Genomic DNA, 127868 nt, shown 5'->3' with positions numbered 1-127868 from the left:
ACATTATACTTATGGAGAATGTAGCAGCAGGCTGGTGGATGGTGCTCTATGCACTGTGTAGCAGCAGGCTGGTGGATGGTGCTCTATGCACTGTGTAGCAGCAGGCTGGTGGATGGTGCTCTATGCACTGTGTAGCAGCAGGCTGGTAGATGGTGCTCTATGCACTGTGTAGCAGCAGGCTGGTAGATGGTGCTCTATGCACTGTGTAGCAGCAGGCTGGTAGATGGTGCTCTATGCACTGTGTAGCAGCAGGCTGGTGGATGGTGCTCTATGCACTGTGTAGCAGCAGGCTGGTAGATGGTGCTCTATGCACTGTGTAGCAGCAGGCTGGTAGATGGTGCTCTATGCACTGTGTAGCAGCAGGCTGGTGGATGGTGCTCTATGCACTGTGTAGCAGCAGGCTGGTGGATGGTGCTCTATGCACTGTGTAGCAGCAGGCTGGTAGATGGTGCTCTATGCACTGTGTAGCAGCAGGCTGGTAGATGGTGCTCTATGCACTGTGTAGCAGCAGGCTGGTAGATGGTGCTCTATGCACTGTGTAGCAGCAGGCTGGTAGATGGTGCTCTATGCACTGTGTAGCAGCAGGCTGGTGGATGGTGCTCTATGCACTGTGTAGCAGCAGGCTGGTAGATGGTGCTCTATGCACTGTGTAGCAGCAGGCTGGTGGATGGTGCTCTATGCACTGTGTAGCAGCAGGCTGGTGGATGGTGCTCTATGCACTGTGTAGCAGCAGGCTGGTAGATGGTGCTCTATGCACTGTGTAGCAGCAGGCTGGTAGATGGTGCTCTATGCACTGTGTAGCAGCAGGCTGGTGGATGGTGCTCTATGCACTGTGTAGCAGCAGGCTGGTGGATGGTGCTCTATGCACTGTGTAGCAGCAGGCTGGTAGATGGTGCTCTATGCACTGTGTAGCAGCAGGCTGGTAGATGGTGCTCTATGCACTGTGTAGCAGCAGGCTGGTGGAGTGGAAGGAGTGTGGTATGACAACACCAGTCAGTGTCTATGGCTTATGATCACTATTTTCTTCACATGAACTATTATGAACAATACACATAGATTAAACCTAATGTAAAATATTAAACACTAATTAATTACGTACAATTGTGCTAATATTTGATGTTTTTACTCATATTTAGTTATCTGAATGCCAGATATATGTAGTTAGGTAGTTGCTAGTATGTTATAAATGTTACCACTGGATACCTCATCCTTGTAAATGTACTTTGTCCAACTACCTAGTTTTAAAGGTTTATTCGACCCAAATTCTACTTTATCCAACTACTTATAGTTTTGAGAGAGAGAGAGAGCGGGAGAGAGAGATGCAAGAAAGCAGAATAGAAATAACATGTTATTGACATTTTTGTTCATCGCAAACTACCTTTTCTGACCATTCGCTTTGTTTATTTGCAAAGGTTTGCGGCGAACACAAAGCTAATGTTTGAGATAGTTTGCCAATGTTTGCCTTGTTCACTGAATTTTTACGCACCTCTGAATAGTTTTTAACGTTAAACAAATGAAACTTGATTCACATTCAGTACTCACACTCTGATCGTCTTCCATGGTAATGCAGTCTTTGGTTATCCAAATCGGTAGGTGGCAATTTCGAGAGAGAGAGAGAGAGAGAGAGAGAGAGAGAGAGAGAGAGAGAGAGAGAGAGAGAGAGAGAGAGAGAGAGAGAGAGAGAGAGAGAGAGAGAGAATAGAGTGGATGTGGTTTTAAAGGAACTTGCCACCATTATGGAGAATGTGTTTACCGTCTTCTCCAGAGTCAGACAAGAAGATAGATACCATTTTCCTCTGCTTCCTGTGTACAGTAGAAAACTATCCAGCTGTAAGCTAGGCTAGCTTAGCACAAATGAATGGAAGCGGATATGGACCACTAGCCTAGCTGTTAGCCAAAAACACCTCTCCCAGAGTTTTAAGCTAGGCTAGCTGGTCCGTATCCACTTCCATTAATTTGTGCTAAGCTAGGTTAGTTTGCAGCCAAATAGCTTTCTACTGAACGCACAGAGAGGACATTTTTATCTTATCTTCTTGTCTGACTCTGGAGAAGACATTAAGAACATTTCCAATAATGTTGGCGTGTTCCTTTAAGAACAAAATTATGGTGTAATCTGTAACAGCTCTAAGAGTAAGTCACAACTGTCAGGTACCCCCTAGTCTATTGTAATCGACAGCTGTTGCTTATTATCGCAAAATGTGTTCAAACATGGAAGAAGAGGAGAGAGGCTCTCAAACAACACCAGATTGATGGAGACAACAACATCCTGGTTTGAAAATGGCGACGTCACACAATCAAAGAGGAGTGGCTGGAGGAGAGGAAGGCTGAGAGGAGGGTATTTCAGGTCAAAGGTCAGAGAAGAACATCATGAGCAAGTCCAACCTAAAAGAGAAATTTGGGATGGAGAAAAGGTCATTTAGAAAAAATCTGAAAATCTGTAGAAATGAGGGATGCACTAATACCAGACTAGAAAAGAAAGAAACATGTAATGTTAGATCTCTCTCATGGAGAGAAAAATATTATGTCAATCATCTTTGTCCAAGGACACCAAACTGACTAGGAGACAAACTTTAGTGATGGATGGGATCGGTACTTTGTGTCGGCCGATACTGAAGAAGGTGTATGGGTAACTATATATATCTCAACATATCAGGCCTCAATTTGCTTTCAGTTCAGGAAGTGAATCTGCTTCCAAATATAAATAAATATATAATAATTATAATTAATATCTTTTTTATTATTTATATGAATTATTTATATTATGCAAATATACACATGCATAAAACATACCGGTGTGTTCTTTGAAGAGCTAAACCACAGCAGCTTTGCAACTTTATTCATAGATTTAAAGGCTAAAACGGTTTAAAAATAAAAACACCACACCACCAAATGTCAACTAAATCGGACATTACCAGGCAATATAATATAATTACACATGAACAAAGGAGAGGCTATTTTTTTTATTCTTTATATTTCTTTTAATTTTATTATCAGGTTTTTCGAGAGTCCACCTCACTTTTCAACCTCAGGTTTAGTGACCATAACCATATTGAACAGTCTTATCTCTATGACTATAGTCTATAACCATTATACTAGTAAAAATTATATTAGGCTAACATCTATTTTGAATGCTGTGAAATAATTTGCGTGGTACAGTCTCTCCATTCATCTATGCCAACTTCAGAGCCATTCATTCAAAGCAGAAGAACGCAACAGTGCCATCCTTGTGTGGTTTACATAATAATTCTTGGTCTCTCACACAGACATGCAGTCATAATTCTGATCGCCTTGCATGGTGGATACAAAGCCCACTGCCAAATGCCTGTGTGGCTGTTTTGTTTACACATACAAATCTGATCTGTTGGTTTCACTTTTGACAGGAAACTATGACAGGAACTGTTGCAAGTCAACGACTATGACTCAAGACTTGATCCCACCATCTACATTCAGACCCTGAAGACTGATAAGTCTCCTTGTGGTTAAAACAACTTGTTTTCTTCTTGCATTTCATATTCAGTTAGCAATATATACACAAATTATCATGTAACAATTAATATCGCATTAATGTCACATTATACTTGAAATACAAGTAAGATAAAACATTTTATGTGTTTTTTATTTATATATTCTTTCATCTTTTTATTAAAAATCTTCTTTATTTTACCACAAACATCAGACAAATCCAAACAGTTCAAACACATCACACACAACACATACTGTACTAAAGAAAACCACTAGGTATACATGCTGAAGATCAAGTTAGGGACTACAACCTTACATATATACAGTATACATACCGACACACTCCACCTATAGTTGAGTAACTTGGTAGTTGGTGTATATATATTAAACAGACCATATTTATACAAGATATATATATATATATATATATATATATATATATATATATATATATATATATATATATATATATATATATATATATATATATATATATATATACCCATACATATATTCATACATCTCTCCCCTTAGTTTAGTAACTAAGTATATATCCAACAGACCCTATAAATACAGTATATTCATACACAAATATACACATGCATACACACACCCATTACTGACACACACACACACACACACACACACACACACACACACACACACACACACACACACACACACACACACACACACACACACACACACACACACACACACACACACACACACACACACACACACATCCAATCATACACACAATCACCCTTCACCAACCATACACACACACACACGCATGCACGCACGCACGCACACACACACACACACACACACATAAAGCGCTTTAACAGCTACAGGGGCACAAAGTGCTGTACAGAGGGAGCATATTAAAAACTATAAGCAGCACTAAAAAAAAAAAAAAACAAGAGTACCAAAACAGAGAAGAGAAAAAAAGGTAAACATAGGCAGCAATACAAATTTAAATAGATCAGAGTACTTAAGAACTTAAAAAATATTTAAAAGCAAAGGACACAGTAACAAAACGATACAACAACAACACAGTAAGACAATAAGACCACAAGGCAAAAAGCATCAACCTGAATTGTATGCCTAACTCCATTTGGTTTCAAGAAACATATGAAACATCCGTGGGAGTATGTAGAAAGTCATTGCAAAAGAAAAAGCTGACTCTGAAATGTACACACTTCACACTTCACACTTCCGTTCTGTTTAAAAGACAGGAAGCACGTTGATGCTATTGGGCAAAAAAAAACATGCTGTTTATCACACAACTACAGGAGCAAAGCACCAGTGGAAGAGGACTTGTCCCCTCTAGAGTATAAAACGAGGATCATTAGAAGAATCTTCCTTTAAATCCCATCTGTCAACCATGAACAAACGAAAGCTGAGTAAGTTCTATTTTCCTTTATGGGTTGTATTCTGATTTAGATCGTATATTTAGAGGTATGCAAGACCAAAAGAGCCTAGCATGATGAGCCAGGGCTCCGGGTAATGCTTCAAGTCTGCGGGATTCTGTACAAGAATGAGCTCTATTGACACTTGTTTTAATTTAGTGTGCGTGTGAGTATGTGCATGTGTGTGCGCGTGTGCACCTGTTTGGCGTGCATGCGAGTGTGTTCGTGACTTCATGTACGTGCATGTGTGTGTGTATTCTCTCTTTGTCCACTGTTCTATCTTACAAATAGGTTTTTGGTCTATTGTAGATTAAACATAAATGGCTCATTGTTTGGTTTCAATAGCAGCTCAGTTGAACACAGGCTGAAGGACAATGCCGAGGCGAGAAAAGACAGCGCAGCACAACAGAAAACAGATAACGATTTGTCTGCACTGCTTCTGTGTAACACTGTAACTCGATGGTTACTTCACCCATGAAGCCATGATGAGAGTCAGAATATATTCACTAGGGATGCAACCACACACCAATCGCTATGGGAGAATTTCCCTATAGTCTAAAATATGATTTCAAGAGCCATGTCTTAGCATGTCAAAAAAAAAAAAAAAAAGGGTCTGAATAATTGAGGGTCTAATTTGTATGTTTATTCCAATAATCGCTGTCTATATTTTGATTATATGTTTGTTCAAATAATTGAAAAATTCTACAAATAAAGGTGTAAAAGAAATCTAAAATCAAAGAAAGGTTTGATTGATTGATTGAAAACTTTATTTAACAGATTGCAGAATGGGTACAATACAGTACGGCTCAATACAAACAGTTGTTAAGGGGATGCAGACCAGAAAAATACGTTTGTCTTGTTTACATCAGGGTCCCCCATTTTCAATAGGTCTCTTGTATATATGTCTGCATTTTGAGACATATAGAAGCATCTCTCTAATGGAGAAAAATAAATTATATCGCAATCATTTGTGTCCAATGACCCCAATCTGCCGTTCCAAATCTAAATGGTTCAGTTCAGCAACTGGTGAGAAAATCGAAGTTGAAACTGTTTTTTTTGTTTGTTTTAATCGAATAAAAAAAACTAAAGAGACAACCTGTTATGGCTATGCTTGATTATTGTGATGTTACTGTATATGCAGTGATATTCACAGTGTCCAAGTGCTCTGGATACTGTTTATCATCGAGCGTTGAGATTTGTCACAAACTGTAAAGCCCTTACTCATCATTGCTCATCATATGCTCGGGTTGGATGGCCTGCTCCGTCCAGCGACTCCAGCCCCCAGGTTGAATCACTGGTATATTTTTATTTACAAGGCAGCTCTTGGTTTGTTTCTGCCTATATGCAATATCATTCAGGAAACTGATAGAAGTTACTGCGTTCTCAGGATTTATTCTTGCTATCAGTCCCTATCAGCCTGTACTGAACTGGGTAAATGGGCTGCTCCCTCTATACTTGAAATCTATTGCAGAGGGTTTTAAATCTCGTGGAGCTGGTCTCATTGGGCGTATTTCGCTCCATTCTGAATGAACTGGAGACACACTGAGCTGATTTTATTTGTATTTATTTTTTATTTAAATTGTATTGTCTGTAAATTGTTCTATGTCGTCTGTCCGCAAACCTGTTAAATGTGCTGCTGTCTGTCTTGGCCATAGGACACCTCTTGAAAAACAGACTTTTAATCTATTAGGCTATTTTTGGTTAAATAACGGATAAAGGGGGAAAAAAGCAACAGGTACTTAACCTTCTGTATTGTCGCAGTGAAAGGGTTAACCCTTTGGTAGTGTGATAGTGAAAGGGTTAAAAAAGGGGGGGGGGCAACAGATACTTAAAGCTAGGATTCTGAATCCGTATCAGCAGTGGGGAAAGTGGTCCATCCCTAATATTCACTGACTGTTACATAACACAACATAGTATTTTCTCAGTTCCCTTTGGTTTGACTCTGTGTCTGCCAGGCTCCAGAGTATTGTACACAACACCTTTAAAATGTCAATAATGGACCATATGCTGGGCCATGCTCGCCGTGTGAACATGGGGAACATGGCTCGTATGTCTTGTGTCTGCAGTGCAAAAGCCATCTCCCACTGATCTCAGAAATCATTTGTCTATCTTTAGCTGAGGAAATAAATATCTGTCAGGTTTTCCAGAAACGAATGGCTCCCCAGGGGGGCTGAAACATAATCAAACAGCCTGGAGAACTCAGGTCACAGTTCAGAACAGAAAGGCAGTGAGACTTTCACCAGACTCTGGTGCAAAAACAAAAACATTCCGCACATGACTTGGACAGAAGGAAAACATTCCCTTTTATATAATAAAAAGTTGAAAATTTCCATTTCTGTTCCGGTGATGCTTTCATCAGGGTTCCGACGCAGGTCTGGAAGATTATTTCTTCTGGGTCTTGAAAAAGTTTGGGTCAAGTCTGGCAAGATATTGAAAAGGTCCCAATACACATTTTCTGTAGATGTACACTCACTGTCATTTCACACCATTGTGATGTTTTGGTCATTGTGAACATTTTTCTTCAGCTGTAAAATGATATATAGCCTTGTTGACAATACCCTATAGCCACTATCAGGATACACACATAATAAACCATGACAAAATCTTCATAGAGCTTACAATCAAAAAACATATTGCTGGGAAAAGTATATGGAATTCTGAGATGGAGAATATGTTGGAACCCTGCTTATTAATGCTATTAGGTTCAGATGTACAGCACATCAAAATAACAACCTGTACCTTAGTTTGTTTCATTTGACAAACTAAAAGATGGACATACTGTGCTCTTCACAGGTTTCAAGTGGTTCGGGAGCCTCACCAATCTCTCCTTCCATCGGTCGCCAGACAAGAATAAGGCCAAGACGACTTCAAAGCATGCTGGGGATCTCGATGCCGCGGCGGTAGGTGACCACTCGGTGGACGACATGGAGGACTGTCTGCACAGCCCCGGCTATGCCCGCTCCTGTGACATGTACACTCACGTGGGCACCGTGCCTCGCAAGGAGAGACCAAAGAGCACCAAAGGGTTAAAGAAGAAGGCAAGCGTCAACACTGAGACGAGTGGAGAGCAGAGCCAGTGCCATGAGGCAGGGGACTACGTTCCTGATTCACCCCTTCTACTTGCCCTGTCCGGTGCCAGCCTGCCCCGTCTGGACTGGCCTTTACCCGTGCCAACACGACCACTACCAGCATCACCCATGCCTACCTGCTCCCCGCCTCTCACCTCAGACACACTAACGTCCAAAGGAGGTTCCATAGGGGACCTGAGGACCACTTCACTTGAACTCCTGAGGAGTCAAGACGCACCATTGAGATCTGAGGATCCTTTAGAAGCCAGTGTAGGTTTGGACGAGCCCATTGAGATGGTTGCTGTGGCCACTCGACCAGCTGCGGTTTCGACCGGCCTCACACAGGACTTGTATGTGGTGATGGACCCAGTCGCTGAAATGACCCACAGCCAAGCTGAAGACCAAACGGGGAGGCATAAACACTTAACGGGGACACAGGAAACCACTAAGTCCCAGGGGAATTCACAGGAGGAGGTGGAGACATTTGACAGGTGAGAAACTTATTTAGTAGCCTGCAATTAAAAAAAAACGTTTGTATATTTGTACAAAGAATAATTTAGGCTTAGTAAATTATTTAGGCTATATATTTACAACAAAAAAGTAAAGCAATGAAGTGATATCAAGGCCAAAGACCCTGCCCTTTGAAGACGGTCTACTACTTTGTCTTAATTGTTTACATTTGGGGAATAGAGACAAACAGTAGAATTATGGAGCAAAGCAACAGCAAGCATGCGCACTGGGTCCCTCCCCATCCTACTGTCGCTGGAGAGACCGTGGCTCCTGTCTGCGCGCAGTCGGCGGGTTCCATAACAGCTCGGTGGCTGGTTCACCAATGATTCTGCGTAAACATTAAGGAGATGTACGATATTCGGACAGTACAGTCTGGGAATGTGACAATGAGGAAAAGGTGAGAAACTACCGACATTTCTTTCGATCGAACTGCGTAGTGATATAATAAGTCACACTTTTTGTTGAGGTGTAGATATTCAAGCAATTAGTTATACGAAAGAAGTAGTTGCAATGTAGAATTGCATCGGCACCTGCGGTTTGCATAGGATGATAATTACGTTGTAACGTTGTAACTGGCTATTTGGCACCGTGCTAAACGTTTGCCAGCTGCGCATGTTTTTATGTGTATTTTTCTTGAATTTATTTTACCCACATGACATAGACTATGTTGATAACATTTAAAATATATATATATATATTCGCTTACATCCATAGTTAACAACTATGTTTTTGAGTAACTATCACTGTAAGAAAAAAAGCTGCAAGAAAACGGTAAATGTCTGGCATCAATTTTTCCAAATACTTACTGTCAAATTACAGTAAAATCAAATATATTTACAGATTACAACCTTTATTTAATGGTTAATATTTTGATAAAAGGTAATTTACTGTATTCTTATGGTATTTACACTTAAAGTAGAAAAACAAAGGTAATCTGTAAAAGAATACAGTGAATTTCCTGTGAAATCTTTTTTTTTCTTTCTTTTTTTACAGTGTAGTGTAGGCTACCTAGCTATAGTCCAGTAGGTCTACACACAGCCCTTAAGTTCCGTGACCTTTCTGTCATTTGGGAATGTATGACTTCTGGCCTGGCTATTACATAAGTAGGAATGTGGACATGCCTCTTGCATGATGGCACTGACTGTGAAGAATCTGGGTTCCTTGTCCACTGCTGTGAGTTATGATGATGACTGGCTTCTGAAGACAAACGCCACACCCATCCTACTCGGACATCCCTGTATTGAACCTTGCCTTGAACCTTCAACTTCTCTGTTCTCTGATAAGGAAGTTCAGATTGCTCTTCTCTCTCTCTCTCTCTCTCTCTCTCTCTCTCTCTCTCTCTCTCTCTCTCTCTCTCTCTCTCTCTCTCTCTCTCTCTCTCTCTCTCTCTCTCTCTCTCTCTCTCTCTCTCTCTTCTTTGGTCAAGACAGTCAGTTATGCTTTCAGGTCTTGCACTCTTGGCAGACCAAGTGGTTTGTGAGACTTTAGCGCCTGACCTTCATTTGGAAGTGTCCTCCCACCTGGCCAGTGACAACGTTGTTTTCCAACACTTCTATTCTCTGTCTTCTGTGACATAATGTGCTCTCCCCTTATGGATGTCAAATCTGTTTTGGGTATAATGGGATGCACACAACCGCACCGCATGATGGGTGTGTGTGCGTGTGTGTGTGCACACGTGTGTTTGTTTGTGTGTGCCTGTGTGTTTGTTTGTGTGTTGTGCATGTGTTGCATGTGTGTGTGCGTGCATATGTGCGTGTATGTGTTTGTGTGTGTGTGCGTGCGTGTGTGTGATAGCCAGTAGTCCTGACACAGTTTTTATAAGCTAACAGTACGGACTTCACTTTAACTGTATCACACAACAAATAAGTTACAAAGAGACAAATGAGTGGTTTGTACTAGACAGGTCCTTGGTGCTTGGGTTCAGCCACTGCTGTTGTCCCAGTGTTATCATAGCTGAGGACTCTGTGAGGTGTGTGTGTGTGTGTGTGTGTGTGTGTGTGTGTGTGTGTGTGTGTGTGTGTGTGTGTGTGTGTGTGTGTGTGTGTGTGTGTGTGTGTGTGTGTGTGTGTGTGTGTGTGTGTGTGTGTGTGTGTGTGTGTGTGTGTGTGTGTGTGTGTGTGTGTGTGTGTGTGTGTGTGTGTGTGTGTGTGTGAGTACATTGACATTCATGTTCTGGAGGAGAATCTGTGGGAATGGATCGTTTGAGAGAATGCACTGTGAGGAAGGGTGAGGGGCCGCTGGACATGAACAGTGTGTGTGTGTGTGTGTGTGTGTGTGTGTGTGTGTACATGTTCTGAGAGTTTGTGTTACGGAACAAAGGGTCACGTCCCTTGACAATACTGAGGGGAAATATCTCTCCCATGTTGAGGAAGAGCAGAGTTACCCTAAAAAGCTACTCCAAATGACACATACCTCCTCTCACTCACGTTGCACATGCCTGGCTGGCCTGCTCCCCTAAGGAGTTTGCTATTTTGCAAGCTGTTGCTGGGTGTTGTCACTGTTCATATCAAAAGGTTGCGTAAGAGAGCACGGCCATCAGACCGCCGTATGGAAAGGATCAGCCCATTCTGCCCAGACGTCAACATTGTAACATCCATGTAATAAGGGCCACCTGGCAACGCTTAAGCGCCCATAGCTGGCACACTTCCAAAGAGAAACCTATACCCCAAAATATTGACAGTGTACACACCGATGTTCTTGCATACTGAACATTCCTTTGAAAGAACAGGCCACACTGTGTGTTGCTGATATCACGACTGAAAACACCCACCGTAATATTAGGGCTGACCCGAATACTTTGAAGCTTCCAAGCTTGAATTACTGCTTAGTCATTCGTTTTCTTTCTTTGTTTTACATTTACATTTAGTCATTTAGCCGACGCTTGTATCCAAAGAGACTTACATGTTCTGTACGACAAGTCAGCAGGAAGGGTACAACTCTTTCAGCTGAGTAACACTGTTCATCAAACAGTGTTGGAACTTGGGTGCTGCAGTGGTGAGTGCATAGTAGTAGAGACATTGATTGATTGATTGATTGATTGATTGATTGATTGATTGATTGATTGATTGATTGATTGATTGATTGATTGATTGATTGATTGAAAACTTTATTAACAGATTGCAGAACTGGTACAATACATTACGGCTCAATACACACAATTGTTAAGGGGATGCAGACCAGAGAAAGACTTTCATCTTGTTTACATCAGGGTCCCCCATTTTCAATTTATCGTAACATTTATGACATACACGACATACAGATAAACAGTGCTGTTACATCCAGACATACAAGATATACAAATATACAGTACTGTTTAAGAGACAGAGTTTCTAAAAGAGAGTATATACATTTGAAGGGGAAGACACTGTACATTGGAGGGGGTTGGCTGGGGGGGGGGGGTTGAACATTTACAGGGGCCAGTTTTGAATTGCAGCCTCCCCCATGCTCTTTGAGAGCGGTTTTGAAGGTGGGTAGGGAAGGGATTCATTCACATATTAGTATAGTAGGTAGTAGCCTAGTATAGTCAAGGAAGATTATTTAGTGGAAAAGTGCATGGTAGTAAAAGACAGTATGAAGGTTATTTTTATATATATATAGAGAGAGATCTTTTTGTATCCTTCATTTCAGATATTGATTGAAGAAGTGTGTTTTTAGTCAACGGCAGTGGCGTCGTTTCAGTAAAAGGCAAGGTATGGCGAGGAGGGAGGGGGGGGGGGGGTGAAGGGGGTGTTTCCCCCCCTTGGTGGATTTTATTTTGTCAAATCAGTTGTGCAATAGTCACTTTTGGTGAGTTGTTTCTATACAATTCAGTTATATGACATTTAGGTATGACACAGGACTACACAAGCATTTTTTGTATAGAAATGTGTCAACAGACTAAAGCAGGGAACCACAATATTTTGCATACGAATTATGCAGAATGTAATATCATAACTGTCTATTACTTTTCTTGCAATTGAGCCAATTTTCCTTAGGTACGGTTTTGAGGTGTGTGTTCAACAGAATGTAGTATCAAAAACACATTCACAAAAAGTATGGGTTACTGAATGCTGAACTGCACTATTATAATCACTAAGCCAGACCTTACCTGTGTCCCCGTATCACCTGTCTCTGCTGCCCTTTGATTAAAAAACTTCCCTATGTCCATTTTCCTTTTTTTGGGGCATATTTCAGTTAGTCACAGTAAAAGTCACCTAGTAAAAGTGAGATAATTGACAATATCAAAACATGCTAGCGCTGTACCGAATAGTTCGAAGCTTCGTTCATAATGTTGACATTAGAATTCTAAATCAACATAAAAAATTGAAAAAAAAAAAAAAAAAAATTACATTTTATTTGCCAAGGTATGGCGAGTGCCATACCTTGCCATACCAGAACGACGCCCCTGGTCAACGGTGAAAGATTGATTGGGTTTTGTTTGTTTCAGCACAAGAAATAGCGTATATAAATCATAATTTAACATTCATTTTGAAAACAGTTCTTCTCAGACATGGACATTTAGTCATGAGAACTTTCAGAGAACCTATCTACAACATAACTCATCTACCCACCTCATTGAAACTTCTCATGCGGGAAGTGATTTAGTGAAGCTTCGATTATTTTCTGATAATTATTATTGCTGAAGCTTCGAAGCCCAAAAAAATGGTAATCAGGATATTCTGATGTTTTCTTTTTGTCCTCCTTTTCTCCTTTAGTCTGTTGGATTCTGTGGATAGCAACGGAGAATATGTAAAGGTAAGAGTTGTATTATTTAATATAATGGTAAGGGTTGCATTAATATGCAAAGGTAAGAGTTGTATTATTTAATATGCAATGGTAAGAGTTGTATTATTTAATATATAAAGGTAGACTTGTATTATTTAATAATGTAAAGGTAAGAGTTGTATTATTTAATATAATGGTAAGAGTTGCATTAATATGCAAAGGTAAGAGTTGTATTATTTAATATATAAAGGTAGAGTTGTATTATTTAATATGTAAAGGTAAGAGTTGTATTATTTAATATGTAATAGTAAGAGTTGCATATTTACTTAATATGCAACAGTAAGAGTTGTATTATTTAATATGTAATAGTAAGAGTTGCATTACTTAATATGCAACGGTACGAGTTGTATTATTTAATATGTAATGGTAAGAGTTGTATTATTTAATATGTAAAGGTAAGAGTTGTATTATTTAATATGTAGAGGTCAAAGTTGTATTATTTAATATGTAAAGGTAAGAGTTATATTACTGGTTGCTTTCACATAGTTTGGTGGATTCGGTGCGATTCGGGGGAGTGAAGTTGCAACATTGTTGCATTCTTCATTTGGTTCGGTTTGCTTTCACACTGCAATTTGTCAAGTGCACCAAACTTTCTGAACAATGTCACGCGATCGAAAAGGGCGCTTGTCTATTGGATATATAGAATCCCAAAAACAGGCTTCTGGGACAGCTCTACAGCGCACATACACGCACACACCACATTATTCTGCGAAGCAGCCCGAGCGCACACACATACACCACATTATTCTGCGAAGCAGCCCAGCGCACACACATACACCACATTATTCTGCGAAGCAGCCCAGCCCAGCGCACACACATACACCACATTATTCTGCGAAGCAGCCCAGCGCACACACATACACCACATTATTCTGCGAAGCAGCCCAGCGCACACACATACACCACATTATTCTGCGAAGCAGCCCAGCGTACACACATGCACACACACACCACATTATTCTGCGAAGCAGCCCAGCGCAGCGCACACACGCATGCACACACATGCACACACACCACATTATTCTGTGAAGCAGCCCAGCGCACACACACCACATTATTCTGCGAAGCAGCCCAGCGCACACACATACACACACATACACCACATGTATTATTGATGCTCTCATTGATACTATGTTTGTTTCTGAAGTGTGTGTGTGTGTGTGTGTGTGTGTGTGTGTGTGTGTGTGTGTGTGTGTGTGTGTGTGTGTGTGTGTGTGTGTGTGTGTGTGTGTGTGTGTGTGTGTGTGTGTGTGTGTGTGTGTGTGAGATATATATAGAGAGAGGGGGGGCTTTGGTAGACTATTGCATTGGTCCATTCATTGAAGATGAACGCAATGCGACATCCTTTACTAGGCTCACCCATAGGGCTGGGCGATATGACGATATTATATAAATATCGGGTACAGTTCATTAACGATAAACTTTTTCAACGTATCGTGGATATCGTGATGTTTTGCCCAAGAGGATTGTGTCGCGTCAATCTGTCCACACGTTACTCGTTCATATCTCAGCCTGTGCTGAGATATACCCATTCCGCGGTCTGTTAATAAAGTTTTCAATCAGACAGATGTATGGAAAGGCTTTTATTATAACATTCGTTGTAGTAAAATCATTATGCCTCATTTAGTCATCCTGTGAAGCACTGGTCTCCTACTCGACGGCCGCGGGGAGCTAACGTTAGTAGCTTTGTTGATGTTCAGCACACAGGACATTCAGGAAGTCAAAAACGAATAACGCTTGCCGATTGGTGCTAAGAACAGCAGGGCGGGTGCAAGCGGTGTGACGTCATTGGCAGACTCGACTGTCAATCAAAATGATTATGTTTCCGTCAGAATGAATGAATGAAAACTGTATTAAAAGGTTGCAGAATGGGTACAATACAGTACAGGAGGATGAAGACCAGAAAAAGACTTTCGGCTTTTTTACATAAGGGTCCTCCATTTTCAATTCATCAAAACATTTCGAGACATACATATATACAGTAGTTTCATAAAAATGCTAAAATGCTATTTATTGATTGATTGATTTAAAACTTTAACATATTGCAGAATGGGTACAGTACAGCTCAATACATACAATTGTTAAGGGGATGCAGACCAGAGAAAGACTTTAGTCTTGTTTACATCAGGGTCCCCCATTTTCAATTCATCATATTTCATATCTAAATCATATAATATCTCATATGCAATATATAATCTAATAATCTAAATCTAATATTAAAATGCTAAATGCATGGGTATTTTATTTTGTCTTTAATGTTAGCTTGCAAACTCAAATACTGTCTTGGTAAGCCTCATAATGAATTGTTTGGGGTAAAAAAGAAAAACATCGTGATGTGTATCGTGTATCGCCGAAAGGTCAGAAAATATCGTGATATCATATTTAGGCCATATCGCCCAGCCCTACTCACCCACCAACAGTGCAGGTGCTGAACTGCTGATCCGAATGTATAGGTAAAAAGCATATTATGCGTTTTCATCAATAAAAAAATGGCAAAAAAAAATTCCACTTGCGCGCTTACGCACGCTCGCATTCACTAGGGGCCTACAAATACATTCTTTCATGGGGCCCAGAATCTGGAGCTACACCCCTGCACACACACACACATACACACACACCACATTATTCCCCGGAGCAGCCCAGCGCACACACATTATTCTCATATATTGCTGAAATGCTGACGCAGTTTTTTTACTTTGATGTGACATTGGTCGATTGTTCGATTGAAGCTCATTGCCATCATTCTCTCGCTAAACAACTTGTACACCTCGTTGTTTTTGTGAGTGGCCACAAGCAGCTGTTTAATTCGCTCGTCTGACCATATTTCTATCAAGGCTTTTACCTCCTCATTCGCCCACGTCTGTCCACGAGACATGTTCCACACGTGCTTGTTTTGCAGTGCGCGCTGTGGTGTTTGTTTTGTTTCCTTCTACTCAAGATGCACAGTTTATCAGGTCACTTCCTATATTTGTTCTTGCGTTTGGTCCGATGAGCATTCACACCACAAAAGTACGCACCAGGGTTCACTTGGAAGCGAACCGAGACCTACGTTTTCAGGCGGACCAGAGTTCGCTTTTTTGGTCCGCACCAGAGTTTGAATGAGCTTTCACACTACCCCAAACCAAGCGGACTATCCGAGGAAACAAACTCTTGTGCGTTTAAAGCGGACCAAACAGCTCTGGTGTGAATGCGACCATGCGTCTGTTGCTGTGGAATACCAGCCTCTCTGTCTGTGCTGGCGTGAGACTATAGTGGAACCCTGCTGAGGGGTCTGTGTGTGCACAGCGGTCAAGCTCTAATTGAATTAGGACTGGTGACATAAAAGGCTTTGGGAATACAGCCTATTCCAGTGGAATAGTTTCAAGCAGACTGTGTTACCATTGGCAACCACCAAAACCCAGCTCGGATGTGACCGAAAAGGTGTACAGAGAGAGGGAAGAATTTCCAATTCGGTGACTTATAATTGGATCCTTACGCACTTGACAAACACACTTGTCTCAATGGGACAAACTGGCAATGAATGATAATGCTAATGAAATTAAAGCTGTTCATTAGCGTTTCCAGGTCTTTAGGTTTCCCCCCGGTTTTTGTTTTGAAGTGGCGTTGGCCCGGTGCCAATTCTGATCCCAAGGGACAAGCCATTCAATACCCAAAAAGGGGGGGGGGGGGGGGGTTGGTTGGGGTCTGAGAAAAACAACATGTCACCTAGATGAGGGAGTGGGAACAGTTAGTTAACAGAGAGGGGGGGTTGGGGGGGGGGCTAGCAGGTTCGCCCACAAAAGAATTTCCCAGAACGCTGATGTAAATGCCAACTGGAGGAGGTACTTGATATACAGTAGCGAAAGGAGTTTGTGTGAAGTGAGTGACAAAGGCTTGGCTGAATGATGACCCCCACCGTACAATAACGTTCCCCTGACAACAAGGCCAAGACCGCGCTGTCTGGTGCCGTTGGGATGCCAGTGTGGGAATGCCAAACGTGTCCTCTCGCTGCCCTCTCCTCTCCACCCTCCCCTCTCCACCCTCCCCTGCCCCGCTCTGCCTGGACGGAGCTGAGGAGGCGACAGTCTCTCTGCCCTCCCCAGCCTTGATAAAACATAAAACAGAGCTCAGAAGGCTACAGTTACAGAACTAGTCCCAGCATTCAGGGAGACCTAGGGGTCTCATAGGACACAGATATTTTTTTTTCTTTTTTTTTTACATAGGAGTGTAGGTTAGGTTGTGTTCCCTCTTTTTCCTCTTAGTTTCCTTCTTTGTGTGGTTGATTTCCGTCGAGTCCCTCATCCATGATGCCTGTGATGCCCTTTCAGTTTTCCAAGGAGCAGTTCTGGTTGGAATCCCCGTCGGAGAAGCTGAGGAAGGAGCTGGAGGAGGAGCTCAAGCTGAGCGGCAGTAACCTGAGGAGCCACGCCTGGTACTACGGCTGTATCCCCTGGGAGGTCAGTGGCACACACACACACACAGACACACACACACAGTCACACACACACACACACACACACACACACACACACACACACACACACACACACACACACACACCACACACACACACAGACACACACACACACACACACACACACACACACACACACACACACACACACACGCACACACACACACACACACACACACAGACACACACACACACAGACACACACAGACACACACAGACACACACACATGTACACATGCACGCACACACATAGACACATACACACACACACACACACACAGATAGACACATAGACATACACACACACACACACACGCACACACACACACACACACACACACACACACACACACACACACACACACACACACACACAGATAGACACACAGACATACACACACGCACACACACAGACACACATGCACACACAAACATGGTGATATGCGACTGATTCCAGGCTAAAATAGGGTGTCTGGAGAATTACCGCAATACTAAAGTCAGATACCAAGAGCCACGTGTAACAGTTCAGAAATGAAAGCAAAGAGACTAAACTAGATCAGTCAGTAGGTATATGAAATAATGATGTTAGATCTCTGTAAGCGAATTGATTTTATAACTCAATCGTTTTTGTCCCAATGACTCTGATTTAATGACTGAAGTCTATGCTCTAGCAACGGATCGGATCGGTACTCTGTATCGGAAGATACTTTAAAGCTCAGAGGACTCTAAGGAATCTCTACCTATCAGTGAAAAGGTGACACCGGTGCCTCCCCTAGTGCATGCACCAGTTGTGATTGATTGATTGATTGAAAAGTTTATTAACAGATTGCAGAATGGGTACAGTACAGTACAGCTCAATACATACAATTGTTAAGGGGATGCAGACCAGAGAAAGACTTTCGTCTTGTTTACATCAGGGTCCCCCATTTTCAATTCATCATAACATATATGACATACATGACATACAGATAGACAGTACTGCTACATCTATACATTTATGACATATCAGATTTGCAAATACAGTACTGTTTGTGATACAAAAAGTGTCCAGAAAAAGAGTGTATATACATTTGACGTAGAAACTGTACATTGGAGGAAGTTGGGTGGGTGGGGGGATGTTGGTGGGTGGGGCTGTACATTGGAGGGGGGGGGGGGGCACTGTACTCTGTACATTGGAATACTGACAAAGCCATACTTGGTAATTTACTGTACAACTGGGTTAAGACATTTGTAGGGGCCAGTTTCGAATTGCAGTCTCCCGTAGGTGTTCTTTGAGAGTGTTTTGAAAGTGGGTAGTGATTCACATTCCTTTACAGCTTTGGGTAGGGCGTTCCACATTGATGTGGCATAATTGCGAAACGTGTTTAGTCCCTTGTTTGAGCCAAATCTGGGTTTAACATGATTTGTGGAGCTCCCTCTGGTGTTGTGATCGTGGTATTCACTGACCTTTGGGAAGTATTTTGACATGTACATGGGTACCTTGCAGGGGCGTTTTTAGGGTTAGAAAACATTGGGGGCTTCAGCCCGGGGGGGTGGAGGGGGGCTCCCCCCCCCCCTCCTTTTTTTTTTTTTTTTTTTTAAACACAGAAATACGCAATTTTAGAGTAATTAAAGATGAATACTGAAGAACTCGAATCATTAGAGGTTCTCAAAGTGAGGTCCATGTCCATGAGAGGGATCTGGGCAGTTCCCATAGAAAATTCAAAGTTAACAGGACCAAATCATCAGTTTCTTATTTATTTATTTAACCTTTATTTTGCCAGATAAAACATTGATCTGGTCCAAGAGGCCCCAACAGGAGTACAAATATACATATATACACATATATATACATATATATATAATATATATACATATACTGTACATACATACACACATATACACCAATAACAAAATAAAAACAGTTAAGAATCATACACATAAGCAAATAAACAAACAAACAAACAAACAAACATTATGCACAGCCTATGTACAAAAGAAATAAACAGTTCATCTCTAGTCTTTACAGTTTTCTTCAATTGCATAAACACTCAAATCAAAAGTATTACACAATTATCAAAACCTTACACTCAAGGAGCAAAACGTAGGCCCAGATTTGCACCCCTATAAGCACAATGTCAGCCTCACACTTTTTGCAAAACAATACACACAGTGATTTGCAAAACACTAAACACACTTCCATTACATTAGACACAGAATGTCAAATTACCACACATATGAGCCAATTGGTTAAACACAGCCATCAGATGCACAAACACACCATTGCTTAATTGTAGATACACCAATCAGGTTTAAGCACTATAAAAATGCAGCAGGTGAGTTCACCTGTCTTCAACCAAAATGGAAAGAGAGTGAAGTACTGTACACAGAGAACGTGAAAATATACAATACATTCACCAAACACTACACAAGACAACCAATGATGCAGACTGATGAAAATATACATTTTCTCCCATTTTCCCAAATCCGTCAACATGTCAACATGGAGAATCACAACAAAAAATGATCTTGCCAGATCCATAGGCAAAGAGATAATGTCTAGTATTTTCTGTACTCTATTTACATTTTTTCAAAATTGTTTTTGTTTTACTGTAATTTTAACCTGTACTGGATACAGTATTTTATGTTTGTCTGATATTTGCTGAGCTTACAGTGTTATGCACATAGTAGCATGAAAACTGGGACATGTTTTGTTGTGATTCTCCATGTTGAAATGTTGACTGATTTGGTTATATGGAGAGAACATTTAAATTTTCATCAGTCTGCATCATTGATTTGGGTATATGGAGAGAAAATGTTTTTTTTTAGCAGTCTGCATCATTGATTTGGGTATATGTAGATAAATAAATTATATTTTCATCAGTCTACTCTACAGCATTGGTCTTGTGTAGTGTTTGGTGAATTTATTGTATATTTGCACATTCTCTGCATACTTCACTTACAGTACTGTAATCACTTTGTTGTGATTGTACATATGTCTAAACTGAACACTGTGACCTCTTTTTTTTTTCTTCTAATTTTTACTATGTTTTTATTTCATACTTATCTTGTCATGCACAGTCTCTGGAGCGCAACAGTAAGAAGCATTTTGTACAAAAGTATTCTGTACTTCTGTATGACAACTATTAAAGAAACTTGAAACTTGAAACTTGAACTGAGAAGTAGAATTGCTAAATGTGTTTTAGGTTAAGCACAGCAGTGTGTGTAACTGGTTCAAACAGAATTGAGTCATATGAAACGTGTGTTTCATATGGTAACAAAATGTAGTTTTTATAAATTAGTGTATGGTTTTGACAAGTGTTTAATTTAGCAAAAGATCTGAGGTGTTCTGATAATTGTGTGTGTGGTTGTGCTAATTGTGTGTTTTGAAACACCAGGCCCTGTTTTCAAAATCATGCTTAAGCAATCGAAAAAAAACTATTGTGTGTTTCATTATAATTATGTTTCAGTCTTCTCATAAAAGAAATATTCGATTTTTGGGTCTTTTCCTGCCTTTGGTCCGCTTTGCATTCACATCTCAAATGAACCGTAGCAGGGTTCACTTGCAAGAGTGAATGAGCTTTCACACCACCCCAAACCAACCGGACTATCCGAGGAAATGAACCAGGGTTTGATTAAAGCTTATTATAGTTTATCACAGTATCATGAGCATGTCTTTGTCAGTGGACACTGGACATGGGTATGGATGGCTCCAGGTGCTGCTGTGTTAAAGTGCACATCTTCAAGTCCACAAATCGGTGAATGAAAGAATGATAGGATCAAATGAAAACTACTTACTAAAAATGGATTAAAAGTACTAAAAACCAACAAAAAATACCAAACACTAACAAACATTCAGCACAGACAATGGGGATGCTGACATAAAAAAAAAAAAAAAAGTAAAAAAAAAAAAAAAAAAAAAAAATTTAAACAATTTTTATTTTTTTTTATTTTTTTTAAGGTCCGGGGCTAGGAGAAAAACATCCGGGGCTAAAGCCCTGGAAGCCCAGGGCTAACGACGCCACTGGTACCTTGGTCGCGTAGTGTATCTTGCAGACCAGGCCCATTGCAAGTTGCTGTACTCTGTCGTCTACTCTAAGCCATCCTAGGTTGTCAAAGTGGGCCGGGGTGAGGTGGGTTCTAGGAGTCAGGTCAAGCAGTAGTCTGACTAGCTTGTTTTGAGATGTTTGTAATTCGTTTTTTAGTGCCTTTGAGGTGCTTTGGTACCATTGTAATATAGAACTCCTTGGTGCATGGTACACATTCTCACATGGTACACATTCTCACATGGAACACATTCTCACATTCAATATTGGTCATCGTGGGGTAGCTCAATGGGTGCGAGCATGGCTGTGAGTGAAGTTGTTTCCCACGTTGACCACTCGTGCTAGAAGTAATCCTGGTACCACAGGGGACTGTATTATGTGGTGACACATCATCATGGGGGCGATAGCGATAGTGTCTCAGGAGGTAGAGCGGGTGTCTGGTAACCTGGGCTTCTTTCCGACAGCGTGTCGAAGTGTCCTTGAGCAAGACACTTAACCCCTAACTGCTCTCGACGAGCAGGTCGACACCTTGCATCGGTTGCCTCGGCCATGAATACGTTGTAAAGCTGTTATATATGCAGTCCATTTACCAGCATACAACAAAGTCTCACATTACAGACTGTCACGCAGGATAGGAGGACATACAGCACAGGACCTCATATAAAGTGTAGTTAGACAGTGTAAGACATACAGTTAGAAAAACACACCTCTCTTGTTCTAACTGTCAGCGGTAGGCCTATAATAATAATAATAATAATAATAATAATAATAAACTGTATTTGTATAGCACCTTTCATACAGAAACTGCAGTTTCTTCACAACAGAAAAAAGACAGGCATAAAATGAGCACATAAAGTGCAGACATATAAAATCACAGTTTTTCACATTAGGATCTAACATCCCAACAGGCCACCTTGTTTATGGTTTGATTCAGTTTTAAATAGACAATAATAAAAATAGTAAGATAGAATGGACAGAGTAAAATAGGGCACATAAAGTGCAGACATATAAAATCACAGTTTTTTACAGTGCAATAAAATAGTTCTGGATTACTGTTTAACAGTTTAAAGTCGTCTTTACCTTCAGTTTAAAACTTGACGGTATGGCTGCTTGTTATTTTTCTTCATTATATACTGTTCATATGTTATTCTCCTCTCCTTTGCCTTCTTGTACTTAAAAAGAAAAGAAAAAATGTTCTTGTTATTGGCTCGTGTCAATCTTCCATGTTTTCGCTATAGTGTCTGCCTTATGTCTCTGATCTTGTTTTGAGTTTATTTTCTAGACCATGTTTACATGTATTTCGTTCATATATTTTTATGGACAATGGGATGGGAGTGGAACTTTGTACAAGCCCTTTGGGCTTCGTTCCCTCCTAGCACTGTTTTTATTTTTTTAAATAATGTGCTAAATAAATAAACTAAACTAAACTAAGGTCACAGCTTTAGGGCTTGTGTCCATAGCCGAGGTTTTATGAGTTGTCAGCTCCTTTCTGTCATTCATTTCAATGCTGGAGAAGCGTCAGGCGCACTCCTCTTCCCAGAGCCGCGCCTCGCGTTTTATGAGCTCTCGACGGCAGCGTTTTTGGCGGAGCGCTCCCAGCTCATAAAGTTGAAACTAGTTCAACTTTTTTGGAAAGGAGCGCGCTCATCATTGTAACTCATCGAGGAAGGGGCGGAGCCGCGGCTGGCGCGAGCTCTGGGGAGACCCAGAAAAATGCTAGAAGCTTTTTTTTCTTCTTTTTTCAAAGCGGTCCGCCTTGAAAAAAAGGCTTTGAGTGGACACATAGCCTTACTTATTACTCTCAGACATCAAAGCTACGCTGCAATCACCACAAGAGGGAGAGGCCTCTGATGACCTTGAGCAGGTTCTTTGATCTCTGGTCAGTTGATCTGTTGGAAGGATTTTCAACCTGTACACCTTTTCAAACATGATAATATGAACCTTCTAAATGGGCCATCAGGTTTATTTCTTGTTGCAGTTCCTGCTGATATAATATAATGGCAGACAGGAAGTGCACACGGGTCCAAGCTGTTCCCATTGCAACGGGATTATTCTGAAAAAGTCCATAACCCTTTCACTACCACACGACAAAGGGTTAACCCTTTCACAACCACACTACAGGAGGTTAACCCTTTCACAACCACACTACAGGAGGTTAACCCTTTCACTACCACACTACAGACGGTTAACCCTTTCACTACCACACTACAGACGGTTAACCGTCTGTAGTGTGGTAGTGAAAGGGTTAACCTTCTGTGGTGTGGTAGTGAAAGGGTTAAGTTGAGTCTTCTTCATTAATTCATGGGGATATAATGCCACATAATATAATTATAATTATATTATAATTACAGTATTACACACAGAGGATATCAATGATGCTATTCCCTCTGAATAGCGTCTGTGAAGTATGAAAATAGTCGGAGCCACCTGACCAGCCCTCTGACTTTGTTGGCTCCCCTTGCCCTTTGTTGGCCATTATTCTACTGCATGTAGGTCCTGCTTTAACCCTTTCACTACCACACTACAGAAGGTTAACCTTATTATAGCATGGAGGTGCAACTCCCAGTCCCCCTCACGAGAGGCACGTAGAAGGCCAAGTATTACGTTATCTACCATGTCAATGTATGACATCCAGAATGCAGAAAGCTCTCCATTGTTGTGACGGAGGTGTTCCAGAAAGTCTGTCCACAGGGTTATCAGCTCAGCTAAGAGTGGACTGACTCAGCAGATTGTTCGCCGTCTGTTGGTTCAAGTCACTGGCCATGTCTTTCACATTGTCCAAGAATGATTTGATCATCCCACTCTTCTCTGGAATGCTGTCCTCAACCCACAGTGTGAACTCTGAACTCTGCCCATGCGAGTCTCATCAGTGCTTCATAGATGTACATGTGGACCCTGACAGCACGGTTATAGTGTTTACCATCAAGGACATACAGTATGGTATGGAATGTCCCCATTCTGAGAAGAATGTTGGAGAAGCGCTCTTTGTGCTTCCAGGCAATTTCAGTGGCTTTCGCATATAGTGCTTGATCCATGACTACCACAATTGATTCTAGATGCAGTTCCTTTCTGATTATCTCTGATTGATTCAGGATTTCAAACACTGGTCAACTGTGTGGCTGGTGAATTGATGGTTGGCAGATACCCAACTATATCTTGTGAGATTGGTTCTTGGTCCCTGGTGCTGATATTAAAACCAGTCCAGCTTGGGATTGTCTGATTCTCTGTATCTGTTTGCCTTGCAAGTGCCCACACCAGGTTCTTCTTGCAGGCAAGAAGAGCAGCTTCCTTGGTTTCCTGGACACAGTGTTCCCTGGTTGGGAGAGGCTGTGGGCCCACACGCGCACCTGCTACATATACTCCCAGTTCTTGGTCCTCAATGGTGACCGATCTCTGCTTCAGTTTCTCAATGTGTGGAAGCTCAGCTCTTGGTAGTTGTGGTCCATAGACATTGGCCTGTACAACTATACCATTGAATGTGATGTGCCCTTTCCAGCGAGAGTTTCCTCAAGTCTATCAATATTGTCCCATGCAAGATTGATGCTGGAAGTACAACTCTTTGAGTTGAGGCTGTTGCTAGCTTTTGGATACACAGAGCAGTGTCCTTCTCTTCAAGTTGGGAGTAATAGACCCCATGCCCAAGCTTGTTCAGTGTTTGGATGAGCTCAGTATTACCTGTCAATGTTTTTACTGCATAAGGAAGTAGAAGGTGGTTTGTGTTAAAAATGTAAACATGATTACTTGATTAAAATGTTCCTTACGCTTTCTCCTAGCATCACGATCGGCCATGCTTGCTGAAAGAGGGGTATGGCTCTAATGCAGTCCACTTTAGATGATGTGGAACAGTGGTTGGCTTATAGACATCCAATAAAATGTTTGTTCATATGGGTGGGTGGAGTCAGATAATAATAATAATAATAATTATAGATCTAGACAGCCTTTAAAAGTCATGTCCATGGATCAAATGGGATATCTTTATAAATTGTATCATAAATGTTGTATTTTGTCTATTTTCATCAGATCCAGAGTTACATTTGTAGTCAAGGAGTAGGAGGACACATTCAGTTGCATTATTATCCATGTGATATTGGTAATAATGGTCATATTGCCTTTTAAATTAAGATTATGTACCAAACGAGGATATAAATATGATGTTTTCCTTCATTGTATCTCCATTTACTCTGGAATGGTAATATATGTGGGTTTACTTACACTGGATTCATATGTCCTAGCTTGTTACCTATCAAAGGAGACCAGACACATGCATATAGGCCTTATGGTTCAGGAGCTATCATGATTAATTTGGGGCATGTAATTTCGGACAGGAGGCCTGAAAAATATGCTTGGTAGTGTTATAAAAGATATGATAGCACACATTTGGAGGCAACTGCTGCATTGCTATCACATATTTTCTAGCAGCAGGGGTGTATACCTTCCCAAAAATCACTATGAAAGTTAGTCCCCCAAGATGGTAGCCGTGGCCCAAATTTGGGGCCCTGGCTCACGGCCTACTAGTGCGTCTGTCGCACTGTAGAACTTGTTGAAACGAACTCCTCGCACCATTGTTACTGTGGGACAATCTCCTGTAAAGTCATTGTATTCATCAAATATTTGTAATTATTCTGATTCTAAACACAACAGTGTCTGTCTTGTGATTGTGTCAGGTGTCAGAGAGCCTGGTAGTGAAGCACGGCGACTTCCTCATCAGAGATTCTCTGTCGAGCAAAGGAGACCATGTCCTCACCAGCCACTGGAACAACCAGACCCTCCACTTCCTCATCAGCAGGACCCTGGTCCAATCCAGCGAGACCTACACCCATGTGCGGTACACACTGGAGGGAGAGGCCTTCGACTCGGTACCGGCCCTGGTCCATTTTTATGTGGGGAACAAGACGGCTTTGACCCAGCAGAGCGGGGCCCAGATACACAGTCCTGTTAACAGGACACTACCGCTCCGGTACCTGGAGGCCGCGTTCTCCCTGGCCGGCTCCAAGGGCTGCGTGGTGAGCTCGCCCTCCTGCCAGAGAGGAGTCCAGAAGAGCAGCGTGGTGAGCTCGCCCTCCTGCCAGAGAGGAGTCCAGAAGAGCAGCGTGGTGAGCTCGCCCTCCTGCCAGAGAGGAGTCCAGAAGAGCAGCGTGGTGAGCTCGCCCTCCTGCCAGAGAGGAGTCCAGAAGAGTGGCGGGAACGGTGTGGAGACGGTCTGTCCACTGAGGTGAGATGTCATCATTATTCATCTTTGCAAAAGTAGAATGAAGAAGAGGGCTATTCTGTTAAAATCATCATATAGTTGCGGTCAGGGCTGGGCAATTATTTTATATGATCATTTATCGTCTTTCCTTGGGATCATATCGATAATAATATTGTGATACTGTGGTACACAATTCTAAATTGTGGATATGTATATAATATGAACAAAGAATTCTCACAAAATGTAATCTGAAATATTTGAGGGAACAGCCTAAGAATGAATGAATGAATTCATTTGAAAATTACAAATTTGAGGGTAAGCCCACCTAGGCTGTTTACCCACCTTTTTATATAGATTGTACCAATCGTTCTAAGCTGATATAAATTAATGATATTATCCTGTAGTGTACCGTACAACTGGATTTTATTTGCTTCAATCACTGAACTCACCCCACCTTTATTTTGGACAGGTATGGGACAAAATTTAACTGGGTATTCATCTACTAATCCTATGGATTATTTCATTATTAACACTTCACTGCACCAGATCCCCAGTGGTGCTCAGGAAAAGATGTCTGATAAGACTTAGCTCCTGCTCTTTCCATTAATGCAGTGATTATACCAGCTTGGATACTAATATTGATGGTAACCTGCTACAGGACGAAAATGTGATTCAATAAAGATGTTGGTGACATGTGTGTAGGGTTGGGCATCGTTTGGATTTGAACGATTCCGGTTCCGATTCTCCATTTCGATTCCTGTTCTAAACGATTCTCGATTCCGATTCTTTGAGGTGCAGGTCAAAACAGGTCACAGTTTATTTCGTAGGAGATTTAAAAAAAATATATATATATATATCTTACATTTTTTCATACTATTCACATTGTCAGTTGACTTGATACAGTTTAATTTGGTTGCTGTACTGTAACTAGGGTATTAATTAACAAAGTAAAAAAAATATTATTTATATTTTTTTTAAGAATTGAAATTAAGAATCGAAATGCAAATATGTTATTAGAACCGGTTCTCGGTGCCCAACCCTACATGTGTGGTTCAGAAGAATCTATTGAATCTGTGTCAATAAGTCAATTCATATCTATGGGCTTCCCTCTCTTAGTCAATTAGTCAATGTTATAAAACAGGTAGGTCCGACCACGCATTGTGATTGGTCGAGAGCGTTCTAAGCCATGAGTATATTCATGATACACTCACGGTTAAATCACCATGAATATACCACTGCGCTGGCTTTAGAATGTTGTAGAAAGTTTCAACTGCCATTCATCAAACGGAAACTGTCAACATTACCTACTCCGTGGACAACGTACGTTTGATTTAAGCGTACCTGTTAACCATAAACGAGTGGATATAAAAGAGGACGGGCCTACATCTACCGGTATTCAGAAAAACAGCATTATTAGACATGCCAATCCAAGACGAGCTGGTCGCACTGGACCTTTGATTACACATGCCTAGTTAACGGGTATGTTAAATCACACATAACGTTGTCCACTAATACGTCATTAGTTTGCGTTGTCAAGCTGGTTTATAGCCTACTCCATTTGAAATTCCATAGCAACAATACATTTTTAGACACTGTTGGGGAAAATGTGTATATGAACTGAACTAGTTTAATATGGGTCAACTAAGCAGTACTGAAAGACGGTCTGGCTGATGTTCTTAAAACAACTTTGCAGATAGACATTTCGGTACATCACGTTGTGTGCTTTAATCTGGTACATCATATCTTAATCTTTTCTCTCTTTCACACACATACATATACACACATCTCACTAATCTTTTCTCTCTTTAATCTTTTCTCTCTTTCACACACATACATATACACACATCTCACTAATCTTTTCTCTCTTTAATCTTTTCTCTCTTTCACACACATACATATACACACATCTCACTAATCTTTTCTCTCTTTAATCTTTTCTCTCTTTCACACACATACATATACACACATCTCACTAATCTTTTCTCTCTTTAATCTTTTCTCTCTTTCACACACATACATATACACACATCTCACTAATCTTTTCTCTCTTTAATCTTTTCTCTCTTTCACACACATACATATACACACATCTCACTCAATCGCATCTCTCTTCGATGTTAAATCTATGTGTCATTTTAATGTACGTCATGTCATATCTGATATAATGTGTCACGTCATCTTATCTGTCATGGGGGTGGCAGGGTTGATATTGGTTCTCCTTTTCTGTTGTGGTATGCCTCTCTTGGGTAGGCTGGTAACTTCACACGTAACGAGCCGAATGCTGATGGTGGGACAGAAAGAGATTGAGCCACAAATCGGGCCATGCCCTCAGCTTTATGCTGCCTTAGAGGGAGACGAGGGGATAGAGGATTAGGGGTATGGTGAGGTAGGGACATTTTCTTTCTGTTTGGTTCAGTTTTGTTTGTTTTATTCCTTTAACTAGGCGTATGGTGAGGAAGGGACATTTTCTTTCTGTTTGGTTCAGTTTTGTTTGTTTTATTCCTTTTAGAGTGACGGGGGATGGTCTGAGTGATGGTTTATTTTTTATTATTTTTGTTTATTTTACTCATGGTCCTGGTCAAACCGGAATGGAAGAGGCATCGGTATGGAATGGTACGGAGTGTCGGTTCTGAGCCTGAGGAAGCATTGAGAAGAAGTGTTCTGGGGATCGGTTCTGGGGACTGAAGGGACAAAGGGGGGGGGGCTAACGCAGTGGGCAAGATGGGCACCTCCTGTCGAAGATGGGGGACACGTGGTGAGGTCGGGACCAGCGCCTCCCGTCCAGGCATGGGGACATGCTTCTACGGGGACTGGAGGTGTGGCGTGGTGGTTGCTGTATTGGCAAAATGTGACTTTTGGCAATACGGTGAGGAGACTATGGCGTGGGCATGGAAGGGGGGCTGAGCGATGGACACTAGGACTCAATGTTATGGAAGAGACAATGTCATTTTTTTTGGGGGAGGGATGTTCTATGTTTAGTTCTGACGGTCAACTTCTCCTTTCCCTGATGAGAGTCGCGGTTTCCGGCCGGAACTGTGGCTCATTTGGTAAGCGGTGGAGGTTGGGGGGATTTGTCTGTCAGGTTAGGATTATAAATTGGGGTGTTTTTTTTATGTTTTATTATTACTCTTGTTTTGAGCGGTTTTGTGTTTATTGTGGGAACGGTAGTCAGCCTTTGTTGGTCCGTTAGGGGTCCAGTGAATGAAGTAAGCGTTCTTGTTTAGTTAGACATTTAAAATGTATTAGGTTTCTTGTTTAGATTAGGCATTTAAACTTTTATTATGTAAATATGGTTTCTCGTTTAGTTAGACGTTCACATTTTCTTGGTTATATGATTTGGGTGGGACTAGGGATAGCCCCAAATGGGGGAATGTTGGGGAAAATGTGTATATGAACTGAACTAGTTTAATATGGGTCAACTAAGCAGTACTGAAAGACGGTCTGGCTGATGTTCTTAAAACAACTTTGCAGATAGACATTTCGGTACATCACGTCGTGTGCTTTAATCTGGTACATCATATCTTAATCTTTTCTCTCTTTCACACACATACATATACACACATCTCACTAATCTTTTCTCTCTTTAATCTTTTCTCTCTTTCACACACATACATATACACACATCTCACTAATCTTTTCTCTCTTTAATCTTTTCTCTCTTTCACACACATACATATACACACATCTCACTAATCTTTTCTCTCTTTAATCTTTTCTCTCTTTCACACACATACATATACACACATCTCACTAATCTTTTCTCTCTTTAATCTTTTCTCTCTTTCACACACATACATATACACACATCTCACTAATCTTTTCTCTCTTTAATCTTTTCTCTCTTTCACACACATACATATACACACATCTCACTCAATCGCATCTCTCTTCAATGTTAAATCTATGTGTCATTTTAATGTACGTCATGTCATATCTGATATAATGTGTCACGTCATCTTATCTGTCATGGGGGGGGCAGGGCTGAGAAGGTATTTATGGGACAAGCAGAGGGATTGAGGAGTTAGAGTGTTTTTCTTCAACTGTGGTGACCGTCTGCTGATCCATAGCTTCTGCTGTTAAAACTTTCTTTCATTAAACAAATTGCCTGTTGAAATTGGAAATATCGTCTCCTGCTGTGTTAAACAACCTTCAGCCACAACAACACTCTAACCAGTGGAATATGAGGAATATTGCCACTCTGTCTGTGATGCCTACGCCACTCGAGCTTCGCTGCGGCCGCATCACAGCCGTGGCAATATTCCTCATATTCCACTGGTTCTCGTGTATTATTGCTTAATTATATACAGCGACCGCAGAGCACTGAAGAGAGTAGTGCGAACAGCCGAGAAGATCTGTGGAAGCAAACTACCCACCATAGTCAGTATCTTCACCGAGCGGTGCGTCAGCAAGGCACACAGGATTCTTTTTTTTTTATCTACTTTTCTCCCCATTTTCTATTTTTCTCCCTTCCCCAATTTCGTATCGTCCAATTCTACCCTCCCCTGTCTCGGACGCTGTTAGACCATGCCTCATTTACATTTACATTTAGTCATTTAGCTGACGCTTTTATCCAAAGCGACTTACAAGTTCTGTACGACAAGCCATCAGGAAGGGCACAACTCTATCAGCTGAGTAACAATGTTCATCAAAGTGTTGAGTGCTACAGCGTAGGTTAGTTTATTAGGACAAGTGCATGACAGTATGGTTAGTTAGGGTTAGATTATTATTATTATTTTTTTAATTCAGATAATGGTTGAAGAAGTGCGTCTTTAGTCGACGGCGAAAGATTGGACGTGTTTCGGCTGTCCTAACTGGGGTGGGTAGTTCATTCCACCATTGTGGGGCAAGGACTGAGAATAGGCGACTTCTCTTTGATGACCCTCCCGGAGCTTGGATAGGAGTAGGTCTGAGGCGGCCAGAAGATGCAGACCGTAGGGGTCTTGAGGGTGTGTAGTTAGAGACCATTGACCGGAGGTAGGCGGGAGCAGTTCCCTTTGCCGCACGGTATGCTAGGTCGAGGGCCTTGAAGCGGATTCGTGCAGCAATGGGGAGCCAGTGCAGGTCCCTAAGAAGTGGGGTGACATGGGCCGACTTCGGTAGGTTTGAGATCAGGCGGGCCGCTGCGTTCTGAATGAGTTGAAGAGGCTTAGTGGCAGTGGCCGGGAGGCCAGCGAGCAGTGCGTTGCAGTAGTCGAGGCGGGAGATGACTGTTGATTGGACGAGGAGTTGGGTGGCTTCTTTTGTCAGGAAGGGGCGGATCCTTCTGACGTTGCTCAGGAGGAATCAGCAGGTTCTGGTTGTCGCTGCGATGTGAGCAGAGAAGTTCAACTGGTCGTCGAGGACAACACCAAGGTTCTTGGCGGTCGGGGACGCGGTCACAGCTGCATTCTCGACTGTGATGGAAAGGTCGGTCAGGGGGGAGGATTTGGCCGGCAGGTGGAGCAATTCTGTTTTGCTTAGGTTCAGTTTGAGGTGGTTGGTCGTCATCCAGGCGGAGATGTCGGACAGACAGGCCGAGATCCGCTCAGAGACGTGGATATCTGAGGGAGGGAAGGAGAGGAAGAGTTGAGTATCGTCGGCATAACAGTGGTAGGAGAAGCCATGAGACGTGATAATGTTACCCAGTGATTTAGTGTAGAGGGAGAAGAGAAGGGGTCCTAAAACCGAGCCCTGGGGGACACCAGTCCGCAGGGTGCGGGTGGCCGACAGGGTCCCTCTCCATGACACTTGGTAGGAGCGGTCATTGAGGTATGATGACAACCATGTCAGCGCAGAGCCAGCCACTCCCATTCCTGCGAGGGCCGCGAGGAGGATCTGGTGGTTGACTGTGTCGAAGGCTGCAGATAGATCTAGGAGAATCAGGACAGAGGAGAGGCCTTTCGCTTTTGCTAAGTGAAGTGCCTCTGTGACCGCAATGAGGGCTGTCTCTGTGGAGTGACCAGTCCTGAAGCCTGACTGATTAGGGTCTAGGAGGTCATTCTGTAAGAGATAAGCAGTAAGTTGGTTGGATACAGCACGTTCAAGTGTTTTAGAAACACTTGCCGGCTGCAATGTGGACGAAGCCTTGCATCACGTGTCCCCTCCGGTACTCGAGGAGGCAGCCGTTGCATCTTTTCACCTGCACAGCGCGATCTCTCAGCGGCGGGGGTCTGTCGCTTCCTGATTCTGCTGCGCAGGCGCACCAACCGACCTGTGTGAGTCGCTGTCCACAACGTCCGATCCCCACCCACCAGCTTCCCACCCCCTAATACTGCCAATTGTATTAGTATGAACGACCAGCCAAGCTGGTAGCAATGCCGAGAGCTGGGCTCGAACCCAGCATCTCCTGCGTTGGTGGCGAGCGCCTTGCCCACTGCGCCACCTAGCCGCCAAGGCACACAGGATTCTGAAGGACCCCAGCCACACCAACCACAAACTGTTTGAGGCTACTGACTGAGAGACCCTGAACCATCATGGACACGCACACGAAGCACCTTAAATGACTTGCACACCACTCACACACACACACGCACACACACACACACACACACGCACACACACACACACACACACACACACACACACACACACACACACACACACACACACACACACACACACACACACACACACACACACACACACACACACACACACACACACACACACACACACCACACGCACACACTGCTGCTACCTCATGCACAAACTGTCTAGTAAAGTTATATTGTATATAGAGTAAAGTTGTATTGTATAGTATAGGATTATTAAAGTCTATTTGCACTGTATTGAGGAGCCAAGGAAAACAAGCATCTCACGTTTTCGGAATGTATGTACATTTTAAAAGCTGTGACAATAAAGGAATCTGAATCTGAATCTGAATCTGAATCTGAATCTGGTCTTTCCCCTCTTAGTCAATTAGTCAATTCATACCTATGGTCGTTCCCCTCTTAGTCAATTAGTCAATGTTATATACATGGTCTTTCCCCTCTTAATGTTATATTATGGGCTTTAGGCTTTTGATCTCAAGTCCCGCCCATGTGAAGCCACATAACATGTACATTAAAAGTACTGTAAAAAAAAGAACTGTGTCAATGGCAACCAGATAAGCAATTAATGTAGACCAGGCTTCTAATTGTGACATGCCTTTCTTTGTCAAAACGTGTAACCGGCTTTATTTGGAACAGGCATCTATTTGGGACTCTGCTTTTATTTGACGTTTTTACGTAATATTATACTAGACATCTCTCTCTCTCTCTCCCTCCCTCCCCCCCTCTCTCCCCCCCCCCCCCTCTCTCTCCCCCTCCCCCCCTCTCCATCCCTCCATGCAGTCCTTCTGCTCCTCACCACAGGGAGGCGGCCTGGAACTGCCTGGAGCAAGGCCAACCTGTGTCATCTACTGTCGAAGCCCCACTTCCTACACCATACAACAGTGAGTTTGATCATATTTATTTTCTGCTGACACAGAAGTATAGAATAGAATAGAATAGAATAGAATAGAATAGAATAGAATAGAATAGAATAGAATAGAATAGAATAGAATAGAATAGAATAGAATAGAAATACTTTAATCATCCCGAGGGAAATTTGGCACTACAAATCGCTCACAGTAAACATTTAGGTAGACAAAACAAAGTCACAAATAAGAATAACAAAAAGAATTGCCTAAGAATAAAGGATAAAATAAGCCTAAGAATAAGATAATAATAATAAAATACGGTCCGGGAAAGTAACCATTTGTATTTCAAAATAGGGCTGGGCAATATGGAAAACAATAAATATCACAATATTCAGAAGCACTTTTTTCAGTGCTTTGTCAGATTTCCTGCTCAGGTTATGTTAGATACTCATCCGAATGGGAAGTGTAATACAGTATCAAACTGGAACTGTAAACTGAGATCGAACTTAAAGGATAACTTCGCTTTTTTCGACCTTAGACCTTATTCGCAAATGTCTACCATGTACCTGAGACATAGAGACCATCATTGAATGGTCATTGAGACCATCATGAGCTAAGCTGCCATTTCCCTGCAGGCACTCACTGGGCTACAATAGCAGACACTGGGCGATCGTAAAGCTCAGAGTGTATTCTTACTGGTCTCAGTTTGCTCTCCTGTGAAATGTATCGCATTCCGAACATTTGTACATGCTTTATGGCCCCTCTCTAACAACTAGCTAGAAAGTTTACTGTGTGTAGTGCAACAAACTACAAAATTACCATATATATCACAGGAGAGCATACCAGTAAGAATACTGAGCATACTGAGACCGGTAAATTGTAGCTAGCTCAATACTGGACCAATCAGTGAAATTATGGTCTCTTGTGTAAACAGACCTAAGTGAAAAAAATTATAGTGAAGTTATCCTTTAATGTTAGCTTTGTATAATAAATTGTGATTCATCTCTATGTCTAAAACCCACAACATATCACAGATGATAAGCGATATATATGTCCAGCCCTAGTGTAAAAAGCAACTTGCCAAACTGCTGAATTGTTGTTGATTGTCGATCCTATTCTTTCTCATCCTCTCATTATGCTCATAATTCTGTCATACCCCTCCTCTGAAACTTTAGTAGTCCTGTCCTGCTTATATGGACATACAATATACATAAAATAATACTGCAAGTTATCTATTTAGAATTGCTAAACGTCTAGCAACGTTCAAGACAGTGGAGGGGAGAATTGGCGATACGAAATTGGGATGGGAGAAACATTTAAAAATAAGGATAAAAAAGTGGATAAAAATTATAATAATTGATTATACTGTATATACAGCTGTCACATTACCCAGCTCAAGCTTTGATTAAATTTTTTTATAAATTAAAATATATAAAATGATAATAATCCAAACTGAAAAAGTAGATTAACATACTCAGAAATAGCACAATTTAAAATAGTATATTTGAATTATAGTTTTCAAATTTGACATTATGGTCATAAATCTATATTTTTCAGAGTGTTGCATATTTTTTGCGATTTTTTCATCAAACGTTTTCAAGTATTAACATCACTAACATGTCACAAAAGCATGTAGAATGTATATTATCATCAATACGTTAGTTTAGCAATAGGTTAAAAGTGCCATTAGATAGTTTTAAGTTTTCGTTTTTTCTGAACTCTATTCCAAGGCGGAAACGGAAACGGAAATCTTGAACCATGGGAATTGTAGTCTTTTTGCGGCCATTTTGTAGAGGACATGCATAGCTGTCGACCAGCGTTGGAATTTTTCCGAACTATCCTACCTGTCACATACTGATACTGTGGGGGTTCAAAGTTCAGCGTTCTGAATTAATCATATCAATGATTCGCGATAATAAGCCACAAAAGGTAACGTTTTTGACAAATATTGAAACGCAGTTAGTTTCTCCTCCCTATTGTTAGCATGTAGGAACAATTAGATCTGAAATTAGTTTCAAAACGGTTGCACTGTGGGGAAAATAAAAAAGTACACTAGATTACAGTAGATATCATTGTCTGTTCTTATGCACGCCTGGTGATAATAAATCCAAATTGAACTCGGGCATTTGAAAGATAATATATGTATATATATATAAATGTGCGAATTGGCTATAATAAGGTAATGTATAAGCATCATATTCTATAATAATATTTCAAATTGCATTGGTCCGGATGGGAGAATTCAGTACTGTATCTACCCTTTATTAATTTCCTTAGATCTCACATGATCTCAAGAGGGTACTGAACGAGATCAGTGGCAGTTTTTTAAGTTTGGTCATTATTATCATGGTGTTATTCACTGTCAAAGATGCAAAGAAAAATCATAATTCATATTCTCCTTTGTTTCATCACAATTTAAGCAAGCCTAGTAATAGACACAATATTTCTGACACTGTGAATACATTCCCTGAGGTCCATAGATATACCTAGATACCAAGAATATGCAAATAGCCCTTGTAGAAGTGGAGCAATATTCCATTTACCTAGGTATATATTTTATGCAGATTTTCACATCGTGTGGAACAGGTTAAATGCCCCCTGAAGTGAAACATTTCTTCTTTTTTTGTGATGTTGCATCATATTCCAGGATATTTTGTGTAGCTATGTACCAATACATTTAATTCATTTATTAATTATTAATTAATCTCTATTACGGTAATTGAAAACAAATATTTGTCACTGACCCATCTTGCCCTAGCCCTATTTCCTACTACTACTTAATAAAATAAATGCTGAAACATACTTTTGCGTGCAGGCGAAGTAGGTTTCAGCGTTAATTTAAGGGCTGCCAGATGCAGCCAGAGAATTCTGAGATGTTAGTTATTTGTTTTATTTTATCCCACCCAATTTTGTCATTGTTGTTCTATTTTCGGTTGCTGAATTTGATGCTAGCTAATGTGGATATTCCCAAACTGAATAACTAATGGATCAATATGGACAAAACTGCTTATCGAGCTCATGCCCATGTGTAACAAAGATAATGTAAAGACAAAGAACAAGTGGTTTGCCATTTTTCATTCAAAATGTAATAAAAAAAAACTAGATACTTTGTCACATGCACATGGGAAATAAAATTACAAAAGCGGCATCCTTGCTGCCTAGAAACAAAGCTAGCAGCGACTTTTCTTTGCTGCCTAGAGATATATGTGAATAGCAGGGGAAAACATTGAGACCATTTTGAAGGAGATCCTACTCTATTCCAACCTTCTCCAAAAACCGCCCAAAGCCTTATTTCCCCCAAAATAGTCAAGTTTTAGTCCATAATAAATTGTGTGCTTTGCATTTTCATGACCACACACTTTTAATTGTATAATAACTCAACTTGGTGCATGTTTTACCAGATTTTACCAGGTGTAGGGCATTATTTAGTCATAGTTGCCAGGTGTAGGGCATTATTTAGTAGTGCGCATGTGCAAAGTTAAATTATTTCCCAATTAGAAGCATGTGGTCATGAAAAGTGTCCCTGTAGCACAGAGTTGGGTTTGGCTAATTGTTTGTGTGTGTGTGTGGTGGTTTGTTTATGTGTGTGTTTGTGGTGGTTTGTTTATGTGTGTGGTGGTTTGTTTATGTGTGCTTGCCACTTACCTGAAACCTTGACTGACATGCCAGCCTTATATCCACCAAAAAGCGCCAAAAGATACAAATTAAACTAGCTAATGTATGCTGGCCCAAAACTGTTTTACTCACTTAAACCTTCAGTTCACAGCGAGCGGAGAGGTCAGAGCATCTTTACTTTAATTTTCCAAACCAGCTGCAGCCTGAAGATTGGAGTGTATTAAGCTAATTATCTTTTTGAATTCACTTTTAGCCTAAAATGATCTCTGACCAACCTTTGAAGAGTCCTTTGCCAAGTCCATGAAATATGCTCCTTCGTCAAAACAGGCCACAGCCAAATATGCTGTGTCATATTTAATCTCCAAGAACATGATGCCATTTCAGATTGTGGAAAAAAGATTTATAAAAAAAGAAAAAAGAAATGCTTGTGTGTCTTTTTCCTTCCACAGTGTCGATAATCGTGAAAACCGAGATAATTTCTCTGACAATAATCGTGCCACCAAAATCTCATATTGTGACATCCCTAGTTGGCATGTCCATCTAAAGGGGACAATTTGTATGGATTTGACAGTCTCAAAATACATAATGTACTCCTTGCAGTTTGGTCAGGGTTTGAGATCTTCAAATGAATAAACCTAAACAGGTGTTCAGATTTCCTTCCGCTTGGCGATGTCACAAGGGTAACACAAGCAATGAAGCTTAGCTTTGATTAATCAATTAGCTAGGAGTCAGGAACACTTCTTAACCAACCATAGTGCCCAGTTTGTAAACAATAGTTTTGCTCTTGGGTGTGGGGTAGCCAGACAGGCAACAAAGGAATGAATATAAAATGTGTGTGCTACATCGACCAAAAACAGCATGTTCAGTACAAGAGGGAAGAATGAGGTGCTGGAAAATAAATAATTATGATTAGATTAGACTAGTTTATTTGCTAAAGAAAAACACAACATATAAATCATAAATGTTTCCTCTAAAACTAAACAATATCCTGAGTCCTCACCACAGGATAAGGTTTCATGATTATATAACAGCATGTTCCCTGGGAACTCCTGCAGGCAGATTCCACTGGGTCTACTAAAAGATATAACTTTAGGGGAAGTGTGCCATTCTCCAATTTGTTTTCATGCACAGATTCAAGTTCATAGACAGAAATGTATAGACATTAATGATGGACTGAGACAGATGGCATGAACTATTTAATATAAGACTGCTTAACTCCAATCTATTATAATAACAATATAACAGTTTTCTAATGTATTATTATTATTATTATTATTATTATTATTATTATTATTATTATTATTATTATTATTATTATTATTATTATTATTATTATTATTATTATTATTATTATTATTATTATTATTATTATTATTATTATTATTATTATTATTATTATTATTATTATTATTATTATTATTATTGTTGTTGTTGTTGTTGTTGTTGTTGTTGTTGTTATTATTATTATTATTTATATTAGACATTCAACTTAAGAAATCTTACTGTACATCTTGGTTTATGTGAAACGTCTGAAAGTTAATACTTTACTCCTCAGGGTAACTATTGGGAGGTTTTTCATTTGCATGACTTTGGTGCTGTTTTCCTATAGCCAGTTTTTCCTTACCTTCGCTGGGGTACGTATGTCTGAGTGTTGTGTGGTAAATTCCCACAGAACTTCTACAATAATTTGAGGTTATTGTAGTACAGTACAACGAGATTGATTATCTGGAAGGAGGAGAAAGGGATCATACGTGATAGAATTGTTGGTCTCCTCATCTGACTTAAGCAGATGAGGAATAAACGTGTAGGCCAGACAAACCATGAACTATAGTCCAATTCAACATTTATTTGATCAGAGCCAGGAGACCAAGGTGAATAGGACAAAAGATTATCAGAGAACATTAACAGGGCTATCTGTGTACAGAAATTACAATCAGCTTTGCATCTCAAACCCCAACATGTACATAAAACAGTCACTCGTTAACATAATTTGAACATACATAGTTTCCTGTAGGCCCCTTTTTATATGAGTAAGCCTGGTTTCTAAGATAAGTATCTTTACATTCTATTTTAACCAACCAAGGGTCCATGATTTACTCACATAAAAAGCAGCACAGTCTCTCTGGTGGAAGGAGCGGTGGAGCCCAACAGACCCCTGGGGTCGGTCTGGTCTGAGGGCTCCCGAATTACCAATTTGTCTCCTCCTATATACTATAATTTCTAGCCAATAATAGAATACAGTTGGTCCGTGGGCGTCTTCTGTGAGCGGTCTCCTGTGGGCGATCTCCTGTGGGGGCTGGCAGCCCCCCCCCCCTGGGTTGTGGCGACGTGATGGGACAGAGACAGAGGGGGCCCGTCGGTGGCCCCCGTCGGTGTGGTCCCCCGCTGAGCACAGAGGGGTTCTGCTGGTGGCCCCCGTCCGTGTGGTCGCTGTGTTGGGTCTTGTCTCACGAGGGGGGGCTGGCATGATGTCCTCTGGTGGGGGGGTGTGAATACTCTTTGACCTTTTGGGCCTTTACCATACAGTACTAATCTGGTCACATTAGGTGTGACCTTTATCTATCCAACTGTCCCTGCGTCTCATTCCTCATTTAGCCCTGCAACCACTTCTGCTAAACAGTATACAAGGTTATTTATGAAATTCAACTCAATATTTACCACAGTTGTTTTGGGTTTCATGGTGGGTTTTTTGTTCTTGATTTATTGTGATGTTTCTTCTTGACTTGTTTAAAGAAGACTTGTCCAGCCCATGGGGACATTAACGTGTGATTGCAGGCTTTACAAATACATTTGATTTGATTTGATTTATGACTTGGTTAAATAGATTAACTGAATGCATGTGAGGCACTAATTAAAGTTAAAAGTTACATACTGCAGTTTACTGTGCGTGTAGAAGAATAGTTTCCCCTATAGCTATAGAGACCTTTTAAGTATGTTTTCTTAACAACATCTTAACAAAAACACTTACCAAGAGTTACTCAGTCCACAAATTCTTCAATCCATGCCTGATGTGTTGCCAACACCTTCGTACAGTGGCTACTCAACGGACATCTTATAAGAATGAGTATTGTACTGAATGTTAATAATTATTAATAATAATAATAATTCATTGCATTTATATAGCGCTTTTCTCAGACTCAAAGCGCTTTACAACGTAGGGTGGAAATTGCCTCCATCACCACCACTGGTAGCAGCCAACCTTGGGCTATGCAGGCTCAATGGCTGCCATACACTGGCACCCGGCACACATCACACCACACAATGGCTGAATGGCTCAGGAGACAGGGATTGATATCAGCCAATTAAGGGGAAGGGATGATTAGGTGGCCTTGATGTCAAGAGACCTGATTGGGAATTTGGCCAGGAACGTCGGGGAACCCCCTACTCTTTACGATAGGCGTCCTGGGTTCTTTAACGACCGAATTGATTGATTGATTGATTGATTGAACATTTTATTAACACATTGACGACCGGCCCTCGCCATCTAATATGTGGCTGGAGGACAACGCTTTGTAAACAAACCGATGTACTTTTGGATAGCTATATATATACTTTATAGTATTGCTATCTGTCCATTCTCATTGTCACTTGAGTGCATAAACCGTGCCTTCATAATGGCTTAAAGAAAATAAAAATCCATCTGTTGGTTGTCATTTTATAGCGTCGTGAATATAAGCTTTATCGCAGTTTTCGTCTCGTATTTTTTCTGGAAAGCTATTTATTGGGCTAAAGGCTAGTCACGTTATATCGAACGGCATTTCTGTTGTATATATACGAATCAAATAAAACAAACTGCTTAGCATCCGGACTATTACAGAGCATCTATGGATGAAATGGGGGCAGCGGGGGACGCCGATTAATATTATTGATTAGCAATACAGTGTGCGTTCAAGTAGCCACATTCACTGATCGATCGCTTGCGTTTTACAACAATGTCCAATCCGGCTGTAATTTGGGGGAAGAGTGTCCTACCGTCAGCCCATGTGATCGCCGGCAGCATTTCTCCATTATTCATCGGCATCTGGTAGATCGATATGTCCATTGGCTGATCATAAATCCCATTATTCCAGGCTGAAATCTGCGCTTCGAACCGTGATCAACGGTGGAGGATGTTCGCTTGGGATCCAGGCTCATATGAAACGCCCATAGACAGTAAAATAATTTTTTCTCCCATTCGCCCTCAATGATACTGCAGTGGAGCGATGGCGCCCCTAAGAGGATCTGGCCGGTATTGCATGTCGCCGATTTCAAGGAGGCGGGTAAATCTGCAGAGTCGATCGGGGATCTTGATCCGTTTATTAATATGGAATAAAACAATAACAACTTGCCACGAGTTAACTCGTGGCTCTGGTCCTCAACGCATGGCACCGAAACCCGAGTTAACTCGTGGTTCGGCGGCAAAGTGTTAACAGATTGCAGAATGGGTACAAAACAGTACAGCTCAATACACACAATTGTTAAGGGGATGCAGACCAGAGAAAGACTTTCGTCTTGTTTACATCAGGGTCCCCCAATTCAGTCAGGACCTCGGTTTAGTGTCTCATCCGAAGGACGGCACTCGCAGCTGTACTATGTTGAACTGCGGTAACATAACAGGACTACAGGGGGACACACACCAAGCCCATTATTGGCTGTCTGGAACATGGGTTAGGGTCGGGAGTGTGGTCCGAGTTGGTGTGGTGTGTACCGAACATCGTCTATGTCAGCAGTTCACAGGTTCTGGCATGCAGCAGAATGCTTTTGTTGCACAAGGCAAGCTGTTACGCTTGGTACGCTTCTTTGGCATGATGGACCCAGATGGCAGAGTATAGATGAGACCGGAGACAGAGCGTGACGATGAACAGTTTACTAACACACAAGGTACATACACGACACAGGTAACATTTAACAATGACCGCGCACAGCAGGGCAGGACAGACAGGACTATATACACAAGACTAATTGACAAGACACAGAGGGTAATTTACAAACAAGACACAGGTGTGGTAGACAGAAACAATAGAGCACAGAGTACTGGGAAAACAATAACAAACAACCAGACTAAAACATAATTACAAACCACAGACAGGGGAACACAAGACTAACAAAGTGGAGACAACAGATAATAAACACAACAAACACAACTGACAATAAATAACAATAAGTTGGTGTGTGAGCTGATGCCAGATTGGCATCAGCCCACCGGGTGGAAATGTAGACTGAGGGTTATTGTTAATGGGAGGTACTTGTGATGAATATGACTGTCTGAGTCCTGGTCCCACAGGGCCAGGACCGGAGGAAGTGTTACAGTACCCCGCCCTCGAAGGTCGACTCCCAGGCGACCCAACAGGCCCCCCGGGAACGGGGAGGGTGGGGGGGACGGAAGCCGCATCGGCGAAAAGAGGGGGGGGGAGGATGGGGGTTCAAGGGACGGGGCCTGCGGGAACAGGAACGGGGGGAGGGGGCTGACGAGGAGGGCTGGAGCAGGGAAGGATGGGAGGAGGAGACGACGGCTCCGGAGCGCGACCTGGGGCTGGGGTCTCCACGGTGGCGAGACCCCCCGCCGAACCCCGAACCGGAGGCTCCCTGGCGACAGGACGCGGTGCAGGACCCCCAACCGGGGTCCCTCCGGCAGCGGAATCCGACGTCTTCCTCCAGGTCTGCCATGGTGGTGGCTCGTCTTCTGGAACCTCCCAGGGCGGAGGAGACCTCGACCAGGCCGGCAAGGAAGACCTGCGGTCCTGGAAACCCCTTCCCCTGGGGCTGTGGCGTCGGGATCCGCGCCCCGTCCCCGACGCTCCCCTGCGGACCAGGCGACTTCCCACCCAGGGATCCAGCACCGGGGTGGCCGCGGCGCAAGCACCCGATATCATCGGTGCCGCTGGCCCAGCCACTGCGTCCCATGGTGCCAGACCCAGAGCGGTCGCCTGGTCGGCACGCAGGACGGAAGCGCCCAGGATCCCGAGCGCGAAGCTGGCTCCGTCTCTCCTCTCTGCCGGGTCCAAGTTCGGCGCGGTCATTCTGTTACGCTTGGTACGCTTCTTTGGCATGATGGACCCAGATGGCAGAGTATAGATGAGACCGGAGACAGAGCGTGACGATGAACAGTTTACTAACACACAAGGTACATACACGACACAGGTAACATTTAACAATGACCGCGCACAGCAGGGCAGGACAGACAGGACTATATACACAAGACTAATTGACAAGACACAGAGGGTAATTTACAAACAAGACACAGGTGTGGTAGACAGAAACAATAGAGCACAGAGTACTGGGAAAACAATAACAAACAACCAGACTAAAACATAATTACAAACCACAGACAGGGGAACACAAGACTAACAAAGTGGAGACAACAGATAATAAACACAACAAACACAACTGACAATAAATAACAATAAGTTGGTGTGTGAGCTGATGCCAGATTGGCATCAGCCCACCGGGTGGAAATGTAGACTGAGGGTTATTGTTAATGGGAGGTACTTGTGATGAATATGACTGTCTGAGTCCTGGTCCCACAGGGCCAGGACCGGAGGAAGTGTTACAGCAAGCAGAATCAGCTTGAGACTCACAACGAGATGAAGTTGGCATCTTTTTATTAACTTTGATTCAATTACAATATCTAGACTGTATATTGTGGATAACAGTATTGTAACAACCCATACCTTTGCATGGATCCAAGACGATGTAAGTTCATATCCTTCCCACCTCTTGCAGAGACCAGTCAGTCGCATATTTCTTTCCTCTCCCCAGACCTTCAAGGTCGTTCCTATCGCCGGCTCTCACTGCCTCTCTGTCGGTCTTGACGTGTGGATTATACCTTCTTCAACGGACTTGACTCCCTACTCAAACTACAATGGATCAACTAGTAAGCTGGTCATTTGCAGCGGTTGACCGTATGTTTTCTTCAAGGAAGCAGAGCACAGCTGATCCGCTGTGTCCAGTCTGCCCTGATGTACCCCGCCCCCCCCCCCCCCCCCCCACTCTCAAGTCTGCTGAAGCATGTGGAATGCACAAGGTCACGTCGGAGAGTCAAGATAAGAACAGGAGACATGGCGTTCCTTTACCCAGCACCTCACCTCCCCCACCAGGACTGGCTCGTGCACTCCCCCCCCCCCCGGTCCCATCCCCTGGCGCTGCACTGACGGCTGCCTCACGTGAGGGATCACTCCCACCCACCCCCCCCCATAGCCCTGTAACAACCCCAACCCACCCCCCCTCCTCCCGTACATGGCGCTGCCTAAGCCGGCTGCCAGTCTGTTTGCGGTGGTGAATACGCATATGTATGTCTCAAGGCTAGCCCTACATGCGTCATCAAAGCGCATGTAGGTGTTTTTATGCTCTGTATCATTATTACTATCTAAACTGTAATAATTGTGGAATATTACTGTAATGAGCTGTATGTGTATGATCCAAGCGTCCTATGATCCAGAAAACAGAAAAAAGCATTCCATGTGAAGGTATTCTGTATTTTTGCATGTCAAATAATAAAGAAACTTGAAACTTGAACTTGAAACTTGATATACGGTATACTGTACATCTTAACACAAAATCATGTGCCTATTTCACATTTTGAGAGCTAATTCTATGATTTCAACTCCAAAGATGCATTGCACATTTCTAAGCAAAGTTTTGCCTACAAGATGTTGACAATAAAAGGGTCTGTAGGTCTTTTGCATTTTTTTTTTTTAACATATTTGCAATTAAGTCTGCCATGTCCTATCTGCTTGTGTCCACAGCACCCCAGTCCAGAAGTCCATGCAGCAGCAGGACACAGAGTGTAGCTTCGTCCCCGGCCGCCTCCAGACGCACCAGCGGGGCCCAGCCGTGCCACTCCTCCCCCAACAACACCCTCAACGCACAGCGGAGCAACAGAGTCCCGCCTCCCCTAAACCAAGACCATCTTTCCACAGACACCAGCAGCTACACGGAGCTCTACCCCGGAGTCCCGCCTCCCCTAAACCAAGACCATCTTTCCACAGACACCAGCAGCTACACAGAGCTCTACCCTGGAGTCCCGCCTGCCCTAAACCAAGACCATCTTTCCACAGACACCAGCAGCTACACAGAGCTTTACCCCGGAGTCCCGCCTGCCCTGAACCAAGACCATCTTTCCACAGACACAGACACCAGCAGCTACACGGAGCTCTACCCCGGAGTCCCGCCTGCCCTGAACCAAGACCATCTTTCCACAGACACCAGGAGCTACACGGAGCTCTACCCCGCCCCCCCACCTCAGAGTTACGTGGACAGACTGTGCACCTCGAAGGTGGAGAATGGGAACGTGTACTTCTCCCCGGTGGTGGAGACGGTCTCCGCCTTCGGGCCGGGTGGCTACCGGTCTCGGCTCATGCCCGCGGAGAACAAGCCGCTGGAGGTGGCCATCCTGCGGAGAGTGAAGGAGCTCCTGGTCGAGCTGGATCCCAAGACGGCGGCCAGACACATCACCAAGGCAGACTGCATGGTAACCATTATTATATCAACAACAACAGCTCAGACACATCACCAAGGCCGACTGCATGGTAACCATTATTATATCAATACACATGCACACTTTAGATATGTGACTCACACACACCTTTAGATATGTAACTCACACACCTTTAGATATGTAACTCACACACACCTTTAGATATGTAACTCACACACCTTTAGATATGTAACTCACACACCTTAGATATGTAACACACACACCTTTAGATATGTAACACACACACCTTTAGATATGTGACACACCTTTAGATATGTAACACACACACACCTTTAGATATGTAACTCACACAATTATGTAACACACACCTTTAGATATGTAACACACCTTTAGATATGTAACTCACACACCTTTAGATATGTAACTCACACACCTTTAGATATGTAACACGCACACCTTTAGATATGTAACTCACACACCTTTAGATATGTAACACACACACCTTTAGATATGTAACTCACACACCTTTAGATATGTAACTCACACGATTATGTAACACACACCTTTAGATATGTAACTCACACACCTTTAGATATGTAACTCACACAATTATGTAACACACACCTTTAGATATGTAACACAGACACCTTTAGATATGTAACACAGACACCTTTAGATATGTAACTCACACACCTTTAGATATGTAACACACACACCTTTAGATAGGTAACTCACACAATTATGTAACACACACCTTTAGATATGTAACACACACCTTTAGATATGTAACTCACACACCTTTAGATATGTAACACAGACACCTTTAGATATGTAACTCACACACCTTTAGATATGTAACTCACACACCTTTAGATATGTAACACACACACCTTTAGATATGTAACTCACACAATTATGTAACACACACCTTTAGATATGTAACACACACACCTTTAGATATGTAACTCACACAATTATGTAACACACACCTTTAGATATGTAACTCACACACCTTTAGATATGTGACACACACACCTTTAGATATGTAACTCACACACCTTTAGATATGTAACTCACACAATTATGTAACACACACCTTTAGATATGTAACACACACCTTTAGATATGTAACTCACACACCTTTAGATATGTAACTCACACAATTATGTAACACACACCTTTAGATATGTAACACACACCTTTAGATATGTAACTCACACCTTTAGATATGTAACACACACACCTTTAGATATGTAACACACACCTTTAGATATGTAACTCACACCTTTAGATATGTAACTCACAGACCTTTAGATATGTAACTCACACCTTTAGATATGTAACTCACACACCTTTAGATATGTAACACACCTTTAGATATGTAACACACACCTTTAGATATGTAACTCACACACCTTTAGATATGTAACACACCTTTAGATATGTAACTCACACACCTTTAGATATGTAACTCACACACCTTTAGATATGTAACTCACACACCTTTAGATATGTAACACACATTTAGATATGTAACTCACACACCTTTAGATATGTAACACACACACCTTTAGATATGTAACACACACAATTATGTAACACACACACCTTTAGATATGTAACTCACACAACTTTAGATATGTAACACACACCTTTAGATATGTAACACACACACCTTTAGATGTGTAACACACACCTTTAGATATGTAACACACACACCTTTAGATATGTAACACACACACCTTTAGATATGTAACTCACACACCTTTAGATATGTAACTCACACACCTTTAGATATGTAACACACACAATTATGTAACACACACCTTTAGATATGTAACTCACACACCTTTAGATATGTAACTCACACAATTATGTAACACACACACCTTTAGATATGTAACACACACACACCTTTAGATATGTAACTCACACACCTTTAGATATGTAACTCACACACCTTTAGATATGTAACACACACACCTTTAGATATGTAACTCACACAATTATGTAACACACACCTTTAGATATGTAACACACACACCTTTAGATATGTAACTCACACAATTATGTAACACACACCTTTAGATATGTAAATCACACACCTTTAGATATGTGACACACACACCTTTAGATATGTAACTCACACACCTTTAGATATGTAACTCACACACCTTTAGATATGTAACTCACACAATTATGTAACACACACCTTTAGATATGTAACACACACAATTATGTAACACACACCTTTAGATATGTAACACACACCTTTAGATATGTAACTCACACACCTTTAGATATGTAACTCACACAATTATGTAACACACACCTTTAGATATGTAACACACACCTTTAGATATGTAACTCACACCTTTAGATATGTAACACACACACCTTTAGATATGTAACACACACACCTTTAGATATGTAACACACACACCTTTAGATATGTAACTCACACACCTTTAGATATGTAACACACACCCCTTTAGATATGTAACTCACAGACCTTTAGATATGTAACTCACACCTTTAGATATGTAACTCACACACCTTTAGATATGTAACAGACATTTAGATATGTAACACACACCTTTAGATATGTAACACACACCTTTAGATATGTAACACACACACCTTTAGATATGTAACACACACACCTTTAGATATGTAACACGCACACCTTTAGATATGTAACTCACACACCTTTAGATATGTAACACACACACCTTTAGATATGTAACTCACACACCTTTAGATATGTAACTCACACAACTTTAGATATGTAACACACACCTTTAGATGTGTAACACACACCTTTAGATATGTAACACACACCTTTAGATATGTAACACACACCTTTAGATATGTAACACACACACCTTTAGATATGTAACACACACCTTTAGATATGTAACACACCTTTAGATATGTAACACACACACCTTTAGATATGTAACACACACCTTTAGATATGTAACACACACACCTTTAGATATGTAACACACACAATTATGTAACACACACCTTTAAATATGTAACTCACACACCTTTAGATATGTAACACACACATTTAGATATGTAACACACACCTTTAGATATGTAACACGCACCTTTAGATATGTAACTCACACAATTATGTAACACACACACACCTTTAGATATGTAACTCACACACCTTTAGATATGTAACACACACCTTTAGATATGTAACACACACACCTTTAGATATGTAACACACACCTTTAGATATGTAACTCACACACCTTTAGATATGTAACACACACCTTTAGATATGTAACACACACACCTTTAGATATGTAACTCACACACCTTTAGATATGTAACTCACACACCTTTAGATATGTAACTCACACACCTTTAGATATGTAACACACACCTTTAGATATGTAACTCACACACCTTTAGATATGTAACACACACCTTTAGATATGTAACACACACACCTTTAGATATGTAACACACACACCTTAGATATGTAACTCACACACCTTAGATATGTGACACACACACCTTTAGATATGTAACTCACACACCTTTAGATATGTAACTCACACACCTTTAGATATGTAACTCACACAACTTTAGATATGTAACACACACCTTTAGATGTGTAACACACACCTTTAGATATGTAACACACACCTTTAGATGTGTAACACACACCTTTAGATATGTAACACACACCTTTAGATATGTAACTCACACACCTTTAGATATGTAACTCACACCTTTAGATATGTAACACACACACCTTAGATATGTAACTCACACCTTTAGATATGTAACACACACATTTAGATATGTAACACACACCTTTAGATATGTAACACACACACCTTTAGATATGTAACACACACAATTATGTAACACACACCTTTAAATATGTAACTCACACACCTTTAGATATGTAACTCACACCTTTAGATATGTAACTCACACACATTTAGATATGTAACTCACACACCTTTAGATATGTAACTCACACCTTTAGATATGTAACTCACACACATTTAGATATGTAACACACACCTTTAGATATGTAACACACACCTTTAGATATGTAACTCACACACCTTTAGATATGTAACACACACCTTTAGATATGTAACACACACCTTTAGATATGTAACTCACACACCTTTAGATATGTAACACACACCTTAGATATGTAACTCACACACCTTAGATATGTGACACACACACCTTTAGATATGTAACTCACACACCTTTAGATATGTAACTCACACACCTTTAGATATGTAACACAGACACCTTTAGATATGTAACTCACACACCTTTAGATATGTAACACACACACCTTTAGATATGTAACACACACCTTTAGATATGTAACACACACACCTTTAGATATGTAACACACACACCTTAGATATGTAACTCACACACATTTAGATATGTAACACACACCTTTAGATATGTAACTCACACACCTTAGATATGTGACACACACCTTTAGATATGTAACTCACACACCTTTAGATATGTAACTCACACACCTTTAGATATGTAACTCACACACCTTTAGATATGTAACTCACACACCTTTAGATATGTAACACACACACCTTTAGATATGTAACACACACACCTTTAGATATGTAACTCACACACCTTTAGATATGTAACACACACCCCTTTAGATATGTAACTCACAGACCTTTAGATATGTAACTCACACCTTTAGATATGTAACTCACACACCTTTAGATATGTAACAGACATTTAGATATGTAACACACACCTTTAGATATGTAACACACACCTTTAGATATGTAACACACACACCTTTAGATATGTAACACACACACCTTTAGATATGTAACACGCACACCTTTAGATATGTAACTCACACACCTTTAGATATGTAACACACACACCTTTAGATATGTAACTCACACACCTTTAGATATGTAACTCACACAACTTTAGATATGTAACACACACCTTTAGATGTGTAACACACACCTTTAGATATGTAACACACACCTTTAGATATGTAACACACACCTTTAGATATGTAACACACACACCTTTAGATATGTAACACACACCTTTAGATATGTAACACACCTTTAGATATGTAACACACACACCTTTAGATATGTAACACACACCTTTAGATATGTAACACACACCTTTAGATATGTAACACACACAATTATGTAACACACACCTTTAAATATGTAACTCACACACCTTTAGATATGTAACACACACATTTAGATATGTAACACACACCTTTAGATATGTAACACGCACCTTTAGATATGTAACTCACACAATTATGTAACACACACACCTTTAGATATGTAACTCACACACCTTTAGATATGTAACACACACCTTTAGATATGTAACACACACACCTTTAGATATGTAACACACACCTTTAGATATGTAACTCACACACCTTTAGATATGTAACACACACCTTTAGATATGTAACACACACACCTTTAGATATGTAACTCACACACCTTTAGATATGTAACTCACACACCTTTAGATATGTAACTCACACACCTTTAGATATGTAACACACACCTTTAGATATGTAACTCACACACCTTTAGATATGTAACACACACCTTTAGATATGTAACACACACACCTTTAGATATGTAACACACACACCTTAGATATGTAACTCACACACCTTAGATATGTGACACACACACCTTTAGATATGTAACTCACACACCTTTAGATATGTAACTCACACACCTTTAGATATGTAACTCACACAACTTTAGATATGTAACACACACCTTTAGATATGTAACTCACACAACTTTAGATATGTAACACACACCTTTAGATGTGTAACACACACCTTTAGATATGTAACACACACCTTTAGATATGTAACTCACACACCTTTAGATATGTAACTCACACCTTTATATATGTAACACACACACCTTAGATATGTAACTCACACCTTTAGATATGTAACACACACATTTAGATATGTAACACACACCTTTAGATATGTAACACACACACCTTTAGATATGTAACACACACAATTATGTAACACACACCTTTAAATATGTAACTCACACACCTTTAGATATGTAACTCACACCTTTAGATATGTAACTCACACACATTTAGATATGTAACACACACCTTTAGATATGTAACACACACCTTTAGATATGTAACTCACACACCTTTAGATATGTAACACACACCTTTAGATATGTAACACACACCTTTAGATATGTAACTCACACACCTTTAGATATGTAACACACACCTTTAGATATGTAACACACACACCTTTAGATATGTAACTCACACACCTTTAGATATGTAACACACACCTTTAGATATGTAACTCACACACCTTTAGATATGTAACACACACACCTTTAGATATGTAACACACACACCTTAGATATGTAACTCACACACCTTAGATATGTGACACACACACCTTTAGATATGTAACTCACACACCTTTAGATATGTAACTCACACACCTTTAGATATGTAACACAGACACCTTTAGATATGTAACTCACACACCTTTAGATATGTAACACACACACCTTTAGATATGTAACACACACCTTTAGATATGTAACACACACACCTTTAGATATGTAACACACACACCTTAGATATGTAACTCACACACATTTAGATATGTAACACACACCTTTAGATGTGTAACTCACACACCTTAGATATGTGACACACACCTTTAGATATGTAACTCACACACCTTTAGATATGTAACTCACACACCTTTAGATATGTAACTCACACACCTTTAGATATGTAACTCACACACCTTTAGATATGTAACACACACCTTTAGATATGTAACACACACACCTTTAGATATGTAACTCACACACCTTTAGATATGTAACTCACACACCTTTAGATATGTAACACACACACCTTTAGATATGTAACACACACACCTTTAGATATGTAACTCACACACCTTTAGATATGTAACACACACCTTTAGATATGTAACACAGACACCTTTAGATATGTAACACACACCTTTAGATATGTAACACAGACACCTTTAGATATGTAACTCACACACCTTGGATATGTAACTCACACCTTAGATATGTGACACACACACCTTTAGATATGTAACACACACACACCTTTAGATATGTAACTCACACACCTTAGATATGTAACTCACACACCTTTAGATATGTAACTCACACACCTTTAGATATGTGACTCACACACCTTTAGATATGTAACTCACACACCTTAGATATGTAACACACACACCTTTAGATATGTAACTCACACACATTTAGATATGTAACACACACACCTTTAGATATGTAACACACACACCTTTAGATATGTAACTCACACACCTTTAGATATGTAACACACACACCTTTAGATATGTAACTCACACACCTTTAGATATGTAACACACCTTTAGATATGTAACTCACACACCTTTAGATATGTAACACACACACACCTTTAGATATGTAACACACACAATTATGTAACACACACACCTTTAGATATGTAACTCACACAACTTTAGATATGTAACTCACACACCTTTAGATATGTAACACATACCTTTAGATATGTAACACACCTTTAGATATGTAACTCACACACCTTTAGATATGTAACACACACACCTTTAGATATGTAACACACACACCTTTGGATATGTAACTCACACACCTTTAGATATGTAACTCACACACCTTTAGATATGTAACACATACCTTTAGATATGTAACACACCTTTAGATATGTAACTCACACACCTTTAGATATGTAACACACACACCTTTAGATATGTAACACACACACCTTTGGATATGTAACTCACACACCTTTAGATATGTAACTCACACACCTTTAGATATGTAACACATACCTTTAGATATGTAACACACCTTTAGATATGTAACTCACACACCTTTAGATATGTAACACACACACATTTAGATATGTAACACACACCTTTAGATATGTAACACACACACCTTTAGATATGTAACTCACACACCTTTAGATATGTAACACACACCTTTAGATATGTAACACACACACCTTTAGATATGTAACACACACAATTATGTAACACACACCTTTAGATATGTAACACACACACCTTTAGATATGTAACTCACACACATTTAGATATGTAACACACACCTTTAGATATGTAACTCACACACCTTTAGATATGTAACACACACCTTTAGATATGTAACACACACACCTTTAGATATGTAACTCACACAATTATGTAACACACACACCTTTAGATATGTAACACACAACTTTAGATATGTAACACACACACACCTTTAGATATGTAACACACACCTTTAGATATGTAACTCACACACCTTTAGATATGTAACACACACCTTTAGATATGTAACACACACACCTTTAGATATGTAACTCACACACCTTTAGATATGTAACACACACCTTTAGATATGTAACACACACCTTTAGATATGTAACACACACACCTTTAGATATGTAACACACACACCTTTAGATATGTAACACACACCTTTAGATATGTAACACACACCTTTAGATATGTAACACACACCTTTAGATATGTAACACACACACCTTTAGATATGTAACTCACACACCTTTAGATATGTAACACACACACCTTTAGATATGTAACTCACACACCTTTAGATATGTAACACACCTTTAGATATGTAACTCACACACCTTTAGATATGTAACACACACACACCTTTAGATATGTAACACACACAATTATGTAACACACACACCTTTAGATATGTAACTCACACAACTTTAGATATGTAACTCACACACCTTTAGATATGTAACACATACCTTTAGATATGTAACACACCTTTAGATATGTAACTCACACACCTTTAGATATGTAACACACACACCTTTAGATATGTAACACACACACCTTTGGATATGTAACTCACACACCTTTAGATATGTAACTCACACACCTTTAGATATGTAACACATACCTTTAGATATGTAACACACCTTTAGATATGTAACTCACACACCTTTAGATATGTAACACACACACCTTTAGATATGTAACACACACACCTTTGGATATGTAACTCACACACCTTTAGATATGTAACTCACACACCTTTAGATATGTAACACATACCTTTAGATATGTAACACACCTTTAGATATGTAACTCACACACCTTTAGATATGTAACACACACACATTTAGATATGTAACACACACCTTTAGATATGTAACACACACACCTTTAGATATGTAACTCACACACCTTTAGATATGTAACACACACCTTTAGATATGTAACACACACACCTTTAGATATGTAACACACACAATTATGTAACACACACCTTTAGATATGTAACACACACACCTTTAGATATGTAACTCACACACATTTAGATATGTAACACACACCTTTAGATATGTAACTCACACACCTTTAGATATGTAACACACACCTTTAGATATGTAACACACACACCTTTAGATATGTAACTCACACAATTATGTAACACACACACCTTTAGATATGTAACACACAACTTTAGATATGTAACACACACACACCTTTAGATATGTAACACACACCTTTAGATATGTAACTCACACACCTTTAGATATGTAACACACACCTTTAGATATGTAACACACACACCTTTAGATATGTAACTCACACACCTTTAGATATGTAACACACACCTTTAGATATGTAACACACACCTTTAGATATGTAACACACACACCTTTAGATATGTAACACACACACCTTTAGATATGTAACACACACCTTTAGATATGTAACACACACCTTTAGATATGTAACACACACCTTTAGATATGTAACACACACACCTTAGATATGTAACTCACACACCTTAGATATGTAACTCACACACCTTTAGATATGTAACACACACACACCTTTAGATATGTAACTCACACACCTTTAGATATGTAACACACACCTTTAGATATGTAACACACACACCTTTAGATATGTAACTCACACACCTTTAGATATGTAACACACACCTTTAGATATGTAACACACACCTTTAGATATGTAACACACACACCTTTAGATATGTAACACACACACCTTAGATATGTAACTCACACACCTTAGATATGTAACTCACACACCTTTAGATATGTAACTCACACACCTTTAGATATGTAACTCACACACCTTTAGATATGTAACACACACACCTTTAGATATGTAACACACACACCTTTAGATATGTAACACACACACCTTTAGATATGTAACTCACACACCTTTAGATATGTAACACACACACCTTTAGATATGTAACACACACACCTTTAGATATGTAACACACACACCTTTAGATATGTAACACAGACACCTTTAGATATGTAACACACACCTTTAGATATGTAACACAGACACCTTTAGATATGTAACACAGACACCTTTAGATATGTAACACACACACCTTTAGATATGTAACACAGACACCTTTAGATATGTAACTCACACACCTTTAGATATGTAACTCACACCTTTAGATATGTAACACACACACCTTTAGATATGTAACACAGACACCTTTAGATATGTAACACACACCTTTAGATATGTAACACAGACACCTTTAGATATGTAACTCACACACCTTAGATATGTAACTCACACACCTTTAGATATGTAACACACACCGTAGATATGTGACACACACACCTTTAGATATGTAACACACACACCTTTAGATATGTAACTCACACCTTAGATATGTGACACACACACCTTTAGATATGTAACACACACACCTTTAGATATGTAACTCACACCTTAGATATGTGACACACACACCTTTAGATATGTAACACACACACCTTTAGATATGTAACTCACACACATTTAGATATGTGACTCACACACCTTTAGATATGTAACACACACACCTTTAGATATGTAACTCACACACCTTTAGATATGTAACACACACCTTTAGATATGTAACACACACCTTTAGATATGTAACACACACACCTTTAGATATGTAACACAGACACCTTTAGATATGTAACACACACCTTTAGATATGTAACACACACACCTTTAGATATGTAACTCACATCCCTTTAGATATGTAACACAGACACCTTTAGATATGTAACTCACACACCTTTAGATATGTAACACAGACACCTTTAGATATGTAACTCACACACCTTTAGATATGTAACACACACACCTTTAGATATGTAACACACACAATTATGTAACACACACCTTTAGATATGTAACTCACACACCTTTAGATATGTAACACACACATTTAGATATGTAACACACACCTTTAGATATGTAACTCACACACCTTTAGATATGTAACACACACCTTTAGATATGTAACACACACACCTTTAGATATGTAACTCACACAATTATGTAACACACACACCTTTAGATATGTAACACACACCTTTAGATATGTAACACACACACACCTTTAGATATGTAACACACACCTTTAGATATGTAACTCACACACCTTTAGATATGTAACACACACCTTTAGATATGTAACACACACACCTTTAGATATGTAACTCACACACCTTTAGATATGTAACACACACCTTTAGATATGTAACACACACCTTTAGATATGTAACACACACACCTTTAGATATGTAACACACACACCTTAGATATGTAACTCACACACCTTAGATATGTAACTCACACACCTTTAGATATGTAACTCACACACCTTTAGATATGTAACTCACACACCTTTAGATATGTAACACACACACCTTTAGATATGTAACACACACACCTTTAGATATGTAACACACACACCTTTAGATATGTAACTCACACACCTTTAGATATGTAACTCACACACCTTTAGATATGTAACACACACACCTTTAGATATGTAACACAGACACCTTTAGATATGTAACACACACCTTTAGATATGTAACACAGACACCTTTAGATATGTAACACACACCTTTAGATATGTAACACAGACACCTTTAGATATGTAACTCACACACCTTTAGATATGTAACACACACCGTAGATATGTGACACACACACCTTTAGATATGTAACACACACACCTTTAGATATGTAACTCACACCTTAGATATGTGACACACACACCTTTAGATATGTAACACACACACCTTTAGATATGTAACTCACACACCTTAGATATGTGACACACACACCTTTAGATATGTAACTCACACACCTTTAGATATGTAACACACACCTTTAGATATGTAACTCACACACCTTTAGATATGTAACTCACACCTTAGATATGTGACACACACACCTTTAGATATGTAACACACACACCTTTAGATATGTAACTCACACACATTTAGATATGTGACTCACACACCTTTAGATATGTAACACACACACCTTTAGATATGTAACTCACACACCTTTAGATATGTAACACACACCTTTAGATATGTAACACACACCTTTAGATATGTAACTCACACACCTTTAGATATGTAACTCACATACCTTTAGATATGTAACACAGACACCTTTAGATATGTAACACACACCTTTAGATATGTAACACACACACCTTTAGATATGTAACACACACCTTTAGATATGTAACTCACACACCTTTAGATATGTAACACACACCTTTAGATATGTAACTCACACACCTTTAGATATGTAACACACACCTTTAGATATGTAACACACACACCTTTAGATATGTAACACACACCTTTAGATATGTAACTCACACACCTTTAGATATGTAACACACACACCTTTAGATATGTGACACACACACCTTTAGATATGTAACACACACACCTTTAGATATGTAACTCACACACCTTTAGATATGTAACACACACACCTTTAGATATGTAACTCACACACATTTAGATATGTAACTCACACACCTTTAGATATGTAACACACACCTTTAGATATGTAACTCACACACATTTAGATATGTAACACACACATTTAGATATGTAACACACACCTTTAGATATGTAACTCACACACCTTTAGATATGTAACTCACACACCTTTAGATATGTAACACACACCTTTAGATATGTAACTCACACACCTTTAGATATGTAACACACACATTTAGATATGTAACACACACCTTTAGATATGTAACACACACACCTTTAGATATGTAACTCACACACCTTTAGATATGTAACTCACACACCTTTAGATATGTAACACACACATTTAGATATGTAACACACACCTTTAGATATGTAACACACACACCTTTAGATATGTAACTCACACACCTTTAGATATGTAACTCACACACCTTTAGATATGTAACACACACACATTTAGATATGTAACTCACACACCTTTAGATATGTAACTCACACCTTTAGATATGTAACTCACACACCTTTAGATATGTAACACACACCTTTAGATATGTAACTCACACACCTTTAGATATGTAACACACACACCTTTAGATATGTAACTCACACACCTTTAGATATGTAACTCACACACCTTTAGATATGTAACTCACACACCTTTAGATATGTAACTCACACACCTTTAGATATGTAACACACACACATTTAGATATGTAACTCACACACCTTTAGATATGTAACACACACCTTTAGATATGTAACTCACACACCTTTAGATATGTAACACACACATTTAGATATGTAACACACACCTTAGATATGTAACTCACACACCTTTAGATATGTAACTCACACACCTTTAGATATGTAACACACACATTTAGATATGTAACTCACACACCTTTAGATATGTAACACACACACCTTTAGATATGTAACACACACCTTTAGATATGTAACACACACACCTTTAGATATGTAACTCACACACCTTTAGATATGTAACTCACACACCTTTAGATATGTAACACACACACCTTAGATATGTAACTCACACACCTTTAGATATGTAACACACACACCTTTAGATATGTAACACACATACCTTTAGATATGTAACACAGACACCTTTAGATATGTAACACACACACCTTTAGATATGTAACACAGACACCTTTAGATATGTAACACACACACCTTTAGATATGTAACTCACACACCTTTAGATATGTAACTCACACACCTTTAGATATGTAACACACACACCTTTAGATATGTAACACACACACCTTTAGATATGTAACCCACACAATTATGTAACACACACCTTTAGATATATAACACACACCTTTAGATATGTAACACGCACCTTTAGATATGTAACACACACACCTTTAGATATGTAACTCACACAATTATGTAACACACACACCTTTAGATTTGTAACTCACACACCTTTAGATATGTAACACACACCTTTAGATATGTAACTCACACACCTTTAGATATGTAACACACACACCTTTAGATATGTAACTCACAGACCTTTAGATATGTAACTCACACCTTTAGATATGTAACTCACACACCTTTAGATATGTAACACACACACCTTTAGATATGTAACACACACAATTATGTAACACACACACCTTTAGATATGTAACACACACCTTTAGATATGTAACACACACATTTAGATATGTAACTCACACAATTATGTAACACACACCTTTAGATATGTAACACACACACCTTTAGATATGTAACTCACACAATTATGTAACACACACCTTTAGATATGTAACTCACACCTTTAGATATGTAACTCACACCTTTAGATATGTAACACACACCTTTAGATATGTAACACACACACCTTTAGATATGTAACACACACACCTTTAGATATGTAACACACACACCTTTAGATATGTAACACACACACCTTTAGATATGTAACTCACACACCTTTAGATATGTAACACACACCTTTAGATATGTAACACACACACCTTTAGATATGTAACACACACACACCTTTAGATATGTAACTCACACACCTTTAGATATGTAACACACACCTTTAGATATGTAACACACACACATTTAGATATGTAACTCACAGACCTTTAGATATGTAACACACACACCTTTAGATATGTAACACACACAATTATGTAACTCACACACCTTTAGATATGTAACTCACACACCTTTAGATATGTAACACACATACCTTTAGATATGTAACACACACAATTATGTAACACACACACCTTTAGATATGTAACACACACCTTTAGATATGTAACACACACATTTAGATATGTAACTCACACAATTATGTAACACACACCTTTAGATATGTAACACACACACCTTTAGATATGTAACTCACACAATTATGTAACACACACCTTTAGATATGTAACTCACACACCTTTAGATATGTAACTCACACCTTTAGATATGTAACACACACACCTTTAGATATGTAACACACACACCTTTAGATATGTAACACACACACCTTTAGATATGTAACACACACACCTTTAGATATGTAACTCACACACCTTTAGATATGTAACACACATTTAGATATGTAACACACACCTTTAGATATGTAACACACACCTTTAGATATGTAACTCACACACCTTTAGATATGTGACTCACACACCTTTAGATATGTAACACACACCTTTAGATATGTAACACACACCTTTAGATATGTGACTCACACACCTTTTAGATATGTAACACACACCTTTAGATATGTAACTCACACACCTTTAGATATGTAACACACACCTTTAGATATGTAACACACACACCTTTAGATATGTAACTCACACACATTTAGATATGTGACTCACACACATTTAGATATGTGACTCACACACCTGTAGATATGTAACACACACACCTTTAGATATGTAACTCACACACATTTAGATATGTAACACACACTTTTAGATATGTAACTCACACACATTTAGATATGTAACACACACTTTTAGATATGTAACTCACACCTTTAGATATGTAACACACACCTTTAGATATGTAACTCACACCTTTAGATATGTAACTCACACACCTTTAGATATGTGACTCACACACCTTTAGATATGTAACACACACACCTTTAGATATGTAACACACACACCTTTAGATATGTGACTCACACACCTTTAGATATGTAACACACACACCTTTAGATATGTAACACACACACCTTTAGATATGTAACACACACACCTTTAGATATGTAACACACACCTTTAGATATGTAACTCACACACCTTTAGATATGTAACACACACACCTTTAGATATGTAACACACACACCTTTAGATATGTAACACACACACCTTTAGATATGTAACACACACACCTTTAGATATGTGACTCACACACCTTTAGATATGTAACTCACACACCTTTAGATATGTAACTCACACAATTATGTAACTCACACACCTTTAGATATGTAACTCACACACCTTTAGATATGTAACTCACACCTTTAGATATGTAACACACACACCTTTAGATATGTAACACACACCTTTAGATATGTGACTCACACACCTTTAGATATGTAACTCACACCTTTAGATATGTAACACACACCTTTAGATATGTGACACACACACCTTTAGATATGTAACTCACACACCTTTAGATATGTAACACACACACCTTTAGATATGTAACTCACACACCTTTAGATATGTGACTCACACACCTTTAGATATGTAACACACACACCTTTAGATATGTAACACACACACCTTTAGATATGTAACTCACACACCTTTAGATATGTAACTCACACACCTTTAGATATGTAACACACACACCTTTAGATATGTAACTCACACACCTTTAGATATGTAACTCACACACCTTTAGATATGTGACTCACACACCTTTAGATATGTAACACAGACACCTTTAGATATGTAACTCACACACCTTTAGATATGTGACTCACACACCTTTAGATATGTAACACACACCTTTAGATATGTAACTCACACACCTTTAGATATGTAACACACACCTTTAGATATGTAACACACACACTTTTAGATATGTAACTCACACACCTTTAGATATGTAACTCACACCTTTAGATATGTAACACACACCTTTAGATATGTAACTCACACCTTTAGATATGTAACTCACACACCTTTAGATATGTAACTCACACACATTTAGATATGTAACTCACACACCTTTAGATATGTAACACACACACCTTTAGATATGTAACACACACACCTTTAGATATGTGACTCACACACCTTTAGATATGTAACACACACACCTTTAGATATGTAACACACACACCTTTAGATATGTAACACACACCTTTAGATATGTAACTCACACACCTTTAGATATGTAACACACACCTTTAGATATGTAACTCACACAATTATGTAACTCACACACCTTTAGATATGTAACTCACACACCTTTAGATATGTAACACACACCTTTAGATATGTGACTCACACACCTTTAGATATGTAACTCACACCTTTAGATATGTAACACACACACCTTTAGATATGTAACTCACACACACCTTTAGATATGTAACTCACACACCTTTAGATATGTAACTCACACACCTTTAGATATGTAACTCACACACCTTTAGATATGTGATTCACACACATTTAGATATGTGACTCACACACCTTTAGATATGTAACACACACACCTTTAGATATGTAACTCACACACCTTTAGATATGTGACTCACACACATTTAGATATGTGACTCACACACCTGTAGATATGTAACACACACACCTTTAGATATGTAACTCACACACATTTAGATATGTAACACACACCTTTAGATATGTGACTCACACACCTTTAGATATGTAACTCACACCTTTAGATATGTAACACACACACCTTTAGATATGTAACTCACACACACCTTTAGATATGTAACTCACACACCTTTAGATATGTAACTCACACACCTTTATATATGTGACTCACACACCTTTAGATATGTAACACACACACCTTTAGATATGTAACTCACACACCTTTAGATATGTGACTCACACACATTTAGATATGTGACTCACACACACCTTTAGATATGTAACACACACCTTTAGATATGTTACTCACACACACCTGTAGATATGTAACTCACATATCTCACTGCTCCACACAGCCCACACACAAACAGAAAGCCATAAAAGACTAATTGAGTGACTTACCATGTGTTGTCCAGGTGGCCAGGATATTGGAGGTGAGTCCGGAGGTGCAGAGGAGGATGGGTGCCCGCTCGGGGATGGAGCTGCTCACTCTGCCACACGGACACCAGCTCCGCCTGGACCTGCTGGAAAGGTGGGGGGTTCATCTGTCATTTTTAACGTTTCCTAATTGTGAACCACTGTATGTCTCATCTCGGAAGTTGTGTACAGCATTGGTTCTCAAACCTTTTCACGTGAAGGACCCCCAAATTGACACGTATGTATTATGTCAGGGACCCACATTTGATTCGATTTAGTTTTAGGGACCCCCATCTGAGAAGATAATTGCTGTTGTACTGTATGTGATTTAGTCCAGACTTTTGTCACAAACTGTCTATAATGTATGTTCGTGGGGAGATAACAGAGGACAGTGATCAGAATAGTCATTCTTATACATCTTTTGGGAAAACTTCTAGTGAATAAAATGTTAGTGAAATTAAATGATTACTAATTTAGCTGGGGACCTCCTGAAACCTCCTCAAGGACCCCGGAGGAAGTAGTGTAGTTGATACAAGGCCATTGGCTTACTCACTGAGTCCCGCGGTCGGAGTTCTGACCCAGTTCCAAGCGGGGTCACAAGACCAAAAAAGTGTTGATCCCCACCATAACCTGCAGGTAAAAGTTGTAAAGTTCTATGTACAAAACACGTGATGTGTAGGAACTAGCCCCATTGTGGGCCATCTTCCAACATGAATCAAGTATAGGCAATGCTCGAGGCACACTGTTTTCTGTGGGTTATGGTGTGGATCAACCCTTTCTTGTCTCCTGACGCCGTTTGCTGCCTGTCTGAAGCTTAGAACTGAGTAGACTTTGAGGCTTTGCATCAACTATACTCAGTGGTGCAGTGGTGGTCCCATGCGGTACCACGCCATCCCAGCACTTTTCTGAGCAGAAGTACGTGCAGTCGCGCACACACAAATTCGTTCACAACTTTCACTCGACTCGTCGCGCCGTGAGCCAAGTAACGGCACTTATCTATCACCTAGTCTTTGCATAATAATAGGATACCAATAGCATAACAAAGAACGAGAAGTGCAAAACCAAAATACAAGCCCTGTGGGGGTTTCCTTGAGCTGTGGAGCTCTCACTATGTGACAAATGGTCTTGACTGGAAGGATGAGGCATTAAGTTGTGCTTCAGAAGAAAACTGTCCTTCTGTAAACTGTAAGTTAGTTACATTGTTAATTTAGTTTGTATTTACTTTTCTAGTTTAAGTTCAATATTGTATCTACAATTACATTTAAAACATTCTTTGTTTTTCAACCATATCTGTTGACAATATAATTTCTTTATATATTGAAGGCTACATCCTGCTACCTTTTTCAGCTTCTCTATTTCAAGGCAATATTTACAAAAACTAAACTAAAACTAGTAATTTCCTATACAAACATGTTTCCTACTATTTATGCATAATAATCATCTGTTCTGTGACTGTGCGCACACGAGGGAACATGTATGTGCGCGCGTGCATGTGGCGTCATTTAAACAGTGTACAGGCACTTCTGATATTACGACTGCACCCCTGACTATACTGGAAATTTTTTCACATCACTTCATATCCAAAGATTATCCCTTTAATGCATTCAATGGTGATTATAAACTTGGGTTTAACTTTTAAACTGTGAATCTTTGTGAGGTATGTCATGTGGAAAGCATACATGAAATGGGTGGTTTAAGTATTTCAACCACAAAATTACCTTTGCTCTCACCCCCCGCCCCCCAACCTTCTCTTCCTTCTTTCCATCCTCTACAGGTTCCACACCATGTCCATCATGCTAGCTGTGGATATCCTGGGGTGTACAGGCAACACGGAGGAGAGAGCTGCCCTGCTGCACAAGGCCATCCAGATAGCTGCTGAGCTCAAGAGCAACCTGGGGAACATGTTTGGCTTTGCTGCCATTATGAAAGCTCTAGAGCTGCCACAGGTAAACACCAACCACACAGGCCGGACTTGTGACATGAACTCTATTAAAATCCATCTTAGGGGCACTTAGGTTTTTTTTTAGAGCCTATATCGCTAGATGTCCTTGTATCAAAGGCTATAGGGAGGTGTAGTGGTTACGTCATTGTTGTTTCCGGCCGGTCCACCTCGCTTGAAATTGCAATGTATTTCCAATGGACACATTTCTAAATTGTCTCGTTTAAAACAAATAAAGCATGAACATTGGCATGGTGTACCTTTCTGTGTGTATTCATCCACAATCTATAGCTCAACGTGAAACTAATGCAATTAATCGTAAAATAATTACGTATGGTTTTATTTCAACCAAAAATGCTTAACTCATTGGACGCCACGCATTAGCCTCATCCTGTAGTAGTAGCTACCGCCACCGCTGTAAACGGTGGGAGTCACTCACCTTGTTTGCAGGGCTATAACTATTTAAAAATTATAGCTATATATGCAATACTATGGCCCATTTGACATCGAGTATCTATCGTTCAAGATGTGAAAAAGGAATCTTTTTTCCATCCATACATTCTCATTTTATACCGTGGTGAATATAAGTATGGTTTTAGAGTGGTCTAGGGTAATTCCTGGGAGGCTAGTAATAGCCCGCGACACATATTATACTTAATCCATTGGCATTTCGTCCCTATACACGCTACAATTAAAAATTCAAATGCATATGATCGGTATATTATGTTCCATCATGCATGCATGAAAGGGGGGGGGGTCGTTTCTGATTAATTGTCAATAACGGCATTCGTTAGTACAACAGCATACGCTGATCAGGGCGATGGCTATGAAAACAATGGACAACCAAGCTGAAATTGACATTAAATCGCTCTTACCTGTGGCCGGACTCCAAAAAGAATATTCCAATTATTTGATTGCTATCTGCTAGATCGTATGTCCATTTGGCCCACGCCATAACCCCCAACAGCATAATGAATCTGGCGTCCCGAAAGCGATTCAATGCGATCGGGTATACCCCTCGGTCCATGTTACTTAAAAACTCTGCCCGGAGAAATTTCACTGATACACAGAGCCATACAGAGTCAGAAAGGAAGTGCGACATCGGCCGCATACCAACAGGCGGCGGTATTGGACCGTTGCGATCTCAGACACATTGCCACACAGTACCACAGCCTACCTGGATGATTTATGAATGGAAATAGCGAATAAAAGAAATAACGATCCAATAACGAGTATACTCATTACTCATGAGTTAAAGGTCCCCTATTGTAAAAATGGCCTTTTCCAGTGTTTTGCATTGTTTTCAAGCAATGTGGGGTTGTACCAACACTGACTAAATGTGAAATCTGTACCAAGTCCCGTTTCTGCAGTTCAGCTGAGACAATAACGCCCCCCACTGAAACAAGCCATTCTGAATTGACTCGATCTGTGACGCGGTTTCGACAGCAGAGTTGCCACCTTCAGCTGTTCCACTGTCAGCGCTTCCTCAAAGGTGTTCGACAGTGTTCCTAATCGTTTCCTAATGATATCGTGCTCCACAAGCAATGGGCCAGGGCAGTGGCAGTTTTTGGGCTACACGCTGTTGTTCAGGAGACTCAGCCGCGGCTGAGATGAGACTCTTGCTTTACCGGCAGCGCTTCTCTCCTTTCATCTCTCCCTCTCACAGACACACACACACACACACACTCGCAGAACAGGCAGCGCTTCTCTCCTCTCGTCTCACAGACACACACACTCGCCCAACTTACGCCACGTACATGCACATACACACACACACACACACACACACACACACACACACACACACACACACACACACACACACACACACACACACACACACACACACACACAGAGACGGAGCTGGTGTGTGTGTGCGCTTTGAAAAGGTTCCTCCATCCTAGTGTATCTGCCAGTGCAGGTGGGTGACTGTCAATCAAAGCGCATTGCGAGTATGGGCGGAGCCCAGCCAAAAACAGCTTGTACTTTGGTTAAATATACAAAACAATGAATTTAATTGAAAAAACCCTTACAGATGTGTTCCATAGACTCACAGGAATTGTGTAAAATTGCCCAAATAGTGAACAATAGGGGACCTTTAAACAATAATGTTAGTGATAAAAGGGAACTCATTTTGTGCAAAAATGGAAAGCTTGCCAATGTTCATGAGGCAGAATTATTATAATAGCCGAGATAATACATTTTCCCAATGAGAAATCCCTATACGGGTGGACCGTGCGGGAAACTAAAGTGACGTCAGACTACACCTCCCTATAATGGTTGCACTTGTTTCAATGCAACTTTTATCTTCTGATCTTTCCTGGACGCATTAACTGTCAGCTCTGGACGGTCTCAAATCCAGTTTCACTTGCATTGTAATCTGATGACGGGCCAGAAGTAGTCAGGCTTTCATTGTGATTGGAATTCTACATAGTCTGGACGCAGTCCGGCTTCAATGTGTATGACCATGTTAAGAGATGAAAGGGAAGAGTGGGAAAACCGAATGTGGTCACAATCAGATCTCAAAGTAAAATAACAACTGTAACCATACTAGCCAAAAGCTCTGAAAATAAATATCAGACTGGAATTACTATGTAAACAAAGCCAGTAAAGTGGCAACAGTGTTTCAAGTGAGGGTGCCTGAAACCTGGGACCGCCGTGTGAAGCCCTGGGACCGTCACGTGAAGCCTGGGACCGCCGTGTGAAGCCTGGGACCGCCGTGTGAAGCCTGGGACCGCCGTATGAAGCTCTGGGACCGCCGTGTGAAGCCTGGGACCGCCGTGTGAAGCCCTGGGACCGCCGTGTGAAGCCTGGGACCGTCATGTGAAGCCCTGGGACCGCCGTGTGAAGCCTGGGACCGTCATGTGAAGCCCTGGGACCGCCGTGTGAAGCCCTGGGACCGCCGTGTGAAGCCTGGGACCGCCGTGTGAAGCCCTGGGACCGTCATGTGAAGCCCTGGGACCGCCGTGTGAAGCCTGGGACCGTCGTGTGAAGCCCTGGGACCGCCGTGTGAAGCCTGGGACCGTCATGTGAAGCCCTGGGACCGCCGTGTGAAGCCTGGGACCGTCGTGTGAAGCCTGGGACCGTCGTGTGAAGCCTGGGACCGTCGTGTGAAGCCCTGGGACCGTCGTGTGAAACCTGGGACCGTCACGTGAAGCCCTGGGACCGTCATGTGAAGCCTGGGACCGTCATGTGAAGCCTGGGACCGTCGTGTGAAGCCTGGGACCGCCGTGTGAAGCCCTGGGACCGTCGTGTGAAGCCCTGGGACCGCCGTGTGAAGCCTGGGACCGTCATGTGAAGCCCTGGGACCGCCGTGTGAAGCCTGGGACCGTCCTGTGAAGCCTGGGACCGTCGTGTGAAGCCCTGGGACCGTCGTGTGAAACCTGGGACCGTCACGTGAAGCCCTGGGACCGTAATGTGAAGCCTGGGACCGTCATGTGAAGCCTGGGACCGTCATGTGAAGCCTGGGACCGTCGTGTGAAGCCTGGGACCGCCGTGTGAAGCCTGGGACCGCCGTGTGAAGCCCTGGGACCGCCGTGTGAAGCCTGGGACAGGTCACGTGAAGCCTGGGACCGCCGTGTGAAGCCTGGGACCGTCGTGTGAAGCCTGGGACCGCCGTGTGAAGCCCTGGGACCGTCACGTGAAGCCCTGGGACCGCCGTGTGAAGCCCTGGGACCGTTGTGTGAAGCCCTGGGACCGCCGTGTGAAGCCTGGGACCGCCATGTGAAGCCCTGGGACCGTCGTGTGAAGCCTGGGACCGTCACGTGAAGCCTGGGACCGTCGTGTGAAGCCTGGGACCGTCACGTGAAGCCTGGGACTGTCACGTGAAGCCTGGGACCGTCATGTGAAGCCCTGGGACCGTCGTGTGAAGCCCTGGGACCGTCATGTGAAGCCCTGGGACCGTCATGTGAAGCCCTGGGACCGCCGTGTGAAGCCTGGGACCGTCATGTGAAGCCTGGGACCGTTGTGTGAAGCCTGGGACCGTTGTGTGAAGCCTGGGACCGCCGTGTGAAGCCTGGGACCGTCATGTGAAGCCTGGGACTGTCGTGTGAAGCCCTGGGACCGTCGTGTGAAGCCTGGGACCGTCATGTGAAGCCTGGGACCGTCACGTGAAGCCTGGGACCGTCATGTGAAGCCTGGGACCGTCATGTGAAGCCTGGGACCGTCACGTGAAGCCTGGGACCGTCATGTGAAGCCTGGGACCGTCATGTGAAGCCTGGGACCGTCATGTGAAGCCCTGGGACCGCTGTGTGAAGCCTGGGACCGCTGTGTGAAGCCTGGGACCGTCGTGTGAAGCCCGGGACCGTCACGTGAAGCCTGGGACCGTCATGTGAAGCCTGGGACCGTCGTGTGAAGCCTGGGACCGTCACGTGAAGCCTGGGACTGTCACGTGAAGCCTGGGACCGTCATGTGAAGCCCTGGGACCGTCGTGTGAAGCCCTGGGACCGTCATGTGAAGCCCTGGGACCGTCATGTGAAGCCCTGGGACCGCCGTGTGAAGCCTGGGACCGTCGTGTGAAGCCTGGGACCGTTGTGTGAAGCCTGGGACCGTCGTGTGAAGCCTGGGACCGCCGTGTGAAGCCTGGGACCGTCATGTGAAGCCTGGGACCGTCGTGTGAAGCCCTGGGACCGTCGTGTGAAACCTGGGACCCTCGTGTGAAGCCTGGGACCGTCGTGTGAAGCCTGGGACCGTCATGTGAAGCCTGGGACCGTCACGTGAAGCCTGGGACCATCATGTGAAGCCTGGGACCGTCATGTGAAGCCTGGGACCGTCATGTGAAGCCTGGGACCGTCACGTGAAGCCTGGGACCGTCATGTGAAGCCTGGGACCGTCATGTGAAGCCCTGGGACCGCTGTGTGAAGCCTGGGACCGTCGTGTGAAGCCCTGGGACCGCCGTGTGAAGCCTGGGACCGTCATGTGAAGCCCTGGGACCGCCATGTGAAGCCTGGGACCGCCGTGTGAAGCCTGGGACCGTCGTGTGAAGCCCTGGGACCGCCGTGTGAAGCCTGGGACCGTCGTGTGAAGCCTGGGACCGTCGTGTGAAGCCTGGGACCGTTGTGTGAAGCCCTGGGACCGCCGTGTGAAGCCCTGGGACCGCCGTGTGAAGCCTGGGACCGTCGTGTGAAGCCTGGGACCGTCATGTGAAGCCCTGAGACCGTCGTGTGAAACCTGGGACCGTCGTGTGAAACCTGGGACCGCCACGTGATGCCCTGGGACCGCCGTGTGAAGCCTGGGACCGTCGTGTGAAGCGCTGGGACCGCCGTGTGAAGCCTGGGACTGTCATGTGAAGCCTGGGACCGCCGTGTGAAGCCCTGGGACCGTCACGTGAAGCCCTGGGACCGTCATGTGAAGCCCTGGGACCGCCGTGTGAAGCCTGGGACCGCCGTGTGAAGCCTGGGACCGCCGTGTGAAGCCTGGGACCGTCATGTGAAGCCCTGGGACCGCCGTGTGAAGCCTGGGACCGTCACGTGAAGCCTGGGACCGTCATGTGAAGCCCTGGGACCGCCGTGTGAAGCCTGGGACCGTCGTGTGAAGCCTGGGACCGTCATGTGAAGCCTGGGATGTCATGTGAAGCCTGGGACCGTCGTGTGAAGCCTGGGACCGTCACGTGAAGCCTGGGACCGTTGCACCTGGGACCACCGTGTGAAGCCTGAAGCCTGGGACCGTCGTGTGAAGCCTGGGACCGTCGTGTGAAGCCTGGGACCGTCGTGTGAAGCCTGGGACCGAGAATGTCTCTCAGTCATCCACTGAGTTCAAATGGAGTGATTCAGCTATTTTAAACCCTGTCCAGGAGTGGACTACTATGCAGGGTTAAGTGCATCTGTGAGGTCCTGGTTCCAATTCAATATAGCTTGAAGGACATTGTACAACCCTTTTACTACATACTTATATTGTACAATGACCGTGTGCACCTTCACACACATATACTTTTATACACAAACACGTAAAGGATTTATGAAGGAAAACCTTTCACCCATATGCATATTGGGGTCTTTCTCCTCATGTTGGCTCAAAGACAAAACACATTCAATCACAAGTTATGCGGTTTTACATACTGTATGTGTGTATATAGGAGCTCGGCTGTAGAACTGCCACAGACAAACAGAAATCACACACATCTCATCACAGTACATCCATTAAAACATAGGGAATTGGTCCCACATCATTTTGACTCAAGTGCCAATGCTCAGCAAGCTGTGCATTTGTACCAAGCGCCTGTGAGCAGAGGAGAGCGTGACATTTGGAAGTCACCAGCATTCTGTTAGAGTACATTGATATTGATTCATGGCGATGCTTCACCTCTCAGGTCTCCCGTCTGGAGAAGACGTGGACGGCGCTGCGTCAGCGACACACAGAGGGAGCGATCCTCTACGAGAAGACTCTGAAACCCTTCCTGAAGAGCCTGAACAATGGCAAAGGTAACACTTTGATCCTCTAACCTTTTTTGAACCAAGATCTACTTTTTAATTTACCACCTAGCCGAGAGCTACCAGCCAAAATTTGACCTACTCTCGGCTAGTATTAGTATTAATAGTATTAATAATACCCATTCAATATGCACATGACAGAACATATTATATGGCATAATGAACACAAATCTGTCAGTGCCGAGTCCGACCTCATCTTAAATAACAAACAGCATTGCTTGTTGTAGTTAACAAAGAGAGGCAGAGTAGATTTTGCACCCAAAAAAAAAAAAAAAAAATTAATTATAATCACATTTTATTAATCGAGATCTACTTGAAATCAGCCCGCGATCTACCTGTCGATCGCGATCGACTGGTTGGGCACCACTGCTCTATGAGAAGACTCTCAAAGGTAACACTTTGATCCTCTATGAGAAGACTCTCAAAGGTAACACTTTGATCCTCTATGAGAAGACTCTCAAAGGTAACACTTTGTCATCTCTCAGAAATTTGAATACTATAATGTATGTACATGTGCAGCTCGATAAATTAGAATATCGTGGAAAAGTCATTTTATTTCAGTAATTCAATTCAAAAAGCGAAACTCTCGTAGATTATAGATTCATTACACACAGTGAAATATTTCGAGCCTTTATTTGTTTTAATTTGGATGATTATGGCTTACAGCTCATGAAAGCCCCAAATTCTGTATCACCAATAAAAAAAATTAAATAGATGTATTTTTCTTTTGTATATAGAAATGTCGGATGAATGTTCATGCATGTTCACTCAGTACTTGGTTGGGGCTCCTTTTGCACAAATGACTGCATCAATACAGCTAAATATATAGACTTTTCCACGATATTCTAATATCATAGTATTCAAAATGATAGGGTGCAGAGGTCCATTCCAATAATGAAGTAATGTAATCTCCAATTATGGCTTTATCTAGAAACAAATGCCATACATAGTTTAGCCTTTATGGTGGCAAAGCTATCAGTTAAAGAAAATGCAAACAACTGGTCTTCATCAGGGCATAAGAAAGGTGCACCTTTTACTTATACAAGACTCCTCATCACAGGTGCCCAGTAGAGGACAAACCCATCTCATTACCAAGTCACCTATCAATCAACCCGGGAGCATATTAGATCAGAAAACTGAACCACGAGAACCGTTTGGATTCACATTGACTTGATGCTCTTGATTACTGCAGGTCTAAAAGAGGATATTGAATTCATGAGTATGCAGAGGAATCTGAGAATCAAATGACTCATTGTCATTTATCTTGTCCTCTGTGAGGAATAACTGCACGCCTCCTATTTATAGAGATGTCCCTTATATTCTTGTTTTTGTATATTTTTGTATATACTTGTTTTATTCAGTGTCATGTTGTGACTTTATCGATTTTCTGATTCATTTTTGGATTGATCGATTGCTTGATTGATAGACGACATGGTGGTAATGAGATGGGCTTGTCCTCTACTGGGCACCTGTGGTGATGATGAGCCCTTTATAAGTAAAGGGTGACCCCGTAGCACCTTAGTTATGCCTTGATGAAGACCAGCTGGTCGAAACATGTAAAAGAAAAATGATGTAGCAGTGCCACAATAAAGGCTTTTTTAAATTATTCCTAGTGCCCGAGATCCTTCTTCTTGTTCCAGTTGTCTTTTCCCACCCAAAGTTCCAAGAGCGCCTGATGACTTTTGTGCATTGTGCTGAGTAAGGACTCTACCGTTTGACAACATCATCGATGAGATGATAAAATATGGCGAGGGGTCCAAAATGTACCATTTATATTGTTTACGTGTTGTTTTCCACATCTGTGTATGGTAATTATTAAGTAGAAGTAAGTACTTTTTAGCATTTAGCATTTTAGCATTTAGCATTTTTTTTTATTATATATTAGATTAGAATTAGATTATTGGATTATTAGATTATATATTGCATATATTTAGCATTTAAGCATTTCGTTTTGTTTAGATTATATATTAGATTAGATTTAGATGATTGGATTATTAGATTATATGTAACTATTTATTGTAGGGCAAATATAACTGAGAGGGCATACATACCCTCATTTCACACCTTGTTGCCCATATGCACATGTCCTCCAGAGTTAATTATATTGATTTGTTATATTGTTTACACTGCTTTTTTACTACCTGTATCTCCCCTCCCCCCTCCCCCATGCTGCTATGATGCCTGAATTTCCCCAAGGGGATCAATAAAGGAATATCTTATCTTATCTCACAAGCAAGTACTAACTAATTTCTCTTTCTACTATCTGTCTGTACCCCCTCCCCCCTTCTCTCTCTTTCTCCCTCTCTCTCTCCCTCTGTCTTTCTCAGAGAGCTGTCCGCTATCCAACACCTCTTTTCCCCACATAGTGCCCCTCCTGTCGCTCCTGGAAAAGAGTGTGGCAGTGGGGGATGGGGCCGAGCCTTGGGAGACGGTGGAGGTGGGGGTGGATGTGGTTATGTGCCATCTGGGGGCAGCGCGCACCATCGCACAGATGGGTGGGGTCTATCGCTGCAACATCGAAACCAAATTACGAGGTAAGGGTGACGAGTGGCCTGGTCACACACAAACACACCAAAACTACCTCCTGGTCAATAAGTAACGTGCCATTTGGCAAACAGTTTTATCCAAACAAACCACCTTACAGTATTCTGAGTGTGTGTTAGTTAGTACCATGCTCTAACTATTGAGCTGCAGGACCATTGACGAGTAATATCAGAAACACTTTTACATGGCATGTGAATAACATTGTAGCCTACATTTTCAGATGATTTGGTTTGTGGTTTGATTGATTGATTGATTGAAAACTTTATTAACAGATTGCAGAATGGGTACAATACAGTACGGCTCAATGCAAACAATTGTTAAGGGGATGCAGACCAGAAAATGACTTTTGTCTTGTTTACATCAGGGTACCCCATTTTCAATTCATCATGACATTTATGACATACATGACATACAACACATGTTTTGTGTGCGTGGAATTGCTATAATAATAATAATAATAATAATAATAATAATAATAATAATAATAATAATAATAATAATAATAATAATAATATTAGTAGTAGTAGCATTGTTGTTACTATGTATGTATGTATGTATGTATGTATGTATGTATGTATGTATGTATGTATGTATGTATGTATGTATGTATGTATGTATGTATGTATGTATGTATGTATGTATGTATGTATGTATGTATGTATGTATGTATGTATGTATGTATGTATGTATGTATGTATGTATGTATGTATGATGAACTGAAAATGGGGGACCCTGATGTAAACAAGACGAAAGACTTTCTCTGGTCTGCATCCCCTTAACAATTGTGTGTATTGAGCCGTACTGTATTGTACCCATTCTGCAATCTGTTAATAAAATATCCAATCAATCAATCAATCAAACTACTACTACTACTACTACTACTACTACTTTAGTTCTTGTAATGTGTGTGTTGCTGTGGTCCTGCAGGTTTCCAGGAGCGGCCCGAGGTTCTGGAGCTCTTCCGCACAGAGTTTCAAATGAGGCTGCTGTGGGGGAGTCGGGGGGCGGCGGAGAACCAGGTTCAGCGCTACGCCAAGTTTGACCAGGTGTTGACCGCCTTGTCCAACAAGCTGGAGCCACAGACCCCGCCACGCTGACCCTCAGCCCTTACCTCTTAACCCACTGTATAATGATTTTAGACTGCAGCTATATGGACCATGGAACCAGAGGGTTATTGTCAGTCAGACACTATAGTGGTCAAGATGAAGTGTTGACGTGATTGAATAGATGTCAGTAGATGCTATGGTACGAGGTATGACAGAACTGTTGAAGTTAAAGGGCACAAATGAAGAAGTACTCCACAAGCCAGAAGAGGGGGATTTTCACTGTTTTGAAGTGTACTTATTAATGTTCTGTATACTGGGGCTGCTTTGCTTTCAAATGTGTAATGTTCACACACACACACACTTTCACATAAACTTGGATGAAACCTGTATTAAATGAGTAAATCATATCTTCTCATGGCCAGTCAAAGGTTTCTCCACCCCCTCGCTCCATCAAATACTACCTGTATTCACATGAGGACTGCAAAAGGTCATGGTCTGCCTTGCTTTTAATGCCTATGAGGCGGTGCCTTGTTTAGGTATGAGGGAGTCTTTGCTTAATGTAAATACATGTTTTAAAGTTTGCCTGAAGGCTGTGCCTTCCCTGTCATGAGGCTGTTGTTAAAGCATCCTTGTTACTAAATGTGAAATATAATCTATGCAAGCCTAATATAGTTCATTTTCAATAGCATTGTTTGCCAAAAAAATCCTATTGCTTATCAGTACTGTTTCGCCATTGTTTGTGTTCTACCCATTATGTTGGGCAAAATGGTTAAAGGGGCAGTTCAGAATTTCATGCAGGAACTATTTTCTACAGAAGTATACCCCGATTCATTATTATGGGGAGTGTAGTTCAGTAAAAAAAAATGCCTACAGGAAACTGCTCACAGCAAGGTCTGTTAATTATTTTCAGTAACCGGGTCATGGGAGGGCTTTGAGTGACATTGAGTATCATATCAGAGTAACATACCAGAGACCAGGTTATTGGTGTGATATAGGTTGGCATACAAATACTAAGAAGTTATATTAACCTATAGTATGGTGTTAGTTGTGTACACATTATAATGTGTGTAATAACAATGCAAAGAGTTAACATGTCTAACTCAATGTCAAACCAATGTAATTTGTAAAGCCCTTACGACCCGTTGTAACCAAGCATTTAAAAACCTGATGCACTTGTGTTGGCTTCAAAGGTACTCTATTAAATGAAATATTAATTTGTAAAGACTATCCTTCATAGCATGAATTAATTTGCTGTTATAATAAAGGCTATATCAAATGTTATATAATCGATCATATTATATTGTCTAAAAATATATGATCCCCTGTAGACAAATTCGTTTTATTCGTGTAGCTGTATGTTTTGACATTTCTGTAATAAAAAAAACATAATATATACATAAATTGAACCGAGTCTACGTATTTATTTCAGATATTTATTTATTATTATCACTATGAATTGGAAATGGGGGACCCTGATGTAAACAAGACAAACGTCTTTCTCTGGTCTGCATCCCCTTAACAATTGTGTGTATTGAGCCGTACTGTATTGTACCCATTCTGTAATCTGTTAAAAAAAAGTTTTCATTCATTCATCATTATCTGCCTGGACTGTGATCCTCCAACGTGTCTTTTGCAATCAGACCACGCCTTGTTTCCTCACCAGATGCACTGTGGGAAACGTTGTTTATTTGACACTTCGAGCTTGGTTGTTAACAGCATAGATATCTATACGGCTCTGGTTGTTAGGAGAGAAAAACTACAAACTGACCGGACGTCACCAGTACCTGGTCAACCAAGTTTGTATCTACTGCTAATACTTCCACCAGATAGCCAAAATGTTGGCTATCTTGGCTGTGCTGCTTGTATTAATTTTTAATCCGGCACAGTGCGTTTTTAAAGAACTTTATTGCACTATGTCTGACAGTTGTGCCTGCGATTTTAACCCGAAGATGAGAGGTAAGATCCACACAAGCTGTTAACGTTAGATACTTCCTGTGTTTAGCTAAGCTAACGTTAACTTAACCCTAGTTCGGTAACTAACTGTTCGGTTAACTGTAACCAACTGTGGCTAACGTACACACGTATGTCGAATGTCATGTATTTAACGTTATCTTAGTAATTCAAATAAGGACGTCGTTATGGCTTTTTTTCGTCATTTCACTTGCATATTAATGCAAACAATGTCGTTAAGACGACAGTTGCAAACATTGCTTTCCCACAGACATGTTGATATTATCGCGTTAGCTGGTTAATCTTACCAATACAACGTAATGTTGATTATTATTGATTTTATGCAGCCAATAACTTGGCTAACGTTACATACGAACTGGCTTTATACACCCTTCCAGGTTACTGAGACAGTGATGTCCTCGGTTCCTTATGACCTGACACATTGAATGATGTTACTTTCTTCCATTTTTTGTCGAGCAGACTTAGAATGGGACCTCTACAAGAATATATACGGACAGCATCTGGCCCAGGACATAGTGTCCGAGCAGGTGGAATATTTCCTGGACCAGGAGAGTCCTGATCGACCCCTGGTGCTGTCCTTCCATGGCTCGTCCGGGACAGGCAAGACCCTGGTCAGCACCATGTTGGGCTGGCACCTGTATAACACAGCTATGAGCAGCAGCTATGTCCATCAGTTTGTGCCCACTCTACACTTCCCCATGCCTGACCATGTGGAGGAGTACAGGGTAGGCATCCATTATGTCTTCGTTCTAACGCAGCACACTGTTCATTGCATCGGCTCATATCTATTGAAGCTCAAACACAAACATTTCATTACATGCAATGCCCCTGTATTGTTGTGTATTTGACAAATAAAGAACTTGAATCAGAAATTGCCAGGTTGTAGTGTTACCCTGGTCTGGACAGGTATTTGTAGTAGTGACAATGGTGCAAAGACAACAAGTTTCACAGTATGACAGACACACATGGTACTATGACATAATGTACAGTACACATGGGCAACATTTCAAACAACAGACGCCACTCTCTCCATAGTTACACAGGTAGTTACACTGAGTATGACGTAGTGTGAGTTAAGCTTAGAAAGATACAGAACATTCATAAAAGTCCTGAGGTGAAAGTGGCATTGTGCAAAGCCTGCTGTGCCACATATTGTATTGCAAACAAAAGATACTCTCACACACACATGCACACACTGACCACGGTCATTCAAAACAACCCAATGAGCTGTTTGGAGTGGACTCTCTACACTTAACATCATTTGACATAATGTGAGCACATTTTCTTTCTATAATTTTCTCCCATCCCCAATTTAGTTGTTATGCCAATTCCCTGTCTGGGGAGAGTGTGTAGACTATCGCATGCTTCCTCCGATACATGTGGAGTTGCCAGATGCTTCTTTTCACCTGACAGCGAGGAATTTCACTGGGGGGACCTGTGCAGAGGTTCACGGCACGCTATTTCCCCCAGATCCCCTCCCTGCTGAACAGGCGCCCCGACCGACCAGTAGGAGTTGTCGTTTGCAGGACTCGTACCCCACCGGCTTCCCACCCATGAACACTGCCAATTATGTTAGTAGGGACAACTGACCATGCCGGGGGTACCGCTGACAGCTGGATTAAAACCCAGAGTCTCTGCGGTGGAGTTCTTAACGCATGGGGAATTGGCAATTCTGAACACTGCCCATTGGGTCATACTGAAGGACAGTGACTAGTTATTTGTCATTAACCCTTTCACTACCACACTACCAAATGGTTAACCCTTTCACTGCGACAATACAGAAGGTTAACCCTTTCACTGCCACACGACAAAGGGTTAACCCTTTCACAACCGCACTACAGAAGGTTAACCCTTTCACTACCACACTGCAGACGGTTGTAGTGTGGTAGGTAGTGAAAGGTTAACCTTCTGTAGTGTGGTAGTGAAAGGGTTAACACACGCACACAATTAAATGCTCTGCCTTCTCACAGACACCAGCTTCAGTGTAGCCCATTGCTGTGGCACAACATAACTATTTTCTATTCTCCGGTCGCCAGGCGGATCTGAAGCGGTGGGTGGAGGGGAACCTCACTGCATGTGGCCGCTCTATGTTCATCTTCGACGAGATGGAGAAGCTGTCGCCGGGAATCATAGATATCCTGGAGCCCTTCCTGGGCGCCTCCCACGTCATGTACGGCACCAACTACCGCAAGGCCATCTATGTCTTCATCAGGTACACACACACACACACACATTGTCTAACCGGGGGGGCGACAGTGGCTCGGGAGGTAGAGCAGTCGTCTGGCAATCTGGAGGTTCCCGGTTCGATTCCCGCTCCTCCCAGGCAGTGTGTCGAAGTCTCCTTGAGCAAGACACTTAACCCCTAATTGCTCCCGATGAGAAAATTGGCACCTTGCATGGTTGCCTCCGCCGTCGGTGTGTGAATGTGTAAAATGTGAGGAACAAAATTTGTAAAGCGCTTTGGATAAAAGCGCTATATAAATGCAGCCATTTACCATTTACACAGACACACAATGGGGATGTACCGTCAATACGGTATTGAGAATTTCACAAAAATCCAATACCAAGAACCATCTGTAACATACCAGACAAAGCAAAATGACTTTATTTGCAGACTATTTGACACATAGAAGCTTGTTAGGTCTCTGGTGGAGAAAATGGATTATATCCTGCTCATTTTTATCCAGTGACCCCAAACTGATGGTCTAAGTCTATGGTTACAAAGCAGTGGATCGGATCTGCACTCTGTATCGGCCGAAACTGAAAGTTTAGCGCTCTGAGTCGGTATCGGCAGTGGAGAAGTGGTATCAGTGCTTCACACACAGTGATGTCCCCTCACTGCAGCCATTATCAGCATAGTTTATAACAGATTTCCCAGCGTGACTATAATATGGAGCTGGTGTCCAAAAATAACTGAAGGAAAGAGGTTGTGATGGCTCCGGTTTTTATAGGTCTCTAGTTTACTCAAAAGTCCAGAATCTGTGTATTGTGCCTCCAGTACGACAGGGGAGGAGGAGATTAACAAACTGGCTCTGGAGTACCGTCAGGCCGGCCGGGAGAGAGAGGAGATCAAGCTGTCCGACCTCCAGGGGGCCATCTCACAGGCCGTCTACAACAGCAACACAAGTAAGGAAGCAACCAGATTTGCCCCATCACAAAGAGAGAGAGTATCGATAGATAGTAGGGGTGTAAAGGTACACATATCCGTACCGAACCGTTTCAGTACTGGACCTAAGGTTCAGTACGGCTGTTTACCAAACAAGTACAACGGTACGTTAACCACTAACGAATGCACGTGCAGAACCTTTTTTTTTCTTGCAGAATTGAATTCAAAACTCGATTATTAATTTCAATATAGAATATTCGTTGACAGCCATACAAGTACAATCAGTTACTGCACACTACATCACCCCTGAGTGGAACATGGAAAGCCAAACTTTCCCCCACTGTACTGAAAACCCGTACCGAACCGTAACTTCAAAACTGAGGTACGTACCGAACCGTGGTTTTTGTGTACCGTTACACCCCTAATAGATATTATCGAAAAGAGCTTTTAAATTGAAGCCAAATCTCATAATTGACCGATCTCCAGCCCTGCCCTCTTTTCTTGACCCTCCAATCATAACTATTGCTTCCCTCTGAAAAAGTTTGTCCGAGGGAAGCAACAGTTGTAATTGGAGGATCAAGAAAAGAGGGTGGGGTTTGATCCATTATGTGTATGCAGAAACAACAGCACCACTAATGTAATGGTAGGTCATCTCTAATGATCAGGGTTAGCTATGGCTCTGCTAAGCAAACTAGAGGGACAAATCTTCATTGCTATTGGTTAAACAGACGGTTATATGTATCCGTCAGTTCCAAATAGTTAAACTGTCTGAACTTTCTGAGAACAGTGTCGATCCAGGCACTCAAAAAGATGTAAAATCCAGAGGGAAGATGGTTAAAAGGCCTTTATTAAAGGTGGCTAAGTCATTTAAAATCTAATCTAATGTCTGAACTTTCTGTTGGTCAAAACGGATACAAGTCTAGCATAAATGGATGCGATATCAGCCCTGTCCAACAAATGGATATCAGCCCTGTCCAACAAATGGATATCAGCCCTGTCCAACAAATGGATATCAGCCCTGTCCAACAAATGGACAGTCACAAATATGTAGAAAGACAGACACAACTGATCATATTATGGCAGCATTCATTCCTGCTGTCCTGTCAGCCTTCTGCAATAAGTCAATCTTATCCTTAATCGTCTGTCACTGGGATCATATCATGATGAAATTAAGATTTATTGTGGTGTCAAAAAAGCAAACATTAACTAAAAAAAAGTGTTTTGTTTTAATGTCACTCTTTACAATACCATTGCATTTCAATGCAATAAACATACATTTACAGTAGATGTGATTAACTTTAGCAGATATCAAATTTACAGTATTTATATTGAAAGAATTACCAGGTAAACAATAGGGCTGTCCTTGACTAAAGGATTTCTCAGTCGTCTCTAATAGTTAATCGACAAATCTGTAAAAAATAATTTACTTCCCATGTGCAATAATGCAAACCCACCTCTTTTAAACCTTGTGTTTACCAAGAGACATGCTTATTATTTTTCAGGAAATAACTCTGTATGGAGGAATAAACGTAAAAAATCAACTAATTGACTAATAAGGTCTTGGTCAGCGAAGACCAAACTGACGGTTAGTTGAATAATGGTATGTGAGGGGTCAGCCCCAGTAAACAAAGTCAGTAGTGGGGTAATGCTATAGGCCCTATATGAGGTGCCATACTACAATCACTGGGTGGGTCTTTAATGCAAAAAATCTCACATCCTGCATTCATAACCAATATATGAACACAATTTCTTGCCACCAGATGTCTTTTTCAGGATATACTGTACATTGTTCAACTGGAATCATATCATACTGGATCACCACAGGGTTACTAACAGCCTTAACCCTTTCACTATCACACTACCAAAGGGTTAACCCTTTAACTGCGACAATACAGAAGGTTAACCCTTTCACTGCCACACGACAAAGGGTTAACTATTTCACTACCACACTACAGAAGGTTAACCATTTCACTACCACACTACAGAAGGTTAACCCTTTCACTTCAGTGGTGTGGTAGTGAAAGGGTTGAGGCTCAATCATAGCCCAGACGTACTATACACAGACTGGGGTCCGCGCTTACTAGAATTATGCAATACTGTAATACAGCATACGCCCACATAGGCATGTCCATGCACCGCTCAATATGTCTGTCCACGTGTACCTAGCAGTTGCATACAGTATGGCTTGGCATTATGCACTGATCAAAGGGGATTGGTGGATCAAATAGCTGATATGTCTGGACTTGTATGAAAGGCAAAGGACTGTCCGACCACACAGTGTCTCTGCACCCTTGTATTTCTAGACCAGTGGTTCTCAAACTTTTTTATACCACAACCCCATTTTATTTAGTATTTTTTTTGGCGACCCCACACTTAACAGTTTGAGTGCCAGCCATTAACATGGGAAACATGGTTAAATGCCAGGACCCACTTCAATGATAGCGTTGTGAATGCAATGACTTGTTTGCAGTCAACATTGTCGAAACGGATTGTTTTTTAATCGGCTCATTTTAGTTTTATAGCATTTTGAAAAGCCCTCGTTTTTCAGGAAAAATATATAGATTCCGTGATAAACGGTGTGGTAGAACTGGATTCCCCCCCACGACCCCAAATTGTAATTAACCCCTCCCTGACAGACAGCATTGCCCCCCAATATCCAAGTTCTGTCTAAACCTGTCTAAGGGCCCTTTCTCACTCACCCTATTCGTTTCTATTCCGTTCCGTTCTGGCCCGTTTCGAGATCTGATGCGAACTCCCCTCTCCCCCCTCTAGTTTGCGTACACACTGCAGTCTTGTTTCGTTCCGGGTTCTGTTTACGGTTTGCCTTTTGAGCGTTTACGCTTGCCGTAGGCGATGATGTCACGTTCCTGTCACGTTTCCTGCAAAGAAAGTCAACAAGGCGGTGCCGGGCGCCACCATCTTTGCCTGTTTACCCATTGCAGCACTTCTTTTTCAGCAAAGTCTAATAAAAGTGCAATAAACAAAACAGATACATTCACTGTGTGTTCTGTCTGTCATTTGTTGATTAAACAAAACTAACATCAACACAAGTGACCACCAAGAGCGGATAGTTTAGTCTAAAAAAAGATCGGTAGCTACATTGTTAGCTGCATGCTAACGTCAATGGAATATGCCATTATAACCGTATAGCATTGTGGCTAGAAGCTAACGTTAGCTCACGCTAGTTAGCCAGCACCAAACTGATATCGGGAGCTATCAGTAGTTAGATAACATTAGAGACAACGCTGTGTGTATTAAACAAAGGTGAATAGATGACTGGGCCATTTTGTTTAATGCTTGTTAAGTTGAAAGAGGAGCTTTGAGCTAACAGGGTCTGATAGCTAACGCTAGCTCATGTTAGCCAGTGGCAGTGCTCAACCAATCGTTAATGCTAGCAGAATTAATGGATGTAAACTTTATTTAACATATTGCATAATGGGTACAATACAATACGGCTCAATACAAACAATTGTTAAGGGAATGCAGACTGTTGTAGCTTGGACTGGGGTCCTTATAACAATAACTTGACAACAACACATGGTAGCTGCAGCTATTTGGGACACGGAGCTAGTTAGCTTAGCCTGTCCAGCAGCTAACATTATCCCATCGTTCGTGGCAATTATATTACATGTCATTGATCTACTGGTCGACCACGGCCGACTGGTTGGGCACCACTGGTCTAATAGAAATAAATGCATTCAAACAAGAAACTAATGTATAGAAAATAGCATGGCAAACAAAAATTGCCAGGCCTAATGCGAGCCAGGGAAGTGCTGTGCGTTTGTAACGTGGCTTCATGTTGCTGTCTGGTGTTATCTGCCCAAAATTCAAGCAAGCATGACAGTAACGACGTTGTGTGTGTCACGCCCCCCGCACCCGCACAGCCCGATTCCGAGACCACCTAATCCAACTGGTCCCGTTCAGCGGGGGGTCAAACGAATCAGCGCCGTTTCGCATCCCAAAAGGGGTGAGTGAGAACACTCCCCCCCCGTTCCCGGGAGCAGTGATTCGATCCCCAAACGTAAGTGAGAAAGGGCCCTAACCTTCAACCCCACCCCCCTACCACCACCTCAAGCCCCCACCCTCCATTGTATCCAAAGACCCCACACACCCTCACCTCTCCTGTCCAACCACCCCAAGCCCCCCCCTCAGAGCAGAGCGAACCACACTAACTCACCATTCCAGACAAACCACCCCAAAACACATCACCACCCCCCCTCCATGGACCCGAAACCCCCCCATGGACCAGACCAATCACCCACCTTTCCAGTTCGACCACTGACAATGGACACACCTTTTGCCCCTCCTGTATAGACTGTATATAATGTGACCACAATGGTTAATCGAGAGCTCAGTTGGGGGACACTCGGCCAGTGTACTCTCTGAGTCATCTTGCTGTAACTCCTTGATTCTCCTGAACCTGCTTTGGTATTAAACCCATGTTTGTTCAAGCCTACCTGGGAACAATTCTCCCACAATGGCATTTACTGGAATATTCTAGCATACACAAAAACGTTGTAATTTTTCGGCCTATTTATGAATAGTTTTCAAATAAACGCTAGATTATCGATAGTATATGTGTACTTATGCACGCTATAGAGGCGGACTGAAAAATCTATTCTCTCATTTCCTCATCAGCGATCACAGCCGTGTACACACACACAGCATAGGGCAAACGCTGATATATAGGTCAAAACAGCTCTGATTATCCTAAGACTGGTAAAGTAAATTCCTTACCTGAGATCAGATGTTATCCAAAAAGATTATTCCAATTCCTGATCGCCATTCCAAATATCGATCACGCTTATTGATTACAGTGTTGGGTCCTGTAAATACATAATCCACGCGTTTTCCGGGCCGGCGAGCACAATCGATCCTTCAGTTGGCTTGACGGAAAAGTAAAATGAGCATACTGGCCACCCCCCCTGCATCAGTGTAAAGTAATGGGGTGCAGTTACACAGGGAGAGACGATAGGGGGCGGTATCTTCTAGGGGTGGGACGATACATCGATCTAGATCGATATATCGATCTATTATCAATAATCAAATAGGATCGATGCAACGTAAAAAGATCGATTCATATTGCGATACTCTTATTTTGAAAATCCCATGTGTCGTATCCGCTCGGCTCGGATCAACAGCACACAGCAGTAGCGTCTAGAGCGTCACTAGAGCAAGACTAGTGTGCCTATTCTGTGACCCAAAACATGTCCCTGTTGTTTTATTACGCAACGGGTCCAATGCATCTAACCTGCTTTGCAATCCTCGCCACTCCATTATGCCCACGTCGCGTTAAAGATCGAAGATAACGTTCCGTTAGCGTAAGCTAACAAGCTAACCCAGAGCCATAGGCAGAGAGAAGTGGGGACTGGGAAGGAGGGTGCATTCTCGGGATAGCCCCACTAACAGGATCTGGCCGGTACTGCACCTTCGGACTCCCAATATGCCTTTTCCAGCCAAAATACAGCTCTGTGACAGTGAATAGAATATTAATATTGAAAAAACGAACCAAAAACAGTGAACAGGAGGTCTATTTGTATTAACACTATGGTCGCCAAAAACGCCTTACCACGTCATTCCTCGCCATGCTCATTCTGCCAAAAACGCCGTACCACATCTTTGATATCAATATTTCAAAAATATGTGATCGCAATCATATTTCTCCCCCGGAGACTTGAGATCTACTGTTGATTCCCTCTCAACTCTCCAACGGTTCAAGAGCGCCATCTGGTGGCCGATCGGCGGATCGCCCAAACCGGAAACCGGAAACGGAAACTGGTGCTCATTCCAATTCGGTCCGATCACTCGCTAATAGTCCCAGGACTCGAGCTAGACGCAATGGATAGCAATCCGTTACCAATAACTCGATAAACAACATGATTTGGATGTATATTATACTATTATACAACCTGGAGATGGATCGCATATTTCTACATCCCATAATAGGACTATTTCTGCTCCACGCTCATCGCCCAACGGCCCGAGGAGACTGGGGTAAGATTCAGCGTTATTTTTTAACGTGTTCGATATAAACTGCTCTGATGATCATATCACCCACACTAGATGAATCATCTAACGTTGGCCACGGAATTATAAACGACCCCCCCCCCCATCCGGTCGACATCAGATGATAAGTAGTAACTTCTAGAAGCACGTCCATTTGAAATTTTTTATCTCGCGCCGATTGCTATCAAACTGTATACAATCATCAATATAATGCATTTGGGGCTATAAATCACGTTCTGGAGAAAGCTGCAGAAAACGATAAAAACATACTTATACTTTAGACCGTATTTTAGTATGAATATGTGAATGAAAAAGTATAACGTTGCTACACCCTGAACAATAGATACTTGATGTTGAATGGGCCATAGTAATGTCAATTTAGCAATACAATTTAAAAAGTTATAGCCCTGCAAAGAAGGGGAACTTCTCCATAGACAAATAGAGTTGGCGTGGGATGGTTTATTAAGAATATAAGCCTGGCAACCAAAGTGTTAAAAACAATAGATTGTTTTTCATTTAAATGTCTGGAAGAGCTCAAAAATAAAAATGTCAAATGATATTTCCATTGCCTTTTTTTTGTTGATTTAAATGTTACTGATTGTGTTAAATGGGCATATAATATCGTCTCATATCGATTGCAGGCACCTGAATCGAATCGTATCGTGGCAGACTGTGTGATATCGGATATTATCGTATCGTTGTCCAAAGAATCGATATCGTATCGTATCGTGATGAAACTGGTGATTCCCACCCCTATCTTCCCAATTGAGCTCAGAGAGACTCTGCAGCACTAACCCGAGGCTCGATTGATGAAATATGAATTCAAATCGCCAATAAATAAAAAATAAGACAAACAAGCGCTATATAGCGTCGGGGGCACTCAAAGGTCGGCATGAACTAACGACAAAACGCGTCCGTGGCACTCAATGTGTTAATATATCGTGTAATTTCAACTAAGGAATATCTAAATAAAAGCACACGTTGTTGAACTTGATCATGCATATTTATTAGAAAATGAAATTACAGCACTATCTTATCAATGAAATTAATTAAATATTATCAACAAAAGCAACGGAATTGTTTCTGTATACACGTTTATAAAACGAGGCATATTTAGCCCAAATATGTTGCCAGAACAGAAAAAAAAGAAAAGAAAATCTAGACTGTGATCGCCTTTACATGAACAACATGAGTACTTTGTACTTTAGTTACTTTCTGTAAACGTTACCCCCTCCTCCTCCTCCTCAGGTGGCTTCTACCACTCCAACATCATCCAGGAGAAGCTGATGGTCAACTATGTGCCCTTCCTGCCCCTCAGCCGGCATCACGTGGAGCGCTGTGCCCACAGAGAGCTGTGCCAGAGGGGCTGGTGTTGGCGCAGTGACGTGGTGGACGCAGTAGGGGGCGACATGCACTACACGCCGGAGGAGGGACAGTACTTCTCCACCACTGGCTGCAAGGCCGTCTCAGCTAAAGTCAACTTCTTTCTATGAGATGGAAACTTGTTCAAAGACCTAATAGGATGAAAAGGAAATCCACCAGAACTGAGCTGGTAAAAGAGAATCTTAGAAGTGGGCATGCTGGATTATGCTTTGCAGAGTTTCTCTTTTTAAAGGTTTCCATTGGCCCAAAGGCACCAGGGCTCCAGGCAGCAGGTTCCATGGTTTGTGTGTCCAGACGATGGAATGCATTCTGCATGGCGACAATGAAGGGATGGATGTTGACCGACTGCACATCTGTGTTGAGGTGTCCTCCGGAGCAGGGCCTGGTTCAGCTGGAACAGGAGAGTGGACTCCCTGAAGCTTCCAAGGTCTATTCCATATTTTGTGTTCAGTTAACTCAAGGGTCCTGCCATGCTCTACCTCAGACACAACGTGACCTTCTCTTTATGTACTGTACGTCCACTGTCCATTTTGGAGGTCGTATTTTCTTCGTCATCAGTGGACGTTGTCACCCTGTTAGCTGGGTATAGATGAAAAACAGCCGTTTCCTAAACATAAAGTTCCTCTTTTGTCTTTTACAGATGAGGTGGAGGTTGCAGAGAGGAACAAGCCATGCTTTACTCTCTGCTCCTCCTGTAGTAGGAATAGTTTTATGGAAAGCTCTAACAATACTGTAACATATCTCAGGCCAGCCAAAATCATATTTTAAGATTGTCAAATAGATTTGATATAAAAAAAAAAAAAAAATTGTTGTCAAACAAATGTGTTGTTTAAAAAAAATAAGTATAATAATAAGCATGTGGAAGAGGAGACCTCCCACAAGAAGAATGTTTTACTTGACTGAATGAATAAATGCAGTCTTAGTTAAAAGCAAATCACCCTTTCTCACCATTAGGTGGCAGCAAAGGCTTTTTACATTTCATTTACATGTATGACACTATTATTAATGTATGAGTTATTTAAAAGACAAATTTATTTGGATTTTGTTGCGTTATTTTATGAGTTATTGCAAGTAAGTTATTGTACATATTATCCATGTACATAAAAAAGTGCACTTTACAAAATTGTATTATATAATTCTGAGATGTCTTGTGTTTTATGGTGGATATCAAGACACAGTTTTAGGTTTACACTCTTGTTGACTTTGCATAGCCAAAATCTCTAGACGCAGAAAATACATTTTCATAATCCGATTTCTTTTAATATAATTCTAGAGCTCCATGCGCTACAAATAAAGCACACGTAGGAATACCTGCAAAATTGCATAACTGATTGTATCTAAAAATCCTTTTTCCACAAATCCGCTGTCCCGAAAGGTGGCTACAAAACGTGTTTGAACATTATTGTACATTCAAAATACAATATGAAAGACCCACAATTTCAGTATGTTTTAAATGTCGGGGGCCACAGGGACTTTGTGGGGGGCCAGCAGACGAACAAACGGGTGGGGGACTCCTGATACTGTATACATGATGGTTTTAGTTTTGTTCTTCGATGGGATGGCTGTGTTGCGACAGTGGGCAGAAGGTCAGAAAACGAGGAAAACCTAAAGAAAGCTATTTACATTCAGTGAATGATGAGTCGATTGTTCAATTGATGTTTGAATGACTTTAAAGGTAGAATCTGTAATGCGGTCAAACAGTGACCTCTAGGCAACGGAGCCCCGCTTAGCATTGTGCTTTGTTTAAATCTTTTGTTTTGGTCAATGTGGGTTGAAGTTGAGTGTGGATTTCCATTAGCAACCCCCCTCCCCCATCACCACTCAACTCCAATCCACACATCAGTCCAAAAAGAAAGTTTAAACAAAGTGCAGTATGAAGAGGGTCTCTTTTGTTTAGAGGTCGCTGTTTGACAGCACTACATACTTTTTAAGACAGTAAAGGGGAAGACCATAATAGGTTGCATAACGCAATGTATTTTTTTTTATTGTATATATTGATGTGGTTTTATCACTACTGCCATACAATGGATAGTCTGTAATGTAATTTATTTGTCAGATATCCTCATTGGATGTTATTCTTCCACACATATTTCGGTATTAGCGACAACTTGGAGCCAAGAGAAACATATAAGCTATAGTATGTCTTGAACCATGACATTGGCAATATTTTGGCTGTACAGATGAATACTGATACTAAGTCAGTTTTCCGTTGGATGTTTTTTAGATTTTTAATCAAGCTTAGTATTATATTTACATTTACATGGTTTCTAAGTCGGCCATTGCAACGTACTGTTTTCAGACCGGTCAGGTTGATAAGGTTTTCCATACAGTATGTTTTGGCCAATTGCCTCTCGGATGCATGGGTGGGATGCTGGTAATGTTTATGGTGGGTATTATTAGTGATATTAAAGGGATAGTTCACCCTTTTCTAAGAAGCCTTTGTGATTTACCATGAACTGGGAATTATTTATATCTTAATGAACACGTGCATTTGTGTTTTCTTTAAAAATGTTCTTCAAACAAACTTAACCAAAAAAACATGGTCCACTGTAGGTCTTCTAGCTCAACCCTGGTCCTTATTTCATTTCCCACTGTGGTACAACTTCAAATAAATCTGCAATACAAACTGAACTGTATTTTGGTTGTTTTATCACTGTTTGAATTACTTTTACAATAGTATCTTATCTCTTTAATGGAGCACTTCACCAAAAAAAAACTGCAGAATTATTTTGCACATATCCCAAAAGCGTCTATGCTTTCCACAACAAATTCGTGTTTCCGCGTTCGAGATTTGCGCTCTGGCCATGCGCGTTTCTGGTCATGTGACATGTGCGCCAATCGTGGGACGGCAAGTTCTGCACCTATTTCCGGGTCTAACAGCCTGCAAACTACCTAACGCCTAGTTTATCACTGGTTAAGCTTAGGCGACTCTTTCGCAGTTGGTTAAGGTTACCATCCAAAAACGTGCGGTCCCACGATTGGCGCACATGTCACATGACCAGAAACGCGTGTGGCCAATCAGAGACGCGGAAACAAGAATTTGTTGTGGAAAGTATTCAGGCATCCCAAAACTGTAAACATTTGAATATGTCCTCCAGTGATGTCATGGATAGACACAGATTCCTTGTGTTGTGTTAATTACAGCTCAATGAAATGATGAAGATGAAAATATACCAGTCCCTATTGCAATTTTTTTCATAATTTCATTGAGTTGTAATTAGTACAACAACACAGTGTCCTCATCCGGACCAATCATGCTCCTTTTGTGGCGTCAGATAAAACCTAAAGTCATATAATCAAATATTAAGGTCTTTCCACCTGAGTTTTTAGTACCTGGATTTACTGGATCTATTTAACCAAATAGGTCACGTGTGCATTTTCTATTATTTTACCATGTTTTTCTTACCAGAGTAGCTAGTTGAGCAACATTTGCAGACGTCCTGTGCTAACATAAAGGTCGGCAAACAGTTATTTTCTCAGCCGTAACATCACAAAGTAATGAGGAAATTGGACATGAAAATTACATGGAAAAACATCTTGCTGGTTGGTATTATGCATCACGAATTTCCCCAAGGGGATTAATAAAGGAATATCTTATCTTATCTTATCTTATCACTAGGCAAGCAGCGTGAACAATTCCATTACAAGTAGACTGCCATAGATTACAAGAGTTCTCTTCACTACTGCCAAGGCTGTTCTCTACCTTGTGTGAGTGGACTGCCATAGATTACAAGAGTTCTCTTCACTACTGCCAAGGCTGTTCTCTACCTTGTGTGAGTGGACTGCCATAGATTACAAGAGTTCTCTTCACTACTGCCAAGGCTGTTCTCTACCTTGTGTGAGTGGACTGCCATAGTTTACAAGAGTTCTCTTCACTACTGCCAAGGCTGTTCTCTACCTTGTGTGAGTGGACTACCATAGATTACTTATTTGAGGGATTGTAGCTGCAACAAAGCCAACTTTCAGCCATTTGGCAACTGGAGCAAAGCAGAGGACTGATGCCAGGTGGATTCTGACAATGTTGCTCAACTAGCTATTTTGAAGGTAAGAGTCCAAGTGTGTAAAATGAGGGATCTGTCCCTATAAGCATCAACATTGTCCCAGTAATATGTCCCAAGATCAGGGTCTCTGTGTGGAAAAACGTTGATGCAGGGCTTTCGTTTTGATCTTCCAAAATTGTGTGATCGTCTGATGCTGGTGGCCAGTAACAGTGTTCATTTGGCTGAGGCCATATTCTCCATGGTATTCTTGCGAACATAATGCAGTGACTACTAACAAGTGACTAGTGTTCATAAGCGTTGTTGCCCCCCAAATGTCCGAATGACGGGCCTGAGGTGCACAGAACGAACGGAACTGTAGCCTACAATGTTGCTGTGTCACCTAAGCAGAGTTGAGTCATTGAAAAGGCAACGGATCTGATCTTTCCCCGGACAGTGATGTGGTTGTGATATCTCCTTTGCTTGCAACAGGAAATTAATAGTTTCTCCATCGGAAATGAACAGGTGTCAAGAGTTCTTCTGTGTGTGTGCATGTGTCCATTTGTATGTATGAATTTAAGGACTAGCCAAAAGTAAAACTAATATAACCTGATATATTTTTTATTTTTAAGTCCATCTCTCCGCCACACCAGGACCATCATCTCGTCTTCTGGCAGCTTTTGATTTGAAGACCCTTACACACACATATATATATATATATAATATAATATATATATACATGCCACATCTCCCTGTCGGCCTGCGGTGATGACTCAATTATCTCACCCCACCCTCCCCTGGCACTGAGGAAGATGAGGGGTGGAGGTCAGTGCTCTGAGAGGCCTCTTCACCCCAGCTGCCGTTGTTAAAGGAAAGGCTTTTCTGTATCACCATCCTTCTGGACAATGAGACGCCCATATAATGCCAGGATGACCACCCCGCCCCCCCTCCCCTCTCCCACCTTTTCTGTGGCCTGACCTCTGGGCCTGTGTTCACACGCTCCCTATAGGCCAGCTGGACGAGGCCCAGCCTCTGGCCCCACTGTATGGCCACCCCCCCCCCCCTCTCTTTCTCTCTCTTACTCTCCTTCTCTCTCCTTCCACCCCCCCTCTCTTTCTCTCTCTTACTCTCCTTCTCTCTTCTTCCACCCCCCCTCTCTCTCTTTCTCTCTCTCTCTCTTTCTCTATCTTACTCTCTTTCTCTCTCCTTCCACCCCCCCCCCCCTCTCTCTCTCTCTTTCTCTCTCCTTCCCTCTGCCTCTCCGTCACAAATTGGGTGTAAAAAGCCACTGTGCCTCCACCACCTCACTACCCCCCCCCTCCTCTCTCTCTTCCAGGCCCCTCCCGCCCCCCTCCAGTGCCCTCCAACGGGGCAACAATGGGACGACGCCCCCTCCTCCCCCCCCTCCACATCTGTGAGTGCCCCTCTGTCTCAGTATTCTTCTCCCTAACCGCTCCATTATTGGCTCTCTTTCACTTGTAAATGTAGCCAGCGATACTTCTGATGGGTCTTTTATGCACGCGGCCGGGGTCAGGGGAAAGGTAGGGGCTGAGGAGGGAGGGAGGGGTGGGCTGCAGTTGGGGGGCGGGTGGGGGTTGGGGGGGGGGGTCTTGTGCAGTTTGCGGGCTAGAGTGTGAGGGGACAATTGTGACAAAGAGTTAAATCCTTTTTTGTGTGTGCAGTCATTTGGGACGGTTGGGCAAAGCCCAAACTCTTGCCTCTTGCCTGCATTCCTGCGGCCCTCCCTAGCAGGAGCAGGGAGCAGGACAGGCCTGTGTGGAGAGACGACAAGAGTAAACTGAAAGCAACGTCATGAGGCGACGAGAACCCTTACATATCATTTGGTTTCTCAGGCGCCATGAGCGATGAAACAGACTTGAAATCTACTAGTCTGCTGTTGGATTGGTCCCGCTGTGGTGGTGGTGGTGTGTGTGACCAATAACCAAATTAGTTACTCATGGAAGGCCATGTGTTGTCTGTTGCGGGGTCCCATCTGTTCCTTGGCCGATCGAAGATTTTGTGAAGGTGTTGTATTTTTTCTACTGATCTAATATTCCAGATCTCATCTTTAGCAAGCTAGGCTCAAATGCTGTCAGTATGTTCGGGTCCATCCCGCTTGTCTGAGCTCAGAGCAGTGAGGTGATGTGTGACCATAGTGGAATGGCCTCCATGGTGTCATAGCATGGCCAGTGTGCCATAGGATTATATGTTATTTTAGCCTCTGTGCTGACCTCAACACCCCCCCCCCCCTCCCTCCCGTACACAACAAAGGGGTGGTCTCTGTGGGCAATCGAGTCTCCAGGACAACAGGTGGACAAAGGGGGCGCGGCGGGGGGAATGCAGTGTGGGACAGAGCGGGGACAGAGGGGTGGGTGACAGGGGCAGGGTGGGGTGGGGGCCTGGGTTGACCTTGGCCTCTGTGCGGTGGTCAGAAGGGGTGTGAGGGCCACAGGCCATGGAGAGAGAGGATGAGGAGCAGGGAAGGAATAATGCCTTCTCTTCGAACTTGGAGTGATTAATAACAACACACACACAGCCCCGCAATCCTAAATCTCTCTCTCTCTCTCTCTCTCTCTCTCTCTCTCTCTCTCTCTCTCTCTCTCTCTCTCTCTCTCTCGCTCTCTCTCTCTCTCTCTCGCTCTCTCTCTCTCTCTCTCTCTCTCTCTCTCTCTCTCTGTGTGTCACACACACATTCACACCACCCCATCTGACCCCTGTAAGCCTGCTGCCAAAACACGGGTCCCAGTTCTTTGACATGGTCACTTTCTCAACACTTCTGATTGATGAGTGATTCCATTCCCACCCACAAGTTATGGTAATGCTGCCGATAAGTTGCAAAGGAAGGGAAAGCCACAACTTTCCAGCTGCTGTGCGTCGTCGACTAATCCCGCCAAAGACGGACACGGCCTCATTAAGCTTCGCGTCTCCCATGGACTTTAGAAGTGAGGCCTGCTTCTCATACAGTTATTGTTTTTTCCAATAACGTTGACCTTCATAGCTGGTCATTACACATTTTAAGAATTCATGGAACATGCAAACTCCACACAGAAAGGCCCGGGAGATACCCCACCTGGGTACCTGGCAACACGGCAACAGGGCCCTATTCCCCGTACCTGGTTCAACTAAGTCGATCAAAAGTCCCATTATCCAGATTCAATTAACCCGATGTTTGAATCCGGGCTTTCCCTGTTCCTCGAACGCTGATTCAGTCTCGTTAATTCGAACCAGACTTGATACTCAGGATAATTGCGCGCGGCCGCCTCACCTGAAAAGACAGCAGGTGTCTATCGCAGAAATCCTGATTTTCTAACGGCATTGATTGATTGATTGATTGATTGATTGATTGATTGATTGATTGATTGAAAACTTTATTAACAGATTGCAGAATGGGTACAATACAGTACGGCTAAATAGCCTCGCCGACAAGTTAAATGCATAATCTATAGGCTAATTTTAAGTCCCTCATTACCCCAATCAATCAGATTATATTTATTTAAATGTGCCTGCTGGCAGTAGGCTTAATGGAATGAATAATCGAATGAGATCTTGCTAGCGAAAATAATTAGTTAAACTATTTCAGAATAAGTAGATACAAACAAGCCCAAATAGTATCTAATTGATACGAATTAATAGATACTTATGAGGATATCTGTACTGTATGTGCTTAGGTATCAAGTACTATATAAATACATGGTTCCCAAAGTTTTCAAGGCGCGACCCCGAAATAACGTGTCAGAGAGGCTTGGAGGCTATACAGTTTCACTATTAATTAGGTTTTAATCTGTTTCGGACATCATCCATACATGCATTGAATTGATTAACCTTTGGTTTATACAGTGACACCAGTCATGTTAATCACCTTCTTGTTCATCATCAGATAACACTAACAGTGCTTGAACAGATAAATGCATTTCCTCAAATTCATCAAAACGTCAAAGGCTTGCAATTGCTCATTAATTTTCTCAAGTCACGTCCACGTCATCAAATGAAACAGCGCATCTCCTCAAACATTTTAATCCCAGTTACAATATCACAATAACGTGAGTGACAATTCAACAATCCACATATTCCGATCCGTCGTAATTCATATCCACAATCCACGTATGAAGACGCGTCAATTTATGCAGAGAATATGAAACTAATCAGAGCCAAACGCCCGATAGGTTTCATTCATTAAAAACATCCCCGCGGGATTCACATTTGCAATGCGCCGTTATTAAAATAACCACATAGTGTGTATATCGCACCTCGCGAGCGCCATATATATGACGTGCATTATTTAGGACAAGGTACATTTATTATCAGCATTTTAGGTATATTATTTTACATTTAAAAAGCCCCCTCTAGAAAAATTAAGCACAAAAACATAATTCAGAATGGTATAATGGGATCTAGACTGATAATTATTGCAGGAAGCGAGCTGCATTTCTTTGCGAGGGTGTGGCCATGCAGGTTATCGAGCTAACTGAACTAAACCCTGCCCTGGAGCAGGTTCAAACTTTCTGATCTGTTGCCATAGCGATTTAGACAATCGCACGTCGGGGAACGGAAAGGTCTGGCTTAAGTCAAGCTATCCTGAAAATTATCTGGCTAACTCAGTTAGCCAGGTACGAGGAACAGGGCCCTGGTCCCCAATCGAACCCATGACCTTCTAGCTGTGAGGCGACAGTGATAACCATTACACCACCGTGCAAGTGTTGCTTAAAATAAATAAAGCACACCATCGGCTCCGAGGGCTGACGCCATAGCGTCTCTGTAGCCACAGCTGTATATGTGGCACAGTGTGTCTGTGATGACTGTGAGTTCATGGTGGGGTGGTGAACAATAGTGCAGTGTGGAGACATGGAGGACTGTGGACAGTGGCGAACAACAGGGACCGGCTTCCTCCATGGTACAGATAGAGAGGGGATGCTGTTGGAGCCAGGGATGGAGGGATGGATGGAGTTGGAGGGGATGGAGGAAAGAGAGAGCGTTTGCCAGCAACCTGCGCCACACAGCAAACCGTTAACAGTCGCAGTGTTCGCTCTGAGGGTTGTGTGCACACATAGTAAACACGCGGCTCATAGACAAATTCGTAGGGATATGAGAGAAGAACCCCCACCCCCCCCCCCCCCCCCCCCATCCCAGTGTTTGAAGGCCAAACATGAACAACAATATTTGTCTTATTTGTCCATCTTATCGCTTGTGTGTTTAGTACCACAGAACAAACTGGCAATATCCAGCATTGGAGCAATGATGGTGATGACATTTCTAAGAGTGTGGGGGGAGGGAGGGTGGTTGATGATGATAATGGTGTGTGTGTCTGTGTGTGTGTGTGTGTGTGTGTGTGTGTGTGTGTGTGTGTGTGTGTGTGTGTGTGTGTGTGTGTGTGTGTGTGTGTGTGTGTGTGTGTGTGTGTCGGGGAGGGGGGGGGGGGTCTGGTACAGCATATGGATCTGCAGTCGCTCGCTCCCCCTGCTCCACCAAAAACACATTACTAGCCTTGCACTTGGCAGGAGCCGGGTAATTATGTCTCATGCTCATACCTGACACTGTAAAAGATGGTACACCGTATATATGTGCGGACGACGTGCGCACACACACACACACACACATACACACACATACAGGCACAAACGCACACAGATTCTCAGACATGGTTTTTTCCCCGCGTTATCAATCTTCTCTTTCTGTGGAGGTCGAATGTCACGGCGAGGAGGATTGCGGGTTGCATCTCTCACGGACGGCAGTCTCCGTAGGTTTCTCAGACAAGCCGTCCAGCCCATCAAACACAGTCACACACGGCCAGTGGATGCTGCTTGAGGGAGGGTGTGACGTCAGTGCCTCTGTGATGCTCACACACCCTCCCTTCCGCCTGCGGCCCGTCCCCTCCGCCTCCCCGTCTCACCCCGTCTCACCCCCCCCCCCCCCCCTATCCTCCCTGCTCTTACTCTGTGGTGGTGGTGTGGTGGTTGGTAGTGTGTGTGTCACCCATAGCAATGACACAGAGTCATGTGACCGTTTTTTTTTTTTTTTGGAGGGACATGAAGGAGGAAGTGAGTGACCCGTATCAGAACACAGCAGGGCGAGACAGAAAAAAACAGCTGGGTAGCAGAAAGTGGACCGGACCCACTGATTCGCCATTGGAGGTCATTACATCAAAAAGAGGGGAGAGACGCTATATAGGCACCGAGCATATAACGTTATATATCACCGTCCATGATCCCGGCTTCATCTCGTTCCACCAATCCCTGTTCCTATAGAATCCCCTGACTATATGCGCCCATTGCAGATAGAGATAAACCACTGCTTTTCTTTATACGAATGGCGGGAGACGACATGAGACAAATAAAAACATCAGTTGAGGAGAGTCTCTCCAAAGATTTCATGTGTCATTATTATTAAGGAGGCAAGACATCTCTGGCTTATTATGTGTTTCTTCTATATGACTCACGGGAGACTTTCAGAAGGGGAGCCAAAGGTCTACCTAGTCGGTAGATGCCAGCGAGGTTAAACGGCTGTAATGATCTCTCTGGTCATTACATTGGGTCTCCTAATTGCTTCCCCAAGATATCTTTCTCATCGATATCATTGCCAATACTGATCAATTTCTTGTCAAGGCATACTGAACTGCAATAAATGCATGTGTAGTAGCATCAACTGGCCAAAGTATTGCCTACATCAACACCTTTTCTTCTAATTACTTTATATTGTGTTTTTATAAACCTTTTTTCTTTCTTTTGGGGGGAGGGGGGGTTATATTGTTGCTATATAGACAGTCAAAACTTTATTTTTTATACCAAACAGTTTTAGAATGTCTGTGTAAATCCTCACACACAGTCCTCTCAGTTTAAAGGATGCAGATTTGGTGTGTTGGTTTGACAATGGAGGATCTGTGTGTGTGTGGGTGTGTGTGTGTGTGTGTGTGTGTGTGTGTGTGTGTGTGTGTGTGTGTGTGTGTGTGTGTGTGTGTGTGTGTGTGTGTGTGTGTGTGTGTGTGTGTGTGTGTGTGTGTGTGTGTGTGTGTGTGTGTGTGTGTGTGTGTGTGTGTGTGTGTGTGTGTGTGTGTGTGTGTGTGTGTGTGTGTGTGTGTGTGTGTGTGTGTGTGTGTGTGTGTGTGTGTGTGTGTGAGAGAGAGAGAAAGAGAGAGAGAGATCTCCACGTGGGTGGGTTGACAGAGATCGAAGTAATCCACCGGTCATTTCGTAGAGTGAGAAAAGAAGATGCTGAAGCCGTATACAAAATACAGTACCAACCACTGTTCCTATCCCCTCATGTCCAGCAACACGCTGAGAGAAGAAGTACACAGAGGACTGGCAGGCAAATTAGTCAGAGAAGAGCTTGGATCAGAGCTGAGATGGTGCTGTGGTGTGAAAATCAAACACGTCCTTCTTCCAAGCCAGGAGGACAACAATACAGTCAAGCCTGCATGCGTCCAATTCTGATTACCATGGTCACACATACCCTCCTCCACAGGCCTGACCACTGTTGAATTCTCTACATTCCTGTCACTATACTGGCCGGTATTCACAGATAGTTATTTTCTTCTTCATTGAACAGCATTGTTAAAATCACTAATGCAATGATATTGAAATTAATAAACTAAATGCCATGAACAAATACCACCCCAAATGTTTCTGAAGGCAGATGAATGGTTGGGAGAGAACTGTGGAATGGACAGCAAGTTTTCTGGTGAACTGGAATGAAGAGGAATAATTACCACAGCGTGTGATCGTGTCAAGTTAAACAAATTGATCTTAATAATAAAACTAAATAGGTCCAACAAATTTGAACGTAAATTAACCACAAAAATAAGTCGTGAATCTATAAAATGATGCCTGCACAAACTTCTCCCACATAGGCTCTTTCTGCATTGATAAATCAAATGTACCACACGTGCTCTGTTGAAATGTGTTTTAGGGAGCTTGAAATGTACGAGATATAAAACTGGAAACACCAACAACAACAACAACAAAAATGCGAACAAAAAAGAATTCCGTTGCTAATGGTCATTTAATGCTTTATTGTTCACAAACATTGGAATAAGAAGTACAAACGAATTCCCACTTTATTGGCTTGTAATGGTATCCTTTATCAAAGGATAAAGGGGTTGGAAAGGTCACGGTTTGTTAAACAAAATTAAAATGATACATTCCTTAAGAATTATGCAAATTGTAATCCTAAAACACCACAAAAGACGGCAACAAAAGCACACCAGTGGAGCGACAATAAACCCATCCTTGCCGAGGGGCAATCGAAAGTGGGAAGAAAGGGAAGAACGGTAGATGCACTGGGACTCTGGGCCTACGTTGGAAATATTATAGTTTCACTCCAACAACTGATAAAACAAATGTTGTAGCTTGTAATATAGCCTACTTAATTAATCAATGACCCTTGCTTTGGTCTCTTAGGCTAAATGAAAAAAAAAATCCTAAAGTGACTGCATGCTTACCTAATACATGAGCACTATATATACAAAGGCCTAGAAATCAGCATACAGCCAAGGCTAATTAACTCGAAATTAAAATGTTTAAATACATTGGTTCAATTGGTTTTACGATAACATCACTGGAATCTAAGAAGAAATCGAATGATCAATAAGCAAAGGTAACATATGTTATGACATCAGCACAATTATATACAAGCAGAGGTGCAGATGCCAAGGAACGTCCAGCAACAGATGTCCATGCACAATTCTCGGGTTGTGTTTGAAATTTCACAAGAATTGCGTTTGGACAATCAGCTGCGAGGGCTCAAAATGCACACATACCATAATACTCTTATTGTATCCTTTTTAGACGGGCCTAAATTATACATAATGCCAATTACTCCATACCTAAATCCTACTTCCCCGCATCATGCAGACTTCCAATGTAAAATCGGGAATATGCCTATAATGAAGTCTGTAAAACTGAAGTCAAGTTCATCTGTTAGCCTACAATAAGTCACATTATTCATTTTAAACACTTCGTAATAGATATAGAACGGTACCGTATTAGCCATTTGTGCCAATTATAGTCGCCTAATATCGATAGCCTATAATCTGCAACAAATGAATGATCATCATCTTATCCCCATTTAACACATATCACATATAACTATATATAACTTTTCGTTATTCAGAAGTAAACCACATGGAAATAGGATGATCTCTGGCATCAGCACAGAAATCAAAGGAAACACTTTCAAACGAGGCTCTTCTTCAAACTCCTCTCCGCCTCCGTCTCGCCATATCTTCACCTGTGAGACGCGTCTCCTTGTAGTATAGTTACCGCCTCATTACAGTCAGAGAGAGGGACTCAAACTAGACTTTAAAATCCCTCAAACTATTACCACTTCATGGTGATTCTTGATATTCAAATGTTCACACTGCAAAAAATGAAAATATCTTGCGCGTTGATGGCGCCAGGGATGCCCTTAGGAAAACGGTTCAACCGCTGATGATGCACCTGCTCCTTGGTGATAGTTCCCAGCAAAATAAGATCTCATCATATACTCCAGCATCATGTAGAAACAGGAGAAGACGCGCAAAAAGGCAGAATGAGTCAAGTCGTAGCTCTCTCTCTCCTCGACTGGTTATTGATAGGACGACTGCATGGGAATGGCACTGGCTCACTATTCTCAATCCAAAGGCTTTTCTTCGGCTCCACTAACAATAACGGTGTTGCCGAGATGGACGGCGAGAGGGAGTGGGGATGGCCTCCTCTTGGTACAGAATTTGAATAACACCACGGGGTGATAAATGTCCATTGTGCAGAAGAAGTAATGAATCTGCACTGTCTCTGATAGCAGCACACAAGCCAGCAGCTGCGAATGAAGGACCAGCAAGCTCTTAAAGATACAACAGTCTTATTTTCTCTCCCAGGCGATTACAATCAAAACACTGTTAACCTTCCAAAAACGTATTGTCAACACACTAAATGACGTTTCCTTTTTCTGTTGTGCTATAGGAGAAAACACTGCAGACAATTAGGCTATAGTGATAGGCCCTGAAGCAGCTAGCACAAAGCGTTTTAAAACTAAAATGGGCCTGTTTGTTGTTTCCTATAGAATTTGCCTATTTTCGTCAAGTTTTTAATTGCATTGGCCCATGTATTTTAAATCGAATTTCTGGACAATACTGAGGAAATGTAAGATACGGTTATTTGTTTTTAGCAGATAGTCCTATAACCATTTTGTAATGATATAATCCTGTCTTAAAATACTACAATTTAAATTTTAACTGATTAAAGACCCTAAACCTAAATAGGTTTTGAAAGAAACCTATAAAACATTATTTGGGTGAAAAATGTGCGTTTTGAAAAGATAGGCACATAGCAGGTTCACATTGGGGTCTTTTGGACATAGCATGAAACCCTTTAATTATTAGACCAACTTAAGTATCACACATTTATCACACGCGTTTTAGCTTATGGAACATTCTTCACATAAAGGATGATGCCCAGTCCATTCTTCACTTTTCAAAATCACACATAAACAGAAATATGGGCTCTCATACAGTATAAAGTATATATTTCCCCAAGGGGATCAATAAAGGAATATCTTATCGCTTATCTTATCTTAAAGGCTGTCCAATAATAATTTTGATCCTATGTTTGGTAACTTGTAGTATGGGCCTTAAGTCAGCTTCATGTTGTAAGGGTACAGCAGTGTGGATAAATGACCTATACAGTACCAGACAGACTGCCTTAGGGGTTGGGCTCTCTCTCTCTCTCTCTCTCTCTCTCTCTCTCTCTCTCTCTCTCTCTCTCTCTCTCTAAGACATCTCTGCCTATTCCCTCCATTCCACTCCCTCGCTGGTTGTGTTAACATTTCCTTTGCTGGGAACATCTTCTCACTTTCGATGCTCATTTGCCTCTTAAAGGGCCTGCCCGCTGCTGCCTTTTCAGGGCCCTGTAAGAATAATTTAGTGCGGGAGGCCCGGGATCACTGGAGATTATGGCTATATGAAAAGGGAAAGGACGCGTTATTAATGCTTACTCATCAGAAAAGTGACTGGGAAAGGAACCCAGAGGGCCTTGATTCACTGTAAGCTATACTCCTTGGAAAACCACAATGGCATCATTCTATCCCGTGTTTATGGAGGGAAAAATGGACAGAGCTGGATAAAGATAATATGGTCAACTATTTTCTCACACAACATTTTAATCAGAATTTAGACATTAGGCATTTTACTACATGGAGTTTTGCAGTCCGTCACATTTTTCCTCATAGGCATGCAGGCCCTAGTAAAACAGTATCCTTCAGTGGCACTTGATCTCACAATAAATATATTGAAAAAAAATATATATATTATATTGTTTAGCTTGAAAACAGTGGCATGTAAAGGAGGCAGCAGTGGATGCAGCCGTCGTCTGTATCTCACAGCTTACTTGGGTGTTGGTTTTATGACCTACTTCTGTGTGGTGATCACACGTTGCAGATTTTTAGCTCATTGTCCTTCACAAAACTTTAGGGAATGTAGCCCCTCTACCTCGTCCTGTTGTGTTTGATTGTTCACCCACTCCTACGTTAAACACCACATGCCCCTACAGCGGGGTTGCTAGGTAGCAGGGGTAGTGGCCGCGGTTGGAGGGTGCCTGACTGTGGCATTATGAACACTCGGGGGACAATCTGTAACCACCCCAGTAGCTTTGTTTTTTCAGATGATTAGGCCTAAAGTGGATCAACTTTTCTCCAAATCCCAGCAGCAGCTATGTCCACGTTCTTCACTCTGTAAGTATCTCTGGAATCATGGGGAGGGGTCTTCAGACTTAAAGCTTCCACATAACATCAAGGAATTAAAACAATTAAATAATAATAATTCATTATTTATATAGCGCTTTTCTAGACACTCAAAGCCTTAAATGCTTGTGTCCAGTTTGTGCATGTAACGTGTTGCTATTCTAAGTAATTACCCTTCCTTGGAACAGGCAAGGCAGTGGGGGCCTGGAGCCTGGTGTTGCCAGCACATCTGTGAGCTTAGGGGAAGACCCCCCACCAGACCTGTGTTATAGTGAAGCTCAGCCTAACCATGGAGGGGAAAACCATTCCTGAATACATTTGGGCCTCCTTTATAAGCCCGGTGTCCAGGCCTGCCACTGACCTCTGACCCCTCCAGAGAAAAGTTATTGAAGCTACTGGTGAACCCTCCCGGGCTGACCACTCTGAAGGGCTGGGAAAGTGGCCTGATGGGGGAAGAGGGCTGGTTCAAGGGGGTCAGACCAGAGAAAGACAGAGGTTCTTGGGGAGGGGGTCTGTCATGAGTGGAGAAATTCTCTTTGGGACCCCCTTCCCCATATCCACAAGTGTGTCTCTGATGCTATTGTGACTCTGAGCTATGGCAAAACAGAAGACAAACCCCATCTTACAATGTTTGGCTCCTTTTGTTTATCACCTCCTCTTCTTTAGCTCTCCATCGCAATCTATTGGGCCCTTTGTATTGATCTTCCTTTCATTGGCCCAGCCTCTTTCCGCAGGTTTATATGCTCTTTTCTCCGTTTTTGTTTGCCCTGGGTATTCACTACTGTGTGAGAATGCTACACTTCTTGACTGGATGCAACTCATTAAAGACACTTAATTGATGAAGAGTGTAATTAGTGTGACAATCAGGGGGGATCAATATGTTTTGCTAAAGAACACATCACAGTACAAGGCTTATAGAAGAGCTTCAGAGGAAAACCTTATGTAGAAGTGACAGCGAAATAGAAGCAAAGAGGAGGCCTACTGTTGACTTGAGGCACATTCACAAAGGCACAATTGTTATTTTGACGTTTGATTTTTATATCAGGTATTGAAAAATAAATTATTATAATAACCAGTTATTGAATAAAAAGAAAACACTCATCCCCTTAAAATGACCTCCAATCCGCTTTGAAGGATCTCCACTTCAGTTGCTGCCATCTCTCCAACCTAGTAAGTCAACCCCTCCAAAATAATAATAATAATATATATAATCTTTCCATATCTCCACTTCAACAACTGAACATACACTTATGTGGCATTATTCATTCAACACACACACACACACACACACACACACACACATCAAATCAGAGGGTAGATAAAGTCCCAATAAATAACCACTTCTCAGCACACAATTGGTTTCTACTTGAGGCAGTTCTGTTTTCTTATAACGTCCCAGAGTACAGTTCCACTGCAAGACACCATCAACGTCTATGTTCAGACCTGGCCAGGGGTCGATTCCTGGGCTGGAGAGGCTGAGCGCTCCCTCTCTTTCCTCTTCTGCGCCGCTTGTCTTCCCCCTTGTGGCGAGGATGGGGACTGCGTGTCTAGGCCAGTGAGCTGGGAAAGGAGGAGGTCTACACTCTGGTCTAAAACCAGACTCAAAACCCTCTGCTCCTCCTGGGAGAACCGGCCCAGAACGTGGCGTTCCACTGACGCTTTACCAGAAGGCCTGCCGATGCCCACACGTAGCCTGGGCATCACCTAGGAGACAGGAAGATACATGAGATTCCACAGTTCTCTGGGGTCCATATTTATAGAGCCTCTCAAATGGGACTACTGATCTAGAGTCAGCTACCGTCCGACAGTTCGAATAATAAGATTGTGAACACAAGTGTTCCTGGTCACGTCACACATACTGGTCTTTGAAAAGATCTGTAGAATCTGTAATGCCATCAAAGTGACCTCTAGGCAAAAGAGCCTTGATATTGCACTTTCTTTACATTCATTGTTTTGGTCTGATGTGTGGGTGAGTTTAGTACCTTATTACACTGTGAACTTCGCCAAACCTCTCTAGACAGAGCCTGGGGTTTGGCCAGCAATAGCAACCCCTCCCTTATACTCACTCAAATCCAACCCACACATCTGATCGAAACAAAAGATGTAAACAAAGCACAATACCAAGAGGGGCTCTTATGCCTAGAGGTCACTTTGATGGCATTACAGATTCTAGTACCTTTAAAGGGTTCCCACAGACATTGCTAAATGTAATTCATGGACTTTCAAGTACTTTTCCAATCACTATTTTTCATTTTAAAAGGGCATTTAAAAGGATACAATTCACTTTTAAATGCTGTTTTTTTTTTATAGAAAAAAAAATCGGATCCAATATTGATGGCTTAAAACCAATTTCCGACAAATAGTTACAATTTAAATTAAAGAAATTCAATTCAGAACAATTTATCATTGAACAAAACGTTCAATGCGAATGGTTGATTTGAATTCCAAGGACTTTTTAAGCACCTTGTTAAAAAATTTGCTGTTTTCAAGGAATTCCAGGCCTTGACTTTTTTTTGTAAAAAAAAGATCAATCACTTCAAGGACCTTGTGCGAACCCTGGGGTTGACATTGACAATAAATGTTTGAGTGGAGGGCTGCTTACATCTGTCTGAAGGCAGTCTATGCAGGATCGGATACCGTTGTGACCCCTGTGAATGGACATGTTGGAGTCAGAGTTCATGTGGAGAATCACCATCATGCTGTTGCCTACTGGCAAAAAGTGAGAAATAATACATATAGAAAAATATGACAATATAATAAACTCACCTGGCACTTCCTCCATATTTGATGGCTATCTTCCCTAAGGGCTTGTCAAGCTCATCATGGACCAATAGGATGTCCTCAGGCTTGATCCTGTATTTACCAGCTGTGAAGTATGACAGACAATGGTTTTGTTTTGGATGATTTTGAAATGATGAATTCCTCACATTCATGCATAAATATTATAAGACAATTAGGGATGGACTGATACCAATTTGTCACTGCAAATACCAATTCCAACTACTAAACTTTCAGTATCAGCCGATACCAGGTACCAATCTGATCCATTGCTTTTACTGAACACTAATAGACTTACACCACCAGTATGGGGTCATTGGACAAAAGTTATTGAAATATATAAAAATGTTCTCCATTGGAGAGATCTAACATGTGTTAGAAATGCAGCAAATCAAGACACTTTGCTTTGATTCTAGCATGGTGCACATTTCTTTGTATAGGATCGTGGTATTGAGCAAATCCTCCGATATGATATTGTGAATTTATCGTGGTATTCACTGTAGTGGGAAAATAGGGACGTAAAACGAAGATGATGATGATGAAGAGTATGGGTATCGGATTTTATTTTTAGTATCAGTGCATTCCTAAGGCTCGCTCCGTAGTGGGAGTCGAACTGGACCATCTAGAGATGGTTGCAGAGAGGAGAGAACTCCTCTATGAGGAGCTAGTTAAGAGATGAGGAGTATGTTCAGCCATATAGACTCGCATTATACGCACATTCTGTTATTATTATCATCGATAAGTGTCTACATATCTCACCTGTCCAGCAGATAAGACCAACACCTTTATTCTTATTTCATAGTTTATCTTGTTCTTTACCTTTTATCCTTGTACTTATATTCTCATGTAATTTCTATTAGCCACCGTGTACCCCGTCCCCAGTGCTGCTATGAGCCCTGCATTTCCCTAAGGAGATTAATAAAGATATATCTCAGTGTTTCCCCTATATGCACCTATATGCACATGCACTTTTTTTTTTATTTATTTTTTTTTTTTTTACATTTAAATGCATCAATCTGGTGCACTTTGAGAGCAAAATAAAGAGGCTAGATCTATGATGAACTTTGTGCTCAAAATCGACTAGACTGCAGTGCTTTCTCCCTGCAGCCTTTTCCTCAGGTCAGTCTTTTACATTAAGCACCCCCACAGCCCAAATGAAATGATAAAAAATATATATATATATATATATATATATATATATATATATATATATATATTTTTTTTTTTTTTTTTTTTTTTAATAGTCTACCGTAGTTCATAGCAGCGGCGGTCCTAATTCAGCAGCGGTGATGTATCTTATCCCTTTCACTACCACACTACCAAAGGGTTAACCCATTTCACTGACACAATACAGAAGGTTAACCCGTTCATCACCACGCTACAGAAGGTTAACCCTTTCACTACCACACTGTCTGCAGTGTGGCGGTGAAAGGGTTCAAAGACAATGGGGGCACAGAGCTGTCGGAGCTCACCTGCTTTGGCCACGGACACGCCGTTGATGTTCATCAGCAGTTTGGGCCGGAGGAGCACCAGCTGCGTGTCCCGCACGTCTGAAACGACCACCTCGCCGGACACGTGTCTGTCCCCGCGCCAGTGCTCAGCGACTCCCAGGCGGGCAGCGAGGGCACTGAGCACCGCCATGCCCACACTGTGCCTGGAGCCGTCCATGCCAGGGTTGCCCAACCCCACCACCTGCCAGAGCAATGAGACACATGTCAGGTGACACATGTCAGGTGACGCCTACAGCAGCGGTGGTCCCAACCCATGTGATGGGTAAGGACACGCTTATACAAGAACAAACTATTATTTTCAATGAAAGAGACTACTACAGTCTTTTATGAGGTGTTGGCACCAGCAGCGAGATTGATATAAGGAGGAATTGACCATATTCACACACAGTGGCCATTTTTCTCTTATGAGCCAATCACCTAAGAGTCGGCGTGTGAATATGGTCAATATCGCACTCAATGTAGCTCGATATAGTTTATTTAATCACCAACGTTTCGACAGTGAACGGTCTTCATCACGCTATCGAAACATTAAAGAAACAATATGCAGCTACATTGCAGTATTACTTCTTATTTGACACCTAATCATTTTATTAAATGTTGTATAAATTGTAATATGATCATCATCATACACGAGGACATCGCAAAATATGAGCAGCCAAGGAGCAACATTGGTTAACTTTGACTCAAAAAATATTATGTTTACATTTGAATGAAAATAATGTAATTATATTTTGACAGACCCTCTTTAAAATCTGAGCAAAATCTCAAGGCACATCTGAACACCTGAACTGACGGCACACCAGCTGAGAAACCACTGGCCTACAGTATAGTGTGTAGTTTGTAATGCCAGTACACCAGTGAAGATAATGCCTTTATTAACACGTTGAGGTATGTACAATCACACCCACTGCACATTCAGTTTGAGAACCGAACATTAATGATAATGTAGGTAGTAATGGATACAGCCATGGAAAGCTCAAGAAAGTTCTAGAATTCTAAAATAGAAAACAAATCTCACCTCAAAGGGTTACATATTTCAACTATACCAGGAATGAATGTATTTGAGGGTGCAATGCCCAAACTGATAACATAAACATTATAAATGGGCCCCCAACTGTGTTTCCTGTTGTACGTGGGCCCAAGCTGTTACCTAGCAACGCAATTCCAATGAAAAAGGTCTCATTCAAGTCTTTCCACAAAGTTCTAGGCATATTATTCCCAGTTTAGTTTTTTGTATTTCTAGTCTAGGCGACTAAGAGACCATGGTAGATCCAAGAGCATTCCATTCGCCTGCCCCATGATTTGTTATGCGGATGATGTAAATAATATAGCTACTAATTGGCATTATTTCATACTTACCAACCTGCGACGGCCATTCGTGTGTATCTCTGCCTCACTGGCCATCATCACTGGAGTGAACGTTTCACTCAGCAACACTCGCTGTATCAGTCTTGATAAAACTCGCCGCATTGTGACAAAGTTCAGCAGCTTCTTGACAAAGTGTACAACCAAATGACAAAGTCTACTTATAAGTGTACCGTTGTTCATCTGTCATTTCTATGATGTGTTGATACTGTTATTATTAAAGTTACAGCAGTAGCCTGTCGGTGACATTGTAACGTCAGCTTCATTGATCATTGACTACCTTCATTGATAACACCAACATTCGTCCAAACGGGTGGCTACTAGATTAAATTACATTGTGTTGTATCCATTTTGTTATGTTAAAGACTCGATTATATCAAGGTTTTAATCTAGTAAAGGCTCATAAAAGATGGTCTGACGACCAAAGGGGTAGATTTAACATATCCGCCATGCTTTTCACCCTAGCGACGCTAAAGAGCTTCAATATGTGACAATTCTCCTCCTCTTCTTGGCTACAGCGCCATCTAGCTTTGAGGTGGAATAATTCCTTACACTTTGGGTAGTAGCAGATATGACTCTGGGTAGTAACCTATAATAAACAGACCTATTTAGTAGTAATGGATTAATTGATTGATTTAATTTTTTTTTTATTATATTATAATATTTTTTTTAAATGTTACTACAAAATGTGTATAGTGTTGCATAGTAAAGTGTATGTGCACAGGGCCCAGCATTTCTTGCTACACTCCTGATTGTTAAATGTGATTGTAGATGATTATATTATTCAAATTACATTCTGTAACATGGAAATGCCCTCAAAATCTGAAAATGTAATTTAAGAGGTAACATAATCCTAAAGCAATCAAATGTAATCAGGTTACGTTACTGTGTTGGAGTAATCCAATAGTAACAAATTATGACTAATAAAAAATGTAAGCAAGTAATCAGTAATGTGTAATGGAATACCTTTGAAAAGCAACCTTGGCAAAATAGCTCATTGCCCATATCACTTAACAAACATTTGAAGAACCTTGAAAAGTGAAAAGTGTAATCATGTAATAAGTGATTTTCTTAGGCAATAGAAATGAATAGGTACACAATGCAATAATGAATCAAACAAAATTTTGCACCAATATCAAATTTATTAGTATGCAGCATTTAAAAAAACCTTCAGAAGAAATGAAAAAATATATCACTTTTAATATTTCTCTCAAATATTCTATTTGTCCATTTCTTATCTTCGAAAGCATGGTTCATTCGAGAAGTGTTAACATTTCACATGTGCCTGTTGATGGTTGACTTGGAAGTTGAAGTTATGGTCACTCGGTTCCATGGAGTTCTATCTCAGTCCTCAGAGAAGTAGCAGGGGACAGCGTCCAGGACAGGCTGGCACCGCTCCACCACAGCGTTGATCTCCCCCACCCTCAGACCGTCATATGTCCCCGTGATGGTGGTCCAGTGGGTGTCACCGTTGTGGTTGGTCCTGCTCAGCCTACCTTTGAAGGGGATGTCCGCTATCATCGTCCTCCCTTCCATCCTCACGACGCACGAGTAGTTGGGGGGCACCAGCAGCTCCACAGCGATGGAGTGGCGGATGGACTCCACCATTTTGGTGCCCTCTGAGAAGGTGACCGTCTGCTCCTTGCTGAAGTCCACGTTCCCCGGGCTCAGGATGGGCACCTTGGCGGTCATGGTGGAGGTGGAGCCGTTGTGGGTCTTTCTGCCGATGTCCCAGGTCTTCTCTACCATGCTGGTCTTCTCCAGGATGACCGTCTTCTGTACACTGCTGCACTCCAGGTTGGTGACCTTGGCCGTCTGCAGGTTCTCTGGGGGTTGGTGGAACAGCTCCATCTGATCGATGTAATACTCTACGTGAGAGATGTGCTGGCTGTAGGCATCTCTGTTGATGGCCAGGACGTGGTAGCTCTTGTACCAGTACTCATCACCTTCCCAGGGCAGGAAGAAGGCCTCGTGTTCGGTGACAACCTTTCCAAGGCCGTACTTGTTCTTGCCCACGTAGATTTTCACATAAGGGCAGGTTATGACAGCATATGGGGGGACCGCTCCGTAGGAGTTCTCGACCCACTCCAGGAACTCAAAGTGGTCCACGTTGACCAGAACTTCAAACGTAGAGGAGGTGTACTCGGTCTCAGCGTAAGGGTACTGGCAGGAGCTCCCTTTGCTGGGGGTGTAGAAGCCAGCCTTGCAGTTGACTTTGCAGACGTAGTCGTACCGCTCGGTGTAGCCGTTGTAGATGCCAACGGCTCCGTTTGGAAGGGAGCCTTCCCACTTGACCCATTTCAGGTTGACGTTCTCCCCAAACATGGGCAGAGTCTCTGAGTTTGTCTCGACCTGTGGAACCTCAGTCAGTATGGCTGGGTTTCTGAAGTCCAGAGAGGGGATGACGTCTTCTAGCCGGGGGTTAAGCCAGGGCTCTATATGATGAGAAAGATTTTCATGTTTAGATTTTTGATTAGATAGGATTTTGATTAAACTACCCATACAAAAATTACAAATGAACTATAGTGAAAACCACAGAAATACTACATTGATTCATAAGTTTCTATACAGACATATTCTATATGGTGAATCGCTACAATATTTCTGTGGTAAATCTATAGTAATTTTACAAAACACAGGAATACTCTTCAACAATACAAGTATTTCTGTGGTAAATCTCTATAGTATGTACGGCAAAAAACAGGATTCCTTTTCGCATGGGTCCTTTCTTTTTAGTACATACGACTACACTGGCAAGAATGATTTCCATTTTTGACAATATAATCAACCTTAGAATATCGCTGTGTGACTTACTGCTGTGTGCCTCTTGTCCATCAGCCTGGGAGACGTAGAGCAGGGGGTCAGAGAGGAGGGCTGGGCTGCAGAGCTGCAGCAAGGCCAGGAGGACCGGGAGGAACCACCTCATCTGGACACAAGAATAACATGATTGATTGATTGATTGATTGATTGATTGATTGATTGATTGATTGATTGATTGATTGATTGATTGATCGATCGATTGATCGATTAATGTGATACACAAATAAATCAAATACAAATACATATTATGCATCATATACTGTATCTGTATATATATATATACATAGTGTAGGCTATAGTTACACCCCTTATTGTGTACAAAACACTAAATCCTAAATATTAATTTAGGAGACAATCCAAACAACTCTAGTAAATATTAACAACTAATAACAGATAGATAAACATCACTGGGTGCACCGGTAATGCCACTCTATAGTCAAGGGTCTGTATTCTCCTTGAGATGATGTAATTTGACATACATGTCAATTATAATACCAGTCAGTTCATTCATATAAATAATTACATACTATAATTTAGTCAGTGATATTGCTGGTACCAATTATTTCTTGCCATGAGCTATGTTTATGTAATGCTACAGTATGCTACCATTTTCTTTTACGAGCGATCATGAAATAGCCTTTCCAGCAAAAACCAACAGCGTGCTTTATGCTAACATTCTATACATCCATTTACTGCTAATACACTTATTAATCACAGCATTATTATGTAACCATAAATCATACAGTGGAACGAATCATAATATTGATAAACAGCAAATCAGAGCTTAGCACTTCAGTTACCACTCGGATGTAAAGAAGTGTTTTACCTTGATAGGTCGCTCCTCTAAAGTGAGGTGATGTGCTGTGTGTGCAGTGTTTTAAACCCTCCCTGCAGAGTTATTGCCCCCAATAAAGAGGAGAGCGAGCTACAGTGGCCTCATGCCCGTTGACCCAGTATTATGTAGCGTGTTTAATTTGAAGTCATAATAAATAATATAATAATTTAGGACCTGCTCAGAGGTCATCATTCGGCACGCATGCGATGCATGAATGTGATTCGTATCTGCGATTAACCCATCCCATCGTCCTTCCCCCCCAAGGGCAGCCGGGAGCAGACAGGCGTCAACATGAGCCGCGCCAGGGGACCAATCCAAGTGCTCCTGTCTGTCTTCGTCAAGGACGCCACAGCGTTAGCGATCTATTGTTGTTGTGCATGTTTTTCCATTGGGTTTATCTTATCTGGGGGGGGGGGGACCTTTGCGAGCACGGGGAGAACATGCAAACTCCACACAGAAAGGCCTGGGAGATACCCCACCTGGGTAACTGGCATCATGGAAACCTGGTCCCCAAGCGGGAATCGAACCCTGGACCTTCTTGCTGTGAGGCGACAGTGTTAACCACTACACCACCGTGCCGCCTTATGGTTTTAGGGATGCGTGGAATCGTGGATGGAGGTGTATGATGATGCCAAATATGGTTCATATACAAATATGACGTATACATTATTGATCATGGATCTTGCAGGATTGATGGAAGTCAGTTGACCTTTTACAGTGGGTATGTTCTCTTTCTCTCTGGCGTATGTCCTTAGACCTTCAGCTCCATTGAGGCAAGCCAGTCCAACGTGTCATCGTCCAGGTCAATTAGACCACGATCACCATTTGGTGACCGGTGTTTGGGGGCAGCTGCTCATTATGTGTTCCACATGTGTTGTAATGGGTCCCCGCATTCGCACTGGGCACTGTCCACGAGACCCCATTTCTGCATTGCTGCTCCAAAGCGTCCTACGCCTGTCCTCAGGCGGTTGAGGGTTGTCCATTGCTTTCAGGCAGGTGCTGGCCGAGAACATCTGTGGGATCTTCAACGTATAGTGCTGAAGCCTGGATGGTTCTGCAGACCTCTACTGGTCCCTCCATCTTGCCTTGACCCAGGAGGCCTTGGAGGTGTCAGTTGGTGTGCGGAGCAGTTCTAGGTGCTAGCAGAGTGGGTAGGTTGAAATATAGCATTAAAATAAGGCATAATGAATAATACTGACCCTACTATGGCTAGAGAGTAGCCTACACCTATATACCTTAAATTGGAGTCCAAAGTATTGCAAAGGAATAGAAAATCAGGTATCAAATCGTTTTTATTTAAATGTTTTCATGAAACAGACTGAGCTGCTATTTTATTGATGGCGTGGTGCTGTTTCTTTAAGGTTAGCTTTGATACGTGCAAAGCTCAGACCACAGAGGTTACTGTAGTGTACATCTCCTGGTATCTCTTGATAAAGATTATTTTATTACCGTACATATGTTGCCTAATGCAGAGATAATACTTATCGAGGTGAATGTTCCATTCCAACTGAGTGCGTCCTTGGCACAGATAGTTATTGAAAACTACTGACGAGTCTGTCACACTCAACCAGCAACTGTTAATGGGTCTGACACTTTAGTTCAGCTGGTTAGTGCGGCTGCCTGTGGATCCTATGGTCCCAGGTTCAAAATCGACTTACATTATTTATTATCATTTTATTTTTTATTTTTTTTATTATCTTTTCCCCCCCTCCTTTTTTCCCGATTTTTCTCCCATCCCACTGTTAGTCGTTATGCCAATTCCCAACCCCCTTCCTGGTTGTTGCGGACCCCCCCTACTGTTGGTCCGGGAGGCCGGAGACTATCACATGCTTTTCTCCGACACAGGCAGCCTGGCAGCGCAGACTCTCACTGGGAGAGTGTAACGTGTGGAAGGTCACACTACCTGCCTTGCCCACTACACCACCTAGCCGCCCCTTATTATCATTTTATTAAAAGATTAAGTGCAATGAAAATCGTGTTTTGCACTGTTGTTGCATTTTTTAATAGAAGGTATGTTGATGTAAAATCACCCAAAATGTTATAACTGTTGTTGTTGTTGTTGTTGTTGTTGTTGTGAAAATGATTACTAAAAGCCTTTGATGTCTATCCCCCTGGATATCAACAGAATCAAGCCATTTCAGATATCCGATCTGCTTCCCTAAAGAGATTGCATAATGTCCTCGGGTTGCCCTGATTGTTCAGTCACATCTAGCTGAGTGGCGTCAGGACAACACTCTGTTCTTAACACTTACAAATACAGAAGGCCACGACTCCTCAGCCTGCTGCCAGCTGGCTGTACTCAGAGACGGTGACCTAAAACATTTATAACAAATCAAATGATACATATGAAGCTGAATGTATACTCATGTCATTAACATTCCACAATAAGCTATTTATGACTGAGTAAAACAAAAAATTAATCATTGTACTGTGATTCGGGGCAACAGTGGCTTGGGAGGTAGAGCAGTCGTCTGGTAATCCGGAGGTTCCCGGTTCGATTCCAGCTCCTCCCGGGCAGAGTGTCGATTGTGTCCTTGAGCAAGACTCTTAACCCCTAACTGCTCCTGATGAGCAGGTTGGCACCTTGCATGGTTGCCACTGTCGTCGGTGTGTGAATGTGTGAGTGAATGGATAAAATGTGAGGAACAAATTGTAAATCTCTTTGGATAAAAGCACTATATAAATGCAGCCATTTACCATTTATTTAAGCATGAATGAAGTCTGTGGTGAAAAAAGGGACAGGTCCTTACAATGATAAATCCTTGCACTAAAACTGTTTACACCCATTTCCTGTTTGTCCATTCAGCTGAATTTGAATGTCTTTGTGAACATGTTGAGAGAAAACGGTGCTTTTTCAATGTATGTGATGTATAGATTGGGGAGAGATGACCACAGCTAAAACGGTGGTAACGAAATGTGCATGGTTCGCTTTAGAAAACGGTGATAGAAGAAGAGGCAGTAGCCAGCACTGCAGAATGTTTAGCAGCCAGCCCAATGTTTTGCATTCCTTGCAGGGACAAACTGATAAGAGTGTACTGTAGGCCCAGAGCGAGGGAGAGGGGTTTATTTTAATGCAACAGTGAATGAAACGTTTAATGTGTGAAAGGTTAGCAGTTGTCATGACAACACGTCGCATGACAACCAGAAGGCGGGGCCGTCGTTGCGACGACGAACATCTATGAGTCGAACAGTGTTTCCGGGTGTAAGGCAGACCAGAATCTGACCAAGAGCGAGTAGGACCAAAATCTGGCTGAGACTAAGAGGGAAGAAACCAGGAGAGACTCTCTCTCTCCTCTTATGAACAGAGGGGGGGGGGGGGGGGGGGGGGGGGTAAATGCCACATCACCAGTAGCTTCGGCTACCATGAGGATGGTCTCGGCTAACGAACAGGCCTGACCACTATTGGACTGAATAACAAAAGGACGATAGACGAACACACCGAAAGATCATTAGAATAGACTCTTCAAGGACGATACAATTTGATAACATCTGACAACATCTGATTATGAGGTTCTGTTTATAGCAATAAAACAACGCTTTTCCTCATAAGGTATCTCACGGTGTCGGAGTGTCGAATTCTTACGGAAGTGGAGAATTATCATGGTTTATGGATTGCACTAACGGGGGAGATAAGGATCTTATCTACCAGTATCGGAGACGTCAGGACCATTAAAATGACACAACGCAGAGGAATTGGATGGAGGGCCAAACAGACGAAGACGTGATACTGGCCAGTTTGATCAGGATCTTACAATGTCATTGGTAGAAGTTATTGTGTGTGTATATATATATTTATATATGTGTGTGTGTGTGTGTGTGTGTATTTATTCAGAGTCAGTGTATTATTTGCTGTACACATTCAATAATTCAATAGACTCACACACACACATCTGCCCATTGTGCCAATGCACAGAGTAAACAGAGGTTTACCAGACACTAGCTCTCGTATGGGGAGGGCAATTTAAATGCAGCACAATAGCCAACATTTATACATAACAATACAATAAGGAAGGTCACTCTGTTTTATTGTAGAGTCTATTCTATGATTTGCTGTTTCAAAAGCAACAAGGTTGTTGACTATTATAAATCTGTTTGTGAATCAAATTAACAGTTATTATGTCATGGCTGTTGGTGGCGAGTCATGTACTCATAGTTTATTTCTTCGCATTATGTAAATATCTCTTGGTATTATATTTGTTTGTGTTTTATTCATGTTTTTGTTGTTGTTTTGGATGTGTTGCTGTATTGTTTTTATTGTATTTATGTTATTGTATCTGTTTGTGTTTGTCTGATCAAATAAATAAAATAAAATGTTTCTTTCTGTGGGGGAGTTCTTTTTAATCTATTACTATATCACTTGCTGTAGGCCACAGTTAGGTCTACTGTAAATATAGATGATAGAATATAATGTCAATGCCTTTCATGTTCGTTATTTTTATTAGGCATATGGGCTAATTTTACATGGATTCTTAAAGACAATTGTTGTTCCCAGAGATAAAACAAAACATGCCGAAGCAGCGTTCAGTTATTAATGCTACACATCGTTGGAACAAACAAATCTCAGATTTGCCCCAACTCTGACTATTTATGTTCCCCCAACTAAGCCCCTTTATGTTCACCACTACCTTTGATTACATTACAGCTATTCTGAGGCCACATTACTCTATTATCTCTTTGTCTTTTTATCTATTTTATTCCTTATAAACCATTTGAATTGCTACTGTGTATGAAATGTGCTGTATACACAAACTTGTCTTGCCTTGCCTAAAGTGATAGATGCTGACTTTTCAGTTTGTCATCATTTCCATTCTTGAAAAGGAGAAAAATGGGAAGAATGTTAAAATGTTAACCTTATATTACTGCACACATTTATAAAAAGCACATACACACAGTACTTGTGTTTCTTTTTTTCAAACAAATGACATTCAAACCAAAATATTCTTTTACTGTTTATTTGCATATTACACAACAAACATATACAACATTAAATTATTTAGCTTATACATGATTTGCTTTCAGTGTCACAGTGCATCAGTGTCATTTTAGCTTCATAATGTCCGACTGACTTCCATCAATCCTGCAAGATCCATGATCAATAAAAAAACAGTGCCTGTTTTTAATGTATTTTCATGGGCAGGGCTCGGCATCTTCTACAGGCTTACAGCGGTCCACCACGACCCGGACCTCGCTGATCTGAACCCCGTCGTAGGTGCCTGCGATGGACGTCCACTGGGTTTCTCCGTTGCGGTAGGTGCGGCTGAGGCGGGCGGTGTAGGGGATGTCTGCGGTGATCTTGCGGCCCTCCATGCGGACGGTGCAGGAGTGATTGGGCGGGACCTTCAGCTCTACGGACACCGAGTGGCTGAGGGCCTCCACCACGGTGGTGCCACGGGAGAACTCGAAGGTCTTCTCCCCGGTGAGCTCTAGGCCTCCTGAGCCCACGAAAGGGATCTTAGCCGTGATGCTAGCCAAGATGCCCAGCATGGTGGAGCGGCCGATGGTCCAAGTGCTCTCCACCTCCGTGGTCTTGGAGATGGTCACTGTCTTCACCACCTGCTGGCACTCGTTGTTGGTGATCCCGGAGATGCGCATGGTCTCTGGGGGGTAATTGAGGATCTGCACCTCATCGATGTCGTACTTGACGTCCGAGATGTGCTGGGTGTAGGCGTCACGGTTGATGGTCAGGACCTGGTAGCTCTTGTACCAGTACTCATCGCCCTCCCAGGGCAGGAAGAAGGCCTCGTGTTCGGTGACAACCTTTCCAAGGCCGTACTTGTTCTTGCCCACGTAGATGTCCACTCCGGGGCAGGCTCTGACTGAGTGTGCAGGCACCGAGCCATAAGACTCTTCCTTCCACTCCAGGAACTCAAAGTTGTCTTTGTTAGCGAGGATCTCAAACTCTGGGGCGTAGTACTCCCGGTCAGCGTAGGGGTAGCGGCAGTAGGGGCCCAGGCTGGGATTGTAGAATCCGGCTGAACACCGGTATTTGCAGACGTAGTCGGTGCGCTCGGTGTAACCGTTGTAGATGGCCATGGCTCCATTTGGGAGGGACCCGTTCCAGGTCAGCCATTCCATGTTGACATTGTCTGCGAACATGAAGGAAGCAGGCAACTCTTGTTCTCCCACAAACTGGTGAGGGGTCAGTGGGCTCTCCACCACTACATTACTGGCGAGTGGTGGGACCCTTCCCTCTAGTTGTGGGTTCAGGATGGTCACTGTGACAAAGAGAATAACATAAAGACAAGAATTGTTTTTAGAAATGTCCAGGATTACAATGTCATGTCATTATCAATGTATTACATTGGAACTGGATTTTGTGGTCGCCCTCCTTTCTGATATAACTGTAATGAGAACTTACTAAGAAACATGTAAAAATGTCATTTTATCTACCTCGTCTATGCTTTGAGCTCCCTCTCAAGGTGTCCCAAAGACTGGCGGAGGACAGCCCCAGCAGGGCAAGGAGCACGAAGGCCGACAGCTTCATCTGGGGATAGACACAGAGGGAGATCAATCATTGTTATAATTAGTTCCTGGCTGCTTGCAATACAAATCAGTTCACAAAATGATCAATGCCATGTCACAGTGTAACAGAATTGCATCAGATCAGTCCATCAGTCTCGTGGGTCTAATTCAGTTAATTAAGCACTTGGAAGGTGAATTAAGCAATTGGAGGTGAATTAAGCAATTGGAGGTGAAGACATAATGGAAGAGGCAGCACACTTACCATCATAGTCGTCCCCCAGTGATGACACCTGGAGTCATCTACAGGCTTATATAGCTGCTTCACGGCCTAGTCATAAATCACACAGTGCACTCTCACTTCCTGGGCTCATGTGATTGGCCAATAACCTGGAACTGGTGCAGTGGGTTTGTAGAAGGTTGAATGTACTAGATTAAAAAAAGATCCTGATATCTCTTGCACATTATTATTTTTAACACATATAGACTATATTATTCTATGAAATTCATTCTACAATTCCATGGCGGCAAATTGTGTGTTTTAATGACGTAATAATAAAGTCAAATCTATAGCCTGGAAAATAGATAGACAAGATAGTCATATGCATTTTAAAGAATATTATGTATTGCCTTGCGTTTTCTGCTTAAAGGGGCTCTGCAAAAAACAATGCTGATTTATTTTGCACATAATCTCACACACATCCAAAAGTTCTAAACAGTTTTGCACTCTTTTATTTAGTTAGACAATTATTGAGAGTAAATGAGTTTTAATATGGACACCAGTGATGATGTCATTGGGGGACATTGAATCCTATTTTTCCATTTACCTCATTCCATGGAGCTATAATTAACACAACACAAGGATTCAATGGTGGCCATATTCAAACTAGTTTTCAGTACATTTGTATCCTTGTGCTGTGGTAATATCGTCAAACAGTGACCTCTAGGTTGGAGTTTAGTAACTTATTGTGCTGTGAATTTCTCCAGACCTCTCTTGGCAGAGCCTGAGGTGTGGCCAGCAACTCCTCCCATCCACTGAAATCCACACATCTGACCAAAACAAAAGGTGTAAACAAAGCACAATACCTAGACATTGCTGTTTGACGACATTACAGATTCTACTTTTAACTTTTGGTAACTAAACCAAACCAATGATACTTTATTACTGAATTATGTGCCAAATTTACACATGTTTAAAAAGATATTTAACTAAATGGATCATAAAATCAATGCCCTCAAGTGCATAGGTCTAGAGATGGTTTTTCTTAATAGAAGGGGTGGTAACCATGAACAACTTCTTTTACAACGGGAATGTGTGTGGATTCATCGGCTCAAAACTGTATCCATCTGGGATGAATGAAGAGTTCAATTTGGCTCCATTCCTTTAGGTGAAAGCGATCCTAAGTTGTCTACTGTATAAACTAGTACACTGATTAATGAACGGTCTAACAACCTGATACCCCCAATGTACTGGTTTTTTGTTCCATACAGATTTGTAAATGTTTTTTTTTTTTTTTTTTTTATCTACTTTTTTCTCCCCATTTTCTATTTTTCTCCCTTCCCCAATTTCGTATTGTCCAATTCTACCCTCCCCTGTCTCGAATGTTGTTAGGCCATGCCTCCCACAAGCCGGCTGCAATGTGGACGAAGCCTTGCATCACGTGTCCCTTCCGGTACTCGAGGAGGCAGCCGTCGCATCTTTTCACCTGCACAGCGGCGAGGGTCTGCGTGGGAGGGACGCGTCTATTCGAATCCTAACGCATGTTTGCTTCCGCGTTCGCGTTTTGATTGGCCAATGACGTTTCTGGTCATGTGACATGTGCGGCCAATCGTGCGACGCCTGTTTCTTTCACCGGTTAAGCTTAGGCACTCTTTCGAAGTTGGTTAAGGTTAGAGTTTGTCTTAGAGCAGGGCGATAGAACACCAGCTCTGATTCCAAACTCTAACCTTACCCAACTTCGAAAGAGTCGCCTAAGCTTAACCAGTGATAAACTAGGCGTTAGGTAGTTTGCATGCTGTTCGAGGCGGAAATGGGCAAATACAAGCGTCACACGATTGGGCGCACATGTCACATGACCAGAAACGTCAGTGGCCAATCAGAGAGAGTCTCCGCAAACTGCGGCTACGAAAAAAATCACGCAGGAGGGACACACCGCCCCTGTCGCTTCCTGATTCTACTGCGCAGGCGCACCAACCGACCTGTAGGAGTCGCTGTCCACAACGTCCGATCCCCACCCACCAGCTTCCCACCCCAGCCAAGCTGGTAGCAACGCCGAGAGCTGGGCTCGAACCCACTACCAGCAGTAAATGTTGTATTGCAATATGTATATATTAATGTGTTGTTTCATACATAGCCATTATACGCATTCATGTGATACTGTGATGATATCTACCTGTCAATCTAGCCCTGCTAATTACTGATCATGACGTCAACCTAGCCTGTTTGCCGATTGTCGATTGTTCCCACCTGTATGTTGTCAAGTACAGCCTAGTTAAGGTTTGTTTGTCACAACTATCATTGCACACTGATGAAGGCCGGATGGCTGAAAACGTTTTGTGCGTTATACAACTTGTACATATTAAAATAAAAACAACGACTTTCCTCGAGTGCGTCCAGTTTTTGTAAATACACACACTTTTGCTTATTTTTAGCTCCCTCAACATTGCATGTGAACTGTAACAGAAAACAATATTTGCCTTTTCACCTCGTCACCTACGATAACATAAAGGCCAGGCAATAAATGATGAGATAAGGGATTATTATGGTGATAATGCAATCAGAAGGATGAAGTGACTGAGGTAAAGCTCTGTGATCACAGCTTTCATTTCAGTAAAGTAACAATCTGGGGCCAGTTGCATAATTATTAGTTTAAAGGAACAGTGCCGGTTATCCTTCGGGAGAGGTGTTAGTTGGACAATTCCTAGGCTAACTGGCACTGTCCACTTCCATTCATTGTGCTAAGCTAGGCTAACGTGCACTGCAGCCAGATATGAACGCACAGAGAGGAAACTGGTATCTATCTTCTTGTCTCTCTCTGGAGAAGATGGTAAGCTAATTTCCCAAAATGTTGGCGTGTTATTTTAAGACTGATAAAGAACCTTCTTTGCTCCACACATCAGCATCTGTACATTCTAAGAACACTGTGTGTGTTGGCCTCCTTTAGATTTTACAGAACTGATAAAAAAAAAGGAAACGTTTTTTAATTAAAGCTTGGAAGTCAGTGGCATAGGCTGTAGTGGCCTAAAGGTTAGAGAAGCAGAGTCACAAGAAGGTTGCTGGTTTGATTCGTGGACCGACGGGAAGAACCTGGTCAATGGAAGTGAATGAATAACATGAATAACTCTCCCACCGTTGAACTGCCTTGCTCATTAACCTCCTACTGCTCCAGTGGAGCTGCTCAGCGGTCAGCAGTAGGAGGCTGTGGTTATACTGGGAGCTGCTCAGTGGTCAGCAGTAGGAGGCTGTGGTTATACTGGGAGCTGCTCAGTGGTCAGCAGTAGGAGGCTGTGGTTATACTGGGAGCTGCTCAGTGGTCAGCAGTAGGAGGCTGTGGTTATACTGGGAACTGCTCAGTGGTCAGCAGTAGGAGGCTGTGGTTATACTGGGAGCTGCTCAGTGGTCAGCAGTAGTTATACTGGGAACTGCTCAGTGGTCAGCAGTAGGAGGCTGTGGTTATACTGGGAGCTGCTCAGTGGTCAGAAGTAGGAGGCTGTGGTTATACTGGGAGCTGCTCAGTGGTCAGCAGTAGGAGGCTGTGGTTATACTGGGAACTGCTCAGTGGTCAGCAGTAGGAGGCTGTGGTTATACTGGGAGCTGCTCAGTGGTCAGCAGTAGGAGGCTGTGGTTATACTGGGAGCTGCTCAGTGGTCAGCAGTAGGAGGCTGTGGTTATACTGGGAACTGCTCAGCGGTCAGCAGTAGGAGGCTGTGGTTATACTGGGAGCTGCTCAGTGGTCAGCAGTAGGAGGCTGTGGTTATACTGGGAACTGCTCAGTGGTCAGCAGTAGTTATACTGGGAACTGCTCAGTGGTCAGCAGTAGGAGGCTGTGGTTATACTGGGAGCTGCTCAGTGGTCAGCAGTAGGAGGCTGTGGTTATACTGGGAGCTGCTCAGTGGTCAGCAGTAGGAGGCTGTGGTTATACTGGGAACTGCTCAGTGGTCAGCAGTAGGAGGCTGTGATTATACTGGGAGCTGCTCAGTGGTCAGCAGTAGGATGCTGTGGTTATACTGGGAACTGCTCAGCGGTCAGCAGTAGGATGCTGTGGTTATACTGGGAACTGCTCAGCGGTCAGCAGTAGGAGGCTGTGGTTATACTGCGTAGCTTTGTGAAAAATAATAGAAAATAAATCACATTGAAAAAATGTAGGCTACCTCAACATGCACACTTGCAAAGCGTTTTGAGTGGCACTTTTCTCTGTGCGACTTCACACTTACAATTAAAAGAGGGGAAAATATATTTGCATCCTTTGTGTGAAGTTCCGACTCCCTATATTTGGTCAAACTTTGATTATAATTGAATGCAAATAAGATGGAAGATAGTGAACATTAGAGGAAAGTATGTTGGATCAGTCAAATAGTCAGCTACTTCACAATTAAAAGTAGTTCTTAAAGAGGAGATGAATTGTTGAACAATATGAGCCTAGTTTGTTTGTTGTGTACCTTGGGTAAGACAGGGTCCTATAATCAAATGTGAAATCCTGCTCATTTGCCTGAAAACTAAAATGTAATAATTTCCCTGTTTCTGCACCAGGCGCCGCCATATTAGAGTTAGCTAGATGGTGACGTCACCGGAGTTGTTTGCCAACTGGCTTCCTGTTTACCCTGCTGGTTAGCTAGCTACGTAAATATGGAGTGTCGTGAAAATCAGTCCGTAAATTGTCAACCAAATGTAACGTTACCTACCAAAAAACGGAACCGCATGGTTCTTTTTGCATTTCTCCCGGCTGTTCGAATGAATTTTACCACGTGAAAGAGAGAGGAAAGTTAGTTCATTTCCACAAACTACCGGTGAGTAAACATGAGGTGTTGCGGCGCTGGCTGGCTGCACTCAAGCGGCTCAACCCGCCTGTTGAACAGGGAAGGAGGATCTGCAGCAAACACTTCATTGCCTCGGATTATGTTGTTGAGGGGGCCTTTGAAGAGGATGGGAGGTTTGTCCAGAAGACCACTAATCGGCTGAAGCCCGATGCGGTCCCCTCGGTCTTCGACTTCAGTGGCTACAGTGCAAGACAGACAGACCAGCCGAGGCAGTTCAACCAGCGTCAGCCATCAGCCCTCCGCTGGAGACAGAGCTCAAACGACGCGCTTGTACCGCAAAAGAGCGAGAGGTAGTCTACGTTAGATGGCAGCTAGATAAGTTAGTTGTGATTATTATAATCAGGGGTGTTGGATCAGGGTTTCGCCTAACATCTTTGCAGACAGTCTAGATTTAGACTAGCCACCCTTCTTGGACGGCTAGTCCTAGCCGAGTAGCTAATCAAAGTAAAGGTTATTTCAAATACACAATTTACCTTCCACTCCCTAACATTACGCCCCTGTTTATAAGTCTGGTTTTAGCATTATAGTCTTGTTTAAGCATGTAACAGAAGTGCAAAAGAAGTATTATTAGCAGTGAAGTGCAGTAGGCCATATTTTTGGCTATATTTATATGTTATGTATATCATAGTAAATAGACTAAACACTAGGGAATGCAGAGTAAACAGTGTGAATGTCTAGACAGAGTAACTTGTACTATTAATTATGAATAGAAATGTAGTCAATTTATGACTGTCAATAGGCTGTGCACCAGCTCCACTACTTCCTGAAAGGAAGTGGGGGTGAACATTTCCTGTCTCACTCCATTGGATTAATTGATTAATCAGCTGTGCACTGGGTGTTCCAAACGTGTGCCGCACAGCTGATTAGTCAATTAAACCAAACAGAGTGAGACATGAAATATTCACCCCCACTTCCTTTCAGGAAGTAGTGGAGCTGGTGCACAGAGCCTATTCGATGAGAACTGATGGGTTTAGTCCAACTAAATTTGAACACAATCGAACAATGCATGGGGGGAATAGACTGCCCAAATGGTTAAGATATCAGCTGGAATTCTGCTTCTGAGTAGCTTTGTTTATGTCTCCCCAGATTTCATGTTGGTGATGTGGTGAAGCAGTCATCCACTTCTCGTTCAGCTTTCTCACACTTTTCAGCTCCACTACTTCCTTGAAGAAGAAAATTAATCACTTCATCCAATAGTGTTAACAGGAAACTGATATAGGATCTTCTTCAAGTAGTGGAGCTGAACTGCAGTTGTGCACCTAGAACACAAACAGTGCACATACCAGGGACAAATAGTGACAGATGAATGTGAATAAGTGACAATAGTCAGAAAAGTAAATTGGACAAAAATCCTTGTGTGTCTGAGACATAACAGGCAGCCTACATTGCCCCCTCCCATGCATTGTTTTGTAAGAATTTCAAGTTCAAATTTCAGTCTAATGGCAACCAAAAAAAGTTCAAAGTGTTCAAAGCAACAATTATTGCAAAACAGTTTTGTTCATGTTTTAGCAGTAGATATAATTCTTTTCAAATGAGATTTTGAATTGTGATGTTATTTAATCCATTAATAAACATTTGATTATTCCCTTGTTTTATCCATGTTTCATTTGTGCATTCATTGCGTGTTAAGTGTTATGATTGATCGATAATAAGGGAATGAGGGGTAAAATAACTAAATGCATGTGAAAGTATGAAATTGAAACAGTCCATAAATATAGAATGAAGGATCATATAAAACAATTTAATCTACATTTTTACAAGTCATTGTAGTACTCAATTCCAACATATTCCAAGGATGGGAAGACATTCCTGATGGCATTGACAGCGCATGCCGGAATAGGAATTCTGTTCCTCCTCCCCAGATGACCTCTGGACCAAAGAGTGAACTGCCTGTAGGCTGTCAGCCTGAAAAGACTGACAGAGAAAGGGATGAATGAATGAAAACGGTATTTAACAGATTGCAGAATGGGTACAATACAGTAAGTCTCAATACACACAATTGTTAAGGGGATGCAGACCAGAGAAAGACGTTTCAATTCATAGTGACATTTATGACATACACAACATACATGACATTTATGGCATAGGGACATACATGACATACAGGTATATAGTACTGTTACATTTGTGACATATACGATATGCAAATATACAGTACTGTTACCCAGAGATCCTAACAGAAAATATATACATATGATGGGGAGGAGACTGTACATTAGGAGGGGGTGGGTGGGAGAAAATATATACATACAGTGGGGAGGAGACTGTATTAGGTGGGGGGGGGTTGGACATTTACGGTGGCCAGTTTCGAATTGCAGCCTCCCGTAGGTGCTCTTTATAGCGGTTTTGAATGTGGGTAGGGATTCACATTTTTTCTTTACGGTCGTGGGTAGG

The 127868-nt window shown here is 41.8% G+C and overlaps 4 protein-coding genes across 5 annotated transcripts; 2 read left to right on the top strand and 2 right to left on the bottom strand.

Annotated features, from left to right (window-relative positions):
- The first annotated feature begins 8716 nt into the window (after positions 1-8716).
- sh2d3cb (SH2 domain containing 3Cb) lies at positions 8717-77902 on the top strand. The gene is made up of 11 exons (XM_084337956.1): positions 8717-8852; positions 13150-13189; positions 17527-17655; positions 26362-26909; positions 34196-34296; positions 45603-46327; positions 64566-64681; positions 66341-66512; positions 72813-72924; positions 75261-75467; positions 76405-77902. The coding sequence occupies exons 1-11, from the start codon at positions 8803-8805 to the stop codon at positions 76572-76574; spliced, it is 2370 nt and encodes a 789-aa protein (XP_084194082.1). The 5' UTR covers positions 8717-8802; the 3' UTR covers positions 76575-77902.
- Positions 77903-78303: 401 nt separating this feature from the next.
- On the top strand, positions 78304-91609 carry tor2a (torsin family 2, member A). The gene is made up of 5 exons (XM_084307597.1): positions 78304-78479; positions 78954-79219; positions 80531-80706; positions 81493-81620; positions 88855-91609. The coding sequence occupies exons 1-5, from the start codon at positions 78359-78361 to the stop codon at positions 89097-89099; spliced, it is 936 nt and encodes a 311-aa protein (XP_084163723.1). The 5' UTR covers positions 78304-78358; the 3' UTR covers positions 89100-91609.
- A 14093-nt stretch (positions 91610-105702) lies between these two features.
- ptrh1 (peptidyl-tRNA hydrolase 1 homolog) lies at positions 105703-110766 on the bottom strand. 2 transcript variants are annotated; one of them, XM_084307619.1, is made up of 5 exons: positions 110318-110766; positions 108920-109139; positions 107436-107535; positions 107272-107317; positions 105703-106373 (listed from the first exon to the last, which is right to left on the bottom strand). In XM_084307619.1, exons 1-5 carry the CDS (start codon positions 110504-110506, stop codon positions 106107-106109), a joined length of 822 nt encoding a protein of 273 aa, XP_084163745.1. In that variant the 5' UTR covers positions 110507-110766; the 3' UTR covers positions 105703-106106. The 2 variants fall into 2 exon arrangements, with proteins under 2 accessions (XP_084163745.1, XP_084163746.1); XM_084307620.1 differs by having other exon boundaries at positions 110604-110766.
- A 901-nt stretch (positions 110767-111667) lies between these two features.
- On the bottom strand, positions 111668-120708 carry LOC311223324 (uncharacterized protein; the record flags this gene model as incomplete). The annotated part of the gene is made up of 4 exons (XM_084308116.1): positions 111668-112731; positions 119114-120193; positions 120369-120462; positions 120703-120708. 4 exons carry the CDS (start codon positions 120706-120708, stop codon positions 111668-111670), a joined length of 2244 nt encoding a protein of 747 aa, XP_084164242.1.
- Between the last annotated feature and the right edge of the window lie 7160 nt (positions 120709-127868).

Source organism: Notolepis coatsorum, assembly GCF_963971535.1.
Source record: "Notolepis coatsorum genome assembly, chromosome: 2".
Lineage (NCBI taxonomy): Eukaryota > Metazoa > Chordata > Actinopteri > Aulopiformes > Paralepididae > Notolepis > Notolepis coatsorum.
The sequence above is the reverse complement of the archived record's forward strand: the minus strand, read 5'-3'. Positions and strand labels throughout refer to the sequence as shown.

Excerpts from the sequence above, each read along its gene's own strand:
- sh2d3cb (XM_084337956.1), top strand. The coding sequence starts at position 8,803 with ATGTACGATATTCGGACAGTACAGTCTGGGAATGTGACAATGAGGAAA. Across the intron at positions 64,682-66,340 it reads CGCCTGGACCTGCTGGAAAG|GTTCCACACCATGTCCATCA; the intron begins GTGGGGGGTTCA and ends CATCCTCTACAG. Across the intron at positions 66,513-72,812 it reads AAGCTCTAGAGCTGCCACAG|GTCTCCCGTCTGGAGAAGAC; the intron begins GTAAACACCAAC and ends TTCACCTCTCAG.
- ptrh1 (XM_084307619.1), bottom strand. The coding sequence starts at position 110,506 with ATGAACAACGGTACACTTATAAGTAGACTTTGTCATTTGGTTGTACAC. Across the intron at positions 109,140-110,317 it reads CGAATGGCCGTCGCAGGTTG|GTGGTGGGGTTGGGCAACCC; the intron begins GTAAGTATGAAA and ends TTGCTCTGGCAG. Across the intron at positions 107,536-108,919 it reads CGTGTCCGTGGCCAAAGCAG|CTGGTAAATACAGGATCAAG; the intron begins GTGAGCTCCGAC and ends CATACTTCACAG.
- tor2a (XM_084307597.1), top strand. The coding sequence starts at position 78,359 with ATGTTGGCTATCTTGGCTGTGCTGCTTGTATTAATTTTTAATCCGGCA. Across the intron at positions 78,480-78,953 it reads TTTTAACCCGAAGATGAGAG|ACTTAGAATGGGACCTCTAC; the intron begins GTAAGATCCACA and ends TTTGTCGAGCAG. Across the intron at positions 79,220-80,530 it reads ACCATGTGGAGGAGTACAGG|GCGGATCTGAAGCGGTGGGT; the intron begins GTAGGCATCCAT and ends TCCGGTCGCCAG.